Raw genomic sequence first — 124,417 nt, forward strand, 5'->3', positions numbered from 1 at the left:
CAATCATAGACCCTCAGACACTACATATTTCCCCCCTTCGAGACTAATTAAGTCTCGAAAACAAAAAGAATAGAATTATGACAAATAACAATTTTTGTTCTTGAGTAACTTTAGCAATAAAACAAAATTTATGGAGAGTAAACACATGTTTATATAAACAAATTTTTGTATGTAGTGTAAATACATTGTTATGGAGTGTAAGAGCGAAAAACCTGTCTGGCAGCTTTTATTCCAAATATCCATCAGTCAATCAAGACAGGAAAATTCTCTCACGGCCCCTCTGCCCCAGGCGACCACCTAAGTACTCCAGATCAATTTATAAATCTTTATCAATGCATTTTAAGCTATGATGCAATTGAATACACATGAAAACCCCAGCAAACAAAATACAATCAAAAATGTCCACATTCAGGCTGGTCGACCCATCGGACCCTCCTGTGGATTCTCTCTGTCCCTGCCTAGACCCAATATCCCTAAGCTTCAACAAAATAAACAAAAACATCTGAGGTCCCCACATGTACCCAACAACAGAAAACATAATTCTTCAAAAAATTTATACAGAAAGAATATAACACTGGAATGTAGTCCACTACACTGCAGCTCCTCCACAGTGTCGACTTTCAATGCGACGTCGATGATGGAATCTGAACATTTCCACACCTTCCTTGTTCCACTTCCTCCAGTCCATTCATATTGTCCATGTTTGAGTATTTGAGTCCCTTCTACACATTCCCCATATGCTTCTGGAAGAAAAGAAAAGACCAAACAGTATCTTTTGCAAAACAACACATTCAAATTAAACATCAATATCAACTAAAAATATAAGAATTCAAAAAATGATATGAATTCCATTTCCCCCCTTTGATTCATAAGAAAATACTAAATATCACAATAATATAATTATCTCACAATCAGATATTCCAAATATCCTAGAGTTATTTCAACCCTAGTTTTCATAACATTTTAGTCTGACTTTTTTATTTTTTTTATTTCAATTTGTCAAAAACCATTTCACTGATTTATTCACAAAACTCTTTCCCATTTTCTGAGGATATTAAATCGGGAAATTCCCACCTGCTGATGACTTCTTTACACAACAACTTTGCAACCGACTGAACATATTTTAGCTTAGTTGGACATCTTATGCACCTCTTGGTATATGAATGTAACCAAGAATAACAGTCAAACATTATTTTTCAGACAGATTATGCACCTACCTATGACATAGTCAACCTATTCAAGAAAATATGGTTGCCAAAAATCCTACTCCTTTGTGATCTTTATCCTAATCTCCCCTCTTGCAACATTAGCTAACCCATAGCTTCCTAAATCATCATGGTTTCTCCAAAACAATAATTGATTGTTACTCTAAGGATTTTTTCATTGTCTTCAAAACACTTGCTTTCGAAAGTCCTTCAATTTCTGGTTCAATCCCTTGGATTGCTTCATCTTTCAATGGATACTGATTCTTCCAAGGAGGTCTGGTTCCTGGTCGAAGTTCAACTTTCACCTCGATTGGGCTGATTTCACAAATCCAATATCAGTACTACTTTGATATCTCAAACATTCTTGAACTTTTTGCAACATCTTCTCTTTAATAGGGTCTGAATCCATCTTCACACTGCAAATAGATTAATCTGTCATCCATACAGCTTGTGGCTCTCCTTGTCCTCTCTCTATTATTCGTTCATCTTCATCTCTGATGCAATAATCACCCTCCTGAATGATCACTGGAAGCTGAGGATAGACGTCCTTAAACTTTACTTCTTTCTCATAAGGTGGGGGTGTTTTTGCTGAATCCATATGTGAGACAGGTGTATTGACTTCTGCCATTACTTTTTCTGTCACCTTCACCTCTTTTGCCATTTTCTCTGTACCTCTGTCTCTTTTATCTTTTGTATATTTTATCAGTTTTTGTCCTTCATTTTCAAAAAGCTTAAGAACACCCAGCTCGCTTTGTCTCTTTTCTTTACGTTGTTGTCCTTTTTTCCCCTTCTTTTGATCTGCCTTATACGTGGATACAAGCACTTGCATTATCTTGATGACGTCTGGGTTAAGAGTCCCTTCCACTGGCCATGGTTGTTCAATGTCAGGCCAACGTTTATTCCATTTTCAGATAACCTTGCAATACCATTAACTAGAGGATTACTATTCTGTACTACATCAAGAGGAGTAATTACTTTTGTAGATTTGATGTCCTTTTTCCCCATTGTAACGACTCTGTTATATATTTCCCTCTTTTTTATTTTTATTTTTTTAATTAAAAATAATTAATTAATCAATTAATCAATTAATTAATCAACATATCAATTTATTTTATGAATTTTATTTTACCAAATTATTGATTAGTGGCAATCTTACCACATCCGATCAGGAAAGGTAAAGGAAAGTAGTCAACTTCAGAGCAATCCAAAAAGAAAAGACCTGTAATCCAGCAAGACTACAGCACTCACAAACCAATTGCTTAATAATCACCCAATTATCTTAATTTTACAGAATAATGCCAATGCTGGATTTCCAACACAACTCTAATCAAAACAAGTCATTCACAAAAACTCTAATGTGCAATTATCAATTACATAAATTCATCAGTCTGTTGCCAAGTTCCTGCGAAATGGTCATAACATGAAATATTCTATGTATACACAATGTATGTGTTATATCCTGTAAGGGAAAGTAGGTTTTGTGGATAAGAACAGTACTGGCCTTGATTTTGACTGGATCAGTCGCACACTCTGTCGCGTGATGTCATGACGTCAGCACTTCCTCTCTTTTTCTGTCTCCTCCTACTCGTCTCTCATATGACAGAAGAACAAAGGAACAGACAAGAATTTAGTTTTTTATGCATACTTATGTTCACATTCACGCTGAGAAATAAACAAACAGCTTAACTCAGGAATATTATAAATAGCTCAATAACATTTTATTTTATTTATTTATTTTATTTTTATTATTTTTAATCCGTCAATATATCTCTCATTCACCAACTCAACCGATATCAACCAAACAGTTTCACAGTCAAGCAACAGTTAATTCAACAAGCAGAACATTCCACTTGTGTGCAAGTCTCCCCCTCCCTCTTTGTCTGCTCTGAGACTGCGTCTCCCAGCAGTTCAGTGGAGGCAGGGGAGTGGCACATCTGTTCTACGTAACTCTAAACTCATAAAATCCCACGCGTGCGCAGTTCAGTCACCAATGCGATTTCAGAGTGAACAGAACTCTCCTAAAAAGCTCTCTCCCAGCTAAACAACAGAGTAGACAGACCAGCTATCGCTCCGTTCTCTCCCCCTTTGACAAACAATAACACTTAACAGAGCTCACAAACGAACACGAAAACATAGAACATAGAACACAAATCCTACTTCCAAGTTTGTTATCTGCACTTATCCTAATCTACAGATTCATAGTTATGTTGTTATCAATTACAAAACATCTCTATACACTTCTTAAAAAGTCCTCCCTGTAGGGTCATGCTATTCTAATAGTTAATGAACGTTGAACGTTCTCTTTTTAGACTCATAAGGTTTTAACCTTAACTAACATATTTCCTTACAAAAGACTAAAACCCCTGTTGTCATAGCCTTAGTCGACACACAGCTGGAACACATCAGAGACCTCTTTATTATTTTATTTTTTTCTCTCTCACACACACATAGGCTCTCCTCTCATACACACACAGAGACATAGGCTCTGTTCCTCTCATACACACACATACACAGTTCAAACAAGAATGCATCCGTTCATACAATAAAATAAGCATGCTACCGTCGCTCCTAACTTCCTAAATTTCTGCTACCTCAGGTTGTAGACATCCAATGAGAGGATTACTTCAGACAAATACTTTGTCAAATAGATTCTGAGAGGTAACATACAATTGAATATATCTTCTACAATCTGCAGTTCCCAGAACTGACTTGAGAGTTAATCTAATAACTATCAAGATTCATGGCCCATCATAATGATCGCCTCGTTTGAGGGCTTCCTTAAATCAGTGACGTCCTAAAAGTATACTTTTTCCTTATTCCTGGCCTTATTCCTTCATGCTTTTCCTGGACACTCTCTCACACTTTTTCCAAGCCAAAATATGTGTGCCCAGTGTCAATAATTCCTATATACATTCCCCCCTGTCTGCGTTGTTCCCAACGCAAACAAATTTAGAATTTTAGAACGGAATTCTCATCACACAGCAAATAACAGCAAAACGCACACACGAGTCCTTTGACGGTACGTCTGAACGTACACACATGCGCAAGCACACGAACCGACCAGCGCCCAAAACTGTGAGAAATCTCACCTTATCTGCCGGCGTCTTGAGCGGGAGTCACTTCGTAGCCCATGAATGGAATGCAGAGAAAAGACGTAGCACGCCCCAAAAACCTTGTCGCCATTAAATGTGGTGTCCAAGTCAACGTTGCTAATTATGCTGTGATGATAAGAAGTCCGCTTACACTGTTCTTTGATTATAAAGATTTATTGTATCAAAGTTCACAGTATTAATTTACAGATATCTGCAGTTATATCTGGAGAGAAACGGCCAATCTGTTGATCCAATATGTTGTCTCTCCCCCTTCTTTGTTTAAGACATGGTATTTATATCCTATGTGACATAGTATGGCGTGATTTTAATAAACCAATCCCTGGCTTTTCACATATCTTCCCATATCCTCTTTTCCAGGAATTTAGTAATGCTTTCCAGATGTTTCAGCAAGCAGAGCCAAGTTCCTCTAACACACTTTTGCAAACGTCAGCACAATCATAGACCCTCAGACACTACAATACTCACCAGACATGTCACCCATTGAGCTTGTTTGGGATGCTCTGGATCGACGTGTACGACAGCGTGTTCTAGTTCCCGCCAATATCCAGCAACTTTGCACAGTCATTGAAGAGGAGTGGGACAACATTCCACAGGCCACAATCAACAGGCTGATAAACTCTATGCGAAGGAGATGTATCGCGCTGCATGAGGCAAATGGTGGTCACACCAGATACTGACTGATTTTCTGATCCACGCCCCTAGCTTTTTTTTAAAGGTATCTCTGACCAACAGATGAATATCTGTAATTCCCAGTCATGTGAAATCCATAGATTAGGGCCTAATGAATTTATTTCCTTATATGAACTGTAACTCAGTAAAATCTTTGAAATTGTTGCATGTTGCATTTATATTTTGGTTCAGTACATATGCAAGTTCCTAAATATGTACAGTAAATCTCCTCCAATCAACTCTCCACCTCCCACTATATTTACTCAAGCTGCTTTTCTTCATACAGGACTGTTATGCTCTGTGTGCCTGGCTCAAACCCCTTGAGACTGTAGTCTTTCAGGAGAGACAGAGCTGGAATGCTCCAGAAAATCATGAGGATTAATTTATACTAAACAAAAAATGTACGAAAGCCATCCTGCTTAGGAGCACAAGAAATTGCATAACAAGGAGTATCATTCAATATGATGGATGTGCAGCGTTTGGAACTACTGCCATTCTCCAGCAAAACACAACCTGGATGTTTTTCATTTGGAGAATGACCTGTAGTGACACACAGACATCTCTTATGGTAATTATGGTGGGTGGCAGCATATCAGCATACTTAGCTGGGGATCAAATGCAATATGACATGCTCCAGAATAAAGCAATGATTGTTGTTTGATATAGGTCCTGGAATGCACAAAGCAAGATACTCTTACTGTTTAAATATTTTCCTGTTTGAACACTTCTTTTACAACAGAGATAAATTAACAGCATTCAGAAAGTATTCACACCCCTTGACTTTTTCCAAATGTTGTTATGTTATAGCCTGAATTAAAAATGAATTAAAGTGAGATTTAGTGTCACTGGCCTACACACAATACCCCATAATGTCAAAGTGTAATGATGTTTTTCGAAATTTTTACAAATTAATTCAAAATGAAAAGCTGAAATGTCTTGAGTCAGTAAGTATTCTCTCCCCTTTGTTAAGGCAAGCCTTAATACGCTCAGGAGTAAAAATGTGCTAAACAAGTCACACAATCATTTGCATGGACTCATTCTGTGTGCTATGATAGTGTTTAACATGATTTTTGAATGACTACCTCATCTCTGTACCCCACACATACAATTATCTGTAAGGTCCTTCAGTCGAGCAGTGAATTTCAAACACAGATTCAACCACAAAGACCAGGGAGGTTTTCTAATGCCTCGCAAAGAAGGGCACCTATTGGTAAAAAAAAAAGAAGCAGACATTGAATATCCCTTTGAGCATGATGAAGTTATTAATGACACTTTGGATGGTGTATCAATATGTAATGGGTTGAAAACAAAGTCACTAAAAATAGACACCCCTTTATTACTATTTTTTTAAACCAAATTGTTTATGTATTTGTCTTAATTAATCTAAATTGTATATTCTACATGCTTTAGCGTTAGTAGTCCATCAGGCCAATAGATGGCGTTGCTGCACTGTGGTAGTAGGAGAAACAGCAAGTTCTTCACAATAAAGAAGGCGCCAGAACTTTGCAGACGTAAACTTGTGTACATTCTTTTACTATTACAGGTATGTAACAGAACTTCCAAACGTTCTAATATCGAAATAATATGTAATAACATGCTATTTAACAACTTTGTCAAGGTATTATCACATTAGGAAAGGTTTTGTGTTGTTTTTGTGTCGAACTGAGTGAGAGAAGAACGTGATTTACAATGAGTGAGAGTATATGTTAGCTTGATGCTAGCTGAGGTAAAAACGATTTACAAGTCACAGAGATTATGTTTACTGAGTAGTTTACTTGTACTGGATTGTGTCTAGGAGATTTTATAAAGAATCCATCTGTTAGGGATTTTCGAGTTCGTTTGACATGTTATTGGTTTTGTGTAAAATTGTGCTCACGAGCTGGTAAACTGGCCGAGCACACTGTCTGGAGCGTGGACTTTTAGTGCAGAAAGCGCGGGTGCATGAGAGAGAGAGTTTACGGAGGTGCTACTATCTTAAAGCTGAATGTATTGTTTTCTATATTGGTAGCGGTATAAAGAAAAACATTAAGTTATTTTTGTATTCATATATGTTTCTATTGTATGACTGTGAAATACATTTTGGTTTTCATGTGAAATCATACAATAAGACAAGGTTATTTGTGGACCATTTTTGAATTCTGCTTTAAGTAAAGTACATTTATGTTGTGTAATTTAAAGTGTGCACTTGTTTGATGTGAATGTTTTTAAAAGTACGAACAAGAAAATAGAAAATTGAACAAGATAAAAAATAAAATCATTCTTCAGAATAAAGAAAGCGGCAGAACTTTGCAGATGTAAACTTGTGTCCTTTCTTTTTACTATTACAGGCCACCTCAGCTACAGACTGAGGCCGGTAACAAATACACCCAGTCACTACAAAGATACAGGCGTCCTTACTAACTCAGTTGCCGGAGAAGAAGGAAACTGCTCAGGGATTTCACCATGAGGCCAATGGTGACTTTAAAACAGTTACAGAGTTTAATGGCTGTGATAGGAGAAAACTGAGGATGGATCAGCAACATTGTAGTTACTCCACAATACTAATATAAATGACAGAGTGAAAAGGAAGCCTGTACAGAATAAAAAATATTCCAAAACATGCATCCTGTTGGCAATACGGCACTAAAGTAAAACTACAAAAATGTGGCAAAGAAATTAACTTTATGTCCTGAATACAAATCGTTATGTTTGAGGCAAATCCATAACAACACATTACTGAGTACCACTCTTCATATTTTCAAGCATGGTGTTGGCTGCATCATGTTATGGGTATGCTTGTCATCGGCAAGGACTAGGGAATTTTTTTTAAGGATAAAAAGTATCGAGCAAAGCACAGGCAAAATCCTAGAGGAAAACCTGCTTCAGTCTGCTTTCCAACAGACACTGGGAGACAAATTCACCTTTCAGCAGGACAATAACCTAAAACACAAGACCAAATATACACTGGAGTTGCTTACCAAGATGACATTGAATGTTCCTGAGTGGCCTAGTTACAGTTTTGACTTAAATCGGATTCAAGATCTATGGCAAGACTTGAAAATGGCTGTTTAGCAATAATCAACAACCAACTTGACAGAGTTTGAAGAATTTTTAAAAGAATAATGTGCAAATATTGTACAATCCAGATGTGCAAAGTTCTTAGAGACTTGCCCATAAAGACTTAACAGTGGTAATCGCTGCCAATGGTGATTCTAACATGTATTGACTCAGGGGTGTGAATACTTATGTAAATGAGATATTTCTGTATTTTGTTTTCAATAATTTTGCAAACATTTCTAAAACATGTTTTCAGTTTGTCATTATGGGGTATTTTGTATTCAGGCTGTAACGTAACAAAAGTCAAGGGGTATGAATACTTTCTGAAGGTACTGTATGTATAGACATAACATTGTCTTTTACAACATACCCTTATACAGTATGTTATTTTTTTCCTTGGAGAAAATTAACATCAGAGCAAATTAAATCTTGGGCAGAGGGAAGTACATCTGCTGGATAAAATATACAAGGCAGAAACACCTACTTACCTAACTAAAACTGATATTCTCTTAGCAACAATAAGTGATTGGGTTATCATTGAAATCCTTGTCCTGAATGTTCAGACTCATTCATATCTGAGACCTTTAGAGGAGAGTAGGAGCATTATCAAAGTTGTTTGACGAGTTACCATGGGGTCTGTGATGTGTACCCCACTGGATGATATGTGCAATGTGTCTTTGCTGCTGCGTAGAAGGAAGAGGCCAGTGGAACTGTCAGAGTTCCCACAGGCTGCATATGAGGGCTATCAAAAATATTATTGACTAAACTATCCTCCCTCCTCTGGGATGATGTCTTGGTCAACAGCCCACCTTCCAGATAGGGATCAGAGGGGAATCCGGAGTCTACGCTGTATGGACAATATAAGCCACTAAGATGAGCATTTCTCTTTCAGTGTTGGGATATGTGTATTATTTCTAGATCCATTCCAGTGGAAAATAACTGGTTGAAAAGACATAATTTGTTTAAATGACGTCATTAGTTTCTGGCTGCAATGACGTCATTTCAACCAAGTTTGCTTGCTGCTTGTTTTGTGCATCCTAATGATTTAATTACGGTACTTGCTTTGTCATACCACTGGCTGCCGATATTTATAAAATATTTCATTAATCATTGACAGCATTTGAGATTGTGAGAATAAATACCACATATGAAAACACTACATGGTTAAAATAGCGAAATAAATCTTTAATACGTCTAGTTGCATTTGTACATAAATTACATACATTTTGGTAGACCTATTCTTGTTACCATTTACACAAATCGAATGATTCTTTTAACATTCATACAAAAGTTGATGAGTTTGTAGTAACAACATGGCAAAATATTGTTCAGTATTATATAGAGCAAGGAAAATAATAGTTTTGGTAAGTCACTCTCTTCTTGCAAATTGGTTGCAAAACCTCCCTAAAAGTACTGGGAGACCATGAAGATGCACAATATTGTGAATTGATCTGTGGTTTCTATTGCAGTCCAGTATATACTATTTCCTTTCAATAAAATAACACCATAGCGGGATAGATGTACCTTTGGCTTTGAAAGAGAAAATCAATTGAAACCCTTAGACATTTTCTCTTGAGTGAGCAGGTTGGGTGCAGTAAGACCACTTGAGGGAAATAGGAGCACATTTCTATCAGAATGCAGACTTCTTTTTTTATACCTGCATCTTCAACACAATCCATCATTCTCTGACAAATACTATTCAGCATGAGGGCATTTTATTAAATCAAAAACAATATAGAAATTCAATAAATAAGGAACTGATAAAAACAAACATAATTTAGATCACACCATACATACAATTTTACATCACTTTTAAAATTTGAAGAACAGAACATACTTTAACAATGTTCATTCTGGTTAAGCTAAACATTTCCACAGACCAGAACACAGGTCAACACAGTGACTAAGAACTGTTTGAGGTGCCTCTAACTTTCTGAAAGGAGACCACTAGTGTTTTCAGAGGAGAATTTGCAGAAGTCAGAATTGAGAAATCATGCAGAGCCACTTGTTGATACCACCTTTGATGGTTGCTAAAGTTAGCTAGATACCTGCACCTTAAATAAGACTACACAAAAAATCCTTTGAGTCCACTCCATGTTTATAGCTTTAGGGCTCGATTAAACCCGAATCACGATAGTTCAACGCTACAGCACAATTGAAATGTAAAGGTAATTTCCGATTGAGCCGACATATGCAGCGTTTACCGTGAATACAGTCTCAGTGAAGACTGGAACATTGCCTTTAAATTTTAATTGCGCTATAGCGCTGAACTTCCGCGATACGGATTGAATCGAGCCCTTAATCAACACTAAAGGGAACTGGAACTGACAATGAATCTGGTTTATACCTCAGTTACAGCCTATAAAACCCCATATGAATGTTTTGTTCTTTACTTTGGATAGAAGGTATTCTAAATTAAAGAGTGTTTCTGTTGGTTGAAAGTGCATACTGTAGGGCCATTAGCTAAGTTCCAGAAGTGCAAGGGTAGAGGAGTGGCCAGGTATTAGATTTCAGTCCTATTCTATTCAGCACTGACAAACTGCAAACAATGAAGGACTGGCCCATACATAACCATTTAAATACACAGTTGACAAAACAGTAAACTATGTCTATCAATATCATTCATATAACAGCATCAATACATTTTTCATTTTTAACAAAGAATACCCACGTATGAAAGGGGAATAATGGGTCAAATGATGTGTGAACTATCTACTGAAGTAGAACGAAAATTACAGTCAGAACCTCTTAAATTGTAATATTAGCACAGCCGAGTTGAATACAAGGAACACTTACTGTACAAATACTATTCCAAACAATCAATAAAAATACTGTGAACATTTTATATACATCTCTGAGGCATATAAACCTCTAAATAGACTAATATTTAAGGACATACAAAGTATGCAAAAAATGAAATAGTTGAGCTCTTTCCTTACTATTAGCAATTTAAAACAAAGTAAGCTTGTTGTGCTACTGTAGTCCTGATATGATACATGCAAAAAAATCATTTGAGGTAAGAAAAGAAGGGGATACCTAAAATATACAGGTAGAATACAGAAACACTTGCTATTGGGATGTGTTTTCAGCAAAGGTTGTCAACAATAGAGGAGGCTTTCACTGATAGAGAGTTGGTCACTTGTCAACATATACTGTATGTATGCTATTGAAGTTTGAAACAAAAACAGTGGGGTAAAAAACAGCCATTGAGTAAAATCGAAGATTGATGCTACAATGTCCTATACACTTGTGTTGTACTATACTGTTGCCAGAAGAAATGGGCTGAGTATTGTAGTACTGTATTCTATAGGTCAGAGGGACATGTAGGGTACAAGTGCGCTCTGAAAACATGTAAGGTCCATAAAAGAGCATCCTCTTTTAGCAACCTGTGCTATTTCAACGCGGTGACTGAAAATTATAAGTGTAAATGAGAAATCAGAAACATTCTGAAGCTTATAATGGTTCAAATCACTTCAAAACAGGCTCTTTCTAAGATAACAGCGCAACCTATTCCCATCTTATTTGATACAATGTTGTTTAATGAACTGGGATAGAGAGTTTGGGATGTCTTGCAGCCAGGTGTTGTGGACATTATAACTTTCTCTAAAGTCAATCTGATAAATTCCTTTATATTGTTCAGCAACAGATTCATAGTCAGTCTACCCCTTGTAGGTAACAGAGGACTTCTTTATGTCATCATGACCTCATCCATTGAAAATAATGGATTTGTACAGTATGAATCTGTTTCTCCGGAGAGTGGCTGGGTGTGGCCATGTTCTCATCTCTCACCCAGCCCAAGTGTCATTGAGTTGAGCGAGGCCCTCTCCCCATCCCTAGCAGTTGCTGCTGTTCCTGAACTCTCCGTTCTCAGTGATCTGGAGTTTGCTGGGGTTGGTGGGGGAGATGCCGTTGCGTGTCTGCATGCTGTAGCGCTCCTTCAGCTGGGTCAGAGCGCTCATCAGTCGGGCGTTGGCCGAGTCCAGAGAGGCAATGCGTTTCTCCTGCAGAGTGAGGAGGAGAGGGGAGGGAGGAAGAGAAGAGGAGGGTTAGTATTGTTACACATTCTCACACAATCCAATGAAACCTTCATAATATTGCTGATAAACTGTAGCTCCTCAGTAGACCAACACGACCTAATCAAAACAAGCAGCCACTATTGTGAACAGAAAGGGAATGTTTCAGACACGTATTGTCCACGTACAGTCCATACTGTACTTGTTACAGTAATTCCAGTTACTTGTTTTTTTTTTGCATGGAGCTGGACTTTCATTTTCAATCTGAGGTCGTTTACATTGTTTTTACACCAGAGGGCGCTGTCCTCTTCAAGACCTTAGTCTGACATACAGTAAATCTGTGAATACAGTATTTCAGTAAATACAGTATATTCACAGTTGTGGAACTGTAATTGCTGATACAGCCAATTCATCTCTCGTGTACACTAAGCACTCACCTGGGCTTCAATGATCTTCTGTTTTGAGTCCACTATCGATTGCATATCCGAATGATCTTTCTTCAGTTCCTCCTCAACAGACATCAGCCTGAAACAGTAACAAAGATATGTTTGTACCGGTGGCTGGTGAAAGCTGGAGTTGTTGACAGATTTTTTTATTATAGTGATGTTAAAAATATTACATTTATCTTCTCGATGCATAGCACCGACAACACAACAAATACGTTTTTTTTTTTGTACACAAAACCAGGACCATATTACATAGTTCATAGTGAGTTAGTGTAGGCAGAGAACAGTGGGGACTGGTGAAGGGAGGATGGCTCATCGCAGTGGCTGGAACTGTTCCATTTATTCCATTACAGCTAGAGCTGGCACAATTACTGTATAACTGTGTAACCAACGGTTATGGATGAAGACCATCATAAAAATAAAATAACCGTCATAACCGTAAAAAAAAAAAAAAGTCTGGCCAATTACCGCCATCAGACTGTTTAATAGTCACCACTAGCCGGCCAGTACCCCAAACTTTAGTCACTGTTACTAGCCGGCTACCACCTGGTACTCAACCCTGCACCTTAGAGACTGCTGCCCTATGTACATAGTCATTGAACACTGGTCACTTCATATGTATATACTGTATTCTAGTCAAGGCCCATCCTATATAACTACTGCTGTACACACCTTTTCTAGTCATATACTGTCCATAATGTCTATAGACACACCATCATATACATATATATTTATATTCCGGACTCTGACATTGCTTATTGTAATATTTCTTAATTCCTTTCTTGATTTTTTATTTATTTGCGTATGTTGTTTTGTACTGTTAGGTACTACTGCACTGTTGGCGCTAGGAACATAAGCATGTCGCTACACCCCGATACAATCAGCAAAATATGTGGACGTGACCAATAACATTTAATTCAAAATTCCATGACCCTAATTACAGCCATTAAAAAAAGCCACAATTAACCTGTCCTCTGATTTGAAGTGACACCAGCCTCCACTGGTAGGTAGAGGACACCCCACCTGGTGATGATGCTCTTCATCTGGAGCTCCTTGTCGTCCTGCTGCCGGCGCAGGCGCTCCTCCGTGTCCTCCAGGCGCGCCTGGTACTCCAACAGCATCTTCTGGGTCTGCTCGTCCTGGCCCTTCAAGTGACACTCATACTCCTCCAGCTTCTTGGCTGACAGACGCAGTTTATCCTGGAGGATGGCGATCTCCTGCTGGTACTGGACACAGGACAGATTGGCCGTGGTGAGTCAGTGACAACATACACATTCGCGCACATACGTGCATGCCCAAACGCACGCAAACACACCTGTCATTCTCATACCACCAGAGGTCTCTTCACAGTCCCCAAGTCCAGGACAGACTATGGGAGGCACACAGTACTACATAGAGCCATGACTATATGGAACTCTATTCCACATCAGGTAACTCATGCCAGCAGTAAAATTAGATTTAAAAAACAGATAAAAATACACCTTATGGAACAGCGGGGACTGTGAAGCAACACAAACATAGGCACATGCATACAAACACACGAGTACACATGGATTTTGTGTTATAGATATGTGGGGTCCCAAGTGGCGCAGTGGTCTAAGGCACTGCATCACAGTGCTAGCTGTGCCACTAGAGATCCTGGTTCGAATCCAGGCTCTGTTGTAGCTGGCCGCGACCGGGAGACCCATGAGGCGGCGCACAATTGGCCCAGCGTCGTCCAGGGTAGGGGAGGGAATGGCCGGCAGGGATGTAGCTCAGTTGGTAGAGCATGGCGTTTGCAACGCCAGGGTTGTGGGTTCGATTCCCATGGGGGGCCAGTATAAAAATGTATGCACTCTGGATAAGAGCGTCTGCTAAGTGACTAAAATGTAAAATGTAAATGGTAGTAGAGTAGAGGCCTGTGGGCACACACTTAATATGTTGTGAAACCTGTTATGAATGTATTGTAATGTTTTCAAAATGTATAACTGCCTTAATTTTGCTGGACCCCAGGAAGAGTAGCTGCTGCCTTGGCAGCAGCTAATGGGGATCCATAATAAATACAAATACAGCTTCTAGTCATGCTGTGAAAAGCCGACTGGGTTCAAATGCAGGATCCTGCAAAGCTTTTAGGTACATTTCTGCTGTCTCTAGGAAATTCTGCAAGCAAGTGAATTCAGAACAGATATAAACAAATATACCCCACAGCAGTCAACAAGCTGCATGATCAACCTCTTAAGTCAAATGGGATTTAAATACAAATCTATTAAAAAGGGCCCTTCAACTAACGATTTTATAAAGGGGATGTATTGTTAGTAATTGACCAACATAATAAACAGCTGTTTGATTTGTAAGAATCACCACTATCGCTTTAAAAGGACAGTGATTGGTTCCATCTTTGGCAGACCTAACATCTTTGAAATAAATCACTAAAACACCTCTTGAAAACAAAAGTTGTCTATCTATAAAAAAAAGTCACACTAAAACAATCACTAAAACACCTCTTGAAAAGAAAAGTTGTCTATCTATAAGTTGAAAACCATTAATTTGTGTATGTGTGTGATGAAAACGTGTGTGCGAGTGCAATATGTTGCTGGTGTATAATTCAGTGGAGTAGCTAGGAAAATTGTCAGAGGGAGGGTACACTTGAATTGTCACCACTGTCTTTTGAGATATGGCCTCTCTAGCTGCAGTACGAGCAGTTCAGCCTAACCCCATCTGTCTACCTACATTTAAACAACATCAGAATAGAGGCTAATTCAACTCGTATACAATACTATCATTACACTACCAGTATATATCATGGAGCATCTCTCTGCACACACAGTATCATTTTCCATACCATTTAAGCAGCATTTAACCTTCAATATTCACATTAATTCAAATCATGGACAGGCCTGCTAGTAGGGAGAGATAGAGTCTTTGTTATGTCTTTGCTTATGGCTCCGCAACCCAATCACTTCATTGTTGGCAATCAATAACAACCCTAGAATCACGTATTAATTGCTCATGTTAAACATTAATCTTTTATGACTTTCTGCTTCTCCTATAAAGTAATGAAGATGTCTGTAAGTAGCTGTGCTGAATGATGTTGTGATGTGGTGCTGTAGCAGATGCTAGGTTTTACAAGAGGCTAGACGTTAGTTACCTTTTCAGTTTGAGTGAGCTCCTCTTTGTTTCGAAGGTCTTCCCTGTGCTTGGTATCAGGGTCAAGTCCCTCATGGTCTAAATACTGCACATTCATATTCAACAGCCAGGCAGCAGTGCGGTCCAGGGCATTGGGGTTCACAGGGGAAGGCGCCTGGTGGAGCAAACACACAAGCCTTCTGGTAAGTAATGGAAAAGAAGCGCGGCAGGGTAAACTAATGTTGCATGTTGAAGATCACAAGCTACAATGAGAAGTGTCTACAGAGGAGTAGAGGAGAGCCAGTGTATTCAGCTAGGGGGATTTAGAGGAACAACTGTGAAGCAAGTGGGAAGGCACAGGGATGCTTGTTTTGCATTGTCCTTCTGGAATTGTCTAAAGAAGATTTTAATCATTGTTTGAATTTATTTGTTTAAAAGCAAAACGGTTCCTTTAGTCTGTATGTTAAACCAGTCTTTTCACCTGCCCCCCTGGGTTGTTCTCTAATAACCTTCTACTTCTAATAACCTTCTCTTCTACTCTGATTGGGACCTGGAGACTGCCACACACACCCACAGAGATCAAGCCCAAAATAGAGTAGGACACTTATTTTGTTTTAATTCTAAATATTACGAAGGGGAGGGGGGCGGGGGTTCAGTTGACAAATGCTTGATCATTTTATAAGGAGGATTTATTCAGACCACCAACAAAAATGATTTAGTTGGGCGGAACAGGCATTTAATAACCACTCCGGTGTCCACAGTCACACAATTAATTATGTTTGTCTAGTCCGTTAGCAGGCTCCAGCGTTGACGCTTGTTAGGGTACTGCCTGTGGCTCACTGCCCTGGGTGATTTGCTATTGGCTCAGCAAGGCCGAGTGTTATGATAGCTTATTGAGGCCAGTTGGGCTCTCCATACATACCCTCTCCACCCACCACTGTGACTGTGAGCTGGATACCTCCACCCGAGGTCATATCCTGCCTGGCTCATCCCTCTAGGCCACAGATGAAGTTAGGCTAGCAGAGCTGGGTTTATTATTCCGTAGATCAGCCATTGGTTATGGAGAGATACTCCTCATCAGAATATTATTTCCTACCTGCAGCACGAGTACATGCAATCCAAACTCTGGCTAGATAGATATTAAGTGGTTAGTCAACCAAGAGCTTATCTCTAATAAAAGCCAGCAGACACAGTGGCCGTCCAGGATCATAGTGAGACCACACACAGCCACAGCCCCCCCCTCCTCACACATACACATGACATGCTCTACTCACTTTGTGCAGGGTGTGCTGCTTGGTCTCAGGACTGTCCCCTTTGGACGAGGACGACTGCTGTCTCAACCGGGTGCCGCCACTGGGCCCCCAGTCGGGAGATGACATCATGCTGCCGCTGGAGGGCCGCGGCACGGGGTAGGCCGTCTGGAGCATGTTTGGCGGCGTCCTGCCCCTGGTGACTGGCGGAGGGGGCTGGTCTATCCTGCGCTGGGGTCCGGAGCTGTTCTGCCGCGGGGGTTCCATGAGGACCAGCTGGCGGCGGGTTGTGAACTCCCCTGAGCGCCGCGCAAAGTCCTCACTGCTGCTGCCTCCCGCGCTCCCGACTGCCACCCCTTGGGTGAGGAATACCCCCTGCTGCTTGGGGGCGTCCTCTGTGTTGTTGCCCTGAGAGCTGTGAGAGCTGTGGCCCTCGGAGCCTGAATCGGCCAGGGGACCCCGCGGGGACACGCTCATGGTCATGCCCGTGGCCATCTGGTAAACGGGGTTCTGGAATGAGAGCGGGGTCAGGAGCTGGGAGGGCCTCCCTGGACCCGGGGTGCTGCTCTCTGTGCTAGGGTTGGTGGGGGTCTGACCCGTTCTCCTGAGGGTGGGTCCGGGGATAATGCCCTGAGGGGTACGGGCGGCCCAGCCCCCTGGCCCAGGGGTGACGGGAGACTGGCAGTCATTGAGGAGCATGTCGCTGGGGGAGGCAGGGCGGGGGCCAGGGGTACTCTCCAGGCTGAGGCTATCTTGTAGGTCCACCATGGATAGACTCTTGCTGGCATTGGGGAGCTGCACCTCAGCCTCGTTGGCCTCCGAGTAACTGGAGCTCCTGGCTGGAGACTGCTGGATGCCAGAGTTCCTCGTCACAAAGAATAGGTCCTTGTTCTCTGGGGTTGGCGACGGCAGCCTCGTAAAATCAACCAACCTGTACCAAGACAACAGTGAAAAATGAGATACATTTTGTTTTGACCGGAGACACTGTAAAGACAATATCCTTGTGGTTCCCAAAGAACGAAGCACAAATAGCACTATATCATTAGAATGCCACTGTGGCCCCCTTACCCAGAAAGCTCGCTGTCCATGACCATCTTGTGGAGAGGCAGGCCGGTGGAGAGGCTGCAGCCTGCCAGGGGGAGGGGAAGGGGGGGAGAGCCCATACGCTCCGTGGGGGTAGACACCTGGACCCCAGACGGGTTGGTCAGTGCTGAGTTCACATCCCGCAGTATACGGGCCAGTGGACCCAGCTTAGAGGCTGTGCTCTGCAGGACACAAAATAATAACGTAAAGTATACTTCTTTACAATTTCTACCATGCATATGTCTCATGCAATTCCTGAGAACTCATTATTTAGTAACATGTCTTTTCACATATAAAATCTGTACGTTCACAATAGACTGCTATCCTAGCATGTTTATGTTAAGCCCATTGAAAAGGACTGATTTCCGGTAGCTCTGTTCGCAGAAAGTAGTGAGTATTGTGAGAGTAAATCAAAGCAGTGTGTTGTAATCCTGGTACCTGGTCCAGCTGAGAGACGGTCTCTGCCAGCAGGGAGTGCAGGGTGGAGAGCTCGCGGCCCAGGTCAATGTAACCCTCGAACCCTGACGTGTTGGAAATGGTCTCTGGGTTGGAGATCTCCAGAAGGAAGCGCTGCATGTTGGTCCACTCGTGCTCCAGGAACTGGTTCATAAAGGACATGTACTCCTCCTTGTTACCAAACCTGGACAGACAAAGAAACAAAAACCGAAACAGAGGGGAATTATGCTATTTTCATCAGACAAACACATACAGTGAGGGAAAAAAGTATTTGATCCCCTGCTGATTTTGTACATTTGCCCACTGACAAAGAAATGATAAGTCTATCATTTTAATGGTAGGTTTATTTGAACAGTGAGACAGAATAACAACAAAAAAATCCAGAAAAACACATGTCAAAAATGTTATAAATTGATTTGCATTTTAATGAGGGAAATAGGTATTTGACCCCCTCTCAATCAGAAAGATTTCTGGCTCCCAGGTGTCTTTTATACAGGTAATGAGCTGAGATTAGGAGCACACTCTTAAAGGGAGTGCTCCTAAACTCAGCTTGTTACCTGTATAAAAGACACCTGTCCACAGAAGCAATCAATCAATCAGATTCCAAACTCTCCACCATGGCCAAGACCAAAGAGCTCTCCAAGGATGTCAGGGACAAGATTGTAGACCTACACAAGGCTGGAATGGGCTACAAGACCATCGCCAAGCAGCTTGGTGAGAAGGTGACAACAGTTGGTGCGATTATTTGCAAATGGAAGAAACACAAAAGAACTGTCAATCTCCCTCGGCCTGGGGCTCCATGCAAGATCTCACCTCATGGAGTTACAATGATCATGAGAAGGTGAGGGATCAGCCCAGAACTACACGGGAGGATCTTGTCAATTATCTCAAGGCAGCTGGGACCATAGTCACCAAGAAAACAATTGGTAACACACTATGCCGTGAAGGACTGAAATCCTGCAGCGCCCGCAAGGTCCCCCTGCTCAAGAAAGCACATATACAGGCCCGTCTGAAGTTTGCCAATGAACATCTGAATGATTCAGAGGAGAACTGGGTGAAAGTGCTGTGGTCAGATGAGACCAAAATGGAGCTCTTTGGCATCAACTCAACTCGCCGTGTTTGGAGGAGGAGGAATGCTGCCTATGACCCCAAGAACACCATCCCCACCATCAAACATGGAGGTGGAAACATTATGCTTTGGGGGTGTTTTTCTGCTAAGGGGACAGGACAACTTCACCGCATCAAAGGGACAATGGACGGGTCCATGTACCGTCAAATCTTGGGTGAGAACCTCCTTCCCTCAGCCAGGGCATTGAAAATGGGTCGTGGATGGGTATTCCAGCATGACAATGACCCAAAACACACGGCCAAGGCAACAAAGGAGTGGCTCAAGAAGAAGCACATTAAGGTCCTGGAGTGGCCTAGCCAGTCTCCAGACCTTAATCCCATAGAAAATCTGTGGAGGGAGCTGAAGGTTCGAGTTGCCAAACGTCAGCCTCAAAACCTTAATGACTTGGATTAGATCTGCAAAGAGGAGTGGAACAAAATCCCTCCTGAGATTTGTGCAAACCTGGTGGCCAACTACAAGAAACGTCTGACCTCTGATTGCCAACAAGGGTTTTGCCACCAAGTACTAAGTCATGTTTTGCAGAGGGGTCAAATACTTATTTCCCTCATTAAAATGCAAATCAATTTATAACATTTTTTACATGCGTTTTTCTGGATTTTTTTGTTGTTATTCTGTCTCTCACTGTTCAAATAAACCTACCATTAAAATTATAGACTGATCATGTCTTTGTCAGTGGGCAAACGTACAAAATCAGCAGGGGATCAAATACTTTTTTCCCTCACTGTATACACATGTATATTTTCATGGATGCGCACACACACACACACACACTCGTACACATGCACAAGTACACACACCCGCACTTACTTGGTGAAGTTGGCGAGGTTCTGTGTGACCTTGGCGATGAGCGTGAGGGTTCGCGCAGTGCGGTCGTCTGGGTACTCCTGCATCAGGTTGAAAAGCGACGGGGACATGACGGCCGGACACAGGAAGCGCAGGAACAGAGAGGCGCTGATCAGACGCTCGCTGATGTCCGGCCGGCCCCGACTGCTGCACTCCTGCCTCCACGAGGCAAACACCTCCTTCAGCTCCCGCGGAAAAACACTGCATGGAAACATTGGTAGAGAAGGAAATGTTACCGCTAAATAAAATACCGCCATGTTGTTTTTGACTTAACCTTTTGCACAATTCATGCATTCATTATTGATTCGATAATTGTGAAAGCTCTGAAAGATGGACAACTTGATAGTAGAGTATGAGGGCTAATGCTAGCTACTTGCATTGGCAGAGAGGGGGAGGGGTGTGTGTTTGTATTTACCGGTAGGAGTCGATGATCTTGCAGAAGGCCAGCTCACAGCACATCTTCAGGTTGCTCTGGTGCTCAGGGAGGTTTCCTGAGGAACACTTCCCCGGGTCCACCTCACAGTTCTCGTCCGACTCGTACAGGGCTTTGATGAACTCGCCTAGAAGAGAGAGGGAGGGAGCACAGCACAGCACACAGGCCTGGGGTCACTACTATGTCTAGGACTACAATCTACAGTACATATAGGATTACAGTTATGGAGTTGTTTTAATGGAAAAAGAAATTACATTCAGATTCAATTTCTTTCTACACTAAAATCACTCCATAAAGACTACAGTTCTGCTAGTTGGAACACGCTAATGCCATGCACACCGATAGAAAACCCACTTATTGTACTAAGAAAACAGCTGCTGCTATTTGTTATGACTGTTTATGGACCACTGGATCATTATAATGTGGTGAGTTAAATATCCTGTGACGCATGACAAAACATGCAACAAAAAAAACCACACTGTTCCCTTTATTGAATTGATTTCCGTTCGACTCTATTTGTACACGGCCATAGACATCACATCACAGATTTAAATCACAGGTTTCTTTCTTCTCACCACCCCGCAGTCGATAGACGACTAAAGAAAGAGCCCTGAGTTCTCTGACAGACTTCTATTCCTTTTTCATACTTTTAAATCGGGCCAGTCAACCTTCAAGGACAGGCCGCCTTTCTGCATCATTCAACACGGCTTCAAACAAAGTCACTTTCCAGAAACACTGGAATGAATTATTGATCTGAATAGTCAATTGAAGATCTACTGTGTGTGGAGAGTACAGGGAGTTTCTCTGACGGCCAGATACTAGCCTGGATGTAGGATACTTAATGTACAACTCATAGGTCTATTCCATGTGTTCATGGCTCCTTCGCTCTCTACTAAAAGCATTTATCTCTCTACTGTAATGGTAGCACTCTCTCCTTTAGTGTGTGTGGGTGTTACTTACCTAGTGCGTCCTGCAGGTATTTCTGCCCCACCAGCTTAAGGTACTCCTCGATGGCTTTGGTGGCCAGCGTGTTCTCCCTGAAGATCAGGTGTTCGTTCTCCCCACAGCGATCCACTTCTGACATCATCAGGTCAGTCAGGAAGTCCTGAAAGCAAAATGGAACAGTGAGGCAGTGTTCCAATACTTTGAAATTCCTTCCTTCCTTCCTGTGAACTCACCCCATTGAATAGGCAACAGCAAGGGATCCATAACATAGCTTTCACAAATCCTATCATGTCAGCACAACAATTTCTCCCAAGGAAGGGAGGAAAAAAGTATGCATTTGGAAAGCATTGGAACAGGGCATCGGTGTGGCATCGTCCCATGTTCACCTCCAAGAACTTGGAGACACAACATTGACAACACGATGAGCGAATGAGCAGTCAGAGCAGTATCATGGAACAAGGCAACCATCAGCGCTGCTTTACCGAGGTGTGTTATGATGTGGTAGTGATCTCTGTAGATGAGTCCTGTGAAGAGACCTACTGTAGATAGTGTGTATTGCAAGCAAATGACCCTATCAACGTGATCTGAAATGCAGCATGTGTACAGTTTCTACATAAATAAATAACAGTGTACTCCTATTGCTATAGAGCCCAAGCCTGATAGCGAGCCTGATATATCCTGAAAACAGTGGGTTTGGAGAAAGAGTCAGTCGCAGGCAGCTCAGACACAAGTGATGACTCACTCTTCCGCTCTTATCGATTCTGGTCTAATGGATCATCCCTCCCTTCCCCCCTCCCACACACAGTCACTCTCAGGCTGCATCTTTCTTAACCAGTCACACTCGCTCTCCATGAGCTTCTGTTATCTGCTCCAGCTCCATCTGACTGCAGTTACTTCTATGGGAGGCCTGTGGGGGTAGGCTAACGCTAGGCTATGCTCTGCATGCTAATGAGGTGTCAAAGGGAACCTGCTATCGTAATCTTAAAGTCTGCACCAGAGAGAGGTAGACATTTCAGCTACTGTATATGCATAGTATGTAGCTACTGTATCAGCCAAATGTAGGCTAGATACCCGAATGCTCCTCGTCAACATATCTGGTGTCTCCCTGGCTCTGACAAGACGTGATCCCCGTGCCAGATCATTCAACCATGACGCTCTCTGGAGGATGCAGATGATTATGAATGTACGATGTGCTGTTTATCCTGTGCAGGGCAGGCTGCAGGGCAGGACAGGAGTCAGAGCGCTACCTACCTGTGTGTTGAACGAGGATTTAAGGGCTTAATATAGCACTCCTCTTAGCCCTCATCACTGATGATGACTCTCATCCATGGTTGATGTGGATGAGCAGCAAGCCCAGCTCGGCGCTGGCTCGGCTCCACTGACAGACAGACACACAGTCACACACAGAGCCACATATACACACACACACACACACACTATGCGTATAGCATCCTATGATGAGACGTGCCGGCATGGTTACGCATTCACAATAGTTGTTGGAATCGTGCTAGGAAAGGAAAATGTGAAAGTTAAATGTCCAAGCCAGCCCTAGCAGAGTATGGTTCAGATTGCCACAATACTAGTGTGAAAAGGGTTTTGCTGTCCCTACTGTTACCCTCAGACAGAACTGGAGAATGGCTAGGGAACGGCTAGGGAAGAGAACGGCTAGGGAAGTCTTTAACATGCACTGACTGCACTAACTAACACACTATGCACACTAACACACTATGCCAGGTGGGTTTGTAAATAGATCACATAGAGCAATATTGAGAAATATTTTAGATCTCTGAGAAGTTAAGCTAATTGATTGCACCCAAATTGTCAATTTTAATTCATAGGATTCATATAATATTCAATATAGTACCCAACACCCGAATTGGACTAAACTTCTTCCTACCAATGAGTAAGACATGAGGAATCCCCAAAAATGGTCAAAAGCCACCCACGGACCCACCACACCAATCCCACCCAAGCAACCAGTACACAATATCAGTTCACTATGTCTAACAAGTACTATGGAGCTGCGGCTTGGATTATTGCTTCTTCATACTACAGTGGGGAGAACAAGTATTTGATACACTGCCGATTTTGCAGATTCTCCTACTTACAAAGCATGTAGAGGTCTGTAATTTTTATCATAGGTACACTTCAACTGTGAGAGACGGAATCTAAAACAAAAATCCAGAAAATCACATTGTATGATTTTTAAGTAATTAATTTGCATTTTATTGCATGACATAAGTATTTGATCACCTACCAACCAGTAAGAATTCCGTCTCTCACAGACCTGTTAGTTTTTCTTTAAGAAGCCCTCCTGTTCTCCACTCATTACCTGTATTAACTGCACCTGTTTGAACTTGTTACCTGTATAAAAGACACCTGTCCACACACTCAATCAAACAGACTCCAACCTCTCCACAATGGCCAAGACCAGAGAGCTGTGTAAGGACATCAGGGATAAAATTGTAGACCTGCACAAGGCTGGGATGGGCTACAGGACAATAGGCAAGCAGCTTCGTGAGAAGGCAACAACTGTTGGCGCAATCATTAGAAAAATGGAAGAAGTTCAAGATGACGGTCAATCACCCTCGGTCTGGGGCTCCATGCAAGATCTCACCTCGTGGGCCATCAATGATCATGAGGAAGGTGAGGGATCAGCCCAGAACTACACGGCAGGGCCTGGTCAATGACCTGAAGAGAGCTGGGACCACAGTCTCAAAGAAAACCATTAGTAACACACTACGCCGTCATGGATTAAAATCCTGCAGCACACGCAAGGTCCCCCTGCTCAAGCCAGCGCATGTCCAGGCCCGTCTGAAGTTTGCCAATGACCATCTGGATGATCCAGAGGAGGAATGGGAGAAGGTCATGTGGTCTGATGAGACAAAAATATAGCTTTTTGGTCTAAACTCCACTCGCCGTGTTTGGAGGAAGAAAAAGGATGAGTACAACCTCAAGAACACCATCCCAACCGTGAACCATGGAGGTGGAAACATCATTCTTTGGGGATGCTTTTCTGCAAAGGGGACAGGACGACTGCACCGTATTGAGGGGAGGATGGATGGGGCCATGTATCGCGAGATCTTGGCCAACAACCTCCTTCCCTCAGTAAGAGCATTGAAGATGGGTCGTGGCTGGGTCTTCCAGCATGACCACGACCCGAAACACACAGCCAGGGCAACTAAGGAGTGGCTCCGTAAGAAGCATCTCAAGGTCCTGGAGTGGCCTAGCCAGTCTCCAGACCTGAACCCAATAGAAAATCTTTGGAGGGAGCTGAAAGTCCGTATTGCCCAGCGACAGCCCCAAAACCTGAAAGATCTGGAGAAGGTCTGTATGGAGGAGTGGGCCAAAATCCCTGCTGCAGTGTGTGCAAACCTGGTCAAGACCTACAGGAAACGTATGATCTCTGTAATTGCAAACAAAGGTTTCTGTACCAAATATTAAGTTCTGCTTTTCTGATGTATCAAATACTTATGTCATGCAATAAAATGTAAATTAATTACTTAAAAATCATACAATGTGATTTTCTGGATTTTTATTTTAGATTACGTCTCTCACAGTTGAAGTGTACCTATGATAAAAATTACAGACCTCTACATGCTTTGTAAGTAGGAAAACCTGCAAAATCGGCAGTGTATCAAATACTTGTTCTCCCCACTGTATGTAACGTATTCCCAGTAAATTTGGTGATGTTTTTTTCCCCCTGTTCAGAGAAATTAGCCATTGAAGTATGGTGGATTGTGTTACAGGCTTTGGTTTTTCTATTTATATTTTGAGGTTGGACGTTAGCACATTAGCACGTGGGATGCACCGATTGGTGTCACCTCGTTAGTCAGTATGTGTTATACCTGTGCTGGATTGTCATAATAATATGCCATTTAGCAGACGCTTTTATCCAAAGCGACTTACAGTCATGTGCGCATACATTTTTACGTATGGGTGGTCCCGGGGATCGAACCCACTACCCTGGCGTTACAAGCGCCATGCTCTACCAATTGAGCTACAGAGGTGCTGGCCCAGGTGATATTTAAGAGTGGCTGGCCCAGTGCTCCAGTTGTCTTGAGAGATGTGGAGGGTTAACACCTTTAGTTGGCTCTCCCCATTTGATTTCTAGAAAAACAATCCTTTATCTGACCTTCCTTGTTTTCGTTTTGCTCCACTTTTTGGTTTGCTTCCTGTCTTTAAGTTTGGTGTGGGTTTTAATTTCTTGACCAAATGTAGTGGGCACTCATGGTGGGTGTCTTTTAGGTCCCAGTTGCTGTTGCTTTCAGTGGACACCCCCATGATTGTCTTTAAAAGAACCCCTCCTAAAACCCCACCTGTTTAGTTTTGGTTGTTGTCAGTGACTCTTTCTTAGTTCCGCTTTCTGTTTGAGCGACAATTTTTGGTTTTCTTGCTGGGGAACTTAACAAAATAAAGTTGCAGGAATGCTAATGTTTTCGGTTTCTAACTACAGAAACAATTTCAGAACAATCTGAGATGGTGAGTGTCAAAATCCTCTTACTCGTGCTTTTTGAGGTGGAACAACCCTTTAAGTTGAAGCCGACAGCCACGGTAATTTCAATCAAATTAAATTAAAGAGAGAGATCCATTTGATGACAGAAGGCCTCTAGATTAGGAGAAACCTGAGTGAAAGCATAGAGCCATGGACCCCTATCTATCCATCAATTGGATTAGGGCAGGCTAAACAGTGAAATTAAATTCAATTCAATGAGAGGGAGGGGGTGTGAGCCACTACGGGGCAGTGGATAGATGCAAAATGAGGCAAAGTCCCACTTGTTTCTCAGAGCAGAAAGTAGGCTAACATTAGAGAAAGGTTGTTTAATGAAGCTCCATCGCCCTGTTGCTGTTTTTGCTAAGAGAAGCTGCTGTGGGGCATGGACATTCTCACAGTATTGTTACATAGCAGCAGCAACGTTTGAGGGTCAAAAGTCTAAAGAGACATTTCTGTGCTGAAACAGCTATCCTCAATGACAACTGATGACCTTGTGCACCAGAACACACGTTCTGTCTCACTGCATGGTTTTATTACAGGAGCAGGAGAGTGGATGGAGCGAAGCAGGAATTAATGAGGATGACAAAGCTAATTATCACAGGGGGCTGACACTGCTTTCCTCCCTGGGAATGGTGAGCGAGAAGACAGCATAGTGGCTTTGTACCAGGTCACAACCACATTCATACTCCTGAGTGGCGCAGTGGTCTAAGGCACTGCATCGCAGTGCTAACTGTGCCACTAGAGATCCTGGTTCGAATCCAGGCTCTGTCGCAGCCGGCCGCGACCGGGAGACTCATGGGTGGCGCACAATTGGCCCAGCGTCGTCCAGGGTAGGGGAGGGAATGGCCGGCAGGGATGTAGCTCAGTTGATAGAGCATGGCGTTTGCAACGCCAGGGTTGTGGGTTCGATTCCCACGGGGGGCCAGTATAATTTTTTTTAATGTAATCACTAACTGTAAGTCGCTCTGGATAAGAGCGTCTGCTAAATTACTAAAATGTAAATGTAAATATGAGATACAGCGTTGATTGCTACTAGATCACATTCATGTGGCTCCTGAGAAGTGAAACACTTCTCCAGGCGTGGTGAGATTTGATGGTCTGCACAGTGTGCAATAAAGATGGAATGTGGATAAAGACTGAATTTGAACATGATGACCCATCTCTCGCTATAGTAGGGGAGATTATGTTGTGTGGAGTTCGGCCAGATTTCTCATTTCCATACAGCAGATTGATTTTACTGTTGTTTCAAAAACATCAAAACAAACAACCCCTCAATGGCATGTATTGATTCTCTGAATAAGAGAAGGACAGTTTACCACATAGCCTAATGTATGGCAAGTGGTGAAAGAAAGGGACTGTATTGAAATGGTCTATGCCATTGTTTCAAATGCAACATTGTGCGGTATTAGCAGCAGGTTTGCTTTTTCAGCCATGTCAGTCAGTGTACGCAAGTCCTCTCTCAGCCAGTCCTCATTAGAAAGTACTTATACAATATCTTGTCATCAGTCCCCCCAATCACCCACTCTAAGCAGGGGTGGTTTCAGTCATTTTTCCACAGCATGTGAAGGCTGGGTTGCATTCATTAGGGAACATAATGGAAAATGTTCTAAAGCGTTTTGCAATGGAAAACGAAAATGCGGCAGGTAGTCCGTTCGTGTTTCCGTTTGTTTTCTTCCATTTGACTCCTCATGAACACGACCCTGCTCCCAACCCAAACAGGAAGCATTCTCATTCTTCCAGGAGACTGCTTACAGTAATCATGGGGAAGGAGGACTCCCAAAGGCTAAGTTACAAAGCCTATGGTGAAAAATGAGGCTCACTGGACCTTTAAACCCCTTTACCTTATGCAGCTACTGTGTGCAATATGCAGCTGAGATTATGTTGATTGTTGGTTATTTGAGACAATGGTATCACTGATTGTGAGTAATCAAAGCCCTCACAGCTGTAATGATTACAATACGATTTCTTGCGAATATCAATTTGATCCAATTCGTGTTTATTGTTGACATTTGGCAATGTGACTATTTTGGACTATCATTTGAAAATGTACATGTGGAGAACACAACACAGCCTCTGGAGAGTAGGGTGCCTTACCTTAGCCTTGCCGGTGCTCTGTAGGATGTGCACCAGGGCACTGGCCATCTCCTCCTTGTTCTTCACACTGAGGCCAGGCTCCAGGATGGAGCACATCAGCATGTAGTTATTGGTAATGTACTCTGCAAACTCTTTATATAACTCCATAGGCAGGATGCTCATGCTCTGGTATCGCAACTTGAGCCGAATCATAGGTCCGGGCGTTTTCCCTTTGTTCGGGTTGGGCGTGCTCACAGAGTACCACTTTTCCATAAACTGGCGTCCCGTGACGGCGCCGGTGGGAATGTTGACCAGGCCCACATAGCTGTTCTTGTCCTTCTTTTTCTTTTTGTCCGTCTCCTTGTACAGGTGGACGGTGACACTTTTGATGGCAGGTAAGTTGTTGAACTCAAAGTGCTCTCCCCAGAACACATTGTCTGTTTTCAGTTTGCAGGTAGTCCGTGCATAAAGTGTGTCGTCCAGACACAACTCACAGAAGTACCTTTTCTTGGCTGGAAGGTCCTTGGACTCAATAATCCACAATTTCAGCAGGTTCTCTACACGCCAACTGTTGTCCTGTGAAAAACATCAAACGTGAGACTTCAAACAGCAACATTTTCATGGGTGCTCTGACATGTGTTCGACTGTAATGCTCTTTCCTTACACAGAGGGCCCACTACTTGCATAGAGTTTACCTTGTTTGGATTTACAGCTCTCCTTAAGTTCTCCATCCATTTGTCCCTCTCGGCGGATGACCGACACGAAAAGCATTTTGTTCCAGTGGAAGTGGTTACCTGTGAAGTATGGCAGACAATTAAGCCCTTCCCTTTAGGTTATAGATAATGAAAAAGACCCATATGAAAGCAGGGTTGGGTAGAACACACACACGTGCCAACTGGGCTGCAGGGTCTGTGCACAATGATACAATGCATACGTAACACTGAGCCTGGACAGCCATTGAAATCCTCTTGCACTTGATCATGAGAGAAACGCTTGTCCACTCGGTCACAGAGCCATGATCTGTCCAGCTGGCAGCGTGCTTTAGCATAATAGGCAGTAAATCCTTGTGAATGGGGCCCTCTCGGAGCTCACCTCTCGGAGCAAATTCACAGAGAGCAGGAGCATGGAGATGCCAACAGATGGGCCAGACAGACACACAGGCCACTACCAGGCAGGAAGAGGGGCAGGGAGACCCTCCTGGCAGTGGGGACGCTCCCTAGCAGATTCCCAGCCACACACTCAACCTACCCAATGGCACTGACTGCTTGACAGACATTGAGGGACCCGCCCACCTTGTATTATGCAGGTTTTCAGACATAGGTAATGGCGATGAAATGAAGAGTAGATTAGACACAATGCATTATATACAGTGCTTTAGGATCCTAAGAGACGCTATTAAAAAGAGTCTGCAGTTCGCGAGCCTTGAGCTGCGGCAGTCATCAGAGGCAGTGGTGGTGCTGCTGGGAGGGCTCACCTCGAAGCAGTAGTCCTGGCCCAGGATGCTGCTGTGCACCGGTTTGATCAACACCTCGTCCTCCATGCTGAGATCAAAAGCTTCTACTGCACTGCTGGGGCTGAACAACGACTCGTGAGACCGTGATTCCTTCAGCCTCGGCATTAGATGGGATCTGGGGGAGAAGAGGAAGAGATACGGTCAGTCAGTCACACACATTCAATATCTCAACACAGGCAACAGTCAGCTGTGTGTTCCAAAAAAAGACTGGTGTTGTGGGTGCACCCTGTCGGATGCCACTGGCTCTGGCCCTACGGGGTTGGCATGACTGAGATCTACATTATTTCCCAGCTGGTAGCTCTCCTACTTGGATGGGCTTTAGATGGTCTGGCAGGTGGGTAAGCGGCACCAACACAATGCTTTATAGGGCCTCTGGCAGAGCACAGCTGCAGAGACAAGGAGGTGGCAATCTGACTCGTCACTCAGTCACTAGGCAGGGAAGACTACCATCGTGGCCATTAGATGTGAACAGCAATAACACAGTTCAAGTGAACAATCAATATCCTTGAAGTGAAAGAAGCCAAGAAAGCCATACTACCCACAGTAACATATGATAGCTGATACAGATATAGAAGATATTCGTGCAACCAAATAACTGCAAGGGTTCCTTTTAGTTTTATTGGTTCAATATTTTAGTTGTCTGTAAAAAACATGGCATTCGTAAAACAAGTATCACAACACGCAACCGTCAATCCTCAACTCGACTTTATTGACCGAAAAAGCCAAAGCGCCAATTATAGGGGAATGGAAACACTAGGCTTTAGAACGCCAGCTAACAGTAACTGTAAATCGCCATTTTGGCATTGTTGCATCATTTACATTTTAGTCATTTAGCAGACGCTCTTATCCAGAGCGACTTACAGTTAGTGAGTGCATACATTTTTCATACTGGCCCCCCGTGGGAATCAAACCCACAACCCTGGCGTTGCAAGTGCCATGCTCTACCAACTGAGCTACAGGAGGCATCACTGGCAGGAGAGAAAGTTGTCACAATGTTTGCTACTACAGTATATGCTCTTCTTTCTGTTGGTTAACTCCTGCACATTACAATTAATTTCTAGGAGGGTAAGCAGGGTAATTGAGCTCCTGCTGGGCGGCAAAAAGGAGAGATATGTGCTTACTCATTGTTCCCCTGGCTCTTCATTGGCTGCATGAATTAAACATGAATCTACTTCCTGCCTCGGGGATGAGTCGGGAAAAATCCTCAGGTGGGGAGTGAGTCGTCACATTCTCTAGCTCAGCTCATTTGTATTGTGGTGGGGACACAGTGAGGAGCTGTGAGAAATACAGAGAGATACCTGGCAGAGCTGAGAGGTCCGACTAAAATAAACCTTCCTCTCTGAGAAGCTATATCCTTTGGGGGAAAACTTTAAGCATGCGGGTAACATTTTAAAATAGAGTCTTTGGGAAGCTCTGGGTGGATTTTGTTCTTGGTGACTGTTTAACAAAATGTGACAGTTTAAAATAGTTTACAATAAGCCTTAATGAAACAAATTGTACTACACTTGTACTAGTGTCCATGCAATAATGTTATAATGGTTTTGGAATGAAAATGGGTCTGGTTCCATAAAATAGGGCAGTATTTCCTAACTCCTCGAGTACCTCCGCCTCAGCCTCTACCTGTCAACTAATCATCAAGCCCTCAATGAGTTGAATCAGGTGAGTTTGTCTGGGGCTACAACAAAAATGTGTGCTGTTGTTGGGGGTCCTCGAGGAGTTGGGAACCACTGATATAGGGGATCAATAATGTAAAACAAATCCTAATATTTCCAGTCAATGACAAACAAGTGTCAGGATCAAACTCCAAGGCAGTAGGCTAGCTCTGTAACTCATGCTGCAGTCTGTTAATGCACAGTGCTGACAACATTGCTGCTTTTTAATTCACTTATTGAGAGATTCATGCCCGTCTGATGGCAGCTATTCAACTTGCAGTCTGTGGCTCAGCATTTACCCAATGATCTTGTCAATGCCACTGCAGGCCGTTGGGGGCCAAGCACACAAACAGCCGATAACAGCCAATTAAATGAGGTCAGACTATCGTGCCTCAGACGATGGACTCTGAATCGAATTTAACATAAAACAAACACTTTTCTATCTCTTACAGCACAGAATGAAAATATATAGGTACAGTAGCCTACTAGCACAGTTAGATATTTTGACGTATAAGGGAGTAATTCACGAATAGAATACTGTTTTCTAGTATTTCATGAGGTTATACGTATTGCTATTTGCACTGCAGACAGGTCCCATTGCTATCATTTAAAAACAATTATATCAGTAAAAAATTATATCCAACTCCATACTGATATGGTTGTTCATGTTTAAAAACCCTTAAATGTAAAAAACAATTGTAAGTGATTGTGGCCAACATTCACCGAAGGATTATAGGAAAACTCCACCCAAAAACTATCTTTTGGTATTTGTTTCATTAGTCCATTTTTTATATAGTCACAAAATGTTTTGCATATCAGCAATGACGTTTTCAAGATATGCAGCATCATATGATGCCGAATGCGTCATACCGGCTGTATTTTGAAAGTTATATATCTTGAAAACTTGACTGCTGACATGCAAAACATTTTGGGACTATATCAACAATGGACTACTGAAACAAAATATAGTTTTGGGGTTGAATTTTCCTTTAAGAAGACTGAGTGCTGGCTTAGTACTGTCCCAAATGGGGGAATCAACATTTGGAACAAACACAAATCGCAGGATGTAGTTCTCACAGTCAAAGTGATGTCAAACCTTATAAAGTGAAGAGCCGGTGATGCTGCCAAGGAATTGGACTGGCTTATAGGAGCCTGAATAAAAATCACAAGGCATTCTGGGAGCATGACAGGAAATAACAAGGTCATTAAGCGCGGAAGAAACAAGCGCCTTTGTGACTCAGCTGAGTCAAAGGGACTGCATTACTAAACACAGAACACACTGGAGATAAAAAATAAAATAAAATGTGGATACAGTAACATGCCTGCATGTTTACAATAGACTGAAGAATATAACTCACTCAACACTTGGGCGGTATAATGTATTTTACTATATACTGGTATTGATGCAGACTATTTTATTTTTTTCCCTTTACCTTCTATAACGGTATTTCAATGTTTGGTTTGTTAAATGTGACACGCCATTCTGTTTTTATAGTTTACCCTGCTACTTGAGCAATCTCTCACCAAGCCACGCCCCCTGTCACTCAAGGAGCGCAGTTGTTGTTGATCCACCACAAGATTATTTGCTGACCATTCACTCTTCAGTCTGCATGGTCAACACAGCAGATGAAACAATGTGGATGGCAACGATGCTGCTTTCCACTTTGCTTCTTAATATAAATCCACAAGTGTTCTATAATTACACTATTAGTTTGTGTATCTTACTGTCTGCAAACAGCTAGTTTGTCTTTTCTTAGCAAGTTGTGGCAAAAAGAAATCATGTTAGCCGCTAATGCTAATCGCTGGTAAGCTGGCTAGCTAATAAATCTACTGAGTCTGAGCAAACGTATATAGCTAATACAGCCTGATACCAGTGCGGGTGTAGGCCTAAATCAGCATGTTGTTTGTGCAGCATTATCTTCTAAATCAGAGCATATTAGGGGAAGCATAAACATGTTAGCTACATGAAGTAAGAGAAAACATTTAATGTAGCCAAAGATTATAGTGTCCAACTCGCCTGGGAAACACTGACCAACACTTTGGTTCCTACCCTGTCACAATAACACCTCCATAGAGATCCTATTAGTATTCTAATTTCTAACTCTATAAACGCCTCCCTGGCTTTTGCGTTCTTTGTCATGTCAAACAATGTATTCAAAGTGCCCACTGTTACATTATTACTATAGAATTAGAATAATAATTTTATTCCCATGATTTCAACAGTTCACCCAAGTGTTTTGAACTAAATCAAAATTGCAATATTTGGTCAAAAATAAGTCAAATGAGATCATATTTTTGTTGAAGTTTGATTGAACTGTAAAAAACTATCAGAATGGAGAAAGCCCATTTGAAATCACTTATAATGTATGTGTTGCCACCCTAGGGTCATGCACAACTCATAAAGCAAATGTAGAACTTGTATCATTCAAAAACATATATAACTACCATCAAATAGCGCAGTAGCAACACAAGGATATAACATTTACAGAAGAGACAGGAATGCCTATGGAGGAGGTGTTGCTGTGTGTGTGTGTGTGTGTGTGTGTGTGTGTGTGTGTGTGTGTGTATGTATATACAGTACCAGTCAAAAGTTAGGACACACCTTCTCATTCAAGGGTTTTTCTAAATTTTTTACTATTTTCTACATTGTAGAATAATAGTGAAGACATCAAAACTATGAAATAACGCATATGGAATCATGTAGTAACCAAAAAAGTGTTAAACAAATCAAAAGATATTGTACAGTGGGGGAAAAAAAGTATTTAGTCAGCCACCAATTGTGCAAGTTCTCCCACTTAAAAAGATGAGAGGCCTGTAATTTTCATCATAGGTACACGTCAACTATGACAGACAAAATGAGGGGGGAAAAATCCAGAAAATCACATTGTAGGATTTTTTATGAATGTATTTGCAAATTATGGTGGAAAATAAGTATTTGGTCAATAACAAAAGTTTCTCAATATTTTGTTATATACCCTTTGTTGGCAATGACACAGGTCAAACGTTTTCTGTAAGTCTTCACAAGGTTTTCACACACTGTTGCTGGTATTTTGACCCATTCCTCCATGCAGATCTCCTCTAGAGCAGTGATGTTTTGGGGCTGTCGCTGGGCAACACAGACTTTCAACTCCCTCCAAAGATTTTCTATGGGGTTGAGATCTGGAGACTGGCTAGGCCACTCCAGGACCTTGAAATGCTTCTTACGATGCCACTCCTTCGTTGCCCGGGCGGTGTGTTTGGGATCATTGTCATGCTGAAAGACCCAGCCACGTTTCATCTTCAATGCCCTTGCTGATGGAAGGAGGTTTTCACTCAAAATCTCACGATACATGGCCCCATTCATTCTTTTCTTTACACGGATCAGTCGTCCTGGTCCCTTTGCAGAAAAACAACCCCAAAGCATGATGTTTCCACCCCCATGCTTCACAGTAGGTATGGTGTTCTTTGGATGCAACTCAGCATTCTTTGTCCTCCAAACACGACGAGTTGAGTTTTTACCAAAAAGTTATATTTTGGTTTCATCTGACCATATGACATTCTCCCAGTCCTCTTCTGGATCATCCAAATGCACTCTAGCAAACTTCAGACGGGCCTGGACATGTACTGGCTTAAGCAGGGGGACACGTCTGGCACTGCAGGATTTGAGTCCCTGGCGGCGTAGTGTGTTACTGATGGTAGGCTTTGTTATTTTGGTCCCAGCTCTCTGCAGGTCATTCACTAGGTCCCCCCGTGTGGTTCTGGGATTTTTGCTCACCGTTCTTGTGATCATTTTGACCCCACGGGGTGAGATCTTGCGTGGAGCCCCAGATCGAGGGAGATTATCAGTGGTCTTGTATGTCTTCCATTTCCTAATAATTGCTAGTTAACAAGTTCAAACAGGTGCCATTAATACAGGTAACGAGTGGAAGACAAAGGAGCCTCTTAAAGAAGAAGTTACAGGTCTGTGAGAGCCAGAAATCTTGCTTGTTTGTAGGTGACCAAATACTTATTTTCCACCATAATTTGCAAATAAATTCATAAAAAATCCTACAATGTGATTTTCTGGAGAATTTTTTTTTCTCAATTTGTCTGTCATAGTTGACGTGTACCTATGATGAAAATTACAGGCCTCTCTCATCTTTTTAAGTGGGAGAACTTGCACAATTGGTGGCTGACTAAATACTTTTTTCCCCCACTGTATATTTGAGATTCTTCAAAGTAGCCACCCTTTGCCTTGATGACAGCTTTGCACACGCTTGGCGTTCTCTCAACCAGCTTCATGGGGTAGTCACCTGGAATGCATTTCAATTAACAGGTGTGCCTTCTTAAAAGTTAATTTGTGGAATTTATTTCCTTCTTAATGCGTTTGAGCCAATCAGTTGTGTTGTGACAAGGTAGGGGGGTATACAGAAGATATCCCTATTTGGTAAAAGACCAAGTCTATATTATGGCAAGAACATCTCAAATAAGCAAAAAGAAACGACAGTCAATTATTCCTTTAAGACATGAAGGTCAGTCAATCTGGAACATTTCAATAACTTTGATAGTTTCTTCATGCGCTATGATGAAACTGGCTCTCATGAGGACCGCCACAGGAAAGGAAGACCCAGAGTTACCTCTGCTGCAGAGGACAAGTTCATTAGAGTTACCAGCCTCAGAAATTGCAGCCCAAATAAATGCTTCACCGAGTTCAAGTAACAGACACATCTCAACATCAACTGTTCAGAGGAGACCTCGTGAATCAGGCCTTCATGGTCGAATTGCTGCAAAGAAACCACTACTAAAGGACACCAATGAGAAGAAGACTTGCTTGGGCCAAGAAACACGAGCAATGGGCATTAGACCGGTGGAAATCTGTCCTTTGGTCTGATGAGTCCAAATTTTAGATTTTTGGTTCCAACCGCTGCGTCTTTGTGAGACACAGAGTAGGTGAATGGATGACCTCCGCATCTGTGGTTGGAGCATGGTGGAGGAGGTGCGATAGTGTGGGGGTGCTTTGCTGGTGACACTGTTTGTGATTTATTTAGAATTCAAGGCACACTTAACCAGCATGGCTACCACAGCATTCTGCAGCGATACGCCATCCCTTCTGGTTTGGGCTTTGTGGGACTATCATTTGTTTTTCAACAGGACAAATGACCCAACACAAACCTCCAGGCTGTGTAAGGGCTATTTGACCACGAAGGAGAGTGATGGAGTCCTGCATCAGATGACCTGGCCTCCACAATCACCCGACCTTAACCCAATTGAGATGGTTTGGGATGAGTTGGACCTCAGAGTGAAGGAAAAGCAGCCAACTAGTGCTCTGCATATGTGGGAACTCCTTCAAGACTGTTGGAAGAGCATTCCAGGTGAAGCTGGTTGAGAGAATGCCAAGAGTGTGCAAAGCTGTCATCAAGGCAAAGGGTGGCTACATTGAAGAATCTCAAATATAAAATATATTTTAATTTTTTTAACACTTTTTGGTTACTACATGATTCCATATGTGTTATTTCATAGTTTTGATGTGTTCACTATTATTCTACAATGTAGAAAATAGTACAAATAAAGAAAAACCCTTGAATGAGTAGGTGTTTCCAAACTTTTGACTGGTACTGTATAACATACTATAAGTAGAATGGATTGGTTTGCCTTGTGTGGTAGGATTTGTGGGCTTTGACACTCTTATGTAGGTGTCTTAACCAGCCATAAAATATTGCAATATATGTCACAACACGTTTAAATATGTGTCATGACAGGTTATGTTAGCTGTTATGACATATTATGACATGATTATGACCGTTTCATAACGCGTTATGATGCTAGGTGTCAAATAAAGTGTTACCCAATTATTTATTAGGTAGAACAGAAAACCAGCAGGCTCCGGACCTCGTAGGGTAAGAGTTGAATACCCCTCCTCTATACTATGTTTATTTAGCGTGTTCTGTTACACCGTGCAACAACTTGATGAAGAAAGCTCTTTCTTTTCTGCATTCAATCTTTCCTTTGACTCAGCCTTGCCATTCAGATCATGCCCCGTGGCCCATGATACTTACGGATGTAATTCTCCTCTCATTTAAAGTGAGTAAGTGCATTACGTTGCATTGTGGTCTTATACCACCAGATGTAGGCTATTTCATGCAGCGTTCTGGGTTGTCAAATAGTGACCTTGCAGGTCGTAGCAGTATTGCAGTGAATTCAAACTACCACATGAAATGCACAGCACAGCAATTTACTATCTCCACTGTATACAGTTGATTTGCTTGTTGTCATCTCTTCTACCACCCCCTCCACTATCTGTTGTGCAGTTCCAGTAAGTTAAAGTTAAAACATCAAAAGTCAATACAGGTGTAAGAGAAACATTGAACAGATTTGTAACAGATTTTGTGCCCATTATCCTATTAAAAACATTATTCATCGATGCAGCCATCTACACATTTTTACCTCAGATATCAGATCACTAAGCGGCTTTTTGATAGGGGACTGTAAATACCGGCCACCTCCAAAATGCTTCAAAACACTCCCTACTAACAGGAAACATGGACCCAAAGGACCTCTGTTCCTAAAAGGAAACATCCGAGCAAGGATGTCCCACAAAATAACAGGCAGAAAGCATGTTTTAGTGTAGGACAAAGGGAACATGGAGGCCGATTCTTAGAATCCAGATTGCACCAAAACACATTAAGCTAAGATTTTTCTTCAACATCAGTAGACCTAACCAATGAAACAATCATACATCAATAAATGTCAATGTCAGAACACAAAAAAAGGAAAATAGGTTAAACGTCACTAGCACCACATTTTACATTTTTTGTCATTTAGCAGACGCTCTTATCCAGAGCGACTTACAGTTAGTGAGTGCATACATACTTTTTTTATTTTTCATACTGGCCCCCCGTGGGAATCGAACCCACAACCCTGGCGTTGCAAACGCCATGCTCTACCAACTGAGCTACATCCCTGCCGGCCATTCCCTCCCCTACCCTGGACGACGCTGGGCCAATTGCGCACCGCCCCATGGGTCTCCCGGTCGCGGCCGGCTACGACAGAGCCTGGATTCGAACCAGGATCTCTAGTGGCACAGCTAGCACTGCGATGCAGTGCCTTAGACCACTGCGCCACTCAGTTTCAAAATATGTGTATTCAATGTCTCTAGGGCGATCAAAAATGTATATGGGGTTATTACTGTGTCCACTCTAGTTGGGAGACAAACCAATCAATCAGAGACGCTTTGTGAGCCACCATGAGCGAGACTGAACATTTTCCAAGCTCCTGTGTATTGAAAGAAAAACATTCACCAAAAAGCCTGTATTATTCAAGTATTATTTTATACAATGAGCTTAAACTAATCCTGTTGAGGGTACAAAGATCAAATCGGTAAATAGATTAATTTCAAAACATCTGTAATGAGCCATCTGGATGCATGTCTCTCAACCAGTTGGCTACATGCTCACCTATTTGGATAATGTCATGATTATTTGGAGTCCAACTATTTTACGATACTAACTACACACAACAAACACAGGCGATGTGTCAGAATGTGCCTTGAAAAAAGGAAACTGTTCCATTTAATGAATGTTTGAGTGTTTTTCTAGCTGAAAGACTTTAGATTACGCAATCTCTGCACTAATGGCATGGATGACCATTGCATTAAACTTGCAAGCCTCTTTCTCAAAGCAGCTTACCACGGTAATACTCTGGCAAAATAAGTACATTTTGAAAGAACAGGGCAAACGTGGGCAAAGGTAACCCGCTGTATAACCTACAGTCGCAATACTGCACAGTGCACATGGTACTAGTTGTTACTTGAGGAGCAATCATTGCTGTGTCTGACAAATAACAATGGTTGGGTGTCAAGCCAAGTATCATTCATTGGAGCACACTAAATTGATTACTCAAATGTATGCTCCATATTCAAAATATTACCAGTTTAAATGTTGATTAAATGAATAAATAAATACACACTAAACTGAAGTCTAGCAAACAGCAAGCTGTTTAAAGTGCTGCGACTGGGAAGATACTGTATCACGTTGCGTGATGACATGTTTGCGCCTCCTTTTGACAACAGTTCCACTGCTAAGAAGATGTCTGATTGCTTCCAAAATGAGCTGTGACAGGAGTTTGGATTTAATGAGCACCAACACATTCGTCCAGACTCCAGACCCAGAATCCCTCCATCAAAAGGCCTCTCTGTCTAGTGTGTGTGTGTGTGTGAGTGTGAGTGTGTGTGTGTGTGAGAGAGACAGGCACGGAAACGTCAGCAGGAATATCGCAATGCCTTTTTCACAGGGCAGTAAAAACAATGCGATGTCTCACCTTTTCTCCAACCTCACTTGAGTATTGCAGTCAGAGAAGCTCTGCTGAACTGAGAAAACATATCTCAAAAACTCTCTCTATGATCACACAACGTGCACTCACTCATGCCAAGTGCTGGACACACACACACACACACACACACACACACACACACACAAAGGAACACTGTGCTGCCTGCCTAAATGCAAATAAATGGGTCTATTAGCAGCAAATATTGACTGCGACAAGCCATCATTCAAAACTTCAATTATATGATTCCTGAAACAAAAACCAGAACAATCAGGACGACAGCAAGACTACTGCCTTGCATCCAAACACAAGAAACACCCTCAATGTCTATAGACAAATAATAAGATGCCGAGCCCACAAAGCATATATGTAAATGCTGAGCTATTTGCATAGAATGCACTGTGTCAAGCGTCCCTAACACACTGAGATGGAGACAGTGCAGTCCATCAGATGGATGATGGAGTCTGAGGCGGAATACTCACCAGACATTCCGTCAGAGATCCCCGGGAACAATCTGAGCAAGGAGAAGGAGGAAGAGGTGGTGGATGAGGAGGAAGCTACCTCAGTGCTCCATTTTCTTCTGTGTGGTGAGAGCGGAGGAGAGCATGGTGGGGCTCGTCCAGCCTGCTGCTGCTAGCCTAGTGCTCTCCTTTCCTCCCTCCCATTCTGTCTGTCTCCTCTGGACTCTTTATTCTAGCCCCACCGAGAGAGCCACAGCCTGCCCTACTTCCTCCCCCGCTCCTCTCCTTTAAGTGGGCCACTGCTCCCGCTCTCTCCCTCTATCTGGCTGGCGAAGGACTGCTCGGTTCCCACAGTCTTGCGCTTCCTCTCTCTCTCTCTCTCTCTCTATCCTCCTCACCCTCTCTTCTGTGTGTGCGCGCGCCGCAGAAGCAGGCTGTTTGGCGTGCTGTAACTCTGCCTCTCCTGCTGCTGCAGTGCGTGGTCTTTTGTCCTGGTGTCTTTGTGACGGACTGGCCTGCTCCCTACACAGGGATCTGCCTCTGGGGGAGTAGCAGTCACTCACTGCAGATCACACAGCTCTCCCTCTCTATTTCTCTCCGTTTCTCGTTCCTCCTTTCACAGAAGCAGCAGCAGGGACAGACCAGAGGTTAGTGGTGCTGCACCACGTACTTAGGGGGTGCAGTACAACGTCAGGCCATATGGTATGCCGTCTGACAGCCCTGGGCTATTTGGTCAATCGGCTCGTTTGAAGCTGTACTGTGTTCAGAAGAATTCAGCAGCCTTGTTCATAGGCAGCATTCACTACAGTTTGTAGCACTCGAACAAGGGTAAAGCATAAGTGGTCCTTATCTCCTCTATAGTGTCAAAAGAGTTACACTCATTAACCGCCACCTCTGAGAATCAAAGACTTTCACTCATCCACAACTTAATGGAGGCGCACACACACACACACACACACACACACACACAGCTACAATAAATAATATACACACTTGATAAGTGTCCGTTTTCTTGTGTTTCTATGACAACACTGCATAGGGGAAATGGTATCTTTGCTTCCTGGCAACTGACACTGTTCACGGGTAAGTGGGCAATTTTCTGCCGATGTTATTTTCTACATTTCACACAAATGATTGTGTCTCTGGAGTCTTACATGGAAGTGAGCACAGGTTGAGCCACAACTATTTCTGACAACTTGCGTCACCACAGAATTCTGGTACCTTGAGGGCATTCTGCTTATCTCCCCCTGTTATTGCATGAGATGTGAACAATTATCATCTTCTGCATAAACCCGTTGAGTACTCCAGAGGAGGATAATATAGGTTGCTACGTAGTACTGTATTAACAGGTGGCATAATGCAAAAACAAAGACATCTTAGCAAAGAATAGGAGAGATGGCGAAATCACAGCCCAAAACCTGGACTGTGTCCTACAAAGTGATTATCTCCTGCTTAACGGCCCTTTAACAATTAGGGTACCCAATTACAGGCAAGGACCAGAAACCCACACAGAACAAATAAGTATGTGTGTGAAACAGTGAACTGCAGCGAACGGTCAAGGATTGGGTTAAGCTCTCATTTAAAACAAATAAATCCAAAGTAACAAGATAGGGGCTTTGTGCCGATCAGTGGGATTCACTGCCGTAAGCATTATAGCTTACCACTTTCATTGCCTGATCAGATCACTGCTCAGTCAGAATGATGCCCTCTGGTAATACTGTACCAGCATATACTGTAACCTTCAGCATCAACAACATCACCACCACACTGTCCTGACCTGCACCCATGATGATGTCACTTCCAGTAGCGATTACATTTCTGGGCTAGTGCATTGACAAAAATCAGTCTTTCAGCAGACAGAATCTTGTTTTCTGTAGCCATTGGTGTCTGATTCTCAACAAACGTGTGCTAAATGTCGGACACAAAACTGATAGGAAACCCGGTACAGCACCACCAGTGTAATAAACAATGCTGTCCTCCTGGCATGGTGTTTGCTGGCTCTTGTAGGCTCCGAATCTGACAGGAATAGAGCGGGGCTGCATTAGCATGCAGTCTGTCGGTGAGAAGATCTCAGAGTCATTTCCCAAGTCAGGCAGTGTTGAAAAGAAACAGAGGCATGACGACAGCCTCTTTCAAGCAGAAGCTTCCCTCCCCGCCCTCTTCCGGCTGCTCCTGACAGGAGTTACCGTATGGGCCTGCATTATTAAGTTGCTTTGCTCCAAGCCGATTAAGCAAAAGAGCACAGTCATGATGCCAGGAACATTTGTCTGAAAGTCTCTGCAAAGGGTCTGTTCTGATACAAGGACCAATGTGTAATGTCTTCTACAAACCAGCATTATGTTACAAGTACAGTCGCTATCGAACACAATGTATTTGCTGAGTAAAATTAATCTGTAAAAGTAAAAATAGTCCCTAATGGTAGTGTATGGATCCTGTCACGACTTCCTCCGCGGCTGCCTCCTCTCCTTGTGCGGGCAGGCTTCGGCGTTCATCGTCACCGGCCTTCTAGCCGCTGCCACTCCTCATCCCATTAGTTTTTTCTTGTTTATTACACACACCTGGTTCATATCCCCTCATCAGTACCTGTATAAGTGTTCCTTCTGCCCCCTTGTCTTTGTGTGCGATTGTTTATTGTGGAGGAGAGAGAAGCTCGGTGGAGCTCTGTGTATTTTGTATCGCCGGGAATATTCCCTGTGTGCCTTGTATTTTCCAGTGTGCCTGTTTTGCGCACTGGAGTGTTTTTACGCATTACTGTGTAACTCTGTGGTTCAGAATAAATCCTGTTATTCTGTGATTTACCCTCCTGCGCCTGACTCCTTCAAAATCCCCTCATCACAGATCCAGTCATGAGGCATTTTATAAGTTATATTATTCAGGAATCAATTGATAGAATTACCATTGAAAAGTGAGAAATCGTACAGATTTCGCCTATAATAATAGGCTATCCTACAAGATTAGGAATTCCCTCACCTTCCAGAAGGGATGAAGCGCCAGCAAGTTATCCAATTAAGTGTCACGACTTCCGCCGAAGTTGGTGCCTCTCCTTGTGCGGGTGGCTATCAGCCGTCGTCGTCACCGGCTTTCTAGCTGCCACCGATCTACGATTCTGTGTTCCATTTGTTTTGTCTGTATCGTACACACCTGGTTCCCATCACGTTAATTTGTTTCCCTATTTAACCTTCTGGTTCCCTCATGGTGTTGTGCGTGATTGTTCTTTGTTTGGTCTTATATATACGGCTGTGAGCTGTTGTATTTCCCTGCGTGGAAATTAGATTTGTTGCTTTTCCGAGTAAAGTTCGTCATTTACTCAGTTCTGTGTCCTGCGCCTGACTCCGTCCTACCGCTGCACACTGACACCTGACAGAATCACGCACCTGATATGGAGTCAGCAGGTACACCCAGTCCTCCGGTACCGGTGGAGGAGCGCGTCCAGCAGCACGCGACGATGCTACACAATCTGGGCACAGCCATGGATTGCGTGCTGCACACCATGGAGCGATGGGAGAGAGAGGGTTTTCCCACACCACCCTCAACTTCACCTCAACACACACCGCTGTCCACCCCTCCGTCACCTGGACCCAGTGGGATTCGGCTCTCGCTCCCGAAGGCCTATGATGGGACGGCTGCCGGGTGCCAGGGGTTCCTGCTCCAGGTGGAGCTCTACCTGGCGACCGTCCACCCGGCTCGCTCGGGATACGAGAGCGTGTCTGACCTCATCTCTTGTTTGTCGGGGAAAGTGTTGGAGTGGGCCTACGCCGAATGGGGAGGGATAGACGCTACGTTGGTTTGCTACGAGGATTTCACCCGCCGTTTCCGGGTGGTCTTCAATCATCCGCCTGAGGGGAGAGCGGCGGGGGAACGTTTGTTCCATCTCAGACAAGGGAAGAGGAGCGCACAGGACTTCGCACTGGACTTCAGGACCCTGGCTGCCAGCGCGGGATGGAATGAGAGGGCCCTGATTGACCATTACCGGTGTAGTCTACGGGAGGAATTTTGTCGGGAACTGGCCTGCAGGGACACCACCCTTACACTCGACCAGCTGGTGGATTTATCCATCCGTCTGGATAACCTGTTGGCCACCCGCGGACGCTCGGATTGGGGTCCGTCCGCTCCATCCCCCAGCACTTCCGAGTCTACACCTATGGAGCTCGGAGGTGCTGCTCTAAGGGTACCCGGAGGGGGTCCGTTTCCTGCACCACCTGTGGCCGCAGAGGGCACACTGCTGGTCGGTGCTGGGGAGGTTCCCCAGGAAGTCGAGGCAGCAGGCAGGGCACTGGTGGATCATCCCAGGTGAGTAGGCACCCGATTCACCCAGAGCTCCCTGTTGCGCACATGAGTGTCTGTATAGAGTTTCCTGAGTTTTCCCCGCATTCCCAGCATAAGGCTAGTAGATTCAGGCGCAGCTGGGAACTTTATTGACCGTGCATTTGCACTTAGATTAGGGATCCTTATTGTTCCTGTTGATGTGCCCTTTCCTGTACATGCCTTAGATAGTCGTCCTTTAGGGTCGGGCATGATTAGGGAGGTCACAGCCCCACTATGTATGATAACGCAGGAGGGTCATGAAGAGAGTATTAGTCTCTTCCTGATCGATTTTCCTGCGTTTCCTGTGGTGTTGGGGCATCCCTGGTTGGCCCATCATGACCCCACTATTTCGTGGCAACAGAGGGCTCTGAAGGGATGGTCACGTCAGTGCTCAGGGAGGTGTGTAGGTGTTTACGTAGGTGCAACTTCGGTGGAAAGTCCAAACCAGGTCTCCCCCATGCACATCCCCCCCCCCCCGAATATGCCGATTTGGCTCTCGCCTTCTGTAAAAAGAAGGCGACTCAATTACCACCCCATCGACGGGGGGATTGTGCGATAAATCTCCAGGTAGACGCAGCACTTCCCAGGAGTCACGTGTATCCTCTGTCACAGGAGGAGACGGCGGCTATGGAAACATATGTCTCCGAATATCTGGGACTGGGATACATTCGGCCTTCCACTTCACCTGCCTCCTCGAGTTTCTTTTTTGTGAAGAAGAAGGATGGAGGTTTACGCCCGTGCATTGACTATCGGGGTATAAATCAGATCACGGTGAAGTACAGTTACCCGTTGCCTCTCATAGCCAGTGTGACCGAGTCATTGCACAGGGCGCGCTTCTTCACAAAATTGGATCTCAGGAGCGCGTACAACCTGGTGCGTATCCGGGAGGGGGATGAGTGGAAGATGGCATTTAGTACCACCTCTGGGCACTATGAGTACCTCGTCATGCCGTACGGGTTGATGAATGCTCCATCAGTCTTCCAATCCTTTGTAGACGAGATCTTCAGGGACCTGCACGGGCAGGGTGTAGTGGTGTATATAGATGACATTCTCATATACTCCGCTACACACGCCGAGCATGTGTCCCTGGTGCGCAAGGTGCTTGGTCGACTGTTTGAGCATGACCTGTACGTCAAGGCTGAGAAATGTCTGTTCTTCCAACACTCCGTCTCCTTCCTAGGGTACTGCCTGTCCGTGTCAGGGGTGGAGATGGAGAATGACCGCATTTCAGCCGTGCGTAATTGGCCGACTCCAACCACGGTAAAGGAGGTGGAGCGGTTATTAGGGTTGGCCGACTACTACCGGAGGTTTATCCGGGGCTTTGGTCAGGTAGCGGCTCCCATTACCTCCTTGCTGAAGGGGGGACCGGTGCGACTGCAGTGGTCAGCTGGGGCAGACAGGGCTTTTGGTCACCTGAAGGCTCTGTTTACCTCGGCTCCCGTGCTGGCTCATCCGGATCCCTCCTTGGCATTCATAGTAGAGGTGGACGCGTCCGAGGCTGGGATAGGAGCTGTGCTGTCTCAGCGCTCGGGTACGCCACCAAAGCTCCGCCCCTGTGCTTTCTTTTCGAAGAAGCTCAGCCCGGCGGAGCGAAACTATGATGTGGGGGACCAGGAGCTGTTAGCTGTGGTCAAGGCTCTGAAGGCGTGGAGACATTGGCTTGAGGGGGCTAAACACCCTTTCCTCATTTGGACTGACCACCGCAATCTGGAGTACATCTGGGCGGCGAGGAGACTGAACCCTCGCCAGGCAAGGTGGGCCATGTTTTTCACCCGTTTTGTTTTCACCCTGTCCTACAGACCAGGTTCCCAGAACGCTAAGGCAGACTCTCTGTCCCGGATATATGACACAGAGGAGCGGTCCACGGATCCCACTCCCATACTTCCGGCTTCTTGCCTGGTGGCACCGGTGGTATGGGAGGTTGACGCGGACATCGGGCGGGCGTTACGTACGGAGTCCACTCCCACCCAGTGTCCAGTTGGGCGTATGTACGTTCCGTCTGATGTCCGCGATCGATTGATCTGTTGGGCTCACACGTCACCCTCCTCGGGTCATCCTGGCATCGGTCGGACTTAGTGGGAAGTACTGGTGGCCCACTTTAGCTAAGGACATAAAGGTTTATGTTTCCTCCTGCTCGGTGTGTGCTCAGTGCAAGGCACCTAGACACCTGCCCAGAGGGAAATTACAACACCTACCCGTTCCACAACGGCCGTGGTCACACCTATCGGTGGATTTCGTGACGGATCTTCCTCCATCACAAGGAAACACCACGATCCTGGTCGTTGTGGATCGGTTTTCTAAGTCCTGCCGTCTCCTTCCTTTGCCCGGTCTCCCTACGGCCCTACAGACTGCGGAGGCTCTGTTTACACACGTCTTCCGGCACTACGGGGTGCCTGAGGATATAGTGTCTGATCGGGGTCCCCAGTTCACAGAGGGTCTGGAGGGTGTTCATGGAACGTCTGGGGGTCTCGGTCAGCCTGACCTCAGGGTTTCACCCCGAGAGTAATGGGCAGGTGGAGAGAGTTAACCAGGATGTGGGTAGGTTTCTGCGGTCCTATTGCCAGGACCGGCCGGGGGAGTGGGCAGCTTTCATCCCCTGGGCAGAGATGGCCCAAAACTCCCTCCGCCACTCCTCCACTAACCTGTCTCCGTTTCAGTGTGTACTAGGTTATCAGCCGGTCCTGGCAATGTGGCATCAGAGCCAGATCAAGGCACCTGCGGTGGAGGAATGGTTTTGGCGCTCGGAGGAGACATGGGACGCTGCCCATGTGCTTCTGCAAAGGGCCATCAGGCGACAGAAGGCGAGCGCCAACTGCCACCGCAGTGATGCCCCTTTGTATGCACCGGGGGACCGGGTCTGGCTCTCGACCCGAAACCTGCCCCTTCGCCTGTCCTGCCGGAAGCTGGGTCCGCGGTACTGTCACGACTTCCGCCGAAGTTGGTGCCTCTCCTTGTGCGGGGGGCTATCGGCGGTCGTTGTCACCGGCTTTCTAGCTGCCACCGATCTACGTTTCTATGTTCCATTTGTTTTGTCTGTATTGTACACACCTGGTTCCATTCACGTTAATTAGTCTCCCTATTTAACCCTCTGGTTCCCTCATGGTGTTGTGTTCTTTGTTATATACTGCTGTGAGCTGTTGTATTTCCCTGCGTGGAAATTAGATTTGTTGCTTTTCCGAGTAAAGTTCGTCATTTACTCAGTTCTGTGTCCTGCGCCTGACTCCGTCCTACCGCTGCACACTGACACCTGACATTAAGCATGAATCTCGGAGACTCAAAAGGGCTGCAGACAGCGAGGCCAAATCCTCATCCGGTAATTATTATACACCACATCCACATCGCTAATCCCTGACTGCCTGGGCCTGCTGCCAGTAAATACCTGAGTGACATTGAAACAGTCAGGATGCATCTGAGAACATACAGTACATTATTGATTAATCTATTCAGTGCATTTCCTTGATAAAGTTACTACTTATTTGGATACTAAATCAGTGGGCTATATGTTTATGGTGTAGAATGCATGGTTAGTCAGTCAGTCATTCAGAGCAGATGGCTCAGGAATGGAAGGAGCAGGTCCTTGTATGTCAGCTGAGAGAGAAGTGGGTAACAGAGAGCATGCTCAAACGAGACTGGGGGAGGAGAGGGAACCCATTCAGCCCAGAGGAAGACACACAGACTGGTTGGTTATGATTCCATGAGGCGAATCACCAATAGGCAGAGCGCCAGGGACCATCCTCTGTCTACACATCACACACACACACACACACACACACACACACACACGCATGCACCACCCTATCTCACCGCCCCCACTGCACAATTGCATCGACTCTTTTTAGGCTCTTACACTTACACCACTATGTCAGGCCCTTCACTACTCCCATCACGTCCATTTCTCAGCACATAGCAGCATCACTGCCCTTTCCTAGTACTCTCAGCTTAGTCCAGAACCCAGAGGACCTACCCACTGAGCAATCAATCACTGGCTCAACAAGGCCAATATAAATATAGCATACAGTACAGCATAGTATACAGTATACGCCGGAATGCATGCCTGTGTGACTATGGTTAATAGAAAGACATCTTGTTATCAGGCTCTGAATCCAAGACAGCAGCTTGCAATCAAAACATTTCCTCTTTCTCACCCTTAAAGCCCAAACAAAGAAACAAGCACTCATACAGTACACACACATACACTGGCCTCAGGGTTCCATATCTCCTGGTATTACTGTGTGTTCTGTTCTCAGGCCTGGTATTCGCTCTGTTACAGAGCTGTGTACCACTGTGATTAAGTAGGCCACTGCCTGTAGAGTACTGCCCTGAGCTGGAGCTAAAAGATGACCTGGAAACCTTTTCTATGGCTAACCAGGCGATGGAAGGGAGACCACTGAAACACTACAGCCCTGGGTGTTTCTTCCTCGGTTCACTGTACTGTGCATCTATCCGATGAAAGGCCAAGGCGACCCGGGTCAGCAGAACAAATGTCTCAAAGACAAAGGAGGTCCAGCACATGGCATTATGTCACAACACAGTGTGCAGCTATGGAATATGGAGAAAGCCCCCATATTAGTGCCTCATACAGGCTTGATAATGAGCTGGCTGATAATGAGAGGGCACATGTTCAGAAACTTTCAAACAAATCTATCACCATACAAACAGATACAGTACAGATATTAGTGCTGGGAATGGCCATGGACCTCACAATACAATAATATCCCGATACTTAGGTGCTGATATGAAATTGGACTCGTTTCAGGAGAGCCATTTGAACATAAACTTTTTTTTAAAATCTAAAAGCCTTTTTTGGAAGGGCCTCCCGAGTGGCGCAGCGGTCTCAGGCACTGCATCGCAGTGCTTGAGGAGTCACTACAGCCCGGGTTCGATCCCAGGCTGTGTCATATGGTGAATTATTATTAATGAACTGTAGTGTTTAATGGACTATGAGGTAGAACTGGGTTAATCAAGAGCATACAGTTAGAATTATTTGTTACTGGGCCAGGAATTGTATTGGGTCATTTAATTTCACTGTGTGGGTGAGTAGAGAGGGAATCTGCCCTAGGGTCAGATTGCTTGCTTTTACTTAAATCCATGGCTGTCTTATCTGATGAGAGACTGAAACTAGCTTGTGGCCTTTTGTCTCTCTTCAAACACAGTGAAGGGAGCGGCACCAGGGTTGAATAGAGTTTGGGCTAGACCTTTGTCTCCTTGGTATCTTCTTGATTGATTACAGCATGAGGGGGTGAGGTTTGTGTATGATTCAAGAATTTAGGGCCTTGTCATGTTTAAACTAAAACATGAGTGTGTGTGCAAGACAGGGGAGCGAGTGATTGGTTGGAGTAATAGTTCAGCCGTCCTCAGGGACAAAGGAAGTGGGTGTGGAGTGATAAAGAGCGGGAAACTGAAGAGGGAGGGATTTAGAGCTAGAAGAGTTGGGATGATGGTATATAATGATGTGACATGAGAGAGGAAGAATGGGGTGCCACTCTGCAGACTGGTATCGGCATTGTTGAAATTTTAATAAAGTCATTTCTTGATGCAACAAAAACTCTGTAAGACCTTATTTGTAATAAAGTATAGTGGTTATTTTCCACAACAGTCACAGTCAGCCATGACCGGGAGACCCATGAGGCGGCGCACAATTGGCCCAGCGTCGTCCGGGTTAGGGGAGGGTTTCGCCGGCGGGGATTTCCTTGTCCCATCGCGCTCTAGCGACTCCTTGTGGCGGGCCGGGCGCCTGCAAGCTGACTTCGGTCATCATCTGGACGGTGTTTCCTCCGACACATTGGTGCGGCTGGCTTTCGGGTTAAGCGAGCAGTGTGTCAAGAAGCAGTGCGGCAGGGTCGTGTTTCTGAGAACGCAAGGCTCTCGACCTTCTCCTCTCCCGAGTCCGTACAGTAGTTGCAGCGATGGGACAAGACTGTAACTACGAATTGGATATCACGAAATTGGGGAGAAAAGGGGATAAAAAGTAAAAAAAAGTTTTGGGGCAGAAATGACTTCTGGAACATGTGAACTTTCATGTGCCTTAATAACAAACTTTGATGCCATCTGTAAACACAAATAAAATTGTTAATTACGAGCCTAGTTGGTTTAGCCGCGGAAAAAGACGAACCTTCCCGCTAGCCATGATTGGCTGAGATAATGGATTGGTCTGCCAAGTAGCACGCTTCTGTCTATAACGTGAGCTGGTTAGTATGTGTAGGTAATCATTTCTAACGTGTTTTTTTCTAAGTGTTGCTCTCCACTATCTGGAGGACCAAGTTTTGAAATCAGTGGAATGCCCGGTGGAATTAGAGTATGATAGCTAAGGAGATGGAGAAAATTCTGGCGTTTGATTGCAAATATGCTGAGGGAGTCGAAAAGAGAACACACAGAAGGCTGTTTTAATCCGGAGACAGGTGTTTTATACATCTTCAAACTAAGGGCAAACGTGACAGAGGGAGAGAAGCGTCAATCCATGTATACGGGTAAGATAGTCTAGCTAGCTACATTTTCAGATATTATACGTTTCTAATTTGGTCAGAAAGTCGTTTTCATTTCAAGTATAAGTGTACTGTTAGCTAGCTATCTAACGTTAGCTGGCTGGCTTTAGTCTTGAAATCATTGGTTGTTTAGTACATGGCCTCACATGTGAATCCTTAAAGAGATGGGTGGGGCTCAAGAGTGTGTGAACGATGCTGAATGGGTGTAGACAAAGAAGAGCTCTCCAGTAGGTTTACTAAAACATTCAAGGGCCATTTTCTCAGAAGTGAGGTTACAAGTTTATCACATATGCCGGTCGGTCACATACAGTGAGGGAAAAAAGTTTTTGATCCCCTGCTGATTTTGTACGTTTGCCCACTGACAAAGACATGATCAGTCTATAATTTTAATGGTAGGTTTATTTGAACAGTGAGAGACAGAATAACAACAAAAAAATCCAGAACAACGAAGGTAAAACATTTTATAAATTGATTTGCATTTTAATGAGGGAAATAAGTATTTGACCCCCCCTCAATCAGAAAGATTTCTGGCTCCCAGGTGTCTTTTATACAGGTAACGAGCTGAGATTAGGAGCACACTTTTAAAGGGAGTGCTCCTAATCTCAGCTTGTTACCTGTATAAAAAGACACCTGTCCACAGAAGCAATCAATCAATCAGATTCCAAACTCTCCACCATGGCCAAGACCAAAGAGCTCTCCAAGGATGTCAGGGACAAGATTGTAGACCTACACAAGGCTGGAATGGGCTACAAGACCATCGCCAAGCAGCTTGGTGAGAAGGTGACAACAGTTGGTGCGATTATTCGCAAATGGAAGAAACACAAAAGCACTGTCAATCTCCCTCGGCCTGGGGCTCCATGCAAGATCTCACCTCGTGGAGTTGCATTGATCATGAGAACGGTGAGGAATCAGCCCAGAACTACACGAGAAGATCTTGTCAATGATCTCAAGGCAGCTGGGACCATAGTCACCAAGAAAACAATTGGTAACACACTACGCCGTGAAGGACTGAAATCCTGCAGCGCCCGCAAGGTCCCCCTGCTCAACAAAGCACATATACAGGCCCGTCTGAAGTTTGCCAATGAACATCTGAATGATTCAGAGGAGAACTGGGTGAAAGTGTTGTGGTCAGATGAGACCAAAATGGAGCTCTTTGGCATCAACTCAACTCGCCGTGTTTGGAGGAGGAGGAATGCTGCCTATGACCCCAAGAACACCATCCCCACCGTCAAACATGGAGGTGGAAACACTATGCTTTGGGGGTGTTTTTCTGCTAAGGGGACAGGACAACTTCACCGCATCAAAGGGACGATGGACGGGGCCATGTACCGTCAAATCTTGGGTGAGAACCTCCTTCCCTCAGCCAGGGCATTGAAAATGGGTCGTGGATGGGTATTCCAGCATGACAATGATCCAAAACACACGGCCAAGGCAACAAAGGAGTGGCTCAAGAAGAAGCACATTAAGGTCCTGGAGTGGCCTAGCCAGTCTCCAGACCTTAATCCCATAGAAAATCTGTGGAAGGAGCTGAAGGTTCGAGTTGCCAAACGTCAGCCTCAAAACCTTAAAGACTTGGAGAAGATCTGCAAAGAGGAGTGGGACAAAATCCCTCCTGAGATGTATGCAAACCTGGTGGCCAACTACAAGAAACGTCTTACCTCTGATGAACAACAAGGGTTTTGCCATCAAGTACTAAGTCATGTTTTGCAGAGGGGTCAAATACCTATTTCCCTCATTAAAATGCAAATCAATTTATAACATTTATGACATGCGTTTTTCTGGATTTTGTTGTTGTTATTCTGTCTCTCACTGTTCAAATAAACCTACCATTAAAATTATAGACTGATCATTTCTTTGTCAGTGGGCAAACATACAAAATCAGCAGGGGATCAAATACTTTTTTCCCTCACATAAGTATTCACCCCCCTTCGCATTTTTCCTATTTTGTTGCCTTACAACCTGGAATTAAAATGGAATTTTTTGGGGGTTTGTATAATTTGATTTACACAACATGCCTATCACTTTGAAGATGCAAAATAAAATAAAAAATGAAACAAACAAGAAATGACACACAAAAAAAAGTGTGCATAACTATTCACCCCCCAAAGTCAATACTTTGTAGAGCCACCTTTTGCAGCAATAACAGCTGTAAGTCTCTTGGGGTATGTCTTTATAAGCTTGGCACATCTAGCCACTGGGATTTTTGCCCATTCTTCAAGGCAAAACTGCTCCAGCTCCTTCAAGTTGGATGAGTTCCGCTGGTGTACACCAACCATTAAGTCATACCACAGATTCTCAATTGGATTGAGGTCTGGGCTTTGACTAGGCCATTCCAAGACATTTAAATGTTTCCCCTTAAACCACTCGAGTGTTGCTTTACCAGTATGCTTAGGGTCATTGTCCTGCTGGAAGGTGAACCTGAAACAGGTTTCCCCTCAAGAATTTCCCTGTATTTAGCACCATCCATCATTCCTTCAATTCTGACCAGTTTCCCAGGCTCTGCCGATGAAAAACATCCCCACAGCATGATGCTGCCACCACCATGCTTCACTTTGGGGACGGTGTTCTCGGGTGATGAGAGGTGTTGAGTTTGCGGCAGACATAGCGTTTTCCTTGATGGCCATAAAGCTCAATTTTAGTCTCATCTAACCAGAGTACCTTTTTCCATATGTTTGGGGAGTCTCCCACATGCTTTTTGGTGAACACCAAACATGTTTGCTTATTTTTGATCTTTAAACTATGGCTTTTTTCTGTCCACTCATCCGTAAAGCCCAGCTCTGTATAGTGTACGGCTTAAAGTGGTCCTATGGACAGATACTCCAATCTCCGCTGTGGAGCTTTGCAGCTCCTTCAGGGTTATCTTTGGTCTCTTTGTTGCCTCTCTGATTAATGCCCTCCTTGCCTGGTCCGTGAGATTTGGTGGGCAGCCCTCTCTTTGAAGGTTTGTTGTGGTGACATATTCTTTCCATTTTTTAATAATGGATTTAAAATGGTGCTCCGTGGGATGTTCAAAGTTTCTGATATTTTTTTATAACCCAACCCTGATCTGTACTTCTCCACAACTTTGTCCCTGACCTGTTTGGAGAGCTCCTTGGTCTTCATGGTGCCGCTTGCTTGGTGGTGCCCCTTGGTTAGTGTTGCAGACTCTGGGGCCTTTCAGAACAGGTGTATCTATACACTGAGATCATGTGACACTTAAATAAAGTCCACCTGTGTGCAATCTAACTAATTATGTGACTTCTGAAGGTAATTGGTTGCACCAGATCTTATTTAGGGGCTTCATAGCAAAGGGGGTGAATACATATGCATGCACCACTTTTCCTTTATTTATTTTTTAGAATTTTTTGAAACAAGTTATTTTTTGAATTTCACTTCACCAATTTGGACTATTTTGTGTATGTCCAGTACATGACATCCAAATAAAAATCAATTTAAATTACAGGTTGTAATGCAACAAAATAGGAAAAACGCCAAGGGGGATGAATACTTTTGCAAGGCACTGTATAGGCGACTTCAACCTCTCTACTTGAGGGAATGACTGTAAGTCCATGTAATTATAGAAACACAAACGCTCACTCAGTGGGTTGTGCGAAATCCTTGAGAGGAGTGGACTTGCCATAGACTGGTGATGATGACACCTCCTCGGTCTGCTCTTCTACACTACTAGAGCCAGGAGCTAGGATGACAGTTCCAAACACACCCACACAAACAGACACACCCTCAAAAGTAACACCCACAATTCAAGCATGTACGGTCCACTGCATCATACTCCAGGAGAGCGTACATATTACTCACACAAGCATGGCCACTCTAGTGGATCTGTAGACAATAATCAGGCTCCCCTGCCTTGTGGTTGCCATGAGGAGGATTTCCTCTTCGTCCAGCCCCAGGCTAATGGGCAGGTGTAATGGTGGATGAAATCTCCTGACAGCACAGCTCAGCCAATCCCTCTCCCACCTCAACAAGAGCCTGTACTGTATGTGCAGGTTAAGAACCATGTAAAGCCCTGCATGACTCTAAGTCACTCTGGATATGAGCGTCTGCTAAATTAATAAAATGAAAAATGTAAAATGATTCATAGCAACAGTATAGAACAGCCAGCAGCCACACTACTGACTGAAGTGTCATTCCACCACCCAGTGAGGTGCCACATCCCCACAGTATAAGGGTGGGGGAGGAGGACCGAATTGTATTAATTTTTTTACTTTATTCATACAGGTAAGCCAATTAAGAACAAATTCGTATTTACAATGACAACCTGTCAAACATATCAATAAACAACACATCAATAAACAATTACACTATACATACAGTATCTATATAACATCAATTACACAATACCTGAAAAACAAACACAAAAAGCAAAGCACAATCATATGAAACAAACACATTCTTCAGTAAAAAGGCCCTCTAACATCCGCCTGAATTGCCCTAGAGAGGCACCAAATCCACCAACTTTAAGGACTTTTGGAGATCATTCCACGAGGCGCAAAAAAACTAGAAGCAGAATTACCTAACTTGGAGGAGATTGAAAGGATCAATGAATGTTGACTGAATGATTTGTTTCCTGCTATTTAACGAAAGACAGGACATGTTCCTATTGAAGAAGCCTATTTTAATTCCTAATCGCTTAACTAACTCATCAACATGCTTTTTGGTAAATAGCTTTTCATCCATCCAGATGCCCAGATATTTATAAGCGGGGACACGATCAATAAGGGTACCATCCAAAGTATGTTTGATTAATCTTATACATTTTTATATAATTTGGAAAATAACATATACTTGGTTTAACCTGCATTAATTGCCAATTTCAGTTCAACAAAGGCTCTGCAGGGCAATAAAGGCAGATTGAAGCTCTGACAGAGCCTGGTCAGCTGTGGGGGCAATAGCATCAAATCACATTTTATTTGTCACATGCGCCGAATACAACTGGTGTAGACTTTATCGTGAAATGCTTGCTTACGAGCCCTTCCCAAAATAGTAACACAAGAGGAATAAAATAAAATACTCAAGAATGGAGCTATATACAGGAAGTACCAGATCACCACAGTGTCATCTGCATACAGTGTCATCTGTATACAGTACATCACACTGTATACTGTGCAGTATGTGGATTAGCCCATTGTACAATACAAAGCTTATTTTTCTGTGAGAAATCACTGACCTTGATACTATGGCGCAGTAAGTGACAGGAAGACAGCCAGTGCACATTAATAGTCTTGTGAAGAGTGTGTGGATATGAGGGTCCCCGTTTGTAGAATGAGATAGATGTGTTTTTTGTTTTATTATCCTTGTGGGGACCAGAAGTCCTCACAAGGATAGTAAAACAAGGAAAATTAGTGGGGGATATTTTGCCAGTCCCCACAAGGAAAAATGCTATTTTAGGCTTAAGGGTTAAGTTTAAGGTTACAATTAGGGTTAGGTTTAGGAGTTTGGGGTTAAGGTTAGATTTTGAATGGAAATCTATTGTTTGGTCCCCACAAGGATAGTAAAACAAACGTGTGTGTGTGTTGTGTGCGTGTACAGTTCTGTTTGTGTGTGTAATAAGTCGCTTTGGATAAAAGCGTCTGCTAAATGGCATATTATTATTATTATTATTATTATTATTATTATTATTATGTGTGTGTTTGCGTAACTGCGTGTGTGTACAGTTCTGTGTGTGCGCGCATTTGCGTAATTGCGTGCACAGTTCTGTGTGTGTATTTGAAGGGGTTGTTCAGTTGCATCTCACCTGTCATTGTCTGCGGTCTTGAAGCCTGGCAGGATGTTTCTGAAGCTGCTGTTGCGGTCCAGCTTGGGTTGGCTTTTGGTGCGTTTGATGGAACCCTTCAATCGCCGACTCAGGAAGCCCTGGACAGGGAGAGAGGGGAGACGCCGTGGCCCAAGGGGGAGGAGAGAAACCAGAGGGTGAAAATTCACTCACACTCTCCTCTCATTTAAGAAAAACAACACAATATAAATGGTAGAGCAACAAGAGAAAAATTATATTGATTGAGCGCTCTCCCGCTCTCGGTCTCCTCTCATCCGTGGCATTTGGAGAGAGCTGCGCATTGTTGTGTGGATCTCTCCGGCACATCTGCTCGCTGTGCACACATAGCAGAAGCAGCCGCGTTGATGTGCAACTCCCCTAAGTCCTTGTTACCATGGAAACTGTTGGTGGGCGCGGGGAGGAGATAGAAAAAAACGTATTCCACATAAAATGACAGGCCTGGAGCGGCCGCAAGTTCAGAGGGGAAAGCTGAGCATGTGCTTTTGATAGGCTGCCAAGATTAGAGAGAGATTAACAAGAGTTGGATTATTTCTAAGAAGCCCTAGACCTGTCTGTGTGAGAGTAGTGGAGGGGGAAAAAACAAGACACAGCCTCAGCGACAATCATTTGATGAGATAATGATGGTGCTGCAATCCTAAATACTAAGCAAGGCTTCTTCCCTGTACAATTAATTAATTGCATTAATTATTTGAGCAAATTAATGAACTATAGTCTCTTTGCTGCCATGGACGAAGACAGTTGGAGGAAAGATGGAAAAAGACTGAATAAGGCTTTGGGTATTAAGGACAAAAGAGGGGGGGATACAGTTACGATATATCGTACCCTTTTGATATGATTTTTGCGATAGTTGGCTGTACCTGCACCAAAACTCCAGTATTTTTCCTTCATAGCTTGTTCTCCATATTCCTTTTAAAAGTGGAGCCAATTTGTTTTCAGCACTTTTATTTCCATGACTGATCAAAACTCTTTCACATGGCTCTCTTGTCCCTCTGCAGCAGACATGTGGTGAGCAATGTTTAGAACATGGAATCACAATAAATCACAGTATCGAATTGCAATACATATAGAATTGTGAGTATCATAAGAAGCGCAATACATATGGTATCAGCACCTAAGTATTGTGATAATATTGTATTGTGAGGTCCCTGGCAATTCCCAGTCCTAATCACCGGACAGACACTGATATAAAAATCCAATAACAGCTTTTCACTGGGATCGGTCTCACACTTCCCTTCCTACTGGCTCACACATTAAACAAATGAACAGCTCACAGACATCACACCATAGCTAATGTAGCTGCACCGTGCACACAGATTTGTGAAATGGACCGTTTCCTGAATAATTGTCAGACTTCACAGAGTCTGTTTCAAGGAACAACATGAGCCAAAAATATAACTTTTGCTCGGCCAGAAGAGTAAAATATCCATCTGCAATATTGCAACAGCACGGCTCCTAAAAAAATAAAAAGGCTATTTCCTTCTAGAGAGTAGCCTAACCAAGGGTAATTCTCTTGGAATTAATTTAGTTTGTTACATTTTACAGCCTACACTATATTTGTGCCATGGGAATTATACCAACTCAATTAATCACATGAGCTCCATGCAAACAGAAAGGAAATCTTCAATGTATCCAAGAAATGTGTGACACTGACAACTAAAATGCACAAAAGGAGGGAATCATTCATGAAATCACATTACAGATATTGACCATAGCCTAGCCCTCGATGATGAGGCTGGGTTGTACTGGTTTACGTCGACTCCCATTTCTAAAACGGTACCTTCAAGCAAATTAGTCCTTCTAAAGGCCATCCAAACCTTTCTGCTTCTGGCAAAGAAACCATCCCAAACCAATTATGACAGTCTCTTGGGAGGCATTACTCCTTTCCTGCTGTAATTTGTGGGGAATTTTCTGGGCTCTTTAGTCTAGGCCTTCCCCTCCTATGACATTTGCAGAGTGACTGGGAGGGGAATTATTGATGGGTCTCGACAGGGCTGGAGGAGGGAGAGGTGTTTGATGATGCAGCAGACCTCAGCTCGCCTACAGAGCACTTCTGGAATTGGTAGGGAAGTGTAGTGTAGTGTAGGGTAGGATAGGGTAGTGTAGGGTAGGGTAGTGTAGGGAATGGTAGGGCTGGTTAGGTAAGGTAGGGTGGGTAGAGTAGAGCGGGGCAGTGCAGGATAGGTGGGTAGGGTAGGGATGGGTAGGGTAGAGCTGGGTAGGGTAGGGATTGGTAGGGTAGTGTAGAGCTGGCTAAGGTAGGGCTGGTTAGGTAAGGTAGGGCGGGAAGAGTAGGGCGGGGCAGTGCAGGATAGGTGGGTAAGGTAGAGCTGGGTAAGGTAGGGATGGGTAGGGTAGAGCTGGGTAGGTTAGAGCTGGGTAGGGTAGAGCTGGGTAGGTTAGGGCTGGGTAGGGTAGAGCTGGGTAGGGTAGAGCTGGGTAGGGATGGGTAGGGAAGGGTAGAGCTGGGTAGGGTAGAGCTGGGTAGGGTAGAGCTGGGTAGGTTAGGGCTGGGTAGGTTAGGGCTGGGTAGGGTAGAGCTGGGTAGGGATGGGTAGGGAAGGGTAGAGCTGGGTAGGGTAGAGCTGGGTAGGGTAGAGCTTGGTAGCGTAGAGCTGGGTAGGGTAGAGCTGGGTAGGGATGGGTAGGGAAGGGTAGAGCTGGGTAGGGTAGAGCTGGGTAGGGTAGAGCTGGGTAGGGTAGAGCTGGGTAGGGTAGAGCTGGGTAGGGATGGGTAGGGAAGGGTAGAGCTGGGTAGGGTAGAGCTGGGTAGGGTAGAGCTTGGTAGCGTAGAGCTGGGTAGGCAGGATGATAGGCACAATGGATGAACAATGATTGGCCTTTGGTTTTCTTTTTTGGGGGACTGCATGTACGTTTCACCACTGCAAAATAACAAACAAAAATCAGGAGTTGGGCACACGCCATTGGGTAGTGGTACTGATCTAGCCAGTAAGTAGGCCTAGAAGTAGAACCTCAAATCAAAGACTCATGGCTGAGTTCAAATTACAGTGGAAATTCTAGCCCTCTTCTCTCATTCTCTCTTTACAACTTCAGATTTTTATGAATGAGACCGGTGGGATATCCTCCTCTCTGTTGGTTTCTCCTGCTGGTTCTCACACAGCCAGGGGTCCTCATTCCCCCTTCACCTGCTCCAACAGGCTCCAGGTCCCCTCCCACCCACTGAGCTCAGCTCAGCCCATGACGGCCAGCCTCTCTCCCTCTATTCCCACAGGAGAACACGAGACGATTAGTGGGAGGAGCCACAGCGTGTCAACACCATCCTGTACTTTCCTATGGCTTTCATTGTGTGCATTATTTCTTTTATAAGTTATCCCATTGGAGAACATCCTGAGAGAGACACAGATTTAAGCATATCCTTAAAGAGAGAGATTGTCAAATGACAAATATACAATGAGCTTTTGAGCGCATCCTACCAGAAGCGCATCACTGTATCACTAATAATGTCATATACTGAAGGCCTGGATGCGTCTCCTGTAATGCAAAGAGCAAGGGTAATCCGTCACCATGCTCTAATCAGCCAATGAATCCACTGACGCGTCTCAGGTATGACGAACCACATGGAGGGAGGCGCTCAGCAGTAATGTCACCATGGTAACCTGCACCTCAGAGGAATCAGCCAGAATGGCATTGGAGGCACCAGTGACTGAACAACCACAACGACTTGGCTAGGCTATCCTGTAGCAACAGTCCTATGCCAGCCTGCCAGGGCTTTGTTTGGCTGGGAATTCTCAGTCCCATCTCTGGTTACACAACAAGCCATTAACAATTGATTAGGCTCTGTGGCAGGGGAGCAAATGAGGATATGCTGATCAGATCTCTGTTGTCTCTCCCTCCAGCATGACTGTTGGGAGCCAAAGTGCCATCTGACAACATGGAGCTGGTCCTCTAGCACCACCAGCCTGTCCTGAGGGCTCCTCCATCTACCTAGACTCTATTAATTTAAACACAGTCAAGAAGGTCACTGTGCTTGTCTCAATCCAACAGAGGAAAACGACATGACCTCCATCTTACAGTAAAGGAAGCCCACTGATTAGCAGCATGACATTACGAACACAAGAGGTGTGTGTGTGAGTAATCACACAAGCTATTATGCTCCCTGTCCGCTCCAAACATCCGCTCTCAGGGGAACACAATTTTCTGATCATATTCTGTTGAAATAACATGGACCTTCCCTATGGGGGTAAGGCACCAGAGTCTCGCCTCCACCATTAATAGCCAGGAAATAGATTTTCTTGGCTGAAGAAAGCTATGGAGACAAGGACCTAACCCCACTTGCACGATTTTAAAACCCAAAGCTGTACATCAAACGCATACAAATGTGGCATTGTAGTGACCAACGCTATTTGCATACAGTTGTTTTATACAGAGCAGATGTCAAATATATCTCATGCGCCACACTGGCCTCTAGAGGGCATGAGACAAACAATAGTGTAGCTGTGAATGACAGCCAGACAGAGAGACAGAGGGACAGAGGGACAGAGGGACAGAGGGACAGAGAGAGAGAGAGAGAGAGAGATGTAGAATAGGTGCACTGATAAATGCTCACCGTGACTTTGAAGGGGGTGGAGGTGGATGGCTCCATGGAGGGGCACTTGTCCAGAGCGATGCCCGGCATGCTGCGCCTGCGGCCGACCCTCTCAGGAGGGAGCTCTGAGAGAGGAGATACATCCACATGTAAGTCCTTAGTGCACAATTCAGTCAAATTCCAAAAGGTAGACGTTTGCAGATCTATTATAATCCCGAACAATGTCCATATGACCTTCAGAAAGGAGCGAGCACACATAAATGAAAAAGGTATGTTTTTCTAGTTTCTAGTTTGTTTATTTTTCTTGAAGATACAATCTGTAAGATTTCTTGCTGTTCAATGGTAATTTCAATATATCGCCTATCCATTGATTCTTGAATAATATAATTTATCCATACGGATCTAATTCTCGACGTCACTTTTGTGTGCATCTTTCCCACACAACCCCTTGGCTTTGCCTAAATGATTTGTGTTTGGGATGCGCTACACGTTCCCCACGTTTGTCTATGCTCTACGCAATGAGAAAGGGAGAAGCAGAGTTTGCACAGAAAACAAAATGAGTGACGGGGTGCAGCCATCCCTGACAGACAAAGATCTATGAAATCCATACTTGTTCTCTCTTTCTGTGCAGCAGTATCTGTTCAAAGTTGATAGGCCAAGAGTGAAGTGTCACTCATTTCTGCACCGCTGCCTCTGTGGGAGAGATAAGACTAACAAGACAGCAGACCTCTGAGCTCCCTCATTTATCGCCTCACACTTTCTCATGGAGGAAGAAGGAGATAACAGACAATAGCACCGCATTCAATTACATGATCAACTTTAGATACTGTGAAATACTTCACTTCTGGTTTTTAGAACAATTTCAGCTACAATAGCTGATCAACCACAGAATGGCCAAGGGATAATCTGAAAGCACATCAACACGACGAGATCACTTCAAACAACCAGGAAGAGAACGCTGTCAAAATGGGAAAGTGATGTGTAGAAAACGTCTGGCTGCCAAACGTCTGGAGACAGTTTACACTGAGTTTGGCTGTCTCAGGAGATATCCTCTCACTGCATTCTCCACTGGCTTAGTTTCAGAAGGCATCGACATAAGTCTGTCTTGATTAGCTGACATTTCTTCAAGGGTACAGTAGTCTAAATGTTGTTGGGAATATAGCCTAAAATGTTGCGTTAAATCAATAAATTACACATAAAAGTGACTCAAAAATGACCCAATACATTATTTACCATTCATTTCTATTGGGCACAAAATAATCTGAAACACAACCAAAACAAACAGCAAATGCATCCAACAATTTTGTAGAGTCACAAGCTTGATGTAATCATTGCGTGCTAGTAATATGGGACCAAATACTAAACTTTTGACTACTTTAATAGACATAAAGTGAATTTGTCCCAACACTTTTGGTCCCTAAAATGGGGGGACTATGTAAAAAGTGCTGTAATTTCTAAACGGTTAACCCGATATGGATGGAAATACCCTAAAATTAAAGTTGACAGCCTGCACTTCAACCTCATACTAATTGTATAATTTCAAATCCAAAGTGCTGAAGTACAGAGCCAAAGCAAAAAAGTGTCACTGTCCCAATACGTTTGGAGCTCACCGTATGTGCCAAACCCCATAGCTTTGTAGTCCTCATTCCTGTATACAGTCGTGGTCAAAAGTTTTGAGAAATACTAATTTTCAAAGTCTGCTGCCTCAGTTTTGTTGATGGCAATTTGCATATACTCCAGAATGTCATGAAGAGTGATCAGATGAATTGCAAAGTCCCTCTTTGCCATGAAAATGAACTTAATCCCCAAAAAACATTTCCACTGCATTTCAGCCCTGCCACAAAAGGACCAGCTGCCATCATGTCAGTGATTCTCTCGTTAACACAGGTGAGTGTTGACGAGGACAAGGCTGGAGATCACTCTGTCATGCTGATTGAGTTAGAATAACAAACTGGAAGCTTTAAAGGGAGGGTGGTGCTTGAAATCATTGTTCTTCCTCTGTTAACCATGGTTACCTGCAAGGAAACACGTGCCGTCATCATTGCTTTGCACACAGGCAAGGATATTGCTGCTAGTAAGATTGCACCTAAATCAACCATTTATCGGATCATCAAGAACTTCAAGGAGAGAGGTTCAATTGTTGTGAAGAAGGCTTCAGGGCGCCCAAGAAAGTCCAGCAAGCGCCAGGACCATCTCCTAAAGTAGATTCAGCTGCGGGATCGGGGCACCACCAGTGCAGAGCTTGCTCAGGAATGGCAGCAGGCAGGTGTGAGTGCATCTGCACGCACAGTGAAGCGAAGACTTTTGGAGGATGGCCTGGTGTCAAGAAGGGCAGCAAAGAAGCCACTTCACTCCAGGAAAAACATCAGGGACAGACTGATATTCTGCAAAAGGTACAGGGATTGGACTGCTGAGGACTGGGGTAGTGTCATTTTCTCTGATGAATCCGATTGTTTGGGGCATCCGGAAAACACCTTGTCCGGAGAAGACAAGGTGAGCGCTACCATCAGTCCTGTGTCATGCCAACAGTAAAGCATCCTGAGACCATTCGTGTGTGGGGTTGCTTCTCAGCCAAGGGAGTGGGCTCACTCACAATTTTGCCTAAGAACACAGCCATGTATAAAGAATGGTACCAACACATCCTCCGAGAGCAACTTCTCCCAACCATCCAAGAACAGTTTGGTGACGAACAATGCCTTTTCCAGCATGATGGAGCACCTTGCCATAAGGCAAAAGTGATAACTAAGTGGCTCGGGGAACAAAACATCGAAATTTTGGGTCCATGGCCAGGAAACTCCCCAGACCTTAATCCCATTGAGAACTTGTGGTCGATCCTCAAGAGGCGGGTGGACAATCAAAAACCCACAAATTCTGACAAACTCCAAGTATTGATTATGCAAGAATGGGCTGCCATCAGTCAGGATGTGGCCCTGAAGTTAATTGACAGCATGCCAGGGCGGATTGCAGAGGTCTTGAAAAAGAAGAGTCAACACTGCAAATATTGACTCTTTGCATAAACTTAATGTAATTGTCAATGAAAGCCTTTGACACTTATGGAATGCTTGTAATTATACTTCAGTATACCATAGTAACATCTGACAAAAATATCTCATAACATTGAAGCAGCGAACTTTGTGAAGACCAATACTTGTGTAATTCTCAAAACTTTTGACCATGACTGTAGTTAGCAATCATTAGAATAGCCATAAAACGGCAGTAGGCTTAGGCTACCGCACCTGAATTCAGAGACTTGTCCCAGAGAGTGCCCACTTAATTTCAACCTAGAAGAATTGGGTTGTTATTTGGTTGATAAGTTGATCAGTGAGATTACTACCTATTTTCACCCACTCAAAAAGACAGCCAAAAGTTTGTTTAATTCCCGATGTGTTATCACTATGCTTTCAACCATCTAAAAGCGCAACCAAATTCCAATGGAAAATCAATGTCAGATGTTTTGTTTAGTGGTCACCTAAATGTGTTATCACTGTGCTTTTAACCAATTAAAAGCACAACAAAGTTCAAATGGGAATAAAATGTCAGATATTTTGTTATTTATCACAGTGCTTCATCTAATAATACAACCAAATGACCTGGATTGCAGTTGAGATTACATTAGAGTACATAGAACAAGTGATCAATGCCATTGCAGATTACTATAGCATTTGTGAAGATTTTCACAGAACTGCAACCTTTGCATGCTATCTTGAACATGCACGCTTTCTATGAAGACATTTGTTACAGTAACCAAAACATTTGGCCATGATGTGTTACTCATTTTAAGGTTCAATAAATACTGTTACATTAGTTTGTAAGATAGCTTTAACTGTAGGCTATTTACTGTATTACAAAGCTAATATTGAGTTTGGTTGTACTTGGTTGACAACGCAACCAAATATCAACATTTAAAAGGAGGTGTATCTACTGCTTGGATAGTTCCATCTGAGCCACTGACTTAATCCTATTCTTTATCTTTTATTTTTGGTTTAGATGGAGAAGTGAATCCATCATATAATTTGTTAACTTGTCGACAAGTTAATAGGCTATTTACTGTATTACAAAAGTGATATTGAATATTGTTTGGCATCGTGGGCTGTATATTATTAAGTAGTATAGGTAGGCATCGTGGGCTGTTGCGGGTAGCTGTTGTGTGTAATTATTGTAGGTTACTTTTGTATTCGGCGGTGCCGGATGTAGCACGAAGCTAGCTAGCTAACTCACCTCCTGGATTAGCTGGCGAGTAGCTATTAGCAACGGTAGCAACTAAAAACAATATCCTTTTAGCCAGCTACATTCGCTCACAGCGACGCCCGTTTTTCAAACAAAGTCAACACAGTAGCCATTGCTAGCTAGCCAACACTACCAGCAGGCTGTGGTAGCTAAATACAATGTCTTTGTGCTAGCTACCCAACGTTTAATCATTGCTGCGTTATGAAAGGTAAGCTTGGCTTCTTATATGGTGTTGAGTTAAGCTTAAACCATGTATTTAGATTGTAGGTAGGTATCGTAGTTTGGTATTATAGGTAGCTTACTCCGGTAGTTATTGTAGGTTATTATTGTAGGTAATTATTGTAGGTAAGGATTTTATTCGGCGGAGCCCAGGCGAAGCACGAGGCTAGCTTACCCACTACCTGGACCAACAAAGCTAGCTAGCTAGAGGGTAGCTACCGGTAACTTTTAGCAACTGTGGGTAACTTCTAGCAACTGTGGTTAGCTGTTTCCAATGTTATTTCATGCTTGAGAGTACCTGTGATTGAGCCAGCTAGCTGCTACCATTCAGCTGTTTTTCTAACCTCATCCGAGGCATTAACGTTAGGTGGTTGGTAGCTGCTGTACTTAATTACAGCTACTGATAAGTCTGCTGTAGCTTACAACAATTCTAATTTCTAAAGTGGAAGTTGGGAGAGTTTTATTCGGGTGGTTCAGTGAAACAATTATAGTTTCTGAGGTGGAAGTTGGGAGAGTTATATATTTATTTATTTTTTGGTGAGGGAGGCCTGCTCTCTCCTTTCCCTGATGTTCAGTTCATTTCATCCCGATCTCCTCTGCATTATTGTAGCCATCTGTTGCAGCCTGTCAACTATGCCTCTGCCTATCCCTGTTCTCTCCTCTCCGCACAGGCTACACAAACGCCCCCACACCGCGTGGCTGCTGCCTCTCTAACCTGGTGGTCCCTGCACGCACCCCACACCTGGAGTTCCAGGTCTCAGGCAGCCTCTGGAACTGCCGTTCTGCTGCCAACAAAGCTGACTTCATCCCAGCCTATGCTAATCTCCAGTCCCTCGACTTCCTGGCGCTGACGGAAACATGGATTACCACTGAAAACACTGCTACTCCTACTGCTCTCTCCTCATCTGACCATGTGTTCTCGCACACCCCGAGAGCATCTGGTCAGAGGGGTGGTGGCACAGGAATCCTCATCTCTCCCAAGTGGACATTCTCAATTTTTCCCCTAACCCATCTGTCTATCTCCTCATTTGAATTCCATGCTGTCACAGTCACTAGCCCATTTAAGCTTAATATCCTTGTCATCTATCGCCCTCCAGGTTCCCTTGGAGAGTTCATCAATGAGCTTGACGCCTTGATAAGTTCCTTTCCTGAGGATGGCTCACCCCTCACAGTTTTGGGGGATTTCAACCTCCCTATGTCCACATTTGACTCATTTCTCTCTGCCTCCTTCTTTCCACTTCTCTCCTCTTTTGACCTCACCCTCTCACCGTCCCCCCTACTCACAAGGCAGGCAATACGCTTGACCTCATCTTTACTAGATGCTGCTCTTCTACTAATCTCACTGCAACTCCCCTCCATGTCTCCGACCACTACTTTGTTTCCTTTTCTCTCTCGCTCTCCTCCCACACTACTCACTCTGCCCCTACACAGATGGTAATGCGCCGCCGCAACCTTCGCTCTCTCTCTCCCACTACTCTCTCCTCTTCCATCCTATCATCTCTTCCCTCTGCTCAATCCTTCTCCCTCCAATCTCCTGATTCTGCCTCCTCAACCCTCCTCTCCTCCCTTTCTGCATCCTTTGACTCTCTGTGTCCCCTATCCTCCCGGCCGGCTCGGTCCTCCCCTCCAGCTCCGTGGCTTGATGACTCATTGCGAGCTCACAGAACAGAGCTCCGGGCAGCGGAGCAGAAATGGAAGAAAACTAAACTCCCTGCCGACCTGGCATCTTTTCACTCCCTCCTCTCTACATTTTCTTCATCTGTTTCTGCTGCTAAGGCCACTTTCTACCACTCTAAATTCCAAGCATCTGCCTCTAACCCTAGGAAGCTCTTTGCCACATTTTCCTCCCTCCTGAATTCTCCCCCCCCCCCCCCCCTCCTCTCTCTCTGTGGATGACTTCGTCAACCACTTTGAAAAGAAGGTTGACGACATTCGATCCTCGTTTGTTAAGTCTAATGACACTGCGGGTCCTACTCACACTGCCCTACCCTATGCTTTGACTTCTTTCTCCCCTCTCTCTCCAGATAAAATCCTGCGACTTGTGACTGCAGGCCGCCCAACAACCTGCCCGCTTGACCCCATCCCCTCCTCTCTTCTCCAGACCATCTCCGGTGACCTTCTCCCCTACCTCACCTCGCTGATCAACTCATCCTTGACCGCTGGCCATGTCCCTTCCGTCTTCAAGAGAGCGAGAGTTGCTCCTCTTCTCAAGAAACCAACACTCGATCCCACTGATGTCAACAACTACAGACCAGTATCCCTTCTTTCTTTTCTTTCCAAAACTATTGAGCGTGCCGTCTTTAGCCAACTCTCTTGCTATCTCTCTCAGAATGACCTTCTTGATCCAAACCAGTCAGGTTTCAGGACTGGTCATTCAACTGAGACTGCTCTTCTCTGTGTCACGGAGGCTCTCCGCACTGCTAAAGCTAACTCTCTCTCCTCTGCTCTTGTCCTTCTAGACCTGTCTGCTGCCTTTGATACTGTGAACCATCAGATCCTCCTCTCCACCCTCTCCGAGCTGGGCATCTCCGGCGCGGCTCACTCCTGGATTGCGTCCTACCTGACCGGTCGCTCCTACCAAGTGGCGTCTCCGCACCACGTGCTCTCACCACTGGTGTCCCCCAGGGCTCAGTTCTAGGCCCTCTCCTTTTCTCCCTATACACCAAGTCACTTGGCTCTGTCATATCCTCACATGGCCTCTCCTATCATTGCTACGCTGACGATACACAACTAATCTTCTCCTTTCCCCCTTCTGATAACCAGGTGGCGAATCGCATCTCTGCATGTCTGGCAGACATATCAGTATGGATGACGGATCACCACCTCAAGCTGAACCCTGGCAAGACGGAGCTGCTCTTCCTCCCGGGGAAGGACTGCCCGTTCCATGATCTCGCCATCACGGTTGACAACTCCGCTGTGTCCTCCTCCCAGAGTGCGAAGAGCCTAGGCGTGACCCTGGACAACACCCTGTCGTTCTCCGCCAACATCAAGGCGGTGACCCGCTCCTGCAGGTTCATGCTCTACAACATTCGGAGAGTACGACCCTGCCTTACACAGGAAGCGGCACAGGTCCTAATCCAGGCACTTGTCATCTCCCGTCTGGACTACTGCAACTCGCTGTTGGCTGGCCTCCCTGCCTGTGCCATTAAACCCCCTACAACTCATCCAGAATGCCGCAGCCCGTCTGGTGTTCAACCTTCCCAAGTTCTCTCACGTCACCCCCCTCCTCCGCACACTCCACTGGCTTCCAGTTGAAGCTCGCATCCGCTACAAGACCATGGTGCTTGCCTATGGAGCAGTGAGGGGAACGGCACCTCTGTACCTTCGGGCTCTGATCAGTCCCTACACCCAAACGAGGGCATTGCGTTCATCCACCTCTGGCCTGCTGGCTCCCCTTCCTCTGCGGAAGCATAGTTCCCGCTCAGCCCAGTCAAAACTGTTCGCTGCTCTGGCACCCCAATGGTGGAACAAGCTCCCTCACGACGCCAGGACAGCGGAGTCACTCACCACCTTCCGGAGGCATTTGAAACCCCACCTCTTTAAGGAATACCTGGGATAGGATAAAGTAATCCTTCTACCCCCCCCAAAATTGTAAAGTGGTTATCCCACTGGCTATAGGGTGAACGCACCAATTGGTGAGTCGCTCTGGATAAGAGCGTCTGCTAAATGACGTAAATGTGCCCTTGAGCAAGGCACTTAACCCTAATTGCTCCTGTAAGTCGCTCTGGATAAGAGCGTCTGCTAAATGACTAAAATGTAAATGTAAAAAATGTAAATGTTTGGTTGTCAACGCAACTAAATATCAACATTTGAAGGAGATGTACCTTTCTATATTTCTTAATTCCTTTCTTTATATTTTTGTGATTTGTGTTTATGGTTTTGTATTGTCAGGTATTACTGCACTGTTGGAGCTAGGAACATAAGCATTTCGATACATCTGCAAAATATGTGTATGCGACCAATAAAAATTTGATTTGATATCTTCTGCTTGGATAGTTCAACCTGTGCCACTGAATCTGAATTTCATTCCAGTTTGTCTACAAAATAATAATTGATATGTAGGATTCACGTCTCCATTTCAACCAAACATCTAAGTTAAAGAATGGGACCAAATCAAATCAAACTTTAAATGCACTTGAAATACAGTTTGATTTGATTTAGTCCCATTCTTTAGCTTTGATTTTCGGTTAAAATGGAGGCATGAATCCAAAATATGCATTATTAACTTGTAAATTCCATTTGAAATCAACCAAAGCTTGAAACCCTAGGCCTATATGTATTTTCTAGTTTTTGTGTATCCTGGGCTGAATTTAAACAATAGCTGTTGATGACCTCCCAAATACTATATAGGCCTAAATAGCATCATTAATGATTGAAAACGTATGGTTACATTTCCTTTGCTCTGTGTTAAATCTTAGCAACAGTGAATCTATTAAGTGGTGATTTCTACACAATCATCCTCATAATAGCACATTGGTAATAGTCAGAGACAAATATCAAAGCTAGGCTTGGTAAAACTCTGGATGGGAGACCAAAAGGATAACTGTAGATATATAAACTCTCCAGTAGGAGGTGCTGCCCAGCCTATTGTTATTTTTTCTTACAGTGGATAGTACCTTGAAGAGCTGACATTGTTTCAAAGGTACAAATTAAACAGATTTTATACAAGGTTTGTTTATGTTGAAAATTGGGTAGCATGATGACAATCTTCTGGTTAAAATTTCACAAAACAAGGTTACTTTTTTTCAAATCCAAATGTATTTTCCACATAGAATCCATGTGACAATACATTGACAAATTACATTGAAACAACATTGATTTAACCAATTTGGGACCAGTGGGTGGGCTCGTCCAGACAATGGAGATATTTCATGCCAGGAGGAAAAGCCCCCAATTCAGCTCTGTGACTAGACCATCACCGGGAGAGCGCCCCTGACACCAACCTGCAACATGTACAACAACCTTTTCACCTCCCTGCCCATGTTTGCCTAGTGCAAACACAGTGACAGCACTGAAGGATAAAGTATACCATACCTGCGGCTGTCAAGCTACTCCATACTGGACCTTTCCCACACCTTGTTTACCCTGACACCTCTTGTCCTCTCCAGTCCACTGTGGCTTTAGCCCAGTCGACCAGAGAGATCAGCCTTGTCAGTGTGTATGAAATCCAGATATACAATACAACCATGGTCTAGTAGTATGATCAGTGTGAGGTCTGTCTGTCTGCGTCACAACCTATTATCAGGTCTCAGTTAACAGTAAAACCCAGAGAGCTCCTTCATCTGCTACAGCAGAGAATCTGCCACTAGAAGAAGCTTAAAGGGATACTTCGGGATTTTGGTGATGAGGTTCTTTATCTACTTCCCCAGAGCATGCTAGCAGATACCCACAGACCCAGTCATTGTGCTAACACTAGTTAACATTGGCTCGCGAAACTACCGCTAACTTCCTTCATACTGGACACAGACATAAAAATGGTATCCGCAAGTTCATTTGACTCTGGGGAAGTAGATAAAGAGCCTCATTGCCAAAATCCCGAAGTATCCCTTTAGGACCCCATCATACAGTATGCCTACATAAGTATATACTGAACAGAAATATAAACGCAACATGTAAAGTGTTGATCCCATGTTCCATGTGCTGAAATAAAACATCCCAGAAATGTTACATTCGCACAAAAAGCTTATTTCTCTCAGATTTTGTGCACAAATTTGTTCTCATTCCTGTTAGTGAGCAATTCTCCTTTGCCAAAATAATCCATCCACCTGACAGGCATGGCATATCATAAGCTGATTGAACCGCATGATCATTACACAGGTGCTGGGGACAATAAAAGACCACTCTAAAATTAGCCATTTTGTCACAACACAATGCAACAGATGTCTCAAGTTGAGGGAGAGTGCAATTGGCATGCTGAATGCAGGAATGTCCAACAGAGAGCTGTTGCCAGATAATTGAATGTTAATTTCTCTACCATAAGCCACCTCCAACGTTGATTTAGAGAATTTGGCAGTACATTCAACCGGCCTCACAACTGCAGGCCACGTGTAACCACGCCAGCCCAGGACCTCCACATTCTGCTTCTTCACCTACGGGATAGTCTGTGAAGGTTTTCCAGTGCATTTACATTTTAGTCATTTCAATTGACTGATTTCCTTCTATGAACTGTAACTCAGTAAAATCTTTGAAATTGTTGCATGTTGCGTTTATATTTCTGTTCAGTATAAAATGTTCTACTTCACATACAGAGCAGCGGGTGTTCATTTTTCTGACTGTTAAAGTGCAGTCAGTCCATGGCGTACAGGCCAGTGGGAGAGCATCCCCACAGGCAGTGTGAAGAGTCAAACCTACATCAGAGACAAGTCTTCATAGAAGAGCTGTTATATAGTTCCTTGCGAAAGTATTCACCCCCCTTGGCATTTTTCCTATTTTGTTGCCTTACAACCTGGAATTAAAATGGATTTTTGGGGGGTTTGTACCACTTGATTTACACAACATGCCTACCACTTTGAAAATGCAAAATATATTTTTGTGTGAAACAAACAAGAAATAAGACAAAAAAACAGAACACTTGAGCGTGCATAACTATTCACCCCCCCCCAAAGTCAATACTTTGTAGAGCTTGGGGTATGTCTCTATAAGCTTGGCACATCTAGCCACTGGGATATTTGCCAATTCATCAAGGCAAAACTGCTCTGTGGTTGCTTATTTTTTCTGGCCACTCTTCCGTAAAGCTCAGCTCTGTGGAGTGTACGGCTTAAAGTGGTCCTATGGATAGATACTCCAATCGCCGCTGTGGAGCTTTGCAGCTCCTTCAGGGTTATCTTTGGTCTCTTTGTTGCCCCTCTGATTAATGCCCTCCTTGCCTGGTCCGTGAGTTTTGGTGGGCAGCCCTCTCTTGGCAGGTTTGTTGTGGTGCCATATTCTTTCAGTTTTTTAATAATGGATTTAAATGGTGCTCCATGGGATGTTCAAAGTTTCGGATAGTTTTGTATAACCCAACCCTGTTCTGTACTTCTCCACAACTTTGTCCCTGACCTGTTTGGAGAGCTCCTTGGTCTTCATGGTGCCGCTTGCTTGGTGGTGCCCCTTGCTTAGTGGTGTTGCAGACTCTGGGGCCTTTCAGAACAGGTGTATATATACACTGAGATCATGTGACAGATAATGTGACACTTAAATAAAGTCCACCTGTGTGCAATCTAACTAATTATGTGACTTCTGAAGGTAATTGGTTACACCAGATCTTATTTAGGAGCTTCATAGCAAAGGGGGTGAATACATTGCACGCACCACTTTTCCGTTATTTGAAATAAGTTCTTTTTTGAATTTCACTTCACCAATTTGGACTATTTTGTGTCTGTCCATTACATGAAATCCAAATAAAAATCCATTTAAATTACTGGTTGAAATGCAACAAAATAGGAAAAACGCCAAGGGGATGAATACTTTAGCAAGGCACTGTATGACCTATCAAATTACAAACAATTTACAGCCTACAGCAGCACACCACTGCATCCATCTTTTGTTTAATTGCTTATAGATACATTTTATTAACATGGTGAAAGAATTAATATTTGTATTTTATTTATTTTCCAACAAGGCCTGTGAACATAACTGTTGGACACACGCACGCACGGCTGCAGGAAGATGTTTTGGGTTGGGGTGCAGTATAAATAAAGGCCTAGTTCACTAATTTTGTGGCTGAGGGAAATTTTCCACTGCTAATACAGAAGTAATAAAAAAATGTGTTTTTCTTAAACTTTTTTCTTCTTCCATTTATCACGAGTACACACACACATTTTTACATTTAGGTCATTTAGCAGACGCTCTTATCCAGAGCGACTTACAGGAGCAATTAGGGTTAAGTGCCTCGATCAAGGGCACATCGGCACCTAGTCTGCTCGGGATTTGACCTTTTGGTTACTGGCACAACGCGCACAAACACAAACACACACACAGTGCACTGTTCCAACGGAGGTCTCTGTTGCAGTGTGTGTCATACAGCAAAAGCACATTCCTCAAATGTCTGCTATCCATTTTCAAAAAGTTTTATATGAATACAAAGGAATTCTGCGTAGATCACTCAGACTCAAGTTTAAAGACGACTTTAAGGAGCAACTCTAGGTACAGATCGTAAACAACGCAGGAAACATGTCGAGACTATTAGGTTGTGGTTTTTCATCTCCAAATTGGAAAAATATGTTTTTGCACCACTAATTGGAAGTAAAAGCCAGGGGCAAGCTTTATTAGGCTAGGAGAAGAGGGGTCCCCTTTCCCCCTAACCTATACCTGTGTGTAAATACCTCCATGACCAGATGAGCCTTGAACTCAGTCCAGAGTGCAAGCCGAAGTCACAGAACATAAGACAACTTCAGACAAACACTATCAAGGCTGTGAGAGTTTATTTATTTATTTGATTTACTGTGCAGTTACAGTGGTACTTGCTCAACACCATCATCCATCACACCTTCTACTGGGATATTTAGGTGAGACAAAATGGATTGAAGTGACAAACAAATAAAAAGACCAGAGTGATGCATTTTAAACCTCTTTGCAGTTCCGTTTTGGTTTCAACATTGATAAAAAACACGTATGACATATGGTGGAGGTCTGTCCCAGAGGGAAAAAGAGATACTGTAGTTAGTCACCCGTTAGCAGCTCTGGTCCTACTCCGGGAGCAGCTGTTCTATCTGTAGTAGTAGGCCTTCCTCCCCAAACCTTTGCTACATGTGCCCGACATTTCAACCTCTAACACAGGGTTTCCCAAACTCGGTCCTGCTCCCCCTCCCCTCGCTCCAACAGTCTGCCACTGTTAGTAGACTATGCAGACATTTGTCCTTCTCCGCAACAACTTGAGATGAAAAAAGAAAAGAAAATGTTTTTGCAAATTCTAAATTCGTCAACCCTCTGTTGCACTGACTTGTGCAGCTTCTGATCTTATGTCCTAGACTAGAGAACTGCACTGCACCTAAACATCAGGACAGCTCCCAACACTGAGGAGATGTGGTGAAATATGCAGAGACTAGTGGGAGAAGGAGAGAGGGAAGGCTTTCACAACTCTGGCAGATAATGTACTGACTGGGGTGAAAAATGTGGTGTGCTATTGAAAAAACTGGATTCAAATCCTGGTGAGGTTTGTTCTAAATAGGACAAGGTGTTTAAGACTGCTTAAGATAACTTCTTTACATGCATGGAACTTTTCCTCCTATGACTGTTCCTTCTTTGCCTTTACTGTATCTGCTAACTAAAGCCTGCTCTGTTTTGTAAGTTGAAGTTGTATGTCTCCGTAAGGCATCTGTTCTAAATTGGTTTCCTCTTCAGATGTAAGAGGTCAAAGTCTGGCCAAATGGTGAGTACACACTTACAGTGGGGGAAAAAAGTATTTAGTCAGCCACCAATTGTGCAGGTTCTCCCACTTAAAAAGATGAGAGAGGCCTGTAATATTCATCATAGGTACACGTCAACTATGACAGACAAAATGAGAATTTTTATTCCAGAAAATCACATTGTAGGATTTTTTATGAATTTATTTGCAAATTATGGTGGAAAATAATTATTTGGTCAATAACAAAAGTTTATCAATACTTTGTTATATACCCTTTGTTGGCAATGACACAGGTCAAACGATTTCTGTAAGTCTTCACAAGGTTTTCACACACTGTTGCTGGTATTTTGGCCCATTCCTCCATGCAGATCTCCTCTAGAGCAGTGATGTTTTGGGGCTGTCGCTGGGCAACACGGACTATTCAACTCCCTCCAAAGATTTTCTATGGGGTTGAGATCTGGAGACTGGCTAGGCCACTCCAGGACCTTGAAATGCTTTTTACGAAGCCACTCCTTCGTTGCCCAGGTGGCGTGTTTGGGATCATTGTCATGCTGAAAGACCCAGCCACGTTTCATCTTCAATGCCCTTGCTGATGGAAGGAGGTTTTCACTCAAAATCTCACGATACATGGCCCCATTCATTCTTTCCTTTACACGGATCAGTCGTCCTGGTCCCTTTGCAGAAAAACAGCCCCAAAGCATGATGTTTCCACCCCCATGCTTCACAGTAGGTATGGTGTTCTTTGGATGCAACTCAGCATTCTTTGTCCTCCAAACACGACAAGTTGAGTTTTTACCAAAAAGTTTTATTTTGGTTTCATCTGACCATATGACATTCTCCCAATCCTCTTCTGGATCATCCAAATGCACTCTAGCAAACTTCAGACGGGCCTGGACATGTACTGGCTTAAGCAGGGGGACACGTCTGGCACTGCAGGATTTGAGTCCCTGGCGGCGTAGTGTGTTACTGATGGTAGGCTTTGTTACTTTGGTCCCAGCTCTCTGCAGGTCATTCACTAGGTCCCCCCGTGTGGTTCTGGGATTTTTGCTCACCGTTCTTGTGATCATTTTGACCCCACGGGGTGAGATCTTGCGTGGAGCCCCAGATCGAGGGAGATTATCAGTGGTCTTGTATGTCTTCCATTTCCTAATAATTGCTCCCACAGTTGATTTCTTCAAACCAAGCTGCTTACCTATTGCAGATTCAGTCTTCCCAGCATGGTGCAGGTCTACACAATTTTGTTTCTGGTGTCCTTTGACAGCTCTTTGGTCTTGGCCATAGTGGAGTTTGGAGTGTGACTGTTTGAGGTTGTGGACAGGTGTCTTTTATACTGATAACAAGTTCAAACAGGTGCCATTAATACAGGTAACGAGTGGAGGACAGAGGAGCCTCTTAAAGAAGAAGTTACAGGTCTGTGAGAGCCAGAAATCTTGCTTGTTTGTAGGTGACCAAATACTTATTTTCCACCATAATTTGCAAATAAATTCATAAAAAATCCTACAATGTGATTTTCTGGAGAGAAAAAATTCTCATTTTGTCTGTCATAGTTGACGTGTACCTATGATGAAAATTACAGGCCTCTCATCTTTTTAAGTGGGAGAACTTGCATAATTGGTGGCTGACTAAATACTTTTTTTCCCCACTGTAGGACTTGTTTTACTGAATATATAGATACTTTTTTACCCGTTTCCTCCAGCATCTTCACAAGGTCCTTTGCTGTTCTGGGATTTATTTGCACTTTTCGCACCAAAGTGCGTTCATCTCTAGGAGACAGAACGAGTCTCCTTCCTGTGCGGTATGACGGCTGCGTGGTCCCATGGTGTTTATACTTGCGTACTATTGTTTGTACAGATGAACGTGGTACCTTCAGGCGTTTGGAAATTGCTCCCAAGGATGAACCAGACTTGTGGAGGTCTACAATGTTTTTTTCTGAGGTCTTGGCTGATTTCTTTTGATTTTCCCATGATGTCAAGCAAAGAGGCACTGAGTTTGAAGGTAGGCCTTGAAAGACATCCATAGGTACAACTCCAATTGACTCAAATGATGTCAATTAGCCTATCAGAAGCTTCTAAAGCCATTACATCATTTTATGGAATTTTCCAAGCTGTTTAAAAGGCACAGTCAACTTAGTGTATGTAAACTTCTGACCCACTGGAATTGTGATACAGTGAATTATAAGTGAAATAATCTGTCTGTAAACAATTGTTGGAAAAATTACTTGTGTGTCATGCACAAAGTAGATGTCCTAACCGACTTGCCAAAACTATAGTTCGTTAACAAGAAATATAAAACATTTTACCATAGCAACATTTGATGTACAGTCACATTCACTGTGGTTGTCTGAAGCATGCTATAGAGTTCACAGCTGCCGATGCCTCATCATGATTGGTTATTCACCATCATTTGCAACAAGGTCAACAAGCATCATCATTATTTCCTTTGTGGTACGTCAAACTGCCGTGATTAACAGCTGAGAAACTTTTATACGTTGATTTTACTCCTGGCTCAGACTTTGTCTGGGCAGTGTTTTAACATCATCCTAATACCTACTCTGAGCTGGGAGTTTTTTGTTGTCTTAAAACAGGTTTTAACGGGATTCCTAGGACCATTTCCGAGATGCTTTGTGGATACAGGCCAAGGTCCCCCCTGTCCATATAATATTATTAATTATCATCTAATCTGATCGTAGATCTGCACTCCTACTCTGAGAAGCTTTGTGATTACTGACCCTGATCTCCTCCCAGTCTCCCATTCCGGTCCAGGAAAGCCACATAGTATCACTGCTCGTCTTATTGTCACCATCTATCCTTCCTCTGTCTGACCACATGGATTTGGTCAGATTTCATTACATTACCAAATGAAAATAAGCCTGTGTGTTAATGAACAAAGACGTACTCTTTGGCAGGGAGGCGATTGGTTTTGAGAGGCATTTTGGTATGTGTATGTGACGTGTGTGTGGCTTAAAAGAGGAGTTGGGATCCACTTCCTCCCCATAAAGGAATTATTTCGCACACAAAAAGCTGTGTCGATGAAAAGCTCCCACATACCACTCCAGAATCTCAGTAAAGAATTTCAACAACTCCACAGTCACTCTCCATAAAAAAACTGCCTGTAAATCATAGGATAGGCTAGTTTTCTTCGAAAACTGGACACAGTGATCACATAATGTATGTAAGGAAAGAAACAGCTGATCAACTTACGGACCCGGCTCCACGAGGGGGCTAAAGGGGGCTTAGCCCCCTCAGTTCAAACTTGAGCCCCTTCAGCCACACCCGTTGCTGACAGGTGTATAAAATTGAGCACACAGCCATGCAGTCTACATAGACAAACATTGGCAGTAGAATGGCCTTACTGAATAGATGTGACTTTCAACGTGGCACCGTCATAGGATGCCACCTTTCCAACAAGTCAGTTTGTCAAATTTCTGCCCAGCTAGAGCTGCCCCGGTCAACTGTAAGTGTTGTTATTGTGAAGTGGAAACGTCTAGGAGTAACAACGGCTCAGCGGCGAAGTGGTAGGCCACACAAGCTCACAGAACGGGACCGCCAAGTGCTGAAATGTGTAAAAATCGTCTTGTCCTCAGTTGCAACACTCACTACCAAGTTCCAAACTACCTCTGGAAGCAACGTCAGCACAATAACTGTTCGTCTGGAGCTTCATGAAATGGGTTTCCATGGCCGAGCAGCCGCACACAAGCTTAAGATCACCATGCGCAATAGCACGTGTCGGCTGGAGTGGTGTAAAGCTCGCCACCATTGGACTCTGGAGCATTGTAAACGCATTGTCTGGAGTGATGAATCACGCTTCACCATCTGGCAGTCCCGATGGACGAATCTGGGTTTGGCAGATGCCAGGAGAATGCTACCTGCCCCAATGCATAATGCCAACTGTAAAGCTTGGTGGAGGAGGAATAATGGTCTGGGGCTGTTTTTCATGGTTCGGGTTAGGCCCCTTCCAGTGAAGGGAAATCTTAACGCTACAGTATACAATGACATTCTAGACAATTCTGTGCTTCCAACTTTGTGGCAACAGTTTGGGGAAGGCCCTTTCCTGTTTCATCATGACAATGCTCATGTGCACAAAGCGACGTCCATACAGAAATGGTTTGTCGAGATCGGTGTGGAAGAACTTGACTGGCCTGCACAGAGTCCTGATCTCAACCCCATCGAACGCCTTTGGGCTGAATTGGAACGCCGATTGCGAGACAGGCCTAATCGCCCAACATCAGTGCCAACCTCAATAATGCTCAATTATGCTTAGTTCAGAAGGGAAAACCGAGTGTGGTGGCATCAGCTGATCGCATCAGTGGATATTGCACCAATTGGATTCACACTCTACTTATATGCGGTCTATTTAAGTTGAGCAGTTGCCGGATGTCTACACATGCCGGATGTCACGCGCACACATGCACTGGTGTCTCTTGCTACTGTAACTAGCTGTTACGCGCTATGCTTGCTGTTTCTCCCATCACCACCCCAGCCTCCACCTGTCTGGGTTCTGTGTTTCTTCCTTCCGGGGATATGATATACCTCACTGCCTGTAGTTATATTATCATCTTCATATGACGCGTTGCTCTGGCAGTGAGCTACCCTGAAGGAGCAGAGCCCTAACACCAAGACTATGCATTGTAATCTTTTCTAATAAAATGGTTAAACGTACGCGTGGTGTTTCATTTCTGAATTGGCTTTAATGTTCCGAACCCACATTGATTTGAATGGTGCTATCAATTTTTATATTTTATTATTTTGAACTTAACATTATTTGAGGTATTTAGAGTGCTATATAGAACATGGAACAGAACAAGGCTATATCAATAACTACATTTGAACAAAAATGCAGATAGTCTTATAGTCCCAAGCTCTCGATTTGATGATACTAAATAATTTTGCACTAACCTAATGCATGTTAGGCTTCAAAGTAGGCTTGGGCGGTATACTTTATATGTCGTATACCGGGATATTTTCAATACCTTTTAAACTATTTATTTGAACGTTTCTATATATAAAATGTGGCTGAATGGAAGCAAGTCCCCGCAGCAATGTTCCAACATCTAGTGGAAATCCTTCCCAGAAGAGTGGAGGCTGTTATAGCAGCAAAAGGGAGACCACCTCCATATTAATGCCCATGATTTTGGAATTAGATGTTCAACGAGCAGCTGCTTATGGTCATGTAGTGTAGGTTAGAGATTTCGAAAACACTCAATGATCTCGGAGTATCTGCATTTCAACTTTATGTTTATTGTGGTAGTTAATATAATTCCAATACAAACCCCCGCAAATATGTAGTACCCTCATCTATTTTAACTGCCCCCTTAGTCACTTTATCCTGGTGCCGGGTTTGGGTCAATATCTGTATAGTCTCTTGAAAATCTAATTCATTTGATAAAAGACAACTCGACACAGAGAAAAACAAAAGACTGACAGCATACCATACTGTAACTAGGATTGTGACGGTCATGCAATTTAGGATGACGGTTACTGGTTAGCCAAATGACTGCGGTCACTGTTATAATAATTTGAATAGCAATTATTATAATTGTTTTAAGACACATTTTCTCCTCTCCTCCGCTCCTGGCTGCATGTGATGCTGCTGCAGGAAGGGGAGCATTGCCTTGGCAACCAAACACTCGTTTTCCACAACACCTTGCTTGTTTCAGCAAGGAGCAACAAAGTTTCATCCCTTTGTAAAGAGTCCATGTAACCGCGGACACGGACTCAACCGCACGCATGCCCGGCCATCCCGTCTTCTGTTCATTCTCAAAACCGCCCCCCCCCCAAAAAACATGATCCGCTTTTCTACATTGGTGAATATTCAATTGGTCCTGGCACAACGGGAGACAGACAGTGGTGGTGATAGAAATCAAATGAAGCTGGGTGTTTCAGTATATCTGTGGCGCCTCTACACATGGCCCCAAATGTTTCCAAGCAGCGCACTCCTCTGGATGAGGGGAGAAGTGCAATTGAACTAGTGTGGATAATCAAATGCTCATCCAGGCTCCAAATAAAAGGCACTCTGAAGTGTGCAGTCTTTCACTCCCTCAATCTGTACTAATTTACACCAATCCAATGCTATTCAAACCATGACAGGGAGTGAGCAAGTGCACACTCAAACTGTAATATCTTATGTTTCACCGAGTCGTGGCTGAACAACGACACATAATATAGAGCTGGCTGGGTTTTCCGTGCATCGGCAGGACAGAGCAGCAACGTCTGGTAAGACGAGGGGTGGGGGTGTGTGACTATTTGTCAATAACAGCTGGTGTGCGATGTCTAATATTAAAGAAGTCTCGAGGCATTGCTCGCCTGAGGTAGAGTCCCTCATGATAAGCTGTAGACCACACTATCTACCAAGAGAGTTCTCATCTATATTATTCATAGCCGTCTATTTACCACCACAAACCAATGCTGGCACTAAGACCGCACTCAACGAGCTGTATAAGGCCATAAGCAAACAAGAAAATGCTCATCCAGAAGCGGCGCTCCTAGTGGCCGGGGACTTTAATGCAGGCAAACTTACATCTGTTTTACCTCATTTCTACCTGCATGTCACATGTGCAACCGGGAAGAAAAAAAAAAAAAAAAAAAAACTCTAGACCACCTTCATCAATAATTTCATCGACGACATCGTCCCCACAGTGACCATACATACATATCCCAACCAGAAGCCATGGATTACAGGTAACATCCGCATCGAGCTAAATGCTAGAGCTGCCGCTTTCAAGGAGCGGGACACTTATAATCCGGACGCTTATAAGAAATCCCACTACGCCCTCAGACGACCCATCAAACGGGCAAAGCGACAATACAGGATTAAGATTGAATCCTACTACACCGGCTCTGATGCTCGTCGGATGTGGCAGGGCTTGAAAACTATTACGGACTAGAAAGGGAAACTTAGCCGCGAGCTGCCCAGTGACGCGAGCCTACCAGATGAGCTAAATGCCTTTTATGCTCACTTTGAGGCAAGCAACACTGAAGCAAGCATGAGAGCACCAGCTGTTCTGGACGACTGTGTGATCACGCTCTCGGTAGCCAATGTGAGCAAGACCTTTAAACAGGTCAACATTCACAAAGCCGCGGGGCCAGACGGATTACCAGGACGTGTCCTCAATGTTGGCAAGTGTCTTCACTGACATTTTCAACCTCTCCCTGACCTAGTCTGTAATACCTACATTTTTCAAGTAGACCACCATAGGAAGCGAAGGTAACCTACCTAAATGATTACTGCCCCGTAGCGCTCACGTCCGTAGCCATGAAGTGCTTTGAAAGGCTGGTCATGGCTCACATCAACACTATCATCCCAGAAACCCTAGACCCACTCCTATTCGCATACCGCCACAACAGATCCACAGATGACGCAATCTCATTCGCACTCCAGACTGCCCTTTCCCACCTGGACAAAAGGAATACGTATGTGAGAACGCTGTTCATGGACTACAGTTCAGCGTTCAACACCATAGTGCCCTCAAAGCTCATCACTAAGCTAAGGACACTGGGACTAAACATCTCCCTCTGTAACTGGATCCTGGACTTCCTGATGGGCCGCACCCAGGTGGTAAGGGTAGGCAACAACACATCTGCCACCCTGATCCTCAACACTGGGGCCCCTCAGGGGTGCGTGCTTAGTCCCCTCCTGTATTTCCTGTTCACCCACGACTGCGTGGCCAAACGCGACTCCAACACCATCATTACGTTTGCTGATGACACAACAATAACCGACAACGATGAGACAGCCTATAGGGAGGAGGTCAGAGACCTGGCAGTGTGGTGCCAGGACAACAAACTCTCCCTCAATGTGAGCAAGACAAAGGATCGTGGACTACAGGAAAAGGCGGGCCGAAAAGGCCCCCATTAACATCAACGGGGTTGTAGTGGAGCGGGTTGAGAGTTAAGTTCCTTGGAGTCCACATCACCAACGAATTATCATGGTCCAAACACACCAAGACAGTTGTGAAGAGGGCACGACAACACCTTTTCCCCTTCAGGAGACTGAAAAGATTTGGCATGGGTCCCCAGATCCTCAAAATGTTATACAGCTGCACCATCGAGAGCATCCTGACCGGTTGTATCACTGCCTGGTATGGCAACTGCTCGGCATCTGACCGTAAGGCGCTACAGAGGGGCCAAGCTGGGGCCAAGCTGGGGCCAAGCTTCCTGCCATCCAGGACCTATATACTAGTCGGTGTCAGAGGAAGGCCCAAAAAATTGTCAAAGGCTGCAGTCACCCAGAGTCATAGACTGTTCTCTCTGCTACCGCATGGCAAGCGGTACCGGAGAGCCAAGTCTAGGACCAAAAGGCTCCTTAACAGCTTCTACCCCCAAGCCATAAGACTGCTGAACAATTAATCAAATGGCCACCCAGACTACATACATTGACCCCCCGCCCTCTGTTTTTACACTGCTGCTACTCGCTGTTTATTATCTATGCATAGTCACTTTACCCCTACCTACATGTACAAATTACTTCGACTAACCTGTTGTTTGGTACCCCCTGTATATAGCCTCGTTATTGTTTTATTATTGGGTTACTTTGAATTATTTGTAAAATAAAATAAAAAATAAATACTTTAGTTTATTTTGTAAATTTTTTCTTAACTCTTTCTTGAACTGCATTGTTGGTTAAGGGCTGTAATACAATTTAATGTGTCTGTTTCCCTACTACTGAGGCAGTAAAGTGTCATGACGTTATCAGTAAATTGCTTTCAAGGAAGTATTAGTGTCACTGTCTTCCAATCACAGAAAACCTTCAAAATTGTCTCCAAGTCCCACCAGAGACAAATTCCAAAAACAAAACAGAACTAAAACGGCAAAGCTAAATATTTCAATCTTTTCCATCATCAATATTGCCTAGTATCTTTGAACAGTCTCTGTCTTCAGCACAGTAGTAACTACGCAGGAGGACCTCAGCTTGCTTCATTACACATTCAGAGAACAAGAGAAACCACCTGTGTGTTTAGCGTGGCAGAAGCTATTGTGTACATTAGACAGATCCCAATGAATTATAGGCTGACGTTGAAGACAGTCTGTTTTATCTCTGGACCACAGTGGCCTGGACATGAATAAATCTAGAGCTATGGGAGAGAATTGGCAGCACTGTAAAAGCATGGATGTGCCAGCATAACAAAAACAGATTCATAATCTATGCATGAACATGAATTTTGTACGTGAAAACAAAAAGGAGATTTGTGATGTGAATCATAACGACATTGTCATTGCTAATGTTCTCGGCGTCTGCCTTCTAACATGATGAACCTACAAAAGGCCTTCATGAGCTCAGTCACAGAGTTTTATTGAATGGCTTCAAAAGTCTTCATCTGAGAGGCAAGATGACAGATCTAACATACACCCACATAAAAAGCCATACATCTCAGTGTCAACACAACAAGAATTAAAAAGTAGCTTATTAACAAAGTAAAACATCAGTCAAAGAAATTGAGTGCTTGCGACTATAAGGTTCTATCTGCAAAAAGCTGATTCTGAGATAAATAAATTGGTGTTTCATTTCTGTTGGCTTTAATGTTCCGAACCCTCATTGGTTTGAATGGTGCCATAAATGTGTATATTTTATTATTTTGAACTTAATGTTAATCGGGGTATTTAGAGTGCTATATAGGTAGAGAACATTGAACAGAACAGGGCTATACAAATGCAGATAGAACCAACCTTATAGTCCCAAGCTCTCGATTTGATGACACTAAATAATTTTGCACTTATTCTAATGCATGTTAGGCTTCAAAGTAGGCTTGGGCGGTATACCTTATATACCGTATACCTGGGTATTTGGAAATAGCCACGGGATGTTGTTTCAATAACATTTAAACTATTTTATTTTACGTTTTTTTAATAAATGTGAATATTTGTAGCTACTTTTTAAGTAAATACCTGCAGTCAACTTGTGCAATGCGTTAGGAGATAAAGAAGATTGCATTTTTAATTTCACCGGTCACAATTTTTCATTATGAAGCTTACCGGTAGTCCCCAGTCACGTGGTGTTTACAAGCACACAACGACAAGAGACCAGAGCCTTGTGAGTCACTCACTGTTGTGCAGCCAGGTGATATACAGTAGGTGATCTAGTTACAGTATGGAATTCACAACTAAAATGTTTGCCAGCTAGACATCTTATAACTATTAAGTTAACTGTCTAAAATGTGCTTTGGTTTCCTAATTTAGTAGCTAGTTAGCTAAGTGGTTAGCTTCTTCCAAAATCAAGTTTCACTTGGTAACAGCAGAGAATCCCCTCCTGGATCAAGAGCCTTGCTGTCTAATATTTGTGTTGTGCGTGCAGCAAACTGTGAATACCATTTTTGAGTTACTTGTATAACTTTATGAGCTGAGATGTCTCTCCTACAAATACTTTAGGTCAGAGACTGTATAAAATGTTCGCAATGCGCTAGTTAGCATTCTCTTTGGGATTTGACATGTACTTGTTAGCAATGCTAACCTTCGGATTACAACAGCGCCCATTGTGTGCAGTGCCGGTATTACCAAATATCCTGGTATGGCACAAGGTCAGAATGAAGGCATGACAATCTGGATACCGCCCAAGCCTACTTAAAAGTACTGCTAAGAGTATCATGAAAGAAAAAGGGTTGTAAAGAAATAATCAAAATAGAAACGCCTATTTCTCCACTCTGATACATTTGATAAAAAATAAACATACCAAGCCACACAATATTAATGTACACTGACAGCTTTGTCACCTGAGCCTGCAAACTCAGGGCACAGTATGGAATGGGGATTAAAAACCTTTTTAATATTTACATTATTTGATAGAATATTGAATTCGGCTTTTACTACTATAGCCCATAGAAACGGAATGAATAACACATTCAAAAATGGCAAAAAATACAACAAATAAATTATAAGGAATAAGGTTTTGAAGTGTCTGTCCTATACAGTGCATTCAGAAATTATTCAGACCCCTTGACTTTTTCCACATTCTGTTATGTTACAGCCTTATTCTAAAATGGATTCAATAACTAAAAATCCTCAATCTACACACAATACCCCATAACGACAAAGCAAAAACTAGTTTTTAGAAATGTTTGGATTAAAAATAAAAATAAACAGAAATACCTTATTTACATAAGTATTCAGACCCTTTGCTAAGAGACTCGAAATTGAGCTCGCGTGCGTCCTGTTTCCATTGATCATCCTTGAGATGTTTCTACAACTTGGAGTCCACCTGTGGTAAATTCAATTGATTGGACATGATTTCGGATAGGCTCACACCTGTCTATATAAGGTCCCACAGTTGACAGTGCATGTCTGAGCAAAAACCAAGCCATGAGGTCGAAGGAATTGTCTGTAGTGCTCAGAGACAGGATTGTGTTGAGGCACAGATCAAGGGAAGGGTACCAAAAAATGTCTGCAGCATTGAAGGTCCCCAAGAACACAGTGGCCTCCATCATTCTTAAATGGAAGAAGTGTGGAACCACCAAGACTCTTCAAGGGAGAAGGGCCTTGGTCAGGGAGGTGACCAAGAACCCAATGGTCACTCTGATAGAGCTCCAGAGTTCCTCTGTGGGGATGGGAGAACCTTCCAGAAGGACAACCATCTCTGCAGCACTCCAACAATCAGGCCATTATGGTAGAGAGGCCAGATGGAAGCCACTCCTCAGTAAAAAGCACATGACAGCCTGCTTGGAGTTTGCCAAAAGGCACCTAAAGGACTCTCAGACCATGAGAAACAAGATTCTCTGGTCTGATGAAACCAAGATTGAACTCTTTGGCCTGAATGCCAAGCGTCACGTCTGGAGGAAACCTGGCACCATCCCTATGGTGAAGCATGGTGGGGGCAGCATCATGCTGTGGGGATGTTTTTCAGCGGCAGGGACTGGGAGACTAGTCAGTATCGAGGTAAAGATGAACGGAGCAAAGTACAGAGAGATCCTTGATGAAAACCTGCTCCAGAGCGCTCAGGAACAATTTTTCCCATAATGCCCCTTCATCCTGGAACATGCGTCAAAATATATTAAAGTTAGGGGAGTTAGTGTCCTTGCCTGTTTTAAGACTCTCATCGACAACAATGTTTGTGATAGCTACAGTTGTTTCTAATCTTCAAATGTATCTGTAACTTGTGACACTGTCTTGTGTGTATTTTGTATTTTTCTGTAATATTTTACGTACACGCTGCTATTTCCCTGTTTTGCCTTCTTGCCAGGTCTCCCTCGTAAATAGGTTTTTAACCTCAATGGGTCTTACCTGGTTAAATAAAGGTTAAATACCTCCATACTTCCATTCATTTGTATGGGTTACCTTCAGAGTCCCGTGACACTTGTCGGATTCGTAGAGCAAAACGGAGAACACCATCGCTACAGAGGTTATCGTCAGAAGACGATTTTCAGGATGTCTCATGGTCTGACAAACACCACTGAAGCTCAACCACCTTCCACCGCAGATGCAAAAGGCTGACATAGATGGATGCGGTGGATTGAGACGCAGCCCATATCTCTAGCTTAAATTGACGGATTTTGCTGGGGATTTTTTGTATTATGTTACTTAGATTATTGACGCACCCGTGCATCAGACTCTTAAGGGGATGGACAGCATTTGTGTGGCTGGTAACTTCAATATGCTGCACATCATTTCAGTATTTGTAAGCATTGAAAATGGATCCACAGGATTTGGGATGTCAATATGCTAGATTTTGAGATTAAGTAAATAATCTCAGTGGGTCACAGAATTGTGATTACCAGACAGCAACGTGCCCGACTGACCCTGATTCTGAAGTTTCACACAACAGGAGGCCAACATACAAAGCCCTGCCAGCGGTATTATAAAGGTGTACTGTAGAGCGCTTCACTTGTATTAGGCTACATCGTGCAGGTTTTACGAACACCTCTGCACATGAGGTCTACTGAGTCATGCGAGGGCAGACATTGTGACTAGGAAGATTAAATGAGAAAGAATGACTTCCTGTCCTGAGAGAGTTAAGCATTTGTCCTGAACTGTCATGAGAGAGGAAAGCATGTGTCCTGAACATCCTCTTAGGCCCTGTGACAAGCTTTTAGAACAGGACATGGGCCGACTCATCCCAGCGAGGTTCTGATGATAACACGTTGATGTAACAAAATATTTACCTGGACTTGCCCAAGAAGACATACATTTTCCGTTATTGTGTGCTCTGATGAACACAACCCATGATTCCAATCCATTGGGACAGGATACATTCATGTAGCCTCCAATCAATACAGTCGTATATCCTCTTCATCACCATTGAGACAGACTGGGGCCGTGTCCGAATACCCATACTTGTGTCCTAAATAGTAGGCCGTTTGAGTACGTGAAAAAATAACGTTTTATGGTATGTGACATTTAAAAAGTTGAGTATACGTTAAATGCCTGGATGTCATAATCATTTTAGCTTTGACAACAACTGATAATCAGCTGTCAATTATACTGAACAAACATTTCAACGCAACATGCAACAATTTCTAAGATTTTACCGAGTTACAGTTCATTTAAGGAAATCAGTCAATTGAAATAAATAAATGAAGCCCTAATCTATGGATTTCACATGACTGGGCAGGGGTGCAGCCATGGGTGGGCCTTGGAGTGCATAGGCCCACCCACTTGGCAGCCAGGCCCACCCACTGGAGCCAGGCCCAGCCAATCAGAATGAGTTTTTTCCCCACAAAAAGCCTTTATTACATAAATGCTTACTAACAGGGATGTAAATACATTTGTGCATTTGCCATTCAGGCAAAAGAGTTCAATCTTGGCTTCATCAGACCAGATAATCTTGTTTCTCATGGTCTGAGAGTCCTTTACATGTTGTGTTTATATTTTTATTCAGTGTAGATATGGGGACGCGTTACCGAAATGAATGAGTAGCGGGAAACAACGCAATCGCACATGACACATTCTCAGTATGCAAAAATAACGTTTTATAGGATGTACATTTTTGAAAATCGAGTATGCTTTAAATGCCAGAATGTTATACTCATTTCGGCATTTCATCTAGTAGAATTCACAGCACACTTTTCGGGAATTTCACAGCCACAATGCATTGGAAGAGGAGGGCTGCGAGTTCTGATAGCTAGATCTCTTCAAGTAAACAACATGGAAGATGGCGAATAGCGAAATTTCTGCGGTGTAAGTCGTTTTTTTGTTATCCTTAAAATGATCACAACTATTTCATCGTACATCTATGAAAACAGATTTGCAGCCTGCTGCCTGCAGTACCTTTAGCTAGCTACGTGCTTTAGTAGGACTATAAATTATAACTGTTCGAATAGTAACGTTAGCTACAGGGTTTCTTGCTGTTGTCGAGCAACAACTTTATATTTAACGTTAACCTAGTTAGCTAGCTAGCTATTTGTTGTAAATACCAGGGCTTGTGGCCAAACTGTTTCAGGGTTTGATGACAATAACATCCATTTAATTCAGTGGCGAACAACTCACGAACACCGCCACAACAAAAGGTTTTGAGTAAGTCATGTGGCCATAGCTAGCTCTCTGGCCACTGCACTATGCACTAGCTATAAAGTTAGTAACACAAGCACATGGAGTAACCAACCAAATAGAAAAAGTAGCCAGCCAGGCACCCCCGGGTTGGTGGGGTAAATCTCTTTCCCTAAAATAAATAAGCTCAGCGAGTAGCATGATGGGCGCTTCTTTTTGCTCTGGACAGCTCGCGTGTGCTGTGTGATGGCATCAACTCATGTACTGCTCGAGAAGTTGAGACTTGCGGGAGTGTGGTGGTGCTTGAATTAACAGCCAATCATATTGCTTAAATACAAATAGCATGACATTTACATGTGTGGTTTTCAATGGTAGACCACGACAGAGCAGTTAATTGTTGAACTGGAATGCAAAAATGCGCTGAAATGTTACTGGCCATGACGGGATCCACTGGCCCGACATTTTTTTCTGGTCATCGTTAATGTCGGACACGGCACGTTAAAGAAAATAAATGATTGTGGCAGAAAACAACAGGCTAAGTGGATTTCGACTCATCGTCACCACATTACAGTGCATTGGGAAAGTATTCAGACCCCTTCCCTATTTCAAAATTTTGTTACGTTACAGCTTTATTCTAAAATTGATACAATTATTTTTCCCCCCCTCATCGATCTACACACAATACCCCATAATGAAAACGCAAAAAACAGGTTTTTAGACATTTTTGCATATAAAAAAAAATTAAAATGTACATTTACATTAGGTATTCAGACTCTTTACTCAGTACTTTGTTGAAGCCCCTTTGGCAGCGATTACAGCCTTGGGTATTCTTGGGTATGACGCTACAAGCTTGGCACACCTGTATTTGGGGAGTTTCTCCCATTCTTCTCTGCAGATCCTCTCAAGCTCTGTCAGGTTGGACGGGGAGCGTCACTGCACAGCTATATTTAGGTCTCTCCAGAGATGTTTGATCGGGTTCAAGTCCGGGCTCTGGCTCGCCACTCAAGGACATTCAGAGACTTGTCCCGAAGCCACTCCTGCATGGTCTTGGCTGTGTGCTTAGGGTAGTTGTCCTGTTGGAAGGTGAACGTTCGCCCCAGTCGAAGGTCCTAAATGCTCTGGAGCAGGTTTTCATCAAGGATCTCAATGTACTTTGCGCCGTTCATCTTTGCCTCGATCTTGACTAGTCTCCCAGTCCCTGCTGCTGAAAAACATCCCCACAGCATGATGCTGCCACTACCATGCTTCACCGTAGGGATGGTGGCAGATTTCCTCCAGACGTGACGCCTGGCATTCAGGCCAAAGAGTTCAATCTTGGTTTCATCAGACCAGAGAATCTTGTTTCTCATGGTTAGAGTCCTTTATGCAAACATTTCTAAAAACCTTTCGCTTTGTCATTATAGGGTATTGTGTGTAGATTGATGTATTTATTTTTTAAATCCATTTTAGAATAAGGCTATAACGTAACAAAATGTGGAAAAAGTCAAGGGGTCTGAATACTTTCCGAACGCATAGGCTTATGAGACCAAGCACGAAAAAAATATGATATGTATATATATACACACACACACAGTGAGGGAAAAAAGTATTTGATCCCCTGCTGATTTTGTACGTTTGCCCACTAACAAAGACATGATCAGTCTAAATTTTAAATGGTAGGTTTATTTGAACAGTGAGACAGAATTATCCAAAAAAAATTCAAAAAAATTTATAAATTAATTTTTCATTTTAATGAGGGAAATAGGTATTTGACCCCTCTGCAAAACATGACTTAGTACTTGGTGGCAAAACCCTTGTTGGCAATCACAGAGGTCAGACGTTTCTTGTAGTTGGCCACCAGGTTTGCACACATCTCAGGAGGGATTCTGTCCCACTCCTCTTTGCAGATCTTCTCCAAGTCATTAAGGTTTCGAGCCTGACGTTTGACAACTCGAACCTTCAGCTCCCTCCACAGATTTTCTATGGGATTAAGGTCTGGAGACTGGCTAGGCCACTCCAGGACCTTAATGTGCTTCTTCTTGAGCCACTCCTTTGTTGCCTTGGCCGTGTGTTTTGGGTCATTGTCATGCTGGAATACCCATCCACGACCCATTTTCAATGCCCTGGCTGAGGAAAGGAGATTCTCACCTAAGATTTGACAGTACATGGCCCCGTCCATCGTCCCTTTGATGCGGTGAAGTTGTCCTGTCCCCTTAGCAGAAAAACACCACCAAAGCATAATGTTTCTACCTCCATGTTTGACGGTGGGGATGGTGTTCTTGGGGTCATAGGCATCATTCCTCCTCCTCCAAACACAGCGAGCTGAGTTGATGCCAAAGAGCTAGATTTTGGTCTCATCTGACCACAACACTTTCACCCAGTTCTCCTCTGAATCATTCAGATGTTCATTGGCAAACTTCAGACAGGCCTGTATATGTGCTTTCATGAGCAGGGGGACCTTGCGGGCGCTGCAGGATTTCAGTCCTTCACGGCGTAGTGTGTTACCAATTGTTTTCTTGGTGACTATGGTCCCAGCTGCCTTGAGATCATTGACAAGATCCTCCCGTGTAGTTCTGGGCTGATTCCTCACCGTTCTCATGATCATTGCAACTCCACGAGGTGATATATTGCATGGAGCCCCAGGCCGAGGGAGATTGACAGTTCTTTTGTGTTTCTTCCATTTGCGAAAAATCTTTGGAGGGAGCTGAAAGTCCATATTGCCCAGCGACAGCCCCGAAACCTGAAGGATCTGGAGAAGGCCTGTATGGAGGAGTGGGCCAAAATCCCTGCTGCAGTGTGTGCAAACCTGGTCAAGACCTACAGGAAACGTATAATAATAATAATAATAATAATAATAATAATAATAATAATAATATGCCATTTAGCAGACGCTTTTATCCAAAGCGACTTACAGTCATGCGTGCATACATTTTTACGTATGGGTGGTCCCGGGGATCGAACCCACTACCTTGGTGTTACAAGCGCCGTGCTCTACCAGCTGAGCTACAGAGGACCACGTATGATCTCTGCAATTGCAAACAAAGGTTTCTGTACCAAATATTAAGTTCTGCTTTTCTGATGTATCAAATACTTATGTCATGCAATAAAATGCAAATGAATTACTTAAAAATCATACAATGTGATTTTCTGGATTTTTGTGGACAGGTGTCTTTTATAGAGGTAACGAGTTCAAACAGGTGCAGTTAATACAGGTAATGAGTGGAGAACAGGAGGGCTTCTTAAAGAAAAACTAACAGGTCTGTGAGAGCCGGAATTCTTACTGGTTGGTAGGTGATCAAATACTTATGTCATGCAATAAAATGCAAATTAATTACTTAAAAATCATGCAATGTGATTTTCTGGATTTTTGTTTTAGATTCCGTCTCTCACCGTTGAAGTGTACCTATGATAAGAATTACAGACCTCTACATGCTTTGTAAGTAGGAAAACCTGCACAATCGGCAGTTTATCAAATACTTGTTCTCCCCACTGTATGTATGTATGTATGTATGTATGTATGTATGTATGTATGTATTATTATTATTTTATGTTGTATGTATGTATGTATGTATGTATATATATATATATATATATATATATATATATATATGATTGTGGCAGAAAAATATAAAACAAAACTGATTTAAGATGTCTAGCCTATACTCCAAAATTAAACAAATTAGAGTAATCGTCTTTGAGTGTGGACTGTATTATTATGCATACTGGATAGACTGGTTACCTTATGCTATGTTCCAAAATGTCTATCCATGAGTCTGGGAGAGAACATATAGCCCTAGGCGATGCTGTTGGTTCATTGCTTGTGCAGTGCGGCTTACAGGTAGCCTACAATTATATTTTGTATTTGATTTTGAATAGCCTAGTAATGGGGAATGTTTTATATTTACATAAGTAATTGGGTGGCACATTACCTTTAGCTATACAGAATATCCACCACCATGCGTTTCTATCTCCTCTCTCTCCTTTATTCCTTTCTCGAGCGTGCAGAGGCTGGCTGTCAACAGTTTAGTGAAATATGTTTTGTTCCCAAAACATGTTACTATCGATGTTCCCGAACAGATTTCACTTGGTTTCCCAAATGAAGCACTGGGCAGCTGCAGGAACAAGGTTGAAGAGCCCATGGCATACAGAGTTTGGGTGGAATATCACCTGTCGCCCAGCAAGAGCATTCTCCTCAAACAGTGGTTGATGCATGGAGTGAAATAAGTGTTCTTATATTTATTTATCAGCTGCTCATTTTAAGCACAGCTCCGCTTTAAAACTGAAGTAGCCTACCAGGCTTCCCCTGCCCATTTGATAATGGGCCATTCTAAATCTAAACTAATTTGACATATTAGCAAAGACCAGATTAAACTGAGAATAGTCTGATGGGTGAAAATATGATTACTTGAGAGAACAGCTGTGCAGCCTGAGGGAAGGAACAGAGCACAAGCTTTTTTTGCAACTTTCTCAAATCATCAATAGCCTATAGTCGCATCAAGCAGCCTGTACATGTTTTGATTTCTAAGACATTCTAAGGTTTGTATCATTCACAACTAAAGTTGCCCAATAACTCTAAATTTAGCGTATAAGACCTGTTTTCAAATGATCACTTTTACGCTCAACTTAGCCACTTCATATGCGCACTTGCTCCGGAATGGGTAAAAAAAATAATCCTTTCCAGCAGCCTTTTGCATGACAATAACCAGCTGACAAAATGTCATGACCGCCACAGCCCTACGGTAGTAGGTGCCAGGCGCACCGGTTTGTGTCAAGAATTGCAACACTGCTGGGTTTTTCACGCTCAACAGTTTCCTGTGTGTATCAAGAATGGTCCACCACCCATAGTCCCCTGTAGCTCAGTTGGTAGAGCATGGCGCTTGCAACGCCAGGGTTGTGGGTTCGTTTCCCCCGGGGGGCCAGTATGAAAATGTATGCACTCTAACTGTATGTCGCTCTGGATAAGAGCGTCTGCTAAATGACTAAAATGTAAAATGTAGCCAACTTGACACATTGGAGCCAACATGGGGCAGCATCCCTGTGGAACGCTTGACATCTTGTAGAGTCCATGCCCTGATGAATTGAGGCTGTTCTGAGGACAAAAGTGGGGAGTAGTGCAACACAATATTAGGACGTTTTGTACACTCAGTGTATATGAGCAATAATGCAGTAATAAGATAATGTGTGTACTGTCTAGAGTCTACACGTAAAAAGTGCTGCAAAAATAAAATGTTTATACACAAAAACAATTTCACAAATTGTGAAAGAAAAATAAACTGGAATTCAAACACGCTTTCTGATATTGGGAATAATTTCATGTTTTACCAGAAACTTAGCTACCCGTTTTGTGTGTCAGTGTCTGTCTTTCCACAGTATATTATGAAGGGTGTAAGCACACAGCATTGAGAGACAATTGCTTGGCTGTATTCACTCAAACCCAGGACTGCAAAGTGAGGCTCCAGTGATCACAGTCCAGAGTTTCTTTGCCTTCATTTCAAATCATTGCTCGGTCTGGTGCAACCCACATTCTGCATCTTTGTAATCTCCCAAACATGCATCCCTGAAAAAAATGTCCAACAAACTCCAGCCCCTAAAAAATCCCTGCCATGCTGCAAGCAGTTTGGAGGACACGGCACCTTGACAGGGACATCTTTCAGCTGGTCATTTTTCCCCCTTCATAAATGCAATTCATGCCTCTGGAGGGGATGGTAATACAGCTGTGATAGGATCAAACCCTTTTGCAATTCATGCCTCTGGAGGGGATGGTAATACAGCTGTGATAGGATCAAACCCTTTTGCAATTCTAGCCCTCTTAAGCATGTCACATACGCTCGGTCACCCACCCCTCCGTCTGGTCTGCTCCTTCAAACCTAGTGCTGCTCCCTCCTGCCTGGCCGGTGCTGCCGTGAAAGGCTTCTCTGTGAAAAGCCTGGGGGCCCTGAATGCGCCACAACTCCGCTCTTCCAAAACCAAAACTAATATCTGGAGTTCTCTCAAATTATCCGTGTTCCAAAAGCTGTCATCATTTAAAGGCCAGGCCAGAAATATAGGCAGAGGTGTTTCATGCCATGCTGCAGAAATTGTCTTAGGAGCAGGAAACAGGGAGATCTGGGTGACCTACTTGAGTCTGCATACTGTTCCAATCTTTTTAGTAGTCGTGAGTATGGCCAATGTGAGATTTTAGCCTGCAAGTCATCTAAAATATATACAATACATGCAGTAGAGATGGACCCTCAGAAAGCCAAACATAGCATAGGCCTACCCTCAACCTTCACTGTTGGCTTTTAAATCTAAGATGGTTATACTTGAGACTCTGGTCCTCACCATTACAGTGAAGGATCTCTTTATACTCAAATTTAATTAGTGGTACCAGATAAAAGATGATTCTAAACCCCAGTAATCAGCTTATTACTCCACCCAGCTCTGGCCAACGAAAACTTTGCTAAAGCTTCAGTGCAAATTCCAGGTCTTGTGCTCTCTCCATTGGCTTTCTTTCCTTTTTCTCTTGTGTTAAGACAATTAACAACAAAAAAAGAACAGAAATGATTCAAAAACGATGAACACCCACAGCATCAAAAAGAAGAGGCCTCCATTTTCCAGGACTAACATTGGGCCTGTCACCTACTGAAGCAGCTAACCTCCCACACCAAGTCAGCCTTTACGGCAGAGTCAGAGCCAGACAGAATCAGGCATGCAATCAGTCATTATACACAACATTGCAATAATATATTCTAATATTAATCCTGTGGAACAACCTACTCACAGCACAATCTTAAAATCTTCAGATTAACATTGATGGTATTCTAGCTACACTCATCACAGATGGTTGTTTTAGGATGAAAAGATAGTCACAGCCTTCATCTGGATTAGAAATCTTATCATTAGCATGCTGACTGTGTGTCTACATGTAAAGATGGGGTTGCAACACTTTTGAAATGTTCCCGAGCATATGATGCAAAACTCGTCATACCAGCTGTATTTCTGCCTGCTTGAACGGCGAATAGCTCAGATACACATGAAACATGAAATTACCCTGGGAATCAATAGAACATTGCTCATAGATGCACAAAAACAATATAACATTCAAAATGGGGGCATTTTCCTTTAACTTATCATCTAAGCTACACTACCGTTAAAAAGTTTGGGGTCACTTAGAAATGTCCTTGTTTCCTAAAGAAAATCAAATTTTTTGTCCATTAAAATAACATCAAATTGATCAGAAATACAGTGCAGACATTGTTAATGTTGTAAATGGCTATTGTAGCTGGAAACTGATTTTTTATGGAATATCTACATAGGCGTACAGAGGCCCATTATCAGCAACCATCAGTCCTGTGTTCCAATGGCACGTTGTGTTTGCTAATCCAGGTTTATCATTTTAAAAGGCTAATTGATCATTAGAAAACCCTTTTGCAATTATGTTAGCACAGCTGAAAACTGTTGTGCTGATTAAAGAAGCAATAAAACTGGCCTTCTTGAGACTAGTTGAGTATCTGGAGCATCAGCAATTGTGGGTTCGATTACAGAATCAAAATGGCCAGAAACAAATAACTTTCTTCTGAAACTTGTCAGTCTATTCTTGTTCTGAGAAATGAAGGCTATACCGTGCAAGAAATTGCCAAGAAACTGAAGATATCATACATCACTGTGTACTACTCCCTTCACAGAACAGCGCAAACTGGCTCTAACCAGAATAGAAAGAGGAGTGGGAGGCCCCGGTGCACAACTGAGCAAGAGGACAAATACATTACTGTATCTAGTTTGAGAAACAGACGCCTCACAGGTCCTCAACTGGCAGCTTCATTAAATAGTACCCGCAAAACACCAGTCTCAACGTCAACATTGAAGAGGCGACTCTGGGATGCTGACCTTCTAGGCAGAGTTGCAAAGAAAAAGCCATATCTCAGACTGGCCAATAAAAATAAAGATTAAGATGGGCAGAAGAACACAGACACTGGACAGAGGAAGATTGGAAAAAAGTGTTATGGACAGACGAATCGAAGTTTGAGGTGTTGGGATCACAAAGGAGAACATTTGTGAAACGCAGACCAAATGAAAAGATGCTGGAGGAGTGCTTAATGCCATCTGTCAAGCATGGTGGAGGCAATGTGATGGTCTGGGGTGCTTTGGTGGTGGTAAAGTGGGAGATTTGTACAGGGTAAAAGGGATCTTGAAGAAGGAAGGCTATCACTCCATTTTGCAACGCCATACCATACCCTGTGGATGGCGCTTGTTTGGAGCCAATTTCCTCCTACAACAGGACAATGACCCAAAGCACAGCTCCAAACTATGCAAGAACTATTTAGGGAAGAAGCAGTCAGCTGGTATTCTGTCTATAATGGAGTGGCCAGCACAGTCACCAGATCTCAACCCTATTGAGCTGTTGTGGGAGCAGCTTGACCGTATGGTACGTAAGAAGTGCCCATCAAGCCAATCCAACTTGTGGGAGGTGCTTCAGGAAGCATGGAGTGAAATCTCTTCAGATTACCTCAACAAATTGACAACTAGAATGCCAAAGGTCTGCAAGGCTGTAATTGCTGCAAATGGAGGATTCTTTGACAAAAGCAAAGTTTGAAGTACACAATTATTTCTTTTAAAAATCATTATTTCTAACCTTGTCAATGACCACATTTCCTATGCATTTTGCTATATTTCCTATTCAAACTCATTTAATGTATGTTTTCATGGAAAACAAGGACATTTCTAAGTGACCCCAAACTTTTGAACAGTAGTGTACATTTCTAGCACAGAGAAGATTCTAGGAGTGAATGAGTGTAGTAAAGGAATGGTGGGATGGGTTTCGCTGTGGGGAGTAGGGTGAAAAAAGTGTGCAGAAATAATGCCCTGATGGGAGGATAATAAGCAGTGGTGTACTTTCTCTCTGGAGGCACCTTCTCAAGCCAGTTGGTGGTAAACTGGTAGGGAACTGCTGTTTCTGCAAAGCAGTATGATTCTGAGAGCAGTCAAGAGACACAAAATGCAACCACACAATCACTAGATAGGGTGTCATGTACATACAGCAACCAACCACATCTGAAAAACGTTTAAGAGAAACGTTCTTCTCAACACAGCACATGATGCAAACAGCAAAAAAACTAAAACCATCCTCATTCTCCATGGTTTCACTGAAGTTTACGGCCTTGCAACATTTCTGTGGCTTGTTTCAGAGTACTGGAATGTGACTACTGATGAAGGATTATACAAAACATACTGCAAAGAAGAACTTCACTTTGGTGACTTATGGGTGGTGAAGTCACAACTTGGGATGATCGAAGAGCTTCCTGCTGTCATTTCTATACTGGCATTAAACTCGATTTTCGCATCTACACTTAAAACAAACATTTAGAAGCATTGCTGACTCTGGAGTTTTGTGGTTGGAATGCACAGTACAGTACATGTGGATTTCACTGCAACGCATGTCTGTCTTCCACAAAGAACACAAAGCAATGAGAAACTCTCTCGCTCCTGGCCTGGGAATTTTTTTGCAAAAGATCACACCTGAGAAAGGTGTATGGATGAAGGAGAACTTCAGAGAGACGTTTTCTCATTTCTCACTCCAAAGAAAGAGAGTGACTTACATCCTTTCCTCTGAAAGCTGAATACTAAGTTGGAGCAATCCACAATGTCCCATGCAATTTCCCCTCCTCTCAACTCAGAGGCAGTCACAGGAGTATCCATGACAAAGTCAAGATTGCTTCTCAGAGTTCTGTCCCTCCCTCTTTCAAGAGTAAAGAAAATAATATAAATTAGGCATTTCTCTGTTCAGGAGCTGTTTGGGAATTGGGTTACAGCAATACTCTCTCCCTCTTACTCGCTGTGGAATTCAGTGGAACAAATGCTGCAGAGAGCTACATTCCTGGCTTAGAGGAGCCAATCAGAGGGCAGAGTAGAGAGTGAGTAGGCCCAAGCTGGCCCTGGACCTGTACCCAGCTAGCGCATAACGTTCTGAGAACCATATGTTTCTTAAGAGTTTGGTGAGAACATGGTTGTCCTATGGTTATTTTGCATGCAACCTTCCCATAACTTTCTGGGAATGGTGCAGGATAGTTGCTTGGCTTTGGAAGATTCTCAGAACATTTAAGGAACTTAAGGAAAATGTTCTTGGTATTTCTTACTTTAACTGAATGTTTCTTAAAAGTTCAAACATGGTTACATTTTATTTCAATTTTGATAATGTACTAGTTCAGAGAATGTTAAGAAACAAAGTTGTTCTGTGGAAATGTCAGTACTTCAGCATAACGTTTTCTGCAGGTTTCCTCATGGTTCTATTTAAAGTCATGTTCTCAGAACATTAAGAAAACGTTCCATAAAAACCACAAGAAAACTTTAGTAACGTTCCACAAACGTTCTAAGAATGTTATTTAAAAACATATACATTCCATTCTCAGCGTCAACAAAACTCTATCCTTTAATCTTGTTTGATGTATATACCGTATACTGGGGTATTTGTAAAAATAGTATAGGTCAGAGACTGTATAAAAATGTTCGCAATGCGCTCGTTAGCATTTATTTAGCATTCTCTATGGAATTTTACATGTACTTGTTAGCTTTGCTAACCTTTGGATAACAGAGGCTGTGGGTTTCGAAAATAGCACCCCTTGTGTTCAGTGCCAGTATTACTGAATATCCCAGTATGGCACAAGGTCGGTATGAAGGTATGACAATCTGGATACCGCCCAAGCCTATTTAGATATGTTGGTCCACTAATTGGCCACACCTGATCTTAATGAGTGCTTGTTTCCTTTGAAATGTGGTCTATTTTTATACGCTAAATGAACAGCTTCGTATGAGTAAAAAAAAAAAAAACATGGCTTGTTAGCAGAGGACTAATTCCATAGATAGAGAACAGAATAGCACAGCTTTGAATCTCAATGATGCTGTGCCACAATAAAAAAAGAAATGTGTTTGCATGATTAATGCCTAAGCAAATTAATTTCCATTTGTCCCATCTGTGCTTGGAGTTCAGAACAGCTAAAAGGAAACGTCAAAACTTCATATTCATCATCTCCAGCACAATCCCAACATCAACATATGTGAAAATGGCACGTTTCTATGTTTTGTAGTAAAAAAAGATAGAGGAAGATAAGTGTTTCCAATGACATCGGTGTTATTCATGTGATTTTTACCAACTGTGAGTAGGCATTGCTTTCTAATTGTCTACTAATTGGTTGATGATGTCATTGGAAACACTTATCTTTCTCCATCTTTTTTACTACAAACATAGAAACGTGCCATTTTCACATATGTTGATGTTGGGGTGGTGCTGGAGATGATGAATATGAAGTTAAAAATTGTGACGTTTCCCTTTAACCCAAACTAAGATAGCAGGTTCATTAAGTCTTATTGAAACATTCAGTGAAAGTTTTAAGGAAGTTATTAAAAAAACCTTTACATTTCATTCAAAACATTCACAACATTTAGAGAATGTTCTCAGAACGTTATTTAATTACCTTCAAATAACCTATCATTTCCATTCTCAGAACTTTTATAAAACCTCCCAGGAAAACATTCAGGGAACCTCCCTGCAACCTAAAAATGTACGTTCCCAGAACAGGAGAAATGTTCACTTCCATTCTCAGAATGTTTAAAAAATGTTCAGTTTTACCAGTCAGGAAACGTATGGCTTCGTTCCCAGATCCAATGGGACACCAAAAACGTATGTTCCCACAACTTCCAAGGAACCAAATGTGCTAGCCTCAAAAATTGGTTAAAACTATTGTGATATCATGGATGATATCCTTGTATCCATAGCTTTGTCTATGAATTTGAGAGTGGTTACATTTCTCCAGGCACATCCCTCTGAGTTTTGCCAAAACAGTGATGGGGAGTCCTTTATTATTTCAACTGTGGCTTGACCCTTTAAAAAAAGAGGCATAGTCAAATGTATAACTTTTTCACTTACATAAGATTGATAATCACAGTATCCATGGCTTTGAAAATATGGCCTTGTTTTGGGAGGTGTTTTTGTCCAGTCTCTTGAACAAGGGAGCTTCATGGTCCACAAAGAGAGGTAATACTTTTCTGAATTTTTGTAAAATAATATTTTTATTTCTATGCTGTCACTGCAACTGGTATGTTTATACACTATGTTTATTGACTGCAAACAGCAACATTTTCATAAACGTTCATATCTTTAATCCCAGCAATCCACTGGGTTTTAAGCAACTTCAGGGCTTTAAAAGTCATGGCTTATACTTCCAGCCCTGGATCTCCTGAAGACAAAAAAGCCCAGTATAACATGTATAATGAGTGCAAATAGAGGGTGAAAAATGGCTTCTGACTGATTAGAAATAAACTGGCCTGCATCTCTGGTCTGACACCATCCCCTGGTCTACAGACCATTGCTATGAGTCTATCATTGTCTCTTACTGCATGGTGCACTCCAGTCTATTGGCCTAACAAGCTGTGCAAGACAGAACTTCCTGAGTGGAGGACTACAGAAACAACAGAGAAGATTGGGCAGAGGCTGTATACATCTGCTCTTTTACAGACAAAGACACTTGTGTGCAGCATGTGAGGTCAGTTAATTGCCCTGACGTATGACGGCTAGCTGAGCCCTCTCCGAAGGAATTCAAACTTCAAATGTCACAAGCCCACATGCTTTTACATGTTTATGTCAAAGATGGAGCACGAGAGCTATAATAAAGGGATGTTTATTTTTATTTTTACCTCTTCGATAGCTCAACAGTCTAACTGCAGTGGTTCAACAGGTCAAATATTTCACACCAAGGGCAAAACATTTTCAAACCTTGTAGCCTAATTTTGTCAAATTATGATCTTCATATTTGACAACTAAAATCAGTTAGTCCGCTCTAATACAACTGAGCTGAATAGGACCCTTATCATTAACGCAAACATTTCATAGAAATGTAAAATCTCTCAAATCACTCCCTTGCCTTCAAGGTGAATTGAAGTGCCAAAGGCAACACAATGGCAGTATTTGCACCGTCATCATGCCCATCAGTAAAACCACTGAAGCACATAGCAGGAGCAATGAGAGCTTAGACTTGATACTGGATTCAAAGACAAACCGAAGAATGACGATAAAAATGAGAAGTGGCAGCCTCATCTTTTCACCTTAATGACATGGGAAGAGCAGATGTCAGCTAGTCTTCATGTAAAACATACTTTCACAACAGTACAGGATAAACCACGTGGATTTAGAAACACAAAAACGACCATCGCATAGACTAAAAGGGTTAACATTTATCTTCAACATCTGTCAGTTTAAAGCTAGATAAGTAATGCATCTACGCAGTTCAACTCCCACAAAGTTGAGTCAAAAAGAAGTGCACCATTGTTCAGTCAGTCCTCCCATTAAATTCAGAGGCAAGCGCTTTGCTTTTCAAGAGGGAGCGAAAATGGACTGTGACCCAATAAAATGTAATCCACAATTCTCATCTTTTTTACACTTTATTTCAGAGCTTGCTGGGATTCACCACCATTTTTAACTCAAAAGGCATTAGCAAGCCGTACCACGTTTTTTGAGGGCATTGTAATTGATACAATACGCAAAGACTTCTGCTAGGTACAAAAAATATTAGAGTGTTCTTTGGTCACAGAAATAAGGCGGACACTTATTTACACTTATGTACACTGGAATAATTGTTCAATCTGGAGGGGGACTCATCCTGAGCCGACATTTCCTCCCATGTAAGAGGGGATAAAAACGTGCATGTTTACTTGGTCAAATTGAGAGAAAAAAACATGGGAGATTTTTAGTAAGCCGCCATACAACACGTTACAGTTTTATACTTTTTTGATTACGTTTTCAATACGCCAACAGTGGTTAGGTTATTTGGTTCTCGGTTTGTAAGACATTCTGTATCTAAATGTTGGCAGTGAATATGACAACTTTGGTTACTAGGGAGACATTAAATTACAACATGAACAACAGATGGGAACCAAGTGTTATGCCACTGAGGTATGTACGTCTGTTCTTTCTCCCCAACAGCACCCTCTGCGGGGCCGGTAAACAACCGTATGCATCCTGTTTTCAGGGGAAATGAAAGAGAGTCTGTGACACGACTTCCGCTTTTGAACGTTAACAAGGCGACATGCCATCTTAACTCCTCCTCCACATTTACTGGATTGGTTCAACTGTGCAGAAGAGAACCTCCCCCGAAAGTTTGTTAGGTTACCCCAACAATAGAGTTAAGATCATCTCTCAAAACTGAAATAACAAATCTACCATAGGCTATTGTAGAGCTGGGCGATAAGGACGAATCCATATCACGAGAAATTGCCGCGATAACGATAAATAGAACGATATGTTTATAATGTTACTAATGTCCACCATTTTTTGTATTATCCTTTAAACTACTTCTACTAATTTAATGGTTGTAGCCATCAATTGTCCCATTAACAATCACCCATAATATTAACTAACTAATATTATTAGCAAATGTATTTCATTTCAAACTTCCCATTTCTGAAGTAAAGGTTACTTATCGTAAAGAACGATATCAGCAAAATGCCTGCGATAAGTGATCGGTATCGATCATTTTCGGTGTATTGTCCCTGCTCTAGGCCACCATCAATTCGTCATTGCAACTCAGTAAGAAAATGTTGACTCTAATTTCATGCTAAAGCAGATTATGTCCATTTTGATATGTCATCAAGATTATGCTAACTCCTTGTGTTAGATGTAGGGCTACTACAGGTTGTCTGGAGCATGTAATCCCTTACAGTGTTAGCAAAACAAATAGTTCTGGATACTTCAGAGAACAATGAGATAGCATTATGTAAAATTGACTGTTGATATCGATATTTCAGCACATTATTCATTCATATTTGTGGAAGAATTTCTGATTGTGTTTTTCAGCCGTAGTAGTAGTCAAAAAGGCCCGTACCAGTATCTTTCTAGACTGTTTGCAAGGGTATTTTAGTACTGACCGTGACTCCTGCAAGTGCTAATAAAATGAATTATTCATCACACCAAAACAGTGCATGCTCATGAAGCTAGAAATGCAAAAATATACATTCACATTAACCATGGGGCATGTTAAATTGAAAAATAGGCTGATGTCTGCCTTCAAATTCATTCAAACGCTAACGTACTAAAGAATAGTATAAGTAAATGTGTTGATCATATCAGGGTTCTGACATGAATTCACTGGCAGTCATGAAAAACGTGTCTAGATTACACACTGGTGCATCAAGTGTTGTTTAGTACCCAGACAATACTTTTACACTGGAGGAAGACTGTCTGAGCACCAGGATGGATGGCTATTCTAACCCATACTGGAGTGTGTAGATACTAGACTTTTACTTCAAATGAGGTGAACCAGAGTTGTGTGATTTTAATAAGAGAACAAGTTCATATTTCCAATGAATGTTGGCCAAACAGTGGTTTTGGTATGGTATTCTAGTGACAAATTTTAAAGTGGCACAGAGCCCGGTTAATAAAACAGAATAAATCCAAGTCAGCCAAGTGTGGCTCTGGAAATATTCTAACCTGGACTCATGTTGAAACTTCACTGAACAGTTGTTCTCCTGAAATGTTTAAATAATGTACAAACTTTCAAGACAAACAATTACGTCTCCGTTCTCAAATCTTAATGACTCCTACACGTCCTCACACTTGAGCCGATGTGCTGCCTACTTTGCACAATATTCATGCGATTCCTCAGAAGACGCTAAAGCAGATTTGTATGGGTCATTCAGCCCACAGATTACAGAGTTAAAATCCAGTTGCGGCACAGATTGTTTGAATTTATTCTGAGACAGAAGAATATTTATATTAATCTCTTGTTGCAGACAGCATTCTAAGCAAAAACAGTGTCCAATCACTTTTTTGACTAAAGCAATCATATGGATTTTGAGTTCTTCCTAGTAAACAGCCTCTTGAATACAGTATTAGAACCCTCCGGCATCTGCTCTGTCTACTCGAACAAAACCTTTGATTCATAGGATTTCCACAAGCAATCTCCATCAACAGCAAACCCACTTCACTAGAACTCAAATCTGAAACAGAGTGAAAGCGAAGCACAAAGAGAAAAACCGCCAGTCTTGCTGACCTTAAAGCTCCCATTGCCACGGGGACAGAAGTTCTCCTTACCATTGTATCTCTCCGGATCGGCCGCGTTGTCCAACTCCATAACTTCAAAGCACCGAATGAGGCATGCTCCTCTCTGCCAACCGTGTTTGTGTGCTTGAGGATGTAGAATCGAGTGAGGCATAGAAACCTAGCCTCGTCTCCCGCCTGCCAGAGTGAGTAGCGCTGCCTGGTTTCGCAGGGTCAGTTGTGCTACATCTGGCAGCCGTTCCAGGTCTATGACTAGGTTGAGCTCAACACAGGGCCTCAATGCCAGCTCTCGCTACTCAACTCTTAAAGACACAGCACATTTTCTCTTCTCTGCCTTTCACCAGATGGTCACTTAACTAAAGAGTTCAGAATCCCTCTCACTTCAGTTCTTTGAGATCCTAACCAATGGCCATCAACCTCCTCTACACGAACACATGTTGATGCATGGGGCACAGCTAAAGGCGCTATTGAGCAAAAACAAGCAGTAGTAGGCACATTGATGGATTAGATTAGATCAATTAATTTCCATTTTGAGTCCTGTGGTCACGGTTAGCCATTATTACAGCACACTGTGAAAGAATGACAAGAAGATGTTCTGAGACATTGATTATTGAGACCTCCAGTGGTGAGGAAAAGAAATAGGTTCACCCGTGTCTCAGTAAAAGGAGCTGTGGGAGCAACCGTAGAGTTTCCCTTTCTCAGCAGCAGGCCGTCACTGTCTGGAATATGATTTAAAGAGCGACTGCCCCTAAAAACCAACTAACCCTTTTAAAATGGCGTATGTGGCATCGATAGGAGTCTGAAACATTTATTCTAGTGTCAAAATTGTAAATATAATAATTTTAGTCATGAAGTCAGTCTCATCTTAAACAGAGTTTGGAACCTCGGTGCGTCACAACGAGTAAATGAAAGTTGGGTTTGGATTACAATTACGTGAACAAATCATGCCCCCTTTTGACAAAATCATGCCACCTTTTGACAAAACTTTGTGGGAGTTGAACTGCGTAGATGCATTCCTTAGCTTTAAACTGACAGGTGTTGAAGATTGTCGTATCGAGTGAGTGGTGGCAATTATTGCTGATGAACAAAAGGAGTCTGCTCATACGGAACATTGATCATAAGGTTTATTCAGATCACAAGCTTCAGGATGAGTGACAGACTCGCGAGGTCTGGAGAGCAGTGTCCTCCAATTCTAATGGCTGCTCTGCCCTATCTTCTTCGTGTACCCCTATTTATAAACAATGCAACACGATGGGCTCCCTCTTCTGGCCAATCACCAGTTTACAACACACTTCCTGTCTATTATATGTGACATTATACTAAACATTGCCTTTTGATACTAACATAACCAACATTCCATTTCTTCATGAAAAACATTTAACAAAGACATAATCTTAATACACTACAAGATCATTTGTAACCTTTAGTCTATGTCGTTTTTGTGTTTCTAAATCCACTTGGTTTATCCTGTATTGAGGAAATTCTATTAGGCTGGCCCGGTTGAACCAGGTAATGTCTTTGGCAGAAAGCGGGGAGGGAGGAGTGCCCTTCTCAAATCAAACAGTAGCCTAATCTGTGCCGCTTGGTCATGTTGTCAACATGGCAGTTTGGTTTTTATCAAAAGCCATCACTTCTGCATGTGAAAACACATAATCCTACTCATCACTCCACGTGCTAGATTACGTCACTTTTATTTTGAGACGATTTCGCCATCAACCAGAGAACTCATGCCCCCGGGGCAACCCAGGCCAGATAAATGAATCCCCTCATTGAATGGGGCTCCGTTGTTTCATCGCCCCCAAGGCGTTCAAATCAAAGGATCACGGCCGTTTGAGACTGAAAACCCCTATACGGATTGACCAACCAGTACCAGACGTCGCATCTTAATATTAACAATTTTGTCATAGGAGGGAAATAATCCTGCAGCAGGAAGATTTGCATGTCTATTTAATATTTAGAATCGACGCCAGGAGGCAGTTGGATGCTGTGTTTGTAGGCTATACAATCATTTAGGCTGCAGGTCTACTGGGCGTCAGTTCAAGTAGCCTATGTTGGCTACGTGCAGGCTACAGCGCTTCTCGTGTGAATTCTTATGTGGATTATAATAAAATAAACAATATTTATAGGGGGTAGATGTATTTTTCAGTATGGAAAATCAGTTTTTTTAGATATAAAAAAAAAATGATATGTTCAAGGCAAGGAATAGGCTAAATAAATTACTGGTTATCTCAGTGACTGTGTGGTCCAGTGGATACAGCTGCTAATAACCGCACACATATGCCAGTGTAAGCATGGGTTCGACTAATACCCTTTGAATTTTTGGAGTAACTAGTACTTTTCTAGTTACTCTCTGTGGGCTGTACTTGCACTCTTACTCAAGTAATTTCTGAAGGAAGTAACTTACTTTTTACTCCATTACATTTGACCAAATCACTTTAGTTACATAGATTTACACTGAACAAAAATATAATCACAACATGTAAAAGTTGGTCTCATGTTTCATGAGCTAAAATATGCACAAAAATCGTATTTGTGCACACATTTGTTTACATCCCTGTTAGTGAGCATTTCTCCTTTGCCAAGATAATCCATCCACCTGACAGGTGTTGCATATCAAGAAGCTGATTAAACAGCATGATCATTACATAGGTGCACCTTGTGCTGGGGACAATAAAAGGCCACTCTAAAATGTGCAGGCTTGTCACACAACACAATGCCACAGATATCTGTGTAAATAAGAATTTGTTCTTTTCTTTTCTGGATGGGAGAAATTGTGAGTGGAAAATATTCAGTGCCTGTGTTGTTAGCTTCTCATATGGTGTTGAGTAAAGCTTAAACCATGTATTAGATCGTAGGTAGGTAGTTAGTTGTAGTTAGGTATTGTTGTTATTGTAGGTTAGTATTGTTGTTATTGTAGGTTTCCGTAGGTAATTATTGTAGGTTAGTATCGAAGCACGAGGCTAGCTAGCTAGCGGGTAGCTACTGGTAACGTTTAGCAACGGTGGAGAGCTGTTTCCAATGTTAATGTGCTGCTAGCCAACGTTTAATTTTTGCTGCGTTATGCGTTATGAAAGGAACTAGACACGGACATGAATTATCTGTTCAGTGTGTTAACACACTCTTGGCAGTTTGTTGTAACCAAGTATTGGTGCTAAACTGTGTGTTAATGGATGCTAGCATGCTAGTTAGCTATGGCGTCATAGCTAGGCATCGTGGGTTGTTGTGGGTAGTTACTGTAGGTTGGCAGTGTCTTCGGCCGTGCCGGCTGTAGCACGAGCGAGCTAACTAGCCGTTTTTCGAACAGAGTCAGAGTCAACACAGTAGCCATTGTGTGCCGGGTGTAGCACGAAGCTAGCTAGCTAGCCGTTCTCCAAACAAAGTCAACACAGTGGCCATTGCTAGCTACCCAACACGACCAGCTAACTGTACTGTAGTAGCTAAATACAATATACTTGTCCTAGCTAGCCAACGTTTAATCATTGCTGCGTCATGAAAGGAACTTGACACAGACACGAATGATCTGTTTAGTGTGTTAACTCACTATTGGTGGTTTGTTGTGACCAAGTGTTGGTGCTAAACTGTGTGTTACTGGATGCTAGCATGCTAGTTAGCTAGTTAACACACTATTGGTGGTTTGTTGTGACCAAGTGTTGGTGCTAAACTGTGTGTTATTGTTATTGGATGCTATCATGCTAGTTAGCTATGGTGTCATAGTTAGCTAGCTGAATAAAGTGGGTTGAGTCTATTCCTTTAAACATTGAACCGCTGTGGTTCACAACAATTCTGATTTCTAAAGGTGGAAGTTGGGAGAGTTTTTGTTCGGGTGGTTCAGTGAAACAATTTTAGTTTCTGAGGTAGAAGTTTTTGGTGAGGGAGGCCCTGCTCTCTCCTCTCCCAGATGCTTAGCTCATTTCATTCCGATCTCCTCTGCATTTTTGTAGCCATTTGCTACAGCCTGTCAACTATGCCTCTGCCTATCCCTGTTCTCTCCTCTCTGCACAGGCTACACAAACGCACCACACCGCGTGGCTGCTGCCTCTCTAACCTGGTGGTCCCTGCACGCACCCCACACCTGGAGTTCCAGGTCTCAGGCAGCCTCTGGAACTGCCGTTCTGCTGCCAACAAAGCTGACTTCATCCCAGCCTATGCCAACCTCCAGTCCCTCGACTTCCTGGCGCTGACGGAAACATGGATTACCACTGAAAACACTGCTACTCCTACTGCTCTCTCCTCGTCTGACCATGTGTTCTCGCATACCCCGAGAGCATCTGGTCAGAGGGGTGGTGGTACAGGAATCCTCATCTCTCCCAAGTGGACATTCTCAATTGTTCCCCTAACCCATCTGTCTATCTCCTCATTTGAATTCCATGCTGTCACAGTCACTAGCCCATTTAAGCTTAATATCCTTGTCATCTATCGCCCTCCAGGTTCCCTTGGAGAGTTCATCAATGAGCTTGACGCCTTGATAAGTTCCTTTCCTGAGGATGGCTCACCCCTCACAGTTTTGGGGGATTTCAACCTCCCTATGTCCACATTTGACTCATTTCTCTCTGCCTCCTTCTTTCCACTCCTCTCCTCTTTTGACCTCACCCTCTCACCATCCCCCCTACTCACAAGGCAGGCAATACGCTTGACCTCATCTTCACTAGATGCTGCTCCTCTACTAATCTCACTGCAACTCCCCTCCATGTCTCCGACCACTACTTTGTTTCCTTTTCTCTCTCGCTCTCCTCCCACACTACTCACTCTGCCCCTACACAGATGGTAATGCGCCGCCGCAACCTTCGCTCTCTCTCTCCCACTACTCTCTCCTCTTCCATCCTATCATCTCTTCCCTCTGCTCAATCCTTCTCCCTCCAATCTCCTGATTCTGCCTCCTCAACCCTCCTCTCCTCCCTTTTTGCATCCTTTGACTCTCTGTGTCCCCTATCCTCCCGGCCGGCTCGGTCCTCCCCTCCAGCTCCGTGGCTTGATGACTCATTGCGAGCTCACAGAACAGAGCTCCGGGCAGCGGAGCGGAAATGGAAGAAAACTAAACTCCCTGCCGACCTGGCATCTTTTCACTCCCTCCTCTCTACATTTTCTTCATCTGTTTCTGCTGCTAAGGCCACCTTCTACCACTCTAAATTCCAAGCATCTGCCTCTAACCCTAGGAAGCTCTTTGCCACATTTTCCTCCCTCCTGAATCCCCCCCCTCCTCTCTCTGTGGATGACTTCGTCAACCACTTTGAAAAGAAGGTTGACGACATCCGATCCTCGTTTGTTAAGTCTAATGACACTGCTGGTCCTGCTCACACTGCCCTACCCTATGCTTTGACTTCTTTCTCCCCTCTCTCTCCAGATAAAATCCTGCGACTTGTGACTGCAGGCCGCCCAACAACCTGCCAGCTTGACCCCATCCCCTCCTCTCTTCTCCAGACCATCTCCGGTGACCTTCTCCCCTACCTCACCTCGCTGATCAACTCATCCTTGACCGCTGGCCATGTCCCTTCCGTCTTCAAGAGAGCGAAAATTGCTCCCCTTCTCAAAAAACCAACACTCGACCCCACTGATGTCAACAACTACAGACCAGTATCCCTTCTTTCTTTTCTTTCCAAAACTATTGAGCGTGCCGTCTTTAGCCAACTCTCTTGCTATCTCTCTCAGAATGACCTTCTTGATCCAAACCAATCAGGTTTCAGGACTGGTCATTCAACTGAGACTGCTCTTCTCTGTGTCACGGAGGCTCTCCGCACTGCTAAAGCTAACTCTCTCTCCTCTGCTCTTGTCCTTCTAGACCTGTCTGCTGCCTTTGATACTGTGAACCATCAGATCCTCCTCTCCACCCTCTCCGAGCTGGGCATCTCCGGCGCGGCTCACTCCTGGATTGCGTCCTACCTGACCGGTCGCTCCTACCAAGTGGCGTGGCGAGAAGCTGTCTCCGCACCACGTGCTCTCACCACTGGTGTCCCCCAGGGCTCAGTTCTAGGCCCTCTCCTTTTCTCCCTATACACCAAGTCACTTGGCTCTGTCATATCCTCACACGGCCTCTTCTATCATTGCTACGCTGACGATACACAACTAATCTTCTCCTTTCCCCCCTTCTGATAACCAGGTGGCGAATCGCATCTCTGCATGTCTGGCAGACATATCAGTATGGATGACGGATCACCACCTCAAGCTGAACCCTGGCAAGACGGAGCTGCTCTTCCTCCCGGGGAAGGACTGCCCGTTCCATGATCTCGCCATCACGGTTGACAACTCCGTTGTGTCCTCCTCCCAGAGTGCGAAGAGCCTTGGCGTGACCCTGGACAACACCCTGTCGTTCTCCGCTAACATCAAGGCGGTGACCCGCTCCTGCAGGTTCATGCTCTACAACATTCGGAGAGTACGACCCTGCCTCACACAGGAAGCGGCACAGGTCCTAATCCAGGCACTTGTCATCTCCCGTCTGGATTACTGCAACTCGCTGTTGGCTGGCCTCCCTGCATGTGCCATTAAACCCCTACAACTCATCCAGAATGCCGCAGCCCGTCTGGTGTTCAACCTTCCCAAGTTCTCTCACGTCACCCCCCCTCCTCCGCACACTCCACTGGCTTCCAGTTGAAGCTCGCATCCGTTACAAGACCATGGTGCTTGCCTTTGGAGCAGCGAGGGGAACGGCACCTCTGTACCTTCGGGCTCTGATCAGTCCCTACACCCAAACGAGGGCATTGCGTTCATCCACCTCTGGCCTGCTGGCTCCCCTTCCTCTGCGGAAGCATAGTTCCCGCTCAGCCCAGTCAAAACTGTTCGCTGCTCTGGCACCCCAATGGTGGAACAAGCTCCCTCACGACGTCAGGACAGCGGAGTCACTCACCACCTTCCGGAGACATTTGAAACCCCACCTCTTTAAGGAATACCTGGGATAGGATAAAGTAATCCTTCTACCCCCCACACAGCGGAGTCGCACCACCCCGAGACATTTGAAACCCCACCTCTTTAAGGAATACCTGGGATAGGATAAAGTAATCCTTCTGCCCCCCCCCCCCCAAAAAAAATTGTAAAGTGGTTATCCCACTGGCTATAGTGTGAATGCATCAATTTGTGAGTCGCTCTGGACTAGAGCGTCTGCTAAATGACGTAAATGTGCCCTTGAGCAAGGCACTTAACCCTAATTGCTCCTGTAAGTCGCTCTGGATAAGAGCGTCTGCTAAATGACTTAAATGTAAATGTAAATGTAAATATCTCAAGTTTTGAGGAAGCGTGCATTTGGTTATGGTGACTGCAGGAATGTCCACCAGAGCTGTTGCCAGAGAATTTAATGTTAATTTATCTACCATAAGCCACCTCCACCATCATTTTAGAGAATTTGGCAGTACGTCCAACCGGCCTCACAACCGCAGATCATATGTATGGCGTCGTGTGGGTGAGCGGTTTGCTGATGTCAACGTTGTGAACAGAGTGCCCCATGGTGGCGGTGGGGTTATGATATGGGCAGGCATAAACTACGGACAACAAACACAATTGCATTTTATCAATGGCAATTTGAATGCACAGAGATACCGTGACGAGATCCTGAGGCCCATTGTCATGCCATTCGTCAGCCGCCATCACCTCATGTTTCAGTATGATAATGCACAGCCCCATGTCGCAAGGATCTGTACACAACTCCTGGAAGCTTAAAATGTCCCAGTTCTTTCATGGCCTGCATACTCACCAGACATGTCACCCATTTAGCACGTTTGGAATGCTCTGGATCAACATGTACGACAGAGGTTTCCAGTTCCTGCCAATATCCAGCAACTTCGCACAGCCATTGAAGATGAGTGGGACAAATGGTAGTTACACCAGATACTGACTTGTTTTCTGACCCATGCACCTACCTTTATTTATTTTTTAAGGAATTTGTGACCAACAGATGCATATCTGTATTCCCAGTCATGTGAAATCAATAGATTAGGGCCTAATGAATTTATTTCAATTGACTGATTTCCTTATATGAACTGTAGCTCAGTAAAATCTTTGAAATTGTTGCATGTTGCGTTTATATATTTTGTTCAGTATATATTATATATTTATGTTGTCGCTGTCGGATGAAAACCTAGCCAAATGTATATATATTTTTTTTTACATGAATCGATACTATTGGTTCCCCTAGGTCTGTATGAACGTTTCACAACCCCTTGACCAATGAAATGTATTCAAAATAGCTTGTCATCAAAGCTCTTTAAGTCCATTGGCTCTCAAAGTTGTCCGTGCAGGCTGCAGGGGTTGCCTTTCACCAGCAGGATCCTGACATTTTAAAGGTTAAGAAGGAGGACTTTGTGGCCTGCAGTGTGTAGGAGGGAGGTTCCAAGGTGTGAGAAGTGTGCAGAAGGACATGATACAAAGAAATGTGTAGCATTGGGGAAAGTAGTGGTATGTGCTAATTGTAGGGGTGGCCATGGGGCGGGGGATCAGAAATGTCCCGTGCGAGAGAAGCAGGTTGAGGTTTCCAGGGTAAGAGTAGTGAAGAAGTTGTCATATGCTGAGGCAGTGAAGAAAGTAGAGGAAGATGGGGCAAGGGGGAGAAGTGGTGAGAGTAGTAGATCTGTACCAGTACAGAGGGATAGGCCAAGAAATGATATATGTTTCAGTAAGATTGGATTTTTAGCATTTATAGCAATGATTATTAATTGTACTGCAGGGATGGAATGTAAGTCGAAGAAAATTGAGGTTGTGGTGGCAGCTGCAGAGAGGTATTTGGGTGTGCGAGACTTGACATCAGAAGAGTTACAGGGTGTGTAAATCCTTTCAGGTTGAGGGCATGAGGTAGGAATAAAAAGATTTAAATAGTGGAGTAGGGTGGTGTTAATTTTTTGTGTTTGTTTGTTTGTTAGAATTTGTGAGTGTCGTGTTAGATGTTATTTTTAAAGCAAAATATGAGGGAGTTTTACTCCAGTCTAGTAGGTGGCGGTAATGCAACATATTGGATGCCAAACGCCGTTAAACCTCATCGAAGAAGAAGAAGAAGAAGACGACTTTGTGGCTTTTATAGAGAGAAGGTCCAGGAAGATAGAAATCATTGTGGAAGCGGCGGAGCGGTTCCTGGACTTGCGATGGCCATGAGCTGTCAGAAAGCCCAGTCCCCATAGAGAGAGAGGGAGAGAAAGGGAAGATCGAAGGAAGTAGGGGAGGAAAAACAATGTCTAACAGACAGCTGTGGGATAAGGAGACGTATACTTGGATGGCGGAGGAGGAATGGAAGGAAAAAGAGAGGCAGAGAGAGAGGGAGGAAGAATGTGAGCTTGAGTCGGGAAAGAATGGCGGGAAAAAAGGAGAAGGTTTGGTAAAGAAGAATGGTAGGAAATGTAAGCAAAGTGAGCTGAAGACAGGAGGAAAATGGAAGTGAATGAGAGTGAAGTATCGGAGGTGGTAGGTGTGGTGAAGTACTCGAGGCCAGAGGCTTGCACAGAGGGTCAGGATGAAGATGAGTCCGTGACAGTAGGAGTGAAGTTTTTGGAAAAATTGGACCCTTGCCTTTTGGCTGATCCATTTGTGGTTTCAAGATGGGTGAAAAAAGCATTGGATATAGTGGAATCGGTGTGGGTAATCAGAAGTGGTCTAGTGATAATTGTTTGTGTTTCTGTTGGGCAGAGGGAGAAGGCGCTCAGAGCTAAACAAATGGGGGAAATAATTGTGAATTGTTTCGCTCTCAAGAAAAGGGCGCCATTGAAAGGAGTGATTACTGGGGTAGCAGTAAATGTAAAAGTGGACCAACTGAAGGAGAAGATTCCCGGTGTTTGTGATGCTCGTCGTTTGGTGCGACGCAAACAGGGTGGCGAGAGTCTTTGCCTGACAAAGTGAAGTTAGGATATATCAGTTATCCTGTACGAGCTTACAGTGGGGAAAAAAAGTATTTAGTCAGCCACCAATTGTGCAAGTTCTCCCACTTAAAAATATGAGAGAGGCCTGTAATTTTCATCATAGGTACACGTCAACTATGACAGACAAATTGAGGAAAAAAAATCCAGAAAATCACATTGTATGATTTTTAATGAATTTATTTGCAAATTATGGTGGAAAATAAGTATTTGGTCACCTACAAACAAGCAAGATTTCTGGCTCTCACAGACCTGTAACTTCTTCTTTAAGAGGCTCCTCTGTCCTCCACTCGTTACCTGTATTAATGGCACCTGTTTGAACTTGTTATCAGTATAAAAGACACCTGTCCACAACCTCAAACAGTCACATTCCAAACTCCACTATGGCCAAGACCAAAGAGCTGTCAAAGGACACCATAAACAAAATTGTAGACCTGCACCAGGCTGGGAAGACTGAATCTGCAATAGGTAAGCAGCTTGGTTTGAAGAAATCAACTGTGGGAGCAATTATTAGGAAATGGAAGACATACAAGACCACTGATAATCTCCCTCGATCTGGGGCTCCACGCAAGATCTCACCCCGTGGGGTCAAAATGATCACAAGAACGGTGAGCAAAAATCCCAGAACCACACGGGGGGACCTAGTGAATGACCTGCAGAGAGCTGGGACCAAAGTAACAAAGCCTATCATCAGTAACACACTACGCCGCCAGGGACTCAAATCCTGCAGTGCCAGACGTGTCCCCCTGCTTAAGCCAGTACATGTCCAGGCCCGTCTGAAGTTTGCTAGAGTGCATTTGGATGATCCAGAAGAGTATTGGGAGAATGTCATATGGTCAGATGAAACCAAAATAGAACTTTTTGGTAAAAACTCAACTCGTCGTGTTTGGAGGACAAAGAATGCTGAGTTGCATTCAAAGAACACCATACCTACTGTGAAGCATGGGGGTGGAAATATCATGCTTTTTGGCTGTTTTTCGGCAAAGGGACCAGGACGACTGATCCGTGTAAAGGAAAGAATGAATGGGGCCATGTATCGTGATATTTTGAGTGAAAACCTCCTTCCATCAGCAAGGGCATTGAAGATGAAACGTGGCTGGGTCTTTCAGCATGACAATGATCCCAAACACACCGCCCGGGCAACGAAGGAGTGGCTTCGTAAGAAGCATTTCAAGGTCCTGGAGTGGCCTAGCCAGTCTCCAGATCTCAACCCCATAGAAAATCTTTGGAGGGGAGTTGAAAGTCTGTGTTGCCCAGCGACAGCCCCAAAACATCACTGCTCTAGAGGAGGTCTGCATGGAGGAATGGGCCAAAATACCAGCAACAGTGTGTGAAAACCTTGTGAAGACTTACAGAAAACGTTTGACCTGTGTCATTGCCAACAAAGGGTATATAACAAAGTATTGAGAAACTTGTTATTGACCAAATACTTATTTTCCACCATAATTTGCAAATAAATTCATTAAAAATCCTACAATGTGATTTTCTGGATTTTTTTCTTTCATTTTGTCTGTCATATTTGACGTGTACCTATGATGAAAATTACAGGCCTCTCTCATCTTTTTAAGTGGGAGAACTTGCACAATTGGTGGCTGACTAAATGGGTTTCCCCCCCACTGTACAGCCCACTGACAAAGACATGATCAGTCTATAATTTTAATGGTAGGTTTATTTGAACAGTGAGAGACAGAATAACAACAAATAAATCCAGAAAAAACGCATGTCAAAAATGTTATAAATTGATTTGCATTGTAATGAGGGAAACTCAAGTCATGTTTTGCAGACCCCTCTGCAAAACATGACTTAGTACTTGGTGGCAAAACCCTTGTTGGCAATCACAGAGGTCAGACGTTTCTTGTAGTTGGCCACCAGGTTTGCACACATCTCAGGAGGGATTTTGTTCCACTCCTCTTTGCAGATCTTCTCCAAGTCATTAAGGTTTCGAGGCTGACCTTTGGCAACTCGAACCTTCAGCTCCCTCCACAGATTTTCTATGGGATTAAGGTCTGGAGACTGGCTAGGCCACTCCAGGACCTTAATGTGCTTCTTCTTGAGCCACTCCTTTGTTGATTTGGCCGTGTGTTTTGGGTCATTGTCATGCTGGAATACCCATCCACGACCCATTTTCAATGCCCTGGCTGAGGGAAGGAGGTTCTCACCCAAGATTTGACGGTACATGGCCCAATTTATAACATTTTTGACATGCGTTTTTCTGGATTATTTTGTTGTTACTCTGTCTCTCACTGTTCAAATAAACATACCGTTAAAATTATAGACTGATCATTTCTTTGTCAGTGGGCAAACTACTTTTTCCCTCACTGCAAGTGCATTTGAATACTTTTGCTTCCCTAAAATGGGGGGGACTATGTACAAGAAGTGCAGTAATTTCTAAACGGTTCACCTGATATGAATGTAAATATCATCAAATTAAAGCTGACAGTCTGCACTTTAACCTCATAGTCATTGTATCATTTCAGCCAACACAACAACAAAATTGTCACTGTCCAAAATAGTTTTGGACCTCACTGTAGATGTTAAAAACAGTCAACAATAAAATCAACATACTCACTGTATAGCCTTCATTTCACAACCACAAGCATCTATTTTCCATTAACCTAAATCTTGGCTAAATTCATTAGCAGCACTATGACTCCAATGCAGAAGAAAATCTGTTAACCTGCTCCAGTCCTTAGACAAATGTCTAATACAAGTTAAAGCCTACACAAAATGTTTACTGGTGTGAACTTAAAATGAATGATTTCAATATTTACAACGAGTAGCCTAGTTTGCTATGCTTCCAATTGTTGCAGATTAATACTTTGTATTTTCTTCGTCAAGACCATATATTTGACTACCACTCTATTGTGTTGTTTGACAGGGAAGTGTTTCATCCCATAGTATAGTGGAGTGATGTTTACCAGTCTGGTAGGGTAGGAGTTGGTGGGGTTGTACTCACTGCCGTCTGTGGCTGGGGCTGTGTGGTCTCCGGGGGTGTGGCTGTCTGTGGGCACAGTGAGGGTGTGACGTAGTAGCCAAACTGTGCACAACTCGACCCGGCACTCCTGCAGCAGCAGCGAGTGGATCAGAGGAGCAACCAGGACAGGACAGCAGGGAATGAGGACAACTTAGGCTACTGTTGCTACTGAACAATGGGACAGTTCACTCCAGGAGGGTGGAATTCCACAAATACAGGCCTAAATGATTTTCCTTGATTTACAATCTCTTCAATACTCACACCATATATTATTCATTATTTGGAAAGGGGTTAAATACCTCTTGTTTGTCCAATAGAAGTAGCTGACAGTCGGTAACTATGCAGAAGTTGGGCTTCCATATGGCAGGCTCAGTGAAAGGCTGGCCGCAGGATATCCAGTTAATTGATAGGCTCTTCATATCTGCAAAACGTGTACAAACTAAAATACTATTACTAACAATAGCCTATCTGTACGTTTAAGCAAGTCCCTTTATTGAGAGTTGCTTGGCAAATCTAGGTGTTTTAGAAACCTCAGAATCTGTTTGAACTGCATGAACCTGTAGGAAAAAGTCGATTTTTGGTAAGCCCTGTTCCCTTCTTTGTCAATTACACACGCTGCACTGTTCATCAGTCTCTTCATTCACAAGACATTCCAATTTGTAAGTCGCTCTGGATTAGAGCATCTGCTAAATGATGTAAATGTAAATGTATTGGAATGGATGAAAAATGTGTGCACATAAAAAAAAACATGTCAGCATCCCTGATGGTACAGATGTGACTCATGCGAGCTCTGATAAAGGGCAAACAATCAATGCATTTACTTGCACATATGACACAGAGGGCATCAAGACTTATCAAATCAAGGGGATCCTTCAATAACCCTCCACCTTTCGCAGTAGGACTGTGGGCTTGTTCTTCTGGGCTCATCACTGCTTTGGTACAGAATGGTTAGGTGACTCAAGTCCATCATGCACAGTAACTTAGCTACCGAGTTTTACTGTTATCATACTAAAATGAAGTTAATACTGAGGGTAATTATATTAAAGAATTAACTGTCTGGCATGGACCTGGGTGGGATAAATAGCAATATGGGACATAGGTGTATTTAGCCTTGAAGTAGATGTCTTCAAACATCTCATTTGATTGTCATTATGACTTTCAATCATTCACAACAGACCTAATCTGTCTGTTTCATGCTATTATGCTGCCCTCTAGTGCCACTGATGTTCCATGTTTAGAGAGCAAAGCTAGAGGTTGAAAAATGATTACAGTAAAAGACCTGGAGTCCTCACCTGTAACACTTCACACATGCTGCTCTGGAAAACCACCAGGCTTGGTTTTAGTAATGCTAAAGCCTTTTGTGAACAGATGTGGGTATGGTTTTTAGATCATGTACCATTTTACATTGTGAATCGGTTTCTTGGGCACTTTGCAGTTATCATGGGGTTACCTCATATGGCATCTATCTAAGGAGCAAATACACACATCTCAAAAATGCTTTTAATTACAATTCAAAATACCAAATAAAGACTCACGAATGACAAATAAGGATGCACAATGCCCGCTGAGAGATGTCATTTCTAACAAGCATAGGAAAAAGGGGAAATGTATACAGTAAGTTCTCTATATACACAGTTCTGTGCATGTTACATGGTAAAACAACTATTGTACAGTCATTCATGTAAAACACTGAACACAGTTTACCGTTGACATGTCACTATTCAAGAATCATCCCAAAAATATATTAAATGGAGACTCCATAGGATAGATATTATGAATCTACTCAAATAAACAGTTTGCTTTAGAGTGAATACAGTCATACTGTAATTTAAAGAAAAGTAAGTGCATAAATGGTTGCAAAATGTCAAACGGGAAAAATATTAAAATTAGCTTCAAACTTTTCTTATTAATAATATAATGCATATAGCATGTGACTTCTGATCACACATTTCCGTAATAATCAATTAAAACTATTTGTAAATAATATTTGGTTATTTAGTAACATGAATTGAAAAAACAATACTTGCATAGTTTAAGATGTGTCAATAGTGCAATGAAGCAAAGGGGGTTATGCGCATAGAAATGTTAATAGGAAAGCGTAATTTATCTTTCATAATGTACTGATTTATTGAAATCTAATCATATTTATTTTCTGTATCATGTTCATTAGGCAGAAAAAGAAGGAAACAAAATGAAACGGAGGGACTACCTGGGCTTGTCAAATTAGTAGGCCTAAACACTCATTTTCGTTTTTCCACTGAGTGCCCTAAGGAACACGACCCAGCATTCACTGTCCGTGAAAAAGAGATCAACAGTCTGGCACAAAATATATCTATCCGCCTTGAGGTAACACAGAAATATCGATGGATGGTAGGAATATGTAAAGAAATCTTTGGATATTGTAAGAATATAAACCAAGACTACCCCTTCAAGTCCATGATTAAAGGAATATTCTCATTGTAACTTTCTAGATTTTAAAATGTAAAAAAAGATCTTACAGTGTCTAAAAGTACTATGTTAAGCTCTCCATCCTCTACATTGCATTTCTGGAAAATACAAGTTTTGCATCTACTTAGCCAAACTACCTATGTCAGCATAAAGAACCGAAGGAAAACCAGGACTATACATTATATAAGGAGGTGCTTGCCGTGTTTGCCAGTGTTTCCCCTATATTCATTTAGCAGAAGCGGGCAGCCGCTGCTAAATCGTTGCCACCACTCCAAAAAATATTAAATTATACAGTGCATTCGGAAAGTATTCATACCCCTTGACGTTTTCCACATTTTGTTCTAAAATGGATTACATTTCCCCTCATCAAAATAAAAGAATCTCATAAATCTACACAAATGGCAAAGCAAAAAAAAGTATATAGAAATGTTTGCACAATTATTAAAAATAAAAAAAACAGAAATATCACATTTACATAAGTATTCAAACCCTTTACTCAGTACTTTGTTGAAGCACCTTTGGCAGGGATTACAGCCTCAAGTCTTCTTGTGTATGACGCTACAAGCTTGGCACAACTGTATTTGGGGAGTTTCTCCCATTCTTCTCTGCAGATCCTCTCGAGCTCTGTCAGGTTGGATGGGGAGCGTTGCTGCACAGCTGTTGTCAGGTCTCTCCAGAGATGTTTGATCGGGTTCAAGTCCGGGGTCTCTGGCTGGGCCACTCAAGGACATTCAGAGACTTGTCCCGAAGCCACTCCTGCGTTGTCTTGGTTGTGTACTTAGGGTTGTTGTACTGTTGGAAGATGAACCTTCGCCCCAGTCTGAGGTCCTGAGCGCTCTGGAGCAGGTTTTCATCAAGGATCTCTGTACTTTGCTCAGTTAATCTTTCCATCGATCCTGACGAGTCTCACAGTCCCTACCGATGAAAAACATCCCCACAGAATGATGCTGACATCACCATGCTTCACCGTAGGGATGGTGCCAGGCAAATAGGTACACTGGGATAATACTAAAGAGTTAATCAGGGTGATATTTCCACAAATAGACAGGTATTTACCTTTCCATGGTAGCAAGATCTTATCTATTTTTCCTAACTTTCTATTAAAATGTATTGGAGTGAGATCATTTATTTCATTTGGGATATGTATTCAGAATATATCCACATCACCATCAGACCATTTTATTGGTAAACTACATATAGGTAAACTACAAATTGTATTTTTTTGTGATCCAATACGTAATATAGTACATTTATCATAGTTTGATCTCTGTACTTTGCTCCATTCATCTTTCCCTCGATCCTGTCTAGTCTCCCAGTCCCTGCCGCTGAATAACATCCCCACAGCATGATGCTGCAACTACCATGCTTCACCGTAGGGATGGTGCCAGGTTTCCTCCAGACGTGAGGCTTTGCATTGAGGCCAAAGAGTTCAATATTGGTTTAATCAGACCAGAGAATCTTGTTTTTCCATGGTTTGAGAGTCTTCAGGTGCCCTTTGGCAAACTCCAAGCAGGCTGTCATGTGCCTTTTACTAAGGAGTGGTTTCCGTCTGGCCACTCTACCATAAAGGCCTGATCGGTGGAGTGCTGCAGAGATGGTTGTCCTTCTGGAAGGTTCTCTCATCTCCACAGAGGAACTCTGGAGCTCTGTCAGAGTGACCATCGGGTCCTTGGTCATCTTCTTGACCAAGGCCATTCTCCCCCAATTGCTCAGTTTGGCCGGGCGGCCAGCTCTAGAAAGAGTCTTGGTGGTTCCAAACTTCTCTCATTTAAGAATGATGGAGGCCACTGTGTTCTTGGAGACCTTCAATGCTGCAGACATTTTTTTATACCCTTCCCGAGATCTGTGCCTCGACACAATCCTGTCGCGGAGCTCTACGGACAATTCCTTCGACCTCATGGCTTGGTTTTTACTCTGACATGCACTTTCAACTGTGGGACCTTATATAGATAGGTGTATGCCTTTCCAAATCATGTCCAATCAATTGAATTTACCACAGGTGGACTCCAATCAAGTTGTAGAAACATCTCAAGGATGATCAATGGAAACAGGATGCACCTGAGCTCAATTTCGAGTCTCATAGCAAAGGGTCTGAATACTTATGTAAATAAGGTATTTCAGTTTTTTGCCAAGTGCAAACATTTCTAAAAACCTGTTTTCACTTCTTCATTATGGGGTGCTGTGTATAGATTGATGAGGAAAGAATAAGGCTGTAACGTCACAAAATGTGGAAAAAGTCAAGGGGTCTGAATACTTTCCGAATGCATTGTGTGTGTATATAATATACACACACATACACTACTGGTCAAACGTTTTAGAACACCTACTCATTCAAGGGTTTTTCTTTATTTTTGTAGAATAATAGTGAAGACATCAAAACTATGAAATAACACATGGAATCATGTAGTAACCAAAAAAGTGTTAAACAAATCAAAATATGTTATATTTGAGATTCTTCAAATAGCCACCCTTTGCCTTGATGACAGCTTTGCACACTCTTGGCATTCTCTCAACCAGCTTCATGAGGCAGTCAACTGGAATGCATTTCAATTAACATGTGTGCCTTCTTAAAAGTTAATTTGTGGAATTTAATGCATTTGAGCCAATCAGTTGTGTTGTGACAAGGTGGTGGTGGTGGAGGGAGGGGGAAGAAGATAGCCATATTTGGTAAAAGACCAAGTCCATATTATGGCAAGAACAGCTCAAATAAGCAAAGAGAAACAGCAGTCCATCATTAATTTAAGACATTAAGGTCAGTCTATACGGAACATTTCAAGAACTTTGAAAGTTTCTTTAAGTGCAGTCGCAAAAACCATCAAGCGCTATGATGAAACTTGCTCTCATGAGGACCGCCACAGGAATGGAAGACCCAGAGTTACCTCTGCTGTAGAGGATAAGTTCATTAGAGTTACCAGCCTCAGAAATTGCAGCCCAAATAAATGCTTCACAGAGTTCAAGTAACAGACACATCTCAACATCAACTGTTCAGAGGAGACTGCGTGAATCAGGCCTTCATGGTCGAATTGCTGCAAAGAAACCACTACTAAAGGACACCAATAATAATAAGATAATTGCTTGGGCCAAGAAACACGAGCAATGGACATTAGACCGGTGGAAATGTGTCCTTTGGTCTGGAGTCCAAATTGGAGATTTTTGGTTCCAACCGCCGTGTCTTTGTGAGACGCGGTGTGGGTGAACGGATGATCTCCCACCGTAAAGCATGGACGAGGAGGTGTTATGGTGTGGGGGTGCTTTGCTGGTGACAGTGTCTGTGATTTATTTAGAGTTCAAGGCACACTTAACCAGCATGGCTATCACATTATTCTGCAGCAATATGCCATCCCATCTGGTTTGGGCTTAGTGGGACTATCATGTATTTTTCAACAATGACCCAACACACCTCCAGGCTGTGTAAGGGCTATTTTACCAAGAAGGAGAGTGATGGAGTGCTGCATCAGATGACCTGTCCTCCACAATCCCCCGACCTCAACCAAATTGAGATGGTTTGGGATGAGTCGGACCGCAGAGTGAAGAAAAAGCAGCCAACAAGTGCTCAGCATATGTGGGAACTCCTTCAAGACTGTTGGAAAAGCATTCCAGGTGAAGCTGGTTGAGAGAATGCCAAGTGTGCAAAACTGTCATCAAGGCAAAGGGTGGCTATTTGAAGAATCTCAAATATAAAA

At 43.3% G+C, this 124,417-nt stretch overlaps 1 protein-coding gene across 3 annotated transcripts; it reads right to left on the reverse strand.

Annotated features, from left to right (window-relative positions):
- Positions 1 to 10,246: 10,246 nt before the first annotated feature.
- LOC121550203 (disabled homolog 2-interacting protein-like) lies at positions 10,247 to 105,955 on the reverse strand. Of its 3 annotated transcripts, XM_041862349.2 has the most exons (16): positions 105,522 to 105,955; positions 61,328 to 61,431; positions 56,725 to 56,843; positions 29,769 to 29,922; positions 28,990 to 29,088; positions 28,316 to 28,870; positions 21,742 to 21,886; positions 20,764 to 20,908; positions 20,313 to 20,549; positions 18,359 to 18,560; positions 17,906 to 18,102; positions 16,862 to 17,768; positions 15,610 to 15,762; positions 13,506 to 13,708; positions 12,474 to 12,561; positions 10,247 to 12,024 (listed from the first exon to the last, which is right to left on the reverse strand). In XM_041862349.2, exons 1-16 carry the CDS (start codon positions 105,640 to 105,642, stop codon positions 11,857 to 11,859), a joined length of 3,597 nt encoding a protein of 1,198 aa, XP_041718283.1. In that variant the 5' UTR covers positions 105,643 to 105,955; the 3' UTR covers positions 10,247 to 11,856. The 3 variants fall into 3 exon arrangements, with proteins under 3 accessions (XP_041718283.1, XP_045082756.1, XP_045082755.1); XM_045226821.1 differs by lacking the exons at positions 28,316 to 28,870; positions 28,990 to 29,088; XM_045226820.1 differs by lacking the exons at positions 56,725 to 56,843; positions 61,328 to 61,431; positions 105,522 to 105,955 and adding an exon at positions 40,225 to 40,678.
- Between the last annotated feature and the right edge of the window lie 18,462 nt (positions 105,956 to 124,417).

This window comes from Coregonus clupeaformis, chromosome 18, assembly GCF_020615455.1.
Source record: "Coregonus clupeaformis isolate EN_2021a chromosome 18, ASM2061545v1, whole genome shotgun sequence".
NCBI classification, from domain to species: Eukaryota; Metazoa; Chordata; class Actinopteri; order Salmoniformes; family Salmonidae; genus Coregonus; species Coregonus clupeaformis.

Bases quoted from the DNA above. Each gene is read 5' to 3' on its own strand.
- LOC121550203 (XM_041862349.2), bottom strand. From the start codon at position 105,642: ATGCCTCACTCGATTCTACATCCTCAAGCACACAAACACGGTTGGCAG. The intron at 29,923-56,724 runs GTGAGATGCAAC...CTTCTCCCCCAG, and splicing joins AAGACCGCAGACAATGACAG to ATCCCATCTAATGCCGAGGC. The intron at 18,561-20,312 runs GTAAGTGCGGGT...TTGTCTGTCCAG, and splicing joins AACCTCGCCAACTTCACCAA to GTTTGGTAACAAGGAGGAGT.